The sequence below is a fragment of the Nyctereutes procyonoides genome, unplaced genomic scaffold, assembly GCF_905146905.1.
Source record: "Nyctereutes procyonoides isolate TBG_1078 unplaced genomic scaffold, NYPRO_anot_genome, whole genome shotgun sequence".
NCBI classification, from domain to species: Eukaryota; Metazoa; Chordata; class Mammalia; order Carnivora; family Canidae; genus Nyctereutes; species Nyctereutes procyonoides.
In genome coordinates, this window is record NW_026575144.1 from 15,493,999 (window position 1) to 15,638,177 (window position 144,179).

Here is a 144,179-nt window from a genome sequence, read left to right on the forward strand (position 1 = left end):
AATTCTTCGAAGTCCTCTATGGAAGCAACACTTGTCACATTATGTGTGCTTCTCTCACCCACCTACTGGGTGACTCCGAGGGTGCTAATCTTGAGGAATGGCCCAGAGATAAAGAAGACTCTCTATCATGTTCAGGCCGCAGTGCAATCTGTTCTGCCACCTTCGACTCCGTGAATCCAGTGGTGCTCAAAGTGTCAGTGGCAGAGTGGAGGCATGTATGGTACTTGTGACAAGCCTTATTAGGAGAATCACAGCGTCAATTTTCAGTGTTTTGGAGCAACCCCATACTTTATCAAATAACTATTTTCCTTTTGAGAAAAAGACTTGGCTTGCTGCTGGGCCATGGAAGAGACCAAACACCTTACCAAGAAAGTCAGTTTACCGTGCAGTGTGAGCTACCTGCTGTTACTCTGGAAGTCAGGTCACCAAAAGACCCAGTTCCAGGGGCACCTGGCTGGGTCAGCGGTTGAGTGTTTGCCTTTGGCTCAGGTGGTGATCCTGGGGTCCTGGGATCAAGTCCTGCTGGCATCGGGCTCCCTGCAGGGAGCCTGCTTCTCCCTCTGCCTATGTCTCTGCCTCTCTCTCTCTCTCTCTCTGTGTCTCTCGTGAATAAATAAGTAAAATCTTTAAAAAAGAAAAAAGACCCAGTTACACTGGAGACTCTCAATGTTCAAGAGGACAGGTTAACTTGCTCCATGGGTGTAAGTTAACTTGTCTCCCCAGCTAACCCACTGCTTATTCAGTGGATTCACAGACACAGTGACCAAGTAGGCAGAGACTGAAATTATCTATGTTTTTAACAATTTAGACTTCCCCTTCCAAGGCTGACCTGGCCTCTTACCTGCATCAGTACCTGTGAGTGTTCCAAATTCAGAGGGGGTCCTACATAGCCACCTGGAAGCAGATTATATAGACTTCTTTACTCATGGAGGAGATCAGGGATTTGTCCTCTCACTGGAATAGACTGTGCTTCTGAACTCAGATTTATTTTCTTTACCCACCACACCTACGCTACCATGCTCAGACTTTCTGAGTGCCTTGTTCATCATCATGGTATTGCACACAGTAATGCTGCTGATTAAGGACCTCCCGTTACACCAAAAGAAGAAATGTGGTGGGTTAATATCTGTCCCTTAGTAGCAGCCAGGCTTGTAGAATAATGGAATGATCAATTATAGACTTAGTGCCTGCTGGAAGACACACATGTAAAGACAAAATGACTGTCCTGTATACATAGGCTATCTTCTGATCTCAAGGCCAATATATGATGTTTCTTCTGCAGCTGGAAGCCAGGGGTACAGGATGCAAGAGGATGGCATCTCTAATATGACAAATGATCCATTTGCAAAGTTTTTGTTTCTGATCCTTTGTCCTCAGGGTTGTGCTAGTTTGAAGGTCATAGCAACCAAAGAGGAATTCTTCTACCAGGGGACTCAAGCACAGCTCCCTTGAGATGGAAATGGAGACACTGGCTATTTCAGATTCCTCATGCCAGTGGTTGAGATTGCAAAAAGGGGGAATTAGTGTTGACTTTGATGGTAGTGACATTCAAAGGGATATAAGGTGCTGTTATATTGGCAAAAGGAAGCCAATAGAATCTAGCCGTGATGGGCTCTTTTGTACTGGTAGCCCAATGGGAAATAATGTTTTGTTAAAAAAATTAACATACATCGACATGAAAGTTATCTCCTGATTAGCTGAGATGCTTAATAAAAGGGAGGTTTTAGAATATGCATTTAAGAGGGGAGTCATAAATTGGTATAATTTTATAACACTTAAAAACTTGTGGCTGCCAGCAAAAAAGTAAGGACTGTAACTCCTTATATTTTCTTTCTCGATGTGTCATATGTATATTTGTGTCTATTTCAACTAATTGCTTTTTACTTTTAATTTTCTTCTGTTTATATAGGATAAAGTAGTAATAGATCACTTAATCTAGGAGTTGTGGCAGAATTAAAGGAGGAATGACTATCACCCACTCACAGATCGTGGATTTCAAGCTGGACATAGAAAATGATCCTTCAGTGTGACCTTTTGTGGGGAGGAGTGAAGATATTTTGCAAGTGTACAAGGTATGTTGCATTAAATCAAGTGGAAGCATTTTTATTTTTTATAGTTTCTATTTTCAAAAATGTAAGGGTAGGAAGAAGCACATTTGATACTGGTAAACATGGCTAGTTCCTGCCCAAATCCATTCTCTACTTTGTCTATAATAACAGAATCTTGACTTTTACCCATATGGAATAAAAACTACATTTCCTAATCTCTCTTGCAGTTGTCTCATTAAGGTAACTAAGTTCTAACAATGAGATGAAAGTGGATGCATTCTGTAGTATTTCTGGGAAGAATTAACAAATAGGAAAGGACAAGTGCCCTCTAGTTCTCTTCTGTCCTTGCTAATGCCAGCCTGGGAGGTAAGTGCAATGGTTGGAGAGCCAGCAGCCATCTTGGATCCTAAGGTAATTTTGTGAATAGAGGTCTTAGAGATGAGGAGAAATATCAGAGCCTGAGCCTTTGATGACAAATGACATTCTTTCAGTATAATAAAATATCAACTTTGTTTTTGAATGGCCAGACAAGCACAAGGAAACATTAGTAAACAAGGCATAGTTTCTAGACTGAGGAAACTTACAAACAAGTCCAGGGGCTGGCCAATTATGTAAGATTGCTCTGTGAGCACACAGGTGGTGCATCTGAATTAATCTTGAGTAGATGGTGGGGGTGTAGTCCCGGAAGGCTTTCTGGAGGAAGTAACCTCCCTATAGATGAATAGAATTTGGCCAGTTGACGGAGGAAGGGGTGGAAAGAGTTTTCTAGGTGTAGGGGAATTAAGAGGTGTCTAACACTGTAACACCTCTTAAGAGAGACAAGTCAGGGAAGTCAGCTAAGGTAGGAAAGTGGACTTTATCCTCAGAACGATGAGGAGCAAGTAAAAGGAATTAAGCCTGGGAACGACATGCTCAGAATTCTCATAGAAAGATGACTCCAGTTGCTGTGTGCATTAGGAATTGGGGGAAACAGGATCAGAGGTGGGGGGATATTTTTCCCTTGGCGATGAGAAGAAAAAGAGGAAGGAGAAAAGGAGCTTGAAACCAAAGGCACCCTTGGCCTTGATGAAGCACTTGAAATGTATTGGGAAAGTGTAAACACTAATTTAGAGGAAGAACAGGGCTGGATCCAGGCTCCGCGGGGCCCGTTTTAGAAAAAACACACAATTAGGCCCGAAGCTGACTATAAAGTTGAGAAGAGGAGTCACAGGAAATTACTGGAGCCCTGGAAATCCAGGTCTCTTTCCTCTGTTTATCCAAACTGGTTGCCCAGATGTGCTTCCAGAGGTCAGTCTGGCACCTCCTCTCTGCCCTGAGCGCTCCACAATTCCTAGCACCCCAGGGTAACGCTAGAGAGATGCCCTGGGGCATAAACCAAGTCAAGTTCTCTGTCTGGGAGGAGTGACTCTCTGCGGACTTGGGGTCCAGCGAACACACCACCCCCACCCCCGACCCCTCGCGCCTGGATTGGAATGGGAGGCAGTACTCAGAGCACTGAGTACTTCACTCAGTGCTTCACTCTTGAGCCCTGTGGACTCAGTGGCTCTGACTGACCCCCTCCCCAGATCCTCGGGGTCCTAGCTGCGCTGCTGGGAGTTGAGGGGTGCAGCACCACGCACTGTGTGGATCTCCTGAGAAAGACCCCTCTGGTCACCACCAAGACCAGGCAGGAGCCGCAGCACGGTTCCCTTCCTCTCTCTGGGTATACATGACCTCAAAAACAAACTTACTCTTGGGCATTTCTGGATTTAGAAATAAACATCGCCCCAGCCCGAGATGTCCAAGGAAGAACGCGGGCCACTTCCCAGCTAGTTTTATTTGTGGTGGGAAATAAAAAGGGGCTTACAAACTTTGTTTTGAAATAAAAGAATGAACTTCTGCAAACCGAGTACGCGAACGTCAGCAGATAGCGGGAGACCACGGGAAGCACGGAACGAGGGCGGGTAGTTGCGGGGGCGCTGCAGGTGCTGTGCCGGGCGGGCGTGCGCGGTCCCGGAGGCCTGGAGGCCGCGCAGGGCAGGGCGTCGAGCCTGAGTCTGCGGTGGAACCACGAAGGGTGCGGGCGGCGTCTGGAGGGGACAGTCGCCGGCTGTGTGGTGCTGGGGCGCACGGCGGGGCGGTGGGGGGGGCGGGGGCCTGTGGGGCGGGTGGGCGTCGGGGGGGGCGTGGGTGATGGGGGGCGGAGGGGGCGGTGGATGACGCGGAGGGGGCGGGTGGGCGTGGGGGCGGTGGACGACGGGGGGCGGGGGGCCTCGGGGGGCCGTGGATGACGGGGGACGGGGCTGGGGAGGGCCTCGGGGGGGGCTTGGATGACGGGGGCGGGGAGGCGGCGTCGGGGGGCCGTGGATGACGAGGGGCGGGGCGGGGGGCCGTCGGGGGGCCGCGGATGACGGGGGGCGGGGCGGGGGCCGTCTGGGGGCCGCAGATGACGGGGGGGGGCGGGGGGGCCTCGGGGGGCCGTGGATGACGGGGGGCGGGGGGGCCTGGGGGGACCGTGGACGACGGGGGGCGGGGCGGGGGCCGTCTGGGGGCCGCGGATGACGGGGGGCGGGGGGGGCCGTCGGGGTGCCGCGGATGACGGGGGGCGGGGGGGGCCTCGGGGGGCCGTGGATGACGGGGGGCGGGGGGGCCTGGGGGGACCGTGGACGACGGGGGTCGGGGCAGGGGCCGTCGGGGTGCCGCGGATGACGCGGGGCGGGGGGGGGGGCCTCGGGGGGCCGTGGATGACGGGGGCGGGGCGGGGGCCTGGGGGGGCCGTGGACGACGGGGGGACAGGGCGGGGGGCCTCGGGGGGCCGTGAATGACGGGGGGCGGGGCGGGGGGCCGTCGGGGGGCCGCGGATGACGCGGGGCGGGGGGGGGGGCCTCGGGGGGCCGTGGATGACGGGGGCGGGGCGGGGTCCTGGGGGGGCCGTGGACGACGGGGGGCAGGGCGGGGGGCCTCGGGGGGCCGCGGATGACGGGGGGCGGGGCGGGGGGCCGCGGATGACGGCGGGCGGGGCGGGGGGCCGTCGGGGGGCCGCGGGGGCCGTCGGGGGGCCGCGGACGACGGGGGGCGGGGGGGCGTGCGGCGCAGGGCAGTGGGGCCGGGGGCCACAGGGCCGCGGGCGGGCGCGGGCGGGCGCAGCGGGCAGTGCAGGGGCGCGGGGCTGGCGGGCGCGGCCCTGCCAATCGCAGACAAAGGCCGCCCCAGTGAATCATGTGGTGCCGGGGGAGGAAGTGCGGCTTGTTTTCTTTCCTCCAGTCGCCGGGCTCCGGGCGGAGCGCGATGCTCGGAGACCCCCGCGGCGGCGGCGGCGGCGGCGAGCCCCGATGAGGCGGCCCCGGCCCCGCAGCTGCGCCCCCGGCCCGATGGAGGCCCCGCCGTGGGACCCCCTCCGCAATGACTCGCTGCCGCCCACGCTCACACCCGCGGTGCCCCCGTACGTGAAGCTCGGCCTCACCATCGTCTACACCGTGTTCTACTCGCTGCTTTTCGTGTTCATCTACGCGCAGCTCTGGCTGGTGCTGCGCTACCGCCACAAGCGGCTTAGCTACCAGAGCGTCTTCCTCTTCCTCTGCCTCCTCTGGGCCTCCCTGCGGACCGTCCTCTTCTCCTTCTACTTCAAAGACTTCGTGGCGGCCAACGCGCTCAGCCCCTTCGTCTTCTGGCTGCTCTACTGCTTCCCCGTCTGCCTGCAGTTCTTCACGCTCACGCTCATGAACTTGTACTTCACGCAGGTGAGTCGCGGAGAGCGGCGCGGGGGCGGCGGACACCTGGGGGGCGCTCACCTGGCCCAGTGGCCCGGGCCCGGCGCGCGGCGCCGGCTGCGGGGCGGCCCCCGGGGCCCCAGGGCCGAGGGCAGGGACGGGGAAAGGCACTGGTCGGGGTCTCCCGCGCCCTGCCCCACCTGCCGGCCCTTCTCGCAGGTGGCCCCCCCGCCCCCACTCTCTAAAGAGGGGGAAGAGAAGGAAAGTGAGGGCTGGAGTCACGCACGTCTTCCCGGGGGTACGGGCCCCTGTCCCGGCGCAGCAGCGGCTTTCCGCACACAGCGGAACTGGCACCCACGGGTGGAGCGCCCACGGGGGAGATTTGAACTCTAGGATTTCTGCTCCCTCTCCTCATCCCAAAGTCCCCGGTCCGAGCCTGGAGAAATCATCTGGAGAAGTCATCTGCGTGTTGGCCTCCAGATTTGGGTCAGACGCGGGTTTTTTTGTGTTTTGGGTTTTTAAAAAATGTCTAATTATTATTACTTTTTTCGAGCGGTGGCAGGGCGGGACTGTCCCGTTTTGGATGAGATATTTTTAAACCTCCTGCTTCGGAGCCCTGCTGAATGAACTAGAGCTTAAGATTTCATCTCCCAGGGTGGCTAAACATCAGACTGGGTAGCACCCAACTCCCCAGCTGCTGTGGCAGGAGGTCAGGCTTGCTGTCTGAGCGGCTCTGAGAGACCCCAAGAAAAAGCCATAAAGTTTACTGGGGCTCTTTTACAGGCACAGAGGAGCTGATTTATGAGGCATATTGTTAATAAGCTAATGGGAAAACACATGAATTGATTTGGCTGCTGTGACCTAAGGAAAGTACAGTAAATGTAAAGTGCTTTGCAAATCCCGTGTAAAGTAATGCAAAAAGGTTTGATTACACAATGCCATCCTCATCCCATCTGAGCCGCCTCGTTAGCCTTCCAAGCACTAAAATGTCCATTTTCACTAGGACTCTACCTGTGTCACCCGGTGAGGGTAATTTAAGAGCTCTCTCACAGAGGCTTTGTACAGGCAGGAATTCTGTTCCTTTTAACAGTGTCCCTATTTCTCTAAAGTAAATGTCTTTGCTTAAAAAAAAAAAGAGAGACAAGAAAAAGTAGAAAAGGATTGCCCTGTTGTGGTGGAAGCCCCTAACTGAAAATCTGCAGGAAATATGTCTGGCTACAGAATAGCATATGTATTATTTAGTAGCTTTTATACTCTTATCAAAACAGGTCTGTTTTGGTAGGCTTCTGAAAGTCTGGAGTATCCACGTATTTTCCAATCCACGGATACTGGGTATTATCTGTCCAAATACTACTTTTGAGCCCAAAAACTAGTTCAGGCAGTCATCAACTTCATCATAGACACTCCAGCTTTTTTAATTGGTTTGAAAAGGGTTGTTCCAGCAAGATGTAAAGGTCAGGTAGGTTGATGTTACTTCAAGAACTGTGACACTGGTGATCTTATCTTGTATTGAGATCTTTGTGTCCCTATTTTAGAGGAAAAAACAAGGGGGAAGTAAAGAGGAAACACAGGCCAGTGCCATGGCTCTCTGCTAATCACATGCAAATTCTGTACTCAGCTGGATTAGGGGCAGGGCTGCACATTTTCTGCACCATCTGCTGGTTGGCAAGTAAATGCTGAGCGAGGGAAAGAGTGACCAGGCAGACAGAGCCACTCAAGCCAAGAGGCCTCAAGCCCTGGCTTCTTTGTGTCTTCCGAGTCTCGAGTCTCATTTCTCTTTCTATCTCCAGAGTGGCTGGCCAGAGAAGGTGCTCCCTAACTAAGTGCTGGCATCCGAGACTGCAGAGCAAAGCCATACACTGGCCTCCTGACAAAATATTCTGATGTTTCTGGGGAGTTATAGAGGGGTCACCCTTTGACTCTCAGCTCTGAGGTCTCTCTCCCTCTCCCTCTTCCCTCCCACATGCCTTCTCTTAGACAAAGTTCCCAAGTACTTCAAGTACTGACATTGCCCCCCACACACACCCCAGGTGGGCGAGGGGGCAGGCGACGCGGGTGGGGGTAGGGGGGAGGGTTGGTGGCTTTAGGAGTTACAGCCACTGGGGCCCATCTCAGAACAAGTTCATCATATTTGGGAGGGAGGGAGCTAGCAGCAAATAATTAAGAAGCTCCTGGGTACTGGTTGCTAGGCACAGTTCTAACTGGTTTGCCTTATTCTTTGCAAGAGCCCTCTGAAGAAAGTGATGAGACTGTCCCCATTTTGGGGGGAGGGGATAAGGGAAATTAAATAGCTCACTCCCAGGAGCTGGGAGCCCCTCCACCCAGGTCTGACATCTGAGCGCTGGTGCATGCTTTGTGGGACAGTACTGGAAGGGGGAAACATACCCTAGCATACCCTGCCTCTGCGAGCTGAGCCCCAGGCAGGGGAGGTACAGAGCGCAGACCCCAGCCAGGGAAGCCGTAACTCAGGGGGACTTGCAGGAGGTGGGTGGCTTGGGTGGGACCTGAGCCCTTTGTGGCAGTTCGGGAGGCCAGCCGGGAAGAAGGAGCGGGCAGCATCAGGGGAGCAGTGTGGCAGAGACTTGGAGAGGAACTGGGCGGTGCTCCTGGAGCCGAAGGAAGTCTTCACTGTCACTGTCCCGTGCTCTGTGCCTGGCCCGGTGCCTGGAGCTTACTTACATGTCTCTATGGAGCCTTCCTGATAACATGGGAAGAAGGGTATTATCATCTCTCCTCTGAGGGGTGGGTTGGTGAGGTGCTTGCCCACAGGGCCCTGCAGCCTCTGGGGCACCTGCCACAGTGCAGTGCCTTGGGGCTTGGGGCTTGGGGCTCGGGGTAGAAGGCTGTGTCCTGGGCTCTTAGCTTCTCCCATTCCATCTGCAATCTGCCTCCTCTTGTGCTGGCCCGAGGAGGCACAGGGTTGTCCCAAGTGACTCGAGTGTTCACTTCCCACCTTGCCCTGCCTCTGGGCCACATCTACATCGTGGACTCTGTGGATAAATCCTGACTCTCTCTGCTTATCCTCCTTCCATCCAATCCCTTCTCCAGGTGTGGCCACACAGACAGTGTGCTAGTGCCCACCCAGTGTCTCCTCCCAGGTCCCCATCTGCTCCCTTTCATTCTCTGCCTGCCTAGGGACCTTACCACCTATAGAAATCCCAGGTGGGGCAGATATTGCCCTCTGAGGTCCTGGTGCCCTCTGACCTCCCAGGCGCTGGTTGGCCTCTGCTAGGACTCACCACAACTGGCTTTGTTCTCCTGTCTACACTTCTTGGGTCTGAGCCTTCCCAGCTCAGCAAGCACCTGTCCATGGAGTGGGGTGGCTAGGTCCCCTGCTTCCTAATTCCTCTGAGCAGTTCCCCTGGGGTTTTGTCCCCAGTGACCTGGGGTGAGGGTCGCATTTCCTGCCAGCAGGCTGATGACTCCTTTTCTCTGATCTCTACCCTTCTTTCACAGGCGGGAAGGCGGGGAGGTGGCTGGACTGGTTCTGCTGACTATTAGCAGGCCCCATGCAAGGTGTGTGAACGGCTGGCCCCAAGTGTCTGGGCCTGTGTTTGGAACACAGCATCGAGTACCTGCCATTTCTGGCTCTAGTCCCCCAGCACCAGTTCTGGGTACACAGGCAAACTCCCACTCAGCTCCTTGCTGCCCTAGGAAATAGTAGGGCCGAGGCTTGAACCAAGGACTTTCCTCCAGAACCTGCTCTTCTAGCACCATTTACTTCCAGATAGAGGTTTCAAGCAGAGCAGGACCCTGACACCTGAAGCAGGTGGAAGCCTCTCTCTGTACATGAGGTGTGGTGCCATCCACCCCAGGCTGTGGAGTGGATGCTCAGTAGCAGAGGCTGCCAGCTTCTGTTCTGGAGCAGCCCCCTGGGCACGGCAGGTCTCCCTGTAGAGCTTATAGTGTGGCCGTGGGTTTGGGGATACCTGGGCAGCTGTGTTTTCCAGCCATTTCCCTGGGAATTAGGAGTCTGGACCCTGGGGGTCCCCACGTTTGGTGGAGTGCACTCAACTTCTCACTGGTTTAGCTGTGTCTTGAGCCCAAAGACGAATTCCTGCCATTACAGAAGGGTATTTTGAGGAAGGAAAAGGAGACTCGAACTCTCCGGACGTGTGTGTGTGTGTGTGAGAGAGAGAGAGAGAGAGAGAGAGAGAGAGAGATATTAATGGATGCTGACGCAGGAGCCAGGACGCTAGCATGTCTTAGAGGGCAGCTGGGAAGCTGCAGGGTGGTTTTGGGGGTGGAGCTGAGGCTCATGGCAGGTGTTGGAGCTCACTGTGGGGCCCAAGGCTCATGGCCAGGGTGTCAGGGGTGGGCAGGGCCTCGTTGGTGTTGGAGCACATCATGGGAGTCTGGGGGCCATGGTGTGCCAGCAGAGGCCTCTAAATCAGGAGGCAGCACTGCAGATGGAAGGAGCAGGGACTCTGTGGGCAGAGCTGAGCTTGTATCCTGGCCTCCATGGCTGGTTACTGACCTTTCTCTCCAGGAAAGCAGCAACCACAGTGCTCATCCCCAGTTGGAGCAGGTGAAAGAGATACTTCTTTGTTGCAAAACCTTTGCACTTCAGCAAAGGTAGTCTTTCTCCATCTGGTGGGAGGGACTCTGGCTCTTGCCCGGATACCAGACCACAGTCTTGAAGGTCAGACCCCAGTGCCGGCTCTGCCTTTGGTTACCCCACAGTGTCATCACAATGACTTTTACAACCATGTGGCAGCAGCATTCCTGTGTGTGAAATGGCAGCAGTGCTCGGCCTGCCCTTGGGGGAAGAGTGTGGAAATGAGTGCTCCTCACAGCTCCAGCTCCCAAAGCCCAGAGCTGGGATGAAGTAAGAGGTTCAGGGGCTGAGCCCTTCATTTTGCAGAGGAGCCAAAAGAGGCCAGGAGAATTCTAGTGACTCATCCAAGGCCACCCACCCTGGCCTGAAGAGCCGGGACAAGGCCCAGCACCTTGTGAGCCTGTGCTTCCTGCACACACTACCCCGAATTCGAAATGCACTCCTGTTCTCATCCTTGCCGATAGGAGACTCCGAGGCAGCCAAACTTGAATCCAGAGACCCTCTCTCCACCCCTACCAGGAAAAGGGAGATACTGACTTTAGGAATAAGTGAATCTTGCTGTGGCTCTTGGCAGCCAATTTAATCAAGAAACGTTTACCAAATACCTATTGTGTGCCAGGAGTTGTAAGGAGAGACACTTCTAGGCCTATTGGTGATTATGACAAAGAAGCTTAGGAACGTACAAGGCAAGCCTTTGACTCTCCCCAAGTACCTTATTTCAAAGCTGGGACCAGACACTCACACCAGAGCAGGGAATATGCTCGGCCTCACCTCTTTGCATCACAACTGTGAGCTCCTGGTCCCTGGCACTGGCTCCTGTGGTCATTCAGTGGGCTCCCTGCCTCCAGAGCTGTGTGTATATGTGTGTGTGCTTGTGTGTGTGTTTGTGTGTGTGTGTGTGTGTGTGCACGTGCGCCTCTGCAAGGGCATATACACGGAACCTAGGAAAAGTTTCCTTATTTGCATTTAGTCTACCATCTGCCACCAGCCCCTCCCAGGATGTAGCTTCCCAGCCTCACTTCTAAAAATTTCCCCCAGAAAAGGCCTTCTGATCCTACAGCCTGGTTGCCCAGGATCTCTCCTTGAAGCACAAGGTTTTATTTCCCTTTGCTCCTGTTATAATTGCTTCAGTGCCAACCTAAGTTGACCCACGTTTCATTCATGCCCTCCACTCTCTTGATAATGATTAGACTCATGGCATACCCCAAGTTCCACACCACTGACCTTGACGCCTCAATTTCTCAACAGCAGAAGCTGAGCTGAGTGTTGCCAGCGTCCTCCTGTGTACTGAGCACAGACCTGCAGCTCCTGTCCCCACCAGGGGCCTTGGTCTGGGTCCCACACACCCTGCCACCTACAGGGTTTGGTGGCATCTTTTAGCTCCCTGGGCTTTCCCTGGGTCAGACAAGCAGGGAACAGTAGGGGCCTGTTTATTCCCCAGGGTGAGGGGTTGCCCACAGCTGTGTCCAGCAGCAGGTGTCCACCCAACAAGGGGGCTGTCATATGTTTCTCATCTTAACCCTGAGGCCTCCCGTGCCTAGAGGGACTCACCACGGACACGATGGGCCGGACAGTGAGGCCTGACCTGAGAAGGACATTGGCAGAAGGGAAGGCTACCCATCCATGTGACATCACTCAGAGAGTCATAGGTTTTCGAGAACAACAAATCATGTGATCTGGAGAGTGGCTTCGGTCAGTGAGTTCCTGTTCTCCTTGCAGCTCCAGTGAGAGGAGGGGAGCCTCTTCCTGGTCTGTGGGTCTCAGCCCTGACGTTCCGGCAGGTTGGTCCTCTCGGGACAGAGATAGCCTCGGCCAGCAGCCAGACAACACCTGGCCCACTGGCACTCAGGGAGGTCTGCAGAGGCTTGTGAATATTTTACTTTTTCTTTATCCCAGGGCTAAAGTTTAGAGTCTGTTAACCAGTGAGGACAGATAAGGATGAGTGGTTTTTCTCGGCAAGTAGCTTGATTTCTTCAAATGTGCTCATGGAGAGCCACAAGAAAGGAAGGAGCACCAGGCGCCCACGTCGGTATTTTAGCCCTTGTGAGCCCCATACAGTCTCTGCTGTGTGTTCTGTGTGTGTGTGTGTGTGTGTGTGTGTGTGTGTTTTAAATACTTCTCTTTTAATAGATAAAAGCTGCTCTGAGTTCACAGGCCATATGAAAACAGGCTGTGGGCCGGATTTGGTCCTTGGGACAAGATTAGAACAAACCCAGCATTTATCACCAAGCTCCCGGCCCATCTTTATCCTGTTGTTTTTTGCTGGGACAAGTTGGAAACAGGCTTGGATTTTCATCTCACCCTTAGAGATGCTCTGAGCAAATCTTATTGATCACCTAAGCAGGTGCCTGGGACCTGAGGCGGGGAAGGGCAGACATAGAGATGGGAGTGCTGTGAGCCACACGCCACCCATAGCACACAGAAGGGAACCTGTCCCTTGCCTGCCAGGGGCTGGGGAGACACAGAGGAGGCTTGATGTCTTGTGATGTCATCAGTGCTCTGCCACTGTAATAGCAGACACACTTGCTAGACGTGACCCACAGGGCAAAAATCCCCACCCAATGGCATCAGCATCCCAGGCTGTGCCTACCTCCTGCTGCCCTCCTGGGCTGCCAGACTGAAGAGCTGTCGGGGGCTGCGCTGTCCCTCAGGCATCATGCATGACTGGTGGCAGACAGAACAAAGGAGATGGGACACGTCTGCCTACACACAGCTTTCGCATGGTGACATTCATTCAACAAGTGTGTTTTTAAAATTAAGGTAAAATTTACATAACACAAAATTAACCATCGTATTATATACAGTTGAGTGGCTTTCAGGCCATTTATGCTATGCAACTAGCAGCTCCGTTTAATCCCCAAACATTTCCATCTCTCCCAACCACCCCCCCCCCCCGCTTGTACCAGCCCCGGGCAGCCATGAGGGTGCTTTCTGTCTCTGCATTTGCCTGTTCTGGATATTTCACATCAGGGGAATCACACAGTAAGTGGCCTTCTGTGCCTGGCTTCTCTCGCCGAGTGTGATGTTTTTGAGACTCATCCATGTTGTGACAGGTGTCATGACATTGTTTCTGAGGCTGGATGAAACGCTGTTGTAAGTGTCTGCCACAGGCGGTCACCCTTTCCCCCATTGATGGACATTAAGGTGATGTCCTGTCTTGTGTTTCTGAGTGCCTGTTTTTCTTTAAATGCTGTGTAGACAAGATTAAGGGCAAACATAGCTCCTGCCTTGATGGAAGTTGGCATTGAGTGGGAAAATAGACTACATGATGAATAGCTCTTGTGCCTTTGGCCAGCATGACTTGGTGACAGTCCTTATAGCAGTGACACAAAGTAGGATGTTTCCAATAGAAGGTTGGGGGCTTAAGTCACTCCTTCATATCTATGATTAGGGGGCATGTGTTAAAGGAATCAATGGCGGGGATCCCTGGGTGGCTCAGCGGTTTAGCACCTGCCTTTGGCTTAGGGCGCGATCCTGGAGTCCCGGGATCGAGTCCCGCATCGGACTCCCTGCATGGAGCCTGCTTCTCCCTCCTCCTGTGTCTCTGCCTCTCTCTCTCTCTCTCTCTCTCTCTCTGTCTATCATAAATAAATAAATAAATAAATAAATAAATAAATAAATAAATCTTTTTAAAAAATGAAGGAAACAGTGGCTTTTGCTGTTATTTAAAGGGTGGGCAGAGGCACTTGGGTAGCTCAGTGGTTGAGTGTCCGCCTTTGGCTCAGGGCATGATCCCAGGGTTGTGGGATGGAGTCCTACATCGGGCTCCCCGGAGGGAGCCTACTTTTCCCTCTGCCTGTGTCTCTGCCTCTCTCTCTGTCTCTCATGAATAAATAAAATCTTTAAAAAAATGATTGGGCAACTCCATTTGCTCTGGTTTGTTCATGGCAGCAGCCTCCTGAGCTTTATAGCATCAGAACAGAAAGGTGGTGCTTGGAGGAAGTCTGGTTAGGTCCCAGTCCTCCCCTTGGGGCCATTCCGAGCAGATACAGTCCCTCCTCTCAGGATAGGACAGCCCTTCACAGATGTGATGGCTGATGCATCCTCCCAGGTACTGCCCGCTTGGGGTGGGACATTCTCAGTTCCTTTCATTGTTTCTGATGGGATGTGGGTTTGTCTCTCACCATCCTGGTCCCTGTCCCTGGAGGCCCCACCCAGTGGCCTGCGGTGAGCTGGGGGCAGCTCCAGGAGCAGAAGGAGGCCTGGCTCCCGCTGTCAGCCCGCGCTGCTTCCTCTCTGGGAAGTACCGAGGGCAGGGCTGTCAGCGGCAGGATTTGAGGAGCATCGCCTATGCTGTCTTAGTCGGCTCGGGCTGCTGTAACAGATACCACTGACTCTGCGCTTCAAGAAATGTAGACCTCGTAGTTCTAGACTTGGGAGTCTGAGATCAGGGTGCACCATGCTTGGGCTCTGGCGAGAGCGTCCTCACGGCTGCTGATGGCAGCTTCTAGCGTGCTCACGAGGTGGAGGTGTCCTTCGTGCTCCTCAGGTGTTCTTTTATACGTGTGTGTTACACACATCTGGAAACAATTACAGGCAGGGCCTTGACGGACAGATCATGATGCGTGGTGGTGGCTGTGGTACGAGTGGTTCAGAAACACAGTGATGACCACGGCACCTTGTGCGGTCAAGATCTTTTCTGATCGCGAGGCTGAAGAGAGAATCCTGCCAGGGAGGCAGATCTGCGTGGTCAGTCTCCATCCGGCCCCGTGAGAGTGGAGTAGGTAGGCCAGGGGCGGGATGATGCTTCCATGACTCAGGTTGATGTGGGGGCTGCTGGGCCCACCTCCCCTCCTCCTCCCCTGAGAGGTGGGGCCCACGCCACTTGTGAAGCACAGCTGTAGTGGTGCCAGTGGGGCTTCTCAGGGCAGAGGCCACAGGCTGGCTTTGGGGAAGGCACTTCAGGTCCTAGAGTTTTAAAGGTAAAAGGCAGCTGAATGGATATTGGGACTAACCCTTTGGTCTCACTGATAGACATCAAGGCCCAGAAAGGTGAAGAGAGGTCACTGGGCTGAGCCTAGCAGGTTCATGGCTGTCTGGCCACACTCTGAATCCAGATGCCAGGTGCCCAACAATGGGGAAAAGCAGGGAACGGAAGGCCAGGGTTCAGGGTGTTGCTGGCTGACTGTGAGGCCTCTGGACAGAGGTATACTCTTTGGGGTGCCACCACCACCCATCACCCACCCCCCATCCACGCCTGGGCTGCCTGTTGGCCTGGCTTAATCCATGCAGGCCGAGACCCTTCTGGGCGGCCGGGCTGGTGTGGGCACTGTCAGATGGAGCCCGGTGCTGTTGACAAGGACAGGACGGAGAACTGATGAGGGGTGGAGGCGGAACAGAACTTGGCTGGACTGGAAACAGGAGAGGATGGGAGGAAGCAAGTGGAGACGGCTCTCTCATGTGAGGCCTTCTCTGTTGGCTGGGTGAACATTGAGAGTCAGGGGCAGTTTGGGCATGAGGCCCAGCTCCTGGCCCCATTGTGTGGGTGACACAGACGTGCATGTGCAGGCATGTGGGCGCCTGGAAGGGCATCTTGGGTGCCAGGTCAGCCAGACAGGACAGGACAGCGGAACTCCCAGGAGGGCTGGAGGAGGCTAACGGCACCTGCAGAGAGTTCTGGGCTTGATAGACGTGCGGCAGGGAGGCAATATCGCTGTCTGGGTCCCGAGATCACATGAGCAAGCCACTCACCCAAGTGTGGGGGGCCCTGTCTGTGGGCCTTGGGACAGCTTGAGGCCTGGACATGAGCAGGACTCACTTCTTGAGCCGTGAGTTTACCATGTTCAAAGACAGGAGTTGAAATGGTGAAGACCTGACCCTGGAACCCAGTCGCCTCCCTGCAGGCACCTCACACCTGGCCAGCCCAGGACCCAGACAGAGCACACCTCGGCTTCAGGCTGCTGCACCCTGGGATTATATGGCACCTGCAGCGTACGCCTCTGTCCGTCATGGGGTTCCACAGCTCTAAGTACACAGACAGCTCTGCATACATGAAGACACTGTGCTGGCCCTCACTTTCGTAAAGAGCTGACCTGGATGGCTGACACCCTAGGGCTGTTTTTTGCTCAACCTCGGGGATTGCAGAAAGGGAGCAATGTTGTGTTTGGTCTTGGGGCCTCTAATTGTCATGTCACCCTGCTCTGCTGGATGAGGGTGCTCAGCGCATGGAAACAGATGGAGCCAGCTGACCAGTGACTGTCACCTGGGGAGATCAGGGCCTCAGGTTTGCATCATGTTTCCTCAACATACCAGGAAGTGGGCAGCGCAGACGGACCATAAAAGTGAACAGCGAATGTGTCATTGTTCCTAACCTTTCTGAATATGAAAGTTCCTTTTATGGTCAAGAAGGCCTCTGTGGTCACAGTTTAGTAGTGGTGCATTTAGAGTCATGGTTTGAGAACATATACAAGGGCTGATAATGGCAACAGGGGGAGCAAATGCATCAACACTTACAGAGTGTCAGTGCAGTGACACATGTTTGTCTAAGTGCCAGGTGTGTGTTCATTCACCTGATCCTCACAGAACTGACCAGGTGGGTACTGTGGTTAATGAGGCCCTTGAGGCACAGAGAGGTTAGGTAACTTTTCCAGAATTACACAGCTGATGATTGGTGCAGCCAGGATTCAAGTCCAGGTGAGCGAGCTTGAGTCCACACTCTTAGCCATCTTTTTGTGCTTTTGTGCCAGGGATGGACACTCAGCTGTGACCTGTTGACAGTGGGACACTGGGCCTTAGTGAGAATGCATGTTTCCACCTTGAGATGTTGCAAACAAGTCATGATGGGTGAACAAACAAGTTGCACAAGGGTGTGGATGGTATTCATGCTGTTCAGATGAAGTGAAAAACCACACAAGACAGTACTACGTATGTATTATTGTAAGGCATATTGAGACGCTGTGTTTTATTTGGGAATGCATGCACACAGTTAAAGTACAAGGCGTCCTGGGTACGGTAAGGCTAGATTCAGAAAGCGATCACCTCTGCAGAGGAGGGAGGGATTAGAACTGGAGACACAGATGCCTGGGGCAGCTTCACTGATATCTTTGTTATGTGTTAAAAATAAAACAGGGGGATCCCTGGGTGGCACAGCGGTGCCTGCCTTTGGCCCAGGGCGTGATCCTGGAGACCCGGGATCGAATCCCACGTCGGGCTCCCGGTGCATGGAGCCTGCTTCTCCCTCTGCCTGTGTCTCTACCTCTCTCTCTCTCTGTGACTATCATAAATAAAAATAAAAAAATAAAAATAAAAAAAAATAAAACAGGACTGGAGCAAACATGGCAGTTACAGGTTGGACCGCGTGGTGGGTACGTGAGCCTTGGTGAGGTAATTTCTTTGGGTATATGTGACACATACTTTATAATGAAGCGTAAGCCTTCCAGAAATGTGTAATTTTTTCAAGTGAATTTGCTTATATGCATTTAAAGAGAGTGCGCGTGTGAGCAACACAGACCTACTGGTTTTCTTTGACTTCCACCTGCTTGTGTGCGCAGCCTCAGACCTGCTTAGCTCCCGGGAGGGCCTCCCGGGGCCTCAGCGCACCCGTCCGGGCACAGAGGGTCAGGTGCGCCCAGCCAGGGTGCGGGGCAGGGAGCCTGCGGGCGGGGCGGCCGGGGGGGTGCTCTCTGCGTGCTCGTTTCCAGGGAAGCGCAGCCCCAAGCCCCAGGTCGTGTTCGGGGTGGGGTTTACAAAGCAGGATGGCTACATACAGCGACCCCGGGTCAAGTGCAAGTCTGGAAGCGCAGTACTCCATTTAGTGGCCACCAACACGGCCTGCGGGAACAGGGAGCTTACTTTTGTGGCGCTGAATGCGCAGCGGACAGTGTCATGTCCACAGAGAACAGCATGGGACGTTTCTGCCAGAAGCAGCCAACATGACATTAGGAAAAATGAGGCAGCAAATGCCAGCTTGAGTCAGCAGGAGGAAAAACAGGCAGCAGGCAGGAGTTCAAAGGGTAGGACATGGTTGGTGATGCGGTCAGCAACTAGAATTTATGAGGGGAGGAAGGCCGAGGTCAGCAGCCGCTCTAGAGCCTTTCTGCTTCTGTCCCAGCAAGGGCGTCATCTGCTGGCCCTCCTGCGTCATCTGAGAGGTGACGCAAGGGGCCTGGGGTTACTGAGGGGACCCTGGGCAGGCCCGCGGGTGGGGGGGTGCCCACATTCTGCTGCAGCCTCAGGGGGGTCAACCTGGGGCAGCGTCCAGCTTTACCTCACACCTTCCTGGAACTGGGTCTTAAATCAGAATCCAAGGACCCAGGGTCCCCCACAGCGACATCCTCAAGCCCAACGACTTGGGAAATCGCCTGCCTTTCTTCCCGAGGCAGCCGCTCTGGGCGGCGGAAAGGACCCCGAGAGCAGGCCTCAGGGGCGGGAATGCTGGGGAGGCCCGACGGCAGCCGCTCGCCCACGCTGCCCCAGCTGCAGCCCTCAAGGCCACGGCGACTCTGGAAAACCCTGGTGTTCTCACCAACCGTGAAGACGCCGAAGGGGTGGCAGAGAGAGAAGGCCTCACTCCTTCATTCGCCCGTCTGTTTCCCCAAGAAGCAGCTGGGACTCTCCCTTCAGGACAGGGTTCCAGGCTGGCCTCATGGTCCCCTGGGCCACCTCCCCCTGCCCCCCTGTGACCCCCTCTTGGGCCCTCCTTCCTGCCTCAGTTTTTCCACCATCTGCCTCCCTCTGGGGGCACCATCCACGCCCCTGCTGTCCAGCTGCTCCTTCCCTCTGTCAGTCTGGGGCACAGACCTCTTCTCGTTACCTCTAGGTCTCCCCGTCTTAAAACCAAGCTCCCAACCACTACCCCCCCGCCCCCGGCCAGCCGCCCTCTTCCATTTCCCGCAGGTGCCCTCCGCCTGCAGTGCCCATCCCGGGCCTGTCCTCATCGAGGCCTCCTCTGGGAGTGCAGCCGCTTGCTGACTGTGGTACCTCCAACCAGCACCTCCTGCGCTTCTGGCTGTGCTGGGAGCCTGCTCAGGCCTGACCTGCCTCAGACTTGCCTCTGGCCTCGGCCTGGTGCTGAGGTCCCCCATTGGCAGCCTCCTCTCCTCACATCTCTCACTTCATGACTCCTTGTGCCTTTGCACGCCTCCCCATGCCCTATCGTGTTCCCTCACACCTCCCCACATCCCCCTCGCCCCCTCATGCCTCATCACACCTCCTTGCACCCCCTCACACCTCTCTACACCTCCCGTGCCCCTTCACGCCTCCTCATACTTCTCTGTGCTTCCCTAACACCCTATCATATCTCCTCACACCTGTCCACACCTCCTGATACTTGTCCACCACCTCAGATACCCATCACACCTCCTCATACTTCTCCACACCCTTTCCCACCTCCCAAAACCTCCTTACACCTCCTTACACCTCTACATACCTCCTCACACCCGTCTATACCCCCTCACGCCTGTCTATATTCCCTCACACCTAGCCACACCCCCTCACACCTGTCTACATCTCCTAAAACCCCCCTCACATCCTCTCACATCTCCCCACACCTCCTCATGCTTCCATGTACCTCTGCACAGCCCCTCACACCTGTCTACACCCCCTAATACCCATCGATACCCCCTCACACCTGTCCGCATCTCCCCACACCTACTCACACCTCCTCCGATCACCTCACACCTCTCCACACCTCTGCTCTCCTCATGCCGCTGGCATGTCTGTGTCTGGTTGTGTCTTAAGGTCAGAGACCAGCTTTTCCCATTTTTATAGTTCCCGAGTCCAGATTCAGCGCACCATATTGTTGACCTGTGTGAACATCATCAATCTGAACGTAGGAATGATATGAATTTTTGTCTGGCCTCAGATTTTCCTTAGCTATTCACACGGTCTCTGATTTTACAGGTCTGGCTTTGTACCGAGGAGGCAGGCCCATGCTGTCAGGAGCCCTGTAGAATAGGAAAGGGTAATTACTCTTTGTCTGCCTCCCCCTCAGGAGAGGTCTCCTCCTCCCAGCTGAGCTCCTGCTGAGGTCAGTGGGAGCCAGTGCAGACTGTAGGAGATGGACAGCCAGATAAGGGATCTCCGGCAGGCCAGAAAGCAGGGGCTACCCAGGACATTTAGCTCCAGTTCTGAGCACTAATCAACCTTTAATGACGTCTCTTGAAGCACAGATTTGGGAGGGGGTGGATTTATTTTGCTGGAAACATGATCCAGTTGTTTATACACTTTAATTAATGGAGACAAAAATTGTAAAAAATATATACATATGTATATACTTATACATGTCTGTGCACACGTGCATGTGTCTGCGTATTTGTGTGTGTGCGGGTATGGGTGTATACAATGACAGAATGTATATATTGCAGTTTAAAATGCCAAGAATTTAAATACAACTTTTTTTCTTTTTTTAAAGATTTTATTTATTTATTTGACACAGAGAGAGCACAAGCAGGGGGAGTGGCAGAGGGAGAAGCAGGGAGTCCGATGTGGGGATCGATCCCAGGACCCCGGGATCCTGACCTGAGCTGAAGGCAGACACTTAACCAGCTGAGCCACCCAGGTGCCCCTAAATGCAACTTCAAGGAACTTGAATCTGTAAGTTCCTTGGTCGCTTGTAAGTTCAGAATGCTTGCCTGTGAAGATCTGAAAACGTGTTTTAAAGGCGGGGGTGGGGGGTGTTGGTAGATTTGCTTACTGTAAACTCTCTGGGAACATCTGTGTGCCAGAGAAAGATTTTCTCAGCACAGCTTGAATAGATCCAATTGCATTTAAGACATAGATTTGTCACAAATTTTCAGCAGTGGATCAAGTTTTTGCAAACCATGGTCAAGGCTTGTATTTTGATATTTTGATGTGGTTATCACCTTGGCTTTTAGTTTCAAGAGGACCCAGTGATTTACTTACCATCAGATTTTGCCTTTCCCTGGTGATGCCTTTTCCCTCCAGGCAGGGCGGGGCGGTGTCTGAATTCTATGGGTGGGGCCCCGGGGCCCTCTTGATGTGGGACGCCTCACCCCTGGGTTCCTCAGGCTTGGTGTGCTGCCTGGCTGGTGTTCCTGTTTAAGTCCCTGTCCCTGTTTTAAAGTGATCCTCACTTCTTGTTTGTTGTGTTGTAATTACTGTGGTGAACAGTGTCCACTCGTGCTTAGTGTGTAGGGCAGCATTTCCCAAACTGTGTTCCCCAGAACACTCAGAAGACCATAAGCAGCCAGATAAGTTTGGGAAATTGCACATGCTGTATGTTTTGCTTGAAGATTTACAGCACGTATTAGTCTTTTGTAGACTAGGAAATTCCTGCAGGGAAAAACCATTTAGCCTTGCAGCTTCTAAATTTGCTTGATCACATGACACTTATTTCTGGTAACATTTATTAGTTTCAATTCTGTAGAACACCTTGAGAAGCCTTGCCTTGGAATAAATTTGTAGAAGTGGAACTATAGGGGCAAAGCATGTGATTGCTTATAAGGCTTGAATAACTAGACCAAATACTTGGCGGTCATGGCTGGGAACCCCGTCCTTCACCATGTCCCAGGAAGAGGGTTCTGGGTCCAGGCTGGCCTTGGAGGCTGTCCTCCCACACCTGACTCTGTTCAGCCCACTCCCAGTAGAGCGTGGGCAGATAGAGCTACAGAGGCCAAGGGCCTGTGGGAAGTCAGGATGTGTCTCTTGTTTGGTTTATAAAGAAGGTGAGTAGGTGGGCTGTGTTTCTCTCCTTGCTCAGCTCTTGGCTGGGTATTTCATTCTGCACATTCCAGCCCGAAGACCCAGTGCTGGCTGATGGTGGGAGCCAGCAGAGAGCCTGATTTGCCATGACCTTGATGCCGATCCACCCTTACTCCTCCTTCCTGCCATCTGAAGACCAGCAGGAGCTGTAAGTGCCAGAGGGGGCAGTGCTGGGCCAGGGAGCAGAGGAAGCCAAGGTGCCCACCATGAGGAGGTGCCCATGTGGAACTTGCATGTCTGCTCCTGAGCTTGGGCACGCTGTGGCTGGAGCCTTTTTGGTCTGCATCCCATCTTGTCCCCTCTGGGCCTCTCCTCTCCAACTATAGGCCCATTGAAGGCAGGACTGCTCATATTTTTCTTTCAGTTCTGGCAGCACTTTACACAGAGCTGAGCCCACAGGATACAACCATTTAGTTGTGTGCCATCTGGGGGATGCTATCATATGGAGTGCTCTCAGGCTGTGTCTACGAGCACTGGGATAAACCTGGTGTGTATGAGTGAGCCTAGTCACTTGACCTGAAACCTGCCACTGACCAAGCCCCACTAAGTGTGGCACAATATTAAAAATACTTGCGTACCGACAAGGTCAAGCACCTTAAAAAAATACTGTAGTTTCTTCTCTGCATTTTGATATCTGTGAATTTTTAATTAATTCAGAATTATTAAATATTATTAAAATAATTAATAATTATTAAAAGTAAGATATCGAAGTACTACTTAAGGAGCATTTTCCTGAGACCATCATTATATGTTGCATCAATCAGCCAAATTTTGTAGCAAAACTTTGGAGTCCTGTATTAATCTGTTCCTTATTTCTAAGAGAGGTTGTTTTGTAACATTTCTCCTTATGGGCTGCAGAGAAACACCAAAGCTGATGTGATTTGCTAAAATCCCAGGGGAGCCTTGTCAGATAATGCTGGACTCAGGACCCCTTTAGAATCAGGGCAGTGTCTTTGTGTCACCTACTTGTGTTATTAGCAGATATTTTATTTGTGATGTAAACCCCTACTTCCTACCTCCTTCCAAAAATGATTTAGGACAGATACAAAACTCATGTCAGAAACAAAATCGCGGGGATCCCTGGGTGGCTCAGTGGTTTAGCCCCTGCCATCGGCCCAGGGCCTGATCCTGGAGTCCCGGGATCGAGTCCCACGTGGGGCTCCCACATGGAGCCTGCTTCTCCCTCTGCCTGTGTCTCTGCTTCTCTCTCTCTGTCTCTCTCTCTCTGTCTCTCATGAATAAACAAATAAAATCTTAAAAAAAAAAAAGAAAGAGGGATCACTGGGTGGCACAGCGGTTTAGCGCCTGCCTTTGGCCCAGGGCGCGATCCTGGAGACCCGGGATCGAATCCCACGTCGGGCTCCCAGTGCGTGGAGCCTGCTTCTCCCTCTGCCTATGTCTCTGCCTCTCTCTCTCTCTATGTGTTACTATCATAAATAAATAAAAAAATTTTAAAAAAACTTTATAAAAAATAAAAAAAGAAAGAAAAAATCGCTTATAAGTTTAGAATGCTTGCCTGTGAATCTCTGAAAACGTGTTTTAAAGATGGGGGTGGGGGCGGTATTGGTAGATTTGCTTACTGTAAAGTCTGTGGGAACATCTGTGCTTCCCCCTCCCCCAGATACAGAGTCTGTTCCTAAGAGCCCTCCATTGGCAGCAGGGTACTGGAGATTGGAGAGAGGGCAGGGATGTGTGTGTCTGGGGGGCTGCCCGTGGACCTTGATCATGCCCTAATCTTTGTTCTTTGCACCATGCCCTGACTATGTCATCTCGCTATTGTAATCGTGTTTTAAATTAATGATTGCAGAACTATTCAAGAGTAGCAGTATTTCTCAAGAGGTGGTCCTTGGACTAGCTGTATCAGAATCACTTGGGCTGGGGAACTTATAAACATGGAGGGCCTCTCCCTGGACCCCTCCCAAGACCCACAGGGTTGGTCTCTCCCTGGGCCCCTCCCAACACCCACAGGCTTGGCCTCTCCGAAGGTGGTGGGGTTTGCATCTTTGCAAGCTCCCTGTGTGATTCTTTTTTTTTCCCTTTTAATTGAAGTACAGTGGACACACGATGTTATATTAGTTTCAGATGTACAACATAGTGATTGGACAAGTCTACATATTACTCAGTGCTCACCATGATGAGTGTGGACACCGTCTGTCACCATACAATGTTATTTCAATATTGACTATCTTCCCTATGCTGTACATTTCATCTCTATCACTAACTTATTTTAAAACAGGGAGCTCATACCTCTTAATCCCCTTCACCTATTTTGCCCATCCCTGCACCCACCTCTCCTCTGGCCATCATCAGTTCCCTGAATTTAAGAGTCTGCTTATTTGTTTTGTTTGTTTTGTTTTTTTCGGATTCCACATCTATGTGAAATCACATGGTATTTGTCTTTCTCTGGCTGATTTCACTCAGCATTATACCCTGTAGGTCCATCTATGTTGTCACAAATGGCAAGATCCCATTCTTTTTCATGGCTGAGTAATATTCCATGGCGTATATACCACATCTTCTTTATCTATCTATCAGTGGACACTTGGGCTGCCTCCGTAGTTTGGCTATTGTAGATAATGCTGCTATAAACATAGTGGGGCACATATCCCTTCAAATCAGTGTTTTTGTGTTATTTTGGTAAATAACCAAGAGTGCAATTACTGGATTGTTGAGTAGTTCTGTTTTTAATTTTTTGTGGTCCACCTGCGCTTGCCTCAGAAGCCCCCATACACACTCAGGGGACAGCGGCCATGTCATAGCTGGAGCTGGAGCATGAATTGCCATGTGCCTTCTCTGACCTCTTCTTCTCTCTCCTTCTCCTTTTCTTCCTCCTCTTCCTCTTCTGTCTCCTCTTTGCCTTCTGAGAGCCTTTGCCAGGCTGGACCCTGCACCCTGGGTGGACACATTAGCAATTGTGCAGGACACAAAAGATATGGAGAAATCCCAACACACAACATTTCTCCTATAGATAATGTTCGTTTGATACTTCTATGGCCCTGAGACATTGAAAGCATGCTCAAAATTTGAGGCCTGGGTAGGTGGACATTTACATTCAAATAACATGAGTTTGGTGCCTGTGAAAATTCTAATAAAGGGTGAGAGTGGATGGCTTATCTCTATGGGAAATATGAGTTCAAATAGGAATCTTATAAGAGAAATATTTGGCAGTAGTAGACCAGTAATACTTTTACTCCCCGCCCCCCCCCTTTTTTTAACCATTTTCTTCATTTAAAAAATATCTTTTGAAATTGTGTGGATGGCTTAAAAAAATCTTTAGCTTAACAAACATTGTAACAAAGCAACCATTTCAGTTTCAGAAATTGCCCTGGAAGCTGGGTAGAAAGGGAAAGAAGAGTTCCAAGTGATGTCATTGGTTTGTTGGGGTCTGTTTACCGTATCTCCAACCCACCATGTTGTTCTGTCATTTCAGGTGATTTTCAAAGCCAAGTCAAAATATTCTCCAGAATTACTCAAATACCGGTAAGTACCCTGACGGGGATTTCCATCTTCATTCAGCAAATATATTTCTGACTATTTAGGACTCAGTTAGGCACCCTGAGGGAGAAATATAGTCTGCGTCTGCAAGAAGCAAACACTCTGTAAAGATGTCCTAAACAACACAGAAACTCACAGCATCAGGCAGAGTAGCAGATGTTCGGGAGCACGGGCAGTCTCCGCCTTGGGCTGCTATGTTCTGTGAGAGTCACAGGAATTTTATGGAAGAAGTCAGTCAGTGCTGGGCTAAAAAGAGAGGCTCATAATATGGAAGAGAATGCCTTAAATCACATGCCAAGGTATATGAAAAGGTAGATATGCATGTTTTTCCTATGAAGAGGGTTCATAGATTTCCCCAAATTTTTGAAGAGGTCTGTGACCCCAGCACTCCCAATAGCAAAGAACCAGCAGCTTGAAGAATGCTCAGACTTGGTCAGAGGGCCAAGGGTCAGAAGGGAGACAAGGCAGTTAGCAGACATGAGGCAGATGCACAGTGTTCTGGTGTCCCTTGCCCAGGAGAGCTCCACTGCCATGGGCAGACATTTCTGGAAAAGCGATTTTGGCCATTTATCTTCTTGAATCAAAATGAAAGTTTAATTCTTTTGTTACTTAAAAAATATGTAAAAATGTATGCATATTGTATTTTATTTAAATATATAATTTTAAATTTATAAATACTTCTTATTTAAAATTTTGAAAGTGTATTTTTATTGAGATGTAATTGATATATAAGTCATATAATCTAATATAGATTATATTAGTTTCAGGTATCCCACAGAATGATTTGATACTCGTGTGTATTGTAAAATGATCACCTCAGAAACTCTAGTTAACATCCCTTACCATACACAGTTACAAAAATTGTTGTTTCTTGTGATAAGAACTTTTAAGATCATGAAAATGTACATTTTAATCTCCATTTTATATCCAAGGAAACAAATTCAGAAAGTAGTATGATAGTTCTCTGGCCAAGAGACGAGTCATAAGACTCATGGTGCCATGTTTGTTTTTTTGTTTTGTTTTGTTTTGTTTTTACCAGATCTTGATGTCTTTGCTCACTACTTTTTGGTACATATTTCTACCAGACTACTCAATTGGGACTTCAGGGTCCACCATGAAAAAATGTTGGTCCTAAAGAGAACTGCTTAAAGGTGCAGCTCCAAGTGCGTGATCCCCTCCCTTATCTGGCTTTTCCTCTGCACCCATAATCTCTGCCTCCATCCTCTTGACTAGAAATGTAGATCAAGGGATCCCTGGGTGGCACAGCGGTTTAGCGCCTGCCTTTGGCCCAGGGCACGATCCTGGAGACCCGGGATCAAATCCCACGTCGGGCTCCCGGTGCATGGAGCCTGCTTCTCCCTCTGCCTGTGTCTCTGCCTCTCTCTCTCTCTGTGTGTGACTATCATAAATAAATAAAAATTAAAAAAAAAAAAAAAGAAATGTAGATCAACCAGGGGGACTGAGGAGCCAAGAATGGGTGAAGACTGAAGAGGAGGAAGAATATTTTGATTGAATCATGGAGTAGTCTTATTTTGAGAGTGGTTGGTTGAGGCAGGGGTAATGAGATACCTTCTAGAAATGAAATATGAAAGCATTGGTTAGAAAGGAATGCTGTTCCAAAAGTTTCCAACCTCTGAGTCCTTGGGGGATGGAGTCTATTAGATGAGAGTGGGGTGGGGGTCAGTACTTGATCATTGAACTAAAGTGCAGACAACAGGATAGGCTGCTTTTTATGGGAGCGGATTTGGAGATACGAAGGCAGAAAACCAGGAGAAGTTCAGCTGGATGAGATATTCGGGCTGGAGAAGAAACAAGAGTTTCTTGAAGCCAGGAGAGTGAAGTTTCAATGGCAGAAGCCTGTTAACTCTGACGTAATAAAAAAGAAATCCTCAGAGTTATTCGTGTTTAGGCACATCTTCTGTATTCTCTGTTCAGTTCCCCACTTCTCCGAAGCCAGATGCCACTGCAGATATTTCAGGCCATGATTTATCCCTTGAGATGCTTTGATATGTTGGCTTTTGAATAGATTGGTTTTCCTAATTGAACCACAACTCATTTGAAATGAAACACCAGCCACGAGTTTAGAACTGGTTAAAACTTCTCACTACTAGAAGCTACTCCTGTAGCCACTCAGTGTTTTTGAAGATGATTTACATTCAGCACAACCAAGAACCACTTCATTTTTCACTGAAGTCCTCTCTCTCCCTGACACGTCAGCTAGCTCTCAGCTTTGCTGGAGTTGGTGCCCATGTGATTCAGTTTTCCTCTTTCTCGGCCTGTATTTTTCAATCTTTGGCTTGGGAAGTGTGAACGCCAGACATGGGGGTGCCTAAGAATACTTTGATTTTAAGCCTTTTTAACTGTTTCCCTCCATCTTTGAGTTTTTGGGTAAGTGAAAAACCTAAGGAACCGGGCTTTGCCTTTCCCATCCTGTAAGGAATCTAAGATCTCAGAAGAGACGTTTAAACAATGCTTTACAGGCTATCAGTACTATCCCTTCACTGTAGGAGGTAGCAGAGTTGTTTCGTGCTGAATTAGCTGGCAGCCCTCAAGCCAGGCACCTATGTCCCAGACCCACGTGGGCAGCTGCCTTTAGAGACTCATCTCTGAGCTTGCAGACCAGCTAGGCGCCCATCCCTCTGCTCACAAGCAAAGTCATCTTCCCAGATGCAGGGTCCTGCTGCTTTCCTTTATCTTTGGTCTTTTTTATCTCATGATAGACTATTTATCTTGACTCTGTGGCTTGAGTTGAGAAGTAATTCTGGGGCAGGGTGCAAAACAGTGTTGCCATGGAAACACACCCTTGTGATTATATCTGTTGTGCCCCCCACCCCGTGCTCTCTCCACACCTCCAGATCTCTCCCTTTCTTCCAGAACTGCAGGCCCAGGGGGAAATGTTGAACTTTGCAAGGTATTTTTTTCCACTATAAAAGTTATATAAGTTCATTAGAAAAAAAATTATAAAATAGAAGATTGGAAGTTTGTAAATACAGACATATGGAAAGAAAGAAACCAAATTTAGTCGACTCCCCTCTCCTTCCCCACAGAAAGCCCCTCCAATTTGAAGGAAACACGGTTTCCATTGTAGATTTTCATATACATTTCCCAGGATGGAGTTGTTTTGCCACATTTATGATTTTGCCTTCTGACTTTGACCTTAATGTTGGGCGAGTACTTTGACTATGTGGTCTGTTGTGGATACTTTGACCAAGTCTCACAACACAGTGTATTTCTTTAAGGTAATACCAGCCAGCTCAGCTCAGGTCATGATCCCAGTGTCCTACGATTGAGCCCCTAGTCGGGCTCCCACTGCCCATCCCCCTGCTCATGTACACACACACTCTCTCTCTTTCAAATAAATAAAATCTTAAGAAAAATAAAAGACAATACTAGGCTGAATTCTGTTTAGCATGTGGTCCTAGAGGCTCACAGAGCAGGATAGGATAGAAATTGTAGGACAGGAAAGTTTTAGGCAGAAAGATCAGCTTGTGAAAGGACGGGGAGGTGGGGACACCTGGATGGGCATCAGGCCAGCATACAGACTGGCTTAATTTGCATGTGGAGTGCCTATTGATTGACCTGGCTCCACTGAGTGATTGGAAGTACAGGGGATTGGAGGGCACAAGGGTGGGGTGAAGGGTGGGGGTCAATCTGGACACCATCACATTGGTTCTGGCAGAAGCATGGGGCTGTGTGGTTGGTGAAGATGGGAAAGTGGGCCCATAGTTAGGGGAGCAGGAATCAAGAATCTGTTGAGCTTGACAACTGATTAAATTGGGGGTGTGGTCAAAGAAGAACTTTACAGTTTAGGAATCTTCAAAAAAAGTTGTGAGGCCTTTCACAGAAATAGGAAAACTGAGAGGAATGATGGGGGAGGAACACTGGGAGTTAGGCATGGGCATGGTTTGAGGTAACAGGGCGTCAGGGGCAGGCTGTTTGGAACGTGAGTCTGGATGGAGGATGGGCCAGTGGCTCAAAATGAGCTTCATGAACTTAGTCTTAGAGAGACTAATGTAAGCTGTTAGAGTGAATGCATTTCCCAGGAACCAGGGGGTAAAGGAGAGAGCCAAGGATGTTACCACTTTGAGGAAAAGGAACCAGGGGCTATTCTGGGGCAGGCTTAGATGGAGGAACATGAGGCCAGTGTAGGGAGCTCTAGGAAGGTGGGGAAAGATGGTGGTCAAGAGTTGACATCTCTGAGTTTGGGAGTAGGTCATGGGGGCCTGGGGGAATGTGGGGTCAGCGGAGGAGTACCTGTGGAGGAAGGAATGACAGGATGAGGTGAAAACCTTCTAGAAGTTGCTGTTGACAAAAGGGAAGTCACCCTGGGGGTGAGGACAGAGGAGTAACAAGATAGGAAGGCACAGGACCCACTGGATTCTCACAGAGCAATTTGAGGCAGAATGGGAGTCATCTCTCTTTTATAGAAAGGACATGCAGCCCAGAGTGGCTGAGAGACTGGCCTGATGTCTTGGCTCCGTGTGTCTCTGGGTCACGCTGGGCAGATGGGGGAAGGAAAGATGGTGGGATGGAGGCTTGGTTGCTATTGTGTGAAAATCCAAGATGGCAGGGGAGCCAGGGAGCCACATCATACTAGCTGTCATGGGTGCCCCGTGGTGGGTGTTGACTTATAGGCTTCTTCACCCTTCACTTACACGTTCTCTTTCTCTCTCTGTGCCCTCTCCCATTCCTCTCCCTCTGCCCTGCTCCATGGGTCCTGTCAGTGGCACGATGTCCAGAGTCGGGACTGTCATCCAGGATTCTGTGTCCTGGTCTGTTACAGCTTTTGAAGACACTCTGTGGCTTCAGAATTGCTTTTCATTGTGAGTTTTCATCTTCTGGATTCACACACTCAACTTAGACCCAGTCTGTTTCTGAGCCAAGCGAGTCTGTTCCCTATTTGCATTTTTACTGAAGGAAGTGAACAGTATGGACGGTCCTGAAGAGAAGTGTGAAGCTGCTGACTTTGGTTTTAGCAAATTTGAGAAGTCCCGCTGTGGACCTCACACCAGGCACTGAGGAAATTGTGGCTCCAAGAACCTACACGTAGAAAATGCATCCGTCCAGCCTTGGGCAGGTGCCGTGACCGATCTGCACAAACCTCCCAGACGCAGGAACAGCGAGGCTCAGAGGGTGCCTTCCTCAGGACACCTCGTGTAGCCGGTCTGTAATTTGAATCCAGGACCAGCTGCCTCCCAAATCTGGCCTCTTAGGTGTTTGTTAACTTTGGCATATTCTGCTTAGAAGCACTTAAACAAAAAAGACCGCATTTTGCTTCTGGATTGATCCAGAACATGCAGCCGGCAGATAGGGCACAGTGCCTGACATTTCCCTCTGGTCCTTTCCAGGTTACCCCTCTACCTGGCCTCACTCTTCATCAGCCTCGTTTTCCTGTTGGTGAATTTAACCTGTGCAGTGCTGGTGAAGACAGGAAATTGGGAGAGGAAGGCCATTGTCTCCGTGCGTGTGGCCATTAATGACACACTCTTTGTGCTGTGTGCCGTCTCTCTCTCCATCTGCCTCTACAAAATCTCCAAGATGTCCTTAGCCAACATTTACTTGGAGTCAAAGGTAGGTGGAAATGGGGTCGAGATCCCTTCACTACTCTAAAAGTCGTTCCCTGGTGGCCAGCAGAGCTCAGCAAATACCTTCACACCCGACCTCCCACCAATGATTAGCCATTCTGTGGTTGTCCAAACGCAGAGCTGCGGAGCTCGTTGAACTCGGTATGCGAGAGCAGTTCCATTCGAGGTGACTCGGAGTGTACTGGAGTGTGCAGAATTACTGGCAGAGATGCAAATCTCTGGGTTATAGATACACTGTTTAACCAACATTTCAAAGGAGTCTGGGGATTGCTTGTGCTGATGAGATTAGTAGAATCACACACCCAGTGTCCCCTGTGTTCCAGGCACTTTTATGAGATTGGCGTTCTACACGCATAAGCTGACGGAGTCCTCACAGGTCTCTGGGAATAGGTATCAGCCCCACTTTACAGCCCGGGAGACCGAGGCAGGGCTCAGCAGCTTGCCCTGGTTGCCCTACGCGGCCTATTGACGGAGAGCCAAGGTGTGGGACTCAGTGGTCTGGCCCCAGGCTCACCCCGACGCTGACTGACGCGCCCATGGTAGCACACGCTCCAGTGTGGACACTGCCCCTGGGAGTCGGGGACCAGGTCCCTCTTGTGCTGATCGGCCAGAGACAGAGGCAGACGAGATGGAGGGGAAGCGTGGCTTGCTGCCGTGCTGCACGCCCTGGAATCTGCGTTCTCCCTCCTCTCCCCAGGGTTCTGGAGCGGGGCAGGGACGCTCCCTGGGGCTGTGGTGCCCAGGTGCCTCTGCTCAGCCTGATCCCAGTCTCCCTTCCCTGAGGAGCATGGTGACATGTGGAGGCTGGGAGCGGACCTGCCCCTGGCCCTTCACCTCTGGGGACCTCGGGGCTCTCACGGGTGCAGGGATTGGGTGGGTCCTGTGGCTCCGCGGCTTCCAGCCTACTGGGACTGGGTCCTGCGGCAGACCCCCTCGCTGCCTTCTTTGCCGTGCCGCCCACCCGGCTGTCATCAGTCGTCATCTGAAGACACTGAGGCTGCTCTGTCTCCCACAATATCATGTCTTCAGGACTGACCAGTTGGCTAAAATCTGGGCCTCTGACTTCAGGAACACAGAGCCCTCTGCAGGCCTCTGGGATCCGGCTGACCTCTGGCAGGGTCCCCAGAGACTTGGGTACAGCAGGGGCAGTTTTCTCAGCCATCAGTCTGGACAGATGTGAGACTTGATTTTGCCTCGACTTCGTTGTTTATATTGTCTCCCGCGTAAGGGCTAGCCAAGGCTTTTACAAACAGAATTGTGGTTTTTATAGGAAGGGTTACATTCCAGATTGTCAAATTACCATTTAGATCACCCCTGTGGCAAACAAGCTAATAAACTTCTACTAGCAAAATGAAATATCTTAATTAGTGACTTCCGAATGTAAATCTCAAAAATCAGTTTCCATTTTTTGGTTACATTACCAGCATATTTGTAGGTAGGGGCCCTTTAACTGACTGTAAATTGTTAGCTTCATCAATTGGGGAACAGATCACCAAGTTCTGTGTAATTCCAAGTCTGGAGTGATACTGGGATTCCAGGGTTTCCAGCCTAGAATTTTCTGGAATTTGAGGAAGTACCCCTCCCCACCTCCACCCATGCCCCCCAGCCCAGAGCCGCCATCCGTGGGACATCGCTCTCCCAGCCAGCATCCTGTTGAGATGAGTTGTCCCTGGGCCAAGGACTGGGCAGTGGGCTCATAAGTCAGGAGGTCATCTTGGAAATTGAACAGCATAAACCATCTGACTTCCTCATTCTTAGAAACCTAGGCTTTAGGCCAATGACCCATATTTTAAGGCATCTCCAAATCAACTCCCAGATTTTGAAGCATCTATTGAGGAAAATTTGAAATTTTAGAAGGGGCTGTGGGTTTCACGTCTGAGGGTGGAAGGTATTGGCAGAGGCCAGTGGACACTGCAGCGTGTGCCTCTGAGATCGAAGGGTTTACTAGGTCTGAACACAGGCTGGGTTCTGGGAGGAGGCTGGTGTCTTGGGCCTGGAATGGGTGCAACCCTCATGGCTCTGTCTTTTCCAGGGCTCCTCTGTGTGTCAAGTGACTGCCATTGGTGTGACCGTCATCCTGCTTTATACCTCCCGAGCCTGCTACAACCTGTTCATCCTGTCATTTTCTCAGAGCAAGAATGTCCATTCCTTCGATTATGACTGGTACAATGTATCAGATCAGGTCAGTGGGTGCCAGTGAGGTGTCACCTGAATGGCGACTCTTTGCTTCACAGGATCCCATGTGGCAGAGAGGTATAAGCTCCTTGCTTCTGCTGCTAAATTGCTGGATGACCTTGACTGTCACTTACCTGGTTCCAGCTCACGTCTTCTGAGAAAACTAGCCCATATGTGTGCACACATGGACACAGGCACACACACACACACACACATATTTCTAATTTCTGGGGCTTTTAAGTACTTCCATATAAATGTAAGATGGTTTTATTAAAGGGTGAAGTTTGCCAAGGTAAAATAGATCATAGGTTTCAGAAAATACATGAAATTATGACTTTTTTTTAATGGAGCATGTAAACTAACAGCATTTGAGGAAATCTAGACAGAAATGACTGGGAATTTGAAGGTGTTGGTAAAAGTTCATTTTACCTGAGGTCTCCCTATAATATTCTCTCCCATTTAAAATATTCTAGAAATTCATGAATTATAAATTATAAAGCAATGAACAAAGGTAGTGACATGTTCAGTTATATACAAATGCACTTCTAAAATCCCAACAGTGCTCAAACCCTGGACCAGGTTAAGACTCTAGAAGAAGACATTGAATGATGCCAATAAGGTGAAATTCAGAAGAGGAGATTATCAGAATTAGGAAGGATTAAGCCAACCACCACCACCCAGACCGATCCCACACGTACAGGATGGGAAAAATTGGGGCGATATATTGCTTGAAGGTGTGGCTTATTTTGAGAAAATCAAAGATATAAAAATTTATAGAGACTTATTCATAAGACACAAAAGGATTTAATTGTAGTAAAATATTCCTAACACTTACTGTCGTAACTACTTTCGGGTATACAATTCACTGGTGTTCAGTATGTTCCCCTCACTGGGCAACCATCATCACTGTTCCAGAACCTGTTCATCTTCCCAAACTGAAACTCCACACCCATTACACAGTAGAGATTAGGTTTTAACAAAATAAGGATTTCAGGTTTTTTTTTCAGTTGAGGGCTTATAATGATAACAAACTTAAAATAGAACAGTTTTAAAAATTCTATTGTCTTTAGGGGAGTACTTATTTATGAGGATCTAGATCTGTTATTACAACCAAAATAATCTAGGACCAAACCTAACAGATAGTCATGAGGGGCATGTTATTATGTAGAAGGAAGAGTGGTGTACTATTGAGATGAGCTAGAGATGGAACACGATGTGCGGGGCTGGAGAGACAGCTTCCTATGGCAGCCTGGTCAGCTTTGGCTACTGTACTTCAAACACGATGCAGTAGGATTCGGTTTAGGTGATGGGCCCTTCATGGCTTGGATTTGGTGTACTTGGTTGGAAATGCTGGCCTTTGTGGGAGAGTTGCCCAGATGCAACTGTGCACGCTCCTCACTCGCCCACCCTGTCCTGCAGCAGGGGGACAGACTATGCACCGGGCCCATTTGGCCACCTCACTGGTCCAGACACACATCCTGGACCTTTTCCAGACAAGCTAGCCTGTAATAAGCTCTAACGGGTAAAGAACAGGATATGGTTAATATGAAGGGAAGTTTAAAAATTGATGTGTTTATCCCAAAGGTGAGACAGAAGGTCACAGTTAAATGCTGCTCTCAAAAATTTGGAGGGGGTGACCTAGCATCTCCTTATTCGTTTGTCTGAAAGGAAGAAAATCAATTTAAAGTCAAGAGATTTAACTTGGATATAAGGAAGATTTTAGAGGGTAAAGTCATAAAACATCAGAGGTGGGCAGTTTCTGTCTTTGACTGTTTTAAAGATAATTATCTATGCTGTGTGGTTGGGCTAACTCTCAGCCGGAGGTGCTGACCACCAGTACCACCTGGTTTCAACATGCATGTTGTAGGGGAAACGAATTATACTGTATTAGAATTAGTCTCTGTTCATGTTAGGACGGAGCAAATCCAGCTTCTTTCCTCTACCCCCTGTGTGGTGACTCCATGTCCTTCCCTTGCTTCTCAACAGGCGGATCTGAAGAATGAGCTGGGCGATGCTGGCTATGTGGTGTTTGGCGTGGTCCTATTTGTGTGGGAGCTCTTACCTACCACCTTGGTCGTTTACTTCTTCCGAGTTAGGACCTCTGCAAAGGACCTTGTAAGTAAACTGTCTTAAATTTGTGGAAAATATCGCCTGCTTCTAATCATGAAACATGCAAGTGGGTTTTGTTCTTAGATTTCAGTAGCGTGCCCCTTCCATCCTGCTGTGATGTGTTCCCTGGTCTGTTTGAGATGGTCTTTTCCCTTAATTCTTTTTGAGGGAAATGTGTTTTTCAGCTCTTACAGAAGAAATGAAATTTGCATCTCAAGGCTTGGAGATAGTGATTAATTATTCTTCCTAATGCACCAGCAGTCTTACCAGTATCTGAGGTTTGGCTTGAGGTGAACTAAATATATGAGCTTTTATTTTAGCAAAGGGAAATAGAAAACGGTGCTTGAGTTGTTCACCCCCATGTGATGCTGGACGGTGAGTTGGGAACTTGGTGATGTGGAAATGAAAACATCGTTGAGGGATGCTACTCCTGCTCCCCTGGGTCAGTCCTGTTTCTGCTCAGCCAGATTTGTATAAATGTCTTTATAAGAACAGGACAGAAAATGTACAACTTGTGAGTATGAGGAAACTCCTGGGAGCTTTTGTTCCCTAAATTATTCCAGCTACACTAACAAGTGGTAGAATTTTGAGTCACTGATCTAGGAAACCCAAGCAAAAGGTAATGTAGTGAATGGTTTTTGGCCAGTGTGAGCCGAGTGTGGGTGGGTGGTAAAGAAAGCACAGATACAATAACTAACCTGTTGTATTTTATCCTGTTTCTTTTTCTTTTCTTAAAAAAAAAAAAGATTTATTTATTTGAGAGAGAGAATGCTAGCAGCAGGGAGAGGCAGAGGGTGAGAGAATCTCAGACAGATTCCTCACTGAGTGTGGAGCTGAACTCGGGGCTCGAACTCATGACCCTGAGATCATGACCTGAGCCGAAAGCAAGAGTTGGCCACTTAACCAACTGAGCCACCCAGGTGCCCCTACCTTGTTTGTTTGTTTGTTTGTTTTTTCTTAATCACTTCTGGATAGTCACTGATGAGCCAGAAACGGGGGGTGGGGGGGGAAACAAAAAACAAAAACCCGAGCCTGGCCTGGGGCAGGTGGAGCAGCACAGCCTGACTGGAGCCCTTGCAGAGAAGGTGGTGGGCAGCGTTTTCTAGACCTCGAGATCTGTTTCCTCCCCTTCCATTATTTTTAGCTGCAGGACCGTGGGACTGCATTTCATCTGACCTTTGCTTACTTTGGGAACAGCTGGTGGCGTCTGTAAAGTCAGATCCTAAACACTTCTGGTGTGCTGGCTAAGAAACGGGACAGGTAGGCAGTGGATTCTAGGCCATGAGTCCAGTTGCCTGGTTTTCCTTCCTTCCCTGGAGTTTTCTGGGTACCTTGCTTGACTGTGGTATAGTGAGCCCTGGGCTCTAGGGGGCTTTCCCCAGGCTCCACTGTACCTTTTCATCAGCTTGAGTTTCAGGGCCTTTGGACCCAAGGCAGTCTGAGGGAGAGAGATTTCCGAATTTAACCAGAGAAAGGCTAATGCAATAGTGTAGAAAGTACTATTTTACTAAATGAGTACAGAATAATGTCTAATGTGTACTCTTGGATCTCATTATCTGGGGAAACATGGCATCCCTGACACACTCTGTGCAGATGGATTACTCGGTTATTGTGCTTGAATACATCTGTGGTGTAGAGTATGATCTAGAGCCGTGGTTCTTAACCTTTTTGGTCTCAGGACGCTTTACATTGGTTAATTTTTTTTTTTACTGAGCTGTAATTGACTTATTAGTGTCAGGTGTATAACATAGTGATTTGATATCTGTGTATACTGCAAAATGATCCTAATAAGTCCAGCTGACATCCATCACTACACAGTTACCATATTTTTTTTTCTCATGATGAGAACTTTCCACTCTCCTAACTACTCTCAAATATGCAGTACACTGTTATTAACCATAGTCACCATGCCACCATGCTGTCCATGACATCCTCAGGACTTACTCATTTTATAACTGGAAACTTGGACCTTTTGACCCCTTCCACCCATTTTGCCCACCCCCCCATCCTCCACCTCAGGCAACCACGCATCTCCTCTGTATCCATGTGGGAGGCTTTCCTGTTTGCTTTTAGATTCCACACAAGTTGAGTCTAGCTATTCTGATAGGTGTGAGGTGGTAGCTCATTATAGTTTTGATTTGCATTTCCCTGATGATGAGTGATGATGAGCATCTTTTCAGGTACCTGTTGGCCATCTGTAGGTCTTTGGGAAAATGTCTTTCAAGTCCTTTGCCTATTTTTTTAGTTGGATTTTTTTTTGCTGTTGAATTATATATTCATATGTTTTGGATATTGACCCTTCATCAGTTGTATGATTTCTAACATCTCCTATTTAGTTGGTTGCCTTTTCGTTTTGTTTATGGTTTCCTTTGCTGTATGGAAGCTTTTTCATTTGATGTAGTTCCGCTTATTTTTGTTTTTGTTGCCTTTATTTTTGGTGTTCAATCCAAATTATCATCGCCAGGACTGACATCAGGGGGCTTCCCACCTGTGTTTGCTCTCAGGAGTTTTATGGTTTCAGTTCTTACATTCAAGTATTTAACCCATTTGTAGTTAATTTTTGTGTGTGGTCCAATTTCATTCTTTTCTATGTGGCTGTCCAGTTTTCTCAACACCATTTATTGAAAAGACTGTTCTTTCCCCCATTATGTATTTGTGGCTGCTTTGTCATAAAGTACGTGACCATGTAAGTGTGAGTTTCTTTCTGGGCTCTGTTCTGCTCTGTTGATCTGCGTGTCTTTTTTTTATGCCAATAACATACTATTTGGATTACTGTAGCTTTGTAATAGAGCTTGAAATCAGGGAGCATGATGCCTTCAGCTTTGTTCTTCTTTATCAAGATTGTTTTGGCTCTTTGGGGCTACACTGATAAATTATTGAGGACCCCCAAAAGCTCTTGTTTGGAGGGGGCTGTGTGTGTGACATTTTAAAAAAACATTAATTCACTATATCTAATAAACCCATTACATGTTACCATAAAAGTTTTTTTCTGAAAAAGAGTATTTTCCAAAACAAAATGGAAGAATAGCACTGTTTTAAAACTCTTTGATTTTTTTAATGTCTGGTTTAACAGAAGACAGCTGGATTCTATCTGCTTCTGCATTCAATCTGTTATGATACATTGTTTTGGTTGAGCATGTAAAGAAAATCCACCTTACAGAGATATGTAGTTGTAGTAAAGTGGAGTAATTTAATAGCTTTTAACATAATTGTGGATATTTTTCTTTGATATGCATCAAAAGTGAACAAATTGTGGTTTCTTAAAAGTTAGCTACACTGGAATCTAAAACCATACCAATAAACTTTACAGATTGTGTTATACACTAACATCCATTAATCTTGGACTTTGGATCTTTTACCCATGCATGGTTTTTTTATATCATGATTTGGTCACTTGGAAAGATATTGGTTTACTGAGTTATACAGATCTTCTAGATATTAAAACTGACTCATTAAATATCACCACTGATCATTTCAGGAAAATATTTTAAGTATTGGGATGCCATCAAGCTCATGGTGGGGAACACAAGTTTGCTTAAAAGCTCAAATTTGATTACTGATAAATACCATCCACTTGTTTTTTTTTTTCTTTTTTTTTTTTAATTATCAGCCCACTTCATTTACTTTCAAAACAATGTCTGCCAAACACTCATGTCTGAAAAAGCATGGTTTGTCTGAGTTGTGAAGTTGCATGAAAAAAGGTAGCTACTCAAGTAGCTGTACAGGGTCCTTTCTTGGAAAGAGCTATCTTGCAGCTCACGTGCCAGAAGCATACTTTCCATTTTGTCATATATTAAAAAGATAGGCTCAAGGATTGAGATTTAATAAAACTAATAACATACTGCTTCATAAAATTTTTAAAAAGATATATTTTTGAGAGAGAGAGCACAAGTAGGTGGCGAGCTAGAGTAGAGGGAGAAAGAGAATCTCAAGCAGACTCTGCACTGAGCATGATGCCCAACCCAGGGCTTGATCTCATGACCCTGAGATCAGGACCTGAGCCAAAACCAAGAATCAGATGCTTAACTGACTGCACCACCCAGGTGCCCCTGTCAAAGACCATCTTACATGAAACTGTTTTTAACTGATCGTGCAGTGGTGGTGAATACAGTGGCTGCTAGGAGGTTGTTGTCACTGCTTTGATACAGACCAGATCAGTGGTGTTTTTTCAGTAGCGTTTTTACCAAGGCTTTTGCACCATGAGTGCCACCATCGAGACCATGGAAAAGGCAAATAACATCTTAAAACACTAATTATGAGAATAATTGTGACCTTTCAGATTCCTGAAAAGATCTCAGGGGCCACACTGATGATAGGCACTCATCTACAGTAGCATAGTAGTGAATTAAAATGATTCTTTATGCCCTGAACAATATTTTCTCCTAATATACTATGAGGAAGTGACTTCAGTATGAAGGACGTATAATACTAAATAGAAAAACATTTTTTTCTACTCATGAAGGAGCTCTCGTTAGCAGGTAATGTGGGTGTCAGGTTTGGCTTGGTGAAGCACTAGTGTTCGTAAATTAGCCATAGGCAAGACTAGCAGATTTAATGCCATCTGTATGTTCAGAATTCGGTAAAATTAGCCAAGTGTTGTATAGTGCTTATGTGAGGTAGGCACTGCTTTAAACTGCTTTAACTGTTATATTTAAACACTTTAAATATATTCTGTTCTTTAATCTTTACACTCAGCCTCTGAGATAGAAACTATGATCACACTTAGATGAGGAGTTCTTTACCATTTGTGTCCGTAATTCAGTCTGTAGAAATAAGTCTCTACACTAGGCAGCACTAAAGCCCAGATGTAACTGCATTCTAACGTGACTCTCTGCCATCCACACAGGAGTCCCAAGGGTCCTGAGTGAGTGTCAGTACTGATTCCGAGGCCATGTTCTAGATCCAGATCAGAACCTCCAGGGTAGGTTCCGGGAAGCCACATTTAAAATAAGAAGCACCTCAGGTGATTTGAATGAATGTACTGCGAATGCTGTTGGGAGAGTCAGCTACCTCTCCTGCTTCTGAAAGTAGTAGTTGGGGTGTGCACTTTTCACAAGGTGGCACTGGTCCTTTTACAGAGCACTGGGGTTGTTCCTCTGCTGCCAAGACCCAGGCCAGCGGGGACTGCCCCACAAAGTGTGTGGGGGGATGTGTGGTGCCTGGAGGTTATGCATGCCAGCCCTGTTCCACATGTGACACACAGCCTTTAGGAGACTGGGGCTGGCCAGAGTCCCTCTGCAATGTGCAGGCAGGGCATGCAGTTTAACGTGGTGCGAGCATCCTCCACACAGGGTGGCTCACTGCTGCTACCAGGACTGAGGCCCTGCAAAACACACAGTAGGGACACTGGTTGGGTTTGCAAAGGCTTTCTGGGGAGGTGCCCTGCAGCACCAGGACTGAGAGAGGCCTGGCCACAGGGGGCAGGGGGCGATGTAAGCAAGTTATGTAATGACTTGCTGGCACCGTCCTGGTCATGCTGGGGGGCCGGATGGGGAAGTGGTGCCTGCCAGCTCCTTTGTTCCTGGAGGAGTCTTCCAGTGCAGTTTGTCCCTCTGGTATAGGCTCTGAGATTAGTAAATCACTCTCCCTTTCATATGGTCCAGGCACCTTTCACACTGTCCTTCCAGGCTGCATCTCTGCAGGCTGTTCGTTGGGCTCTCTCTTTAAGAGACACAGTTTCCTCTCCCTCCAGCCTCTCCTGGAACTGAGCCTGCTGATTTTTAAAGTTCCAGGCTTTAAGTTCCAGCTGGTTGTAAGACCTCAGGAAATTTGGCCCCTCTGGTTTTTAGAGCCACGTGTTTTGGTGATTCATTCCCTGCAGGCTCCCAGGTGTGAGGATCTGTGTATCTCCCCTCTCTGTATCCATAGGTCCTTCCCAGCTGCAGATGGCCACAGCAATTTAGCTCCCAACCACATCTCCCTCTTCCTACCCTCACTGATGTGTCCTCTTCTCTACATTTAGTTGTGGAGTTTGTTCCACCAGTCTTTGGGAAGTTTTCTGGCTTATATACACTGGTGTGTTATCCAGTTGTATCAGTCTGATGAGGTGAGCTTTGGGTCCTCCTCCTCTGCCATCTTCCTGGAAGTCAAGGTTGTACTTTAAAAAGCAATCTGCCAGACTGTTGGAATTTTCACAGTGGGTATGCCATCCTACACTGGCTAGTCCTAGTAGAGCAGGAGGGTTCTATCTGGCTCCTCCACATCTTCCCCAGCACTTGTTATTGATGTTTGACCCTAGAGATCCTGGATGAGTGTGAAATGGTACCTCAGTGTGCCTTTTGCCCCAATCACTAATGATGTCCAGCATCTTTTCATGTGCTTATTGGTGACTTGTATCTGTACCTTGGATAAATGTGTGTCTAGATATTTTGCCTATTTTTTAATTGAGTCATTTTTTAAAGAATTCTTTATATGTTTTAGATCTGAGTCCCCTGTCAGATAAGTGATTTTTGCAAATATTTTCTCTCATATTTTGGCTGCTTTTTCACTTTCTTGATGGTATCTTTCAAAGTTTTTAATTTTGATGAATTTTATGTTTTCTTTTGTTGCTCATGCTTTTGGCATCATATTTGAGAATGCTTTGTAAATTCTGGGTCACAATCTGTCCCTATATTGTTCTTCTACAAATTTCACAGATTTTACTCTTACATTTAGGTCTCTGATACATTTTGAGTAACTTTTTGTAGGTGTGTGAGGTTAGGATCCAACTTTATTCTTTTGTATAGACATTCTTGAACTGCTACGGATAATAAATTTTAAGGCATCCCACCTCATCTAGGTTTTGTTTCCTATATTTGGCTAGGTTAGTCTTAGAAAAGGAGGAATTTACATATACATGCCCACCATATAGCAAGCAACCTTGTTTCATACTCTTGTTTAACTTTAAAATAGACAACTAATGATATGTACAAGATGTCAAACAAATTCTGGATTTTATGCCAGCTTTGGTTTGCCATATAATAAAGTTCTGATCTTCTGCTTCCTTGAAACCAGTTATTTGAAATGTTTTGAAAGGTGAACTCAGCTTGGGGACAGAAACAGGAGGAAATGATTATAGAAGCAGGATATGGAAACGATACAGATCCTCTCAAAATTATTTCATCATTATGATCATTTCATTATTTTAATTTGTAAATATCCACATTATTATATAGTTTTATATCTAATTTGGGACTATCTAATTTGGTTCATTTGGGCATTGCCTAGTGTTTCAGTAAGGGATTAAAACAATGATCATTCACTGCTGCAAGCAGAACTCTGAAAGGAGATTTTGTCCACACTGAGAAAAGAAAAAGTTAACACTTCTTAAAAATAAAAGCAACTAAAATGAACATTGTAGCTGAACAGGTACATCCTCCATTCAGATGAATACAGCATCATCTTTATCTTTGTCTAGAGGAAAGCATAGTGTATCTCAAAGTATACTGAACAATTGTCTTTCTAGACCAACCCTGGAATTGTCCCCAGCCATGGATTCAGCCCCAGATCTTATTTCTTTGACAACCCACGAAGATATGATAGTGACGATGACCTTGCCTGGAACATTGCCCCTCAGGGACTTCAGGGAAGGTAAGACCCTAGTTCATTGTAGAGAGGCATGGTTAGTAGGCTGAGGATTACGCCAGTGAAATCAATTCGATCGAAGAGAAGATGCCTACATGACAACCCTGGAGTCAGAGGGAGTGTGAGGCCAATTGGAAACAGAGAAACCCCCGAGTATGAGACTCCGCAACCAGAGCAGAGACCAGAATTAAGCATCCTTACCTCTGTGGCAGACAGCAGGGGTGGTAGCCACTGGGGTTCCCTTCCCCTTTTTCAGCCTGTAATGCTTTAGCCACCCTCCATGGCGCATCCTCTCTTTCTGCCTGTGAGTCTGGGGCTTCAAGGGACAGCAGGGATGAGAGAAGCAAAAGGACTGTCCTAGTGCTTCCTGAGTCTCTGCCCTGGGCTTGTGGTCTCACTCAGGTGTGAGACCTTGTGAAAGGGAGGCTTCAAGTTGTGTTTCTTGGAAGCTTATTTTTTGCAATCTTTTGTACCCTGAAAGGAGACCATTAACATTTTAGTATAAACTATCCTCCACCCCCAGGATTGAGTGATAGAAGATAGGGTGGCTTTTCTACTTTTTTATTATGAACAGTAAATGTCCTTGGAAAACTTTAAAAGAGCTCCGAAGAGAGCCCTTGTTGTAGGGACAGGAGGACCGAGGAGAAGCTGGGACGATATATTGCTTTCTCAGTGGACTAGAGAGCAGAGAACCAGATAGAACAAAAGATGGTGCTTGGGGAGAAGAAAATGCAGCAGTCCATGGAACAAGCCAGCAGATGTGAAAAGCTAGAAATCTGGAAGCGATCCAGTGGGACTTAGGTCAAAAGTTGTTCTAGCCCTCATCCCTAAAACTGCTTTTATCTAGTTACCCCACTGAGCTGCCCTTTCAGCAAGCATGTCCCTCCATAGCCTGCAGAAGCAGCCATAGCCCCTCAGTGGCCAAAGGCAACATAGAGCTGGGAGTCCTCACTCCATGTGGAAGACCACCCCTTTTCTACTACAGAGAGGAAGAGAATAATCAGATGGACCCTGCTGAGTGCTTACTGTACCTTAAGACACTGTTCTAAGTACATTATAGGTACAAACTCACAGAAGCCCAACAAGGCAGTTACTGATTATTGCTGGTATTCTACAGATGATAAAGTTGGTGCACAGAAGTTATTTGTGCAGAGGTATCAGGTACAATGTGTTGGCAAAATATTTTGTTACACATAGTGATTGGTTTATGGTTCTAGTGCTTCTGGGCTCTATGGAGTTTACTTGGGTTTTGTTTTTGGAGGGAGCAAGCATGGGGCAGAGAGAGAGGGAGAGAGAAAATCTCAAGCAGGCTCCACACCCAGCACAGAGCCCAACGCAGGGCCTGATCTCACAACCCTGAGATCATGACCTAAGCCGAAATAAAAAATCAGATGCTTAATGGACTGAGCCGCCCCGGTGCCCCAAGTTCAGTAGAATTTTGTGGGTGAACTTGTAGCCACTGCATGGGATTCAGGAAGCTACTTTAAAGACTGATTTTGTCTATGGTTCCTACAGAATCCCAGTTCTTCTGTCCATCTGGAATAGACATGTCATCAACAGGAAGTATAATTGTTTTAAGTCACCAAAACATCTTTTCTTTCTTCTTTTTAAGCTTTGCCCCAGACTACTATGATTGGGGACAGCAAACGAACAGCTTCCTGGCACAAGTGGGAACTCTCCCACCAGACTCAGCTTTGGATCCTGACAAACCAAGCCACGGGTAGCATCGGGAAGCAGTTTTATGGAAGATTCCTCAAGTGAAGAGCTTCAAAGAGACTAACTTAATGACAGCTGAATTTTTAAGGCACTTTTCCTTAAGAAATAGGACTTGATGTTTATTTGTTACAGGTTTCTAATGGCTCCATAGGACTAAGCAATAATTCAGATTGATAAAACCTTATTTTAGTACTAAAAAAGTGAGCCTGGCTGCCTATTTCGGTGGGTATAATTTAAACTTTAAAAAAATTCTGTACTTTTATAAAGATATATTTTATATAACTTAACGCTAGAATATATACTAGCATTTTTTTGAGAATGTTATTGCAATATGTTTGTAGTTTGCACAGACTTTTATGCATAATTCACTTTAAAAGCATACAGTACACGGTCTGATGGTTGTTTAAGGCTTTTGGGCTAAAGTATTCTCCAGATCCTTACCTCTTCAGGTCGTACAGATACTGAGTTTCATGCCTGGTAGACTCTAAACATAGTTGACGTCTAGAAAGTCAGTTACAGCTCCAGTGTTAAAAGCTACAACTCTGTTAAAAGCAGAGTATCAACAGACTACATACAAGGTCATTGATTCCTTCCTTCGAGTTAGGTCCAGTTGTTCCCTCAAAGAATCTCCAGAATTTTGCCAAAACAGTGGTACTTCTTTCAGCAGGGCACTAACGTATACACTTCAGTGATAAGTGGATACGTTAAAAACATGGATAAAATTGACACCACTAAACCACCTCCACTATCTTCAGAAACTTTGCAGTTTTCAACCCAGTGAACTCCCATATCCGTTACCTCCGTATTTTTGCAAGACTGCACCTTTCCCAATCACTGACATTCAGTACATTCAAGGAACAAAGGAGAGGTTGTCAAAAGGGGATAAATAGTAAATGCCCTTGATCCAGAAGACTGTATGGCATCCAAATAGTTTTCCTGTAATTTCCCACCCTATTTAAAATAATGTCCTGTATTTTTAAATTGCTCTGAAAAGCAGGCTATTAGAAGCAGTGGCTAAAAAATGAGAGTAGCATCTCAGTGTCCTATAGCAGGATTCCTGGGGCTCAGCTGTGTAAGAGGGCATGTTGCAGACAATGGCTTGTAAATCGTCTTCTGCTGAAATGAAATACTAGTTCTCCAGCCACGGGTATGATTCTAAAACCTCCATGATGTATACAGGTAAAACTGCCTGCAGTAGGAAACTGTGGTGCAAGGCTCCATTGGGGAGGTTAAATGCTCTTATTTTCCTTAAAGCAGAGGGAAGGCTCTAGAGGATTTACTGTCACCTGAGAAACGGTATCCACTCTGCCTAGGAAATGTCATCTCTCGAGACAGGATGAGGAGGAGCAGATGAAGAAAAAGTAGGGTTAATAAGTTCTGCCTTCATGGTGAAAGCCATTTCAAATGTCTCTTATTTCCTATTTTGGTCTTCAGAAAGGATTTATCTCTGGGCGTTGATTTCACAGAGATCAAGTCTACTTCTCTTGATGGTAATTAAAATTGCCATCTCAAGGTGATTGAGGAGATTGAGATTGTGATTGGATTTCTCATTTGTATAGAGCGCCTTTATCCTGCATAATCCCACATAATAGTGTTCTTGCCTTTCAGCATTTGGAAGAATTGCGGTCACATATTATTGAAAATAGTTACTGTCAGGGAAAATTCTAGACTGAAGCAAAATTTGCACTGATTATTTGGGTTGCCTTAAAATATTATAAGTTGCTATTATTCTAAATAGCTTTAGGAACATCCTACTTGTCATACTTTGTTACTAATACTTAGGAGAATTTAAAGGGAGTCCCAGCATATGCTTAAAACTTTAAATCGTGCTTTCAGAAAGTACTTTAATTAGGATATCCAAGGGCAGGTATATTTTTAAAAATACAGTAATTTAAAAAAATCACTAAAATCATCCAAGTATTATACTCATGCTGTATCAACACATTATTATTCTGTTATTACTGGTAGGAAAATGGAAATACCCAGCATTAAGCGATAAAAGCCATAATCTATTTTTATAATAAAGCTGCTACTATTTGAACTATTTTTTTATTGGAAAGAATAAAAATGTTATAAGAGCCTATTTTTCCCTTCCCTTTTTTAAAAAAGTAATGCTAAAGCACAAATATTATAAACACATCCATAATATAAATAGGATTGTAGCAAACGATCTTTATCTCATAGTAAATGACCATGTATACCCTGTGAAACATTATAGATATGATAGGTACGCAAAGGGAAATTAAGATTTCTTTAGGTTCCTAATTATATTGTGCTGTGAATGAGGTCACTACCAAAGCTCCTCCTCAGGTGGAATAGTAAAGGCTCAGAGAAGGCAAAGAATGGGGATGGGATTACCCATTGTCAAATACAGAGATGCCCTTCTGTTTTAAGGCAACATGATGAAATTAAAACCCTGGTCATTTGAAAGTTAAAAATGTAGGGGGCAAAGGCAATGTCACTAAAAATTTTGTATGAAGTCTAATTCAACACTAAAGGCTGCACATGGCTGTTTCTGTGTACCTACTGGAAATCTGCAGGTTATTGTCTAAAAATGCCAACTGGTTTGTGTAGATATTTTTCACTGGCTCTTTTTTCTTTCTCCAATTAACTCACTTGGTTGAGCCAATATTACAACATCCAGAGTATGTCACACATGGAGCTGTGGACTGTAAGTAGTTTTTTGACTCTTACAATATGCACATCAGTCACATTGAGTTATGCCGATTTTTTTCTCGGATGTACCAGGCATGTTGTTAAAACTCTGCTGGTTACCATGTCTAGCTATGTAGATCAAGCACACTTGCTGGTGTATCCCCAAATATCCTCTTTTACCAAAATCCAACAGAACTGCTCTTTGTTGGCCTTGAACACTTAATTCCTATCAGGAGGAAAGTAATAGGCATTAGTAAATCCCAGAGCATGAAAAGTACTTAAGAGAAAAAGGTTTATATATTTACATAGATGTTACTAGACTATTTTAATTTTTCTAAAATTATCTTTTTATTTCTTTAACAAAGGTACACTTAGAATTAAATGGGCCTAAATATTTGAAGTTTTTAAAAAGATTTCCAACTAAAGAAACTTTGTTTTAAAAAAAAATCTTGTTTTCAGAGTGCTAGATAATAAAATCTAGACAGGTGTAGGTCTAATCAAAGACATCTTTCCCATTTTTGGCCCCAGGGGAGAATTTTATTTAAAAAAAAAAAAATTCTAACTGCGCATAACCATTTAAGACTTTTCATGGTCCAGAGGAGCTGCTGGAAAGGAGCAGGCTAAAAAGTAGAATTCTCATCAAAAACTATAAAGTGGTCAAAGTGAGGGAACACTTAAAAAGGAATGGAGGGAATGGAATTCACTGTCTACTGCATGCCGGTTACATGCTAGACAATGAACGACTGGGTGTTTGCTGGTCTGAGTGTCCAGTCTGTAAACCGTTCCATTAACCCTACTCAAGGCCCTTAGTAGGGATATGTGGAAAACCTCTTGCACCAATGGGCCCAAATACCTGGAAGCATGTGAAAGATGTCCCTGTGCCTCCAACCTAGCTATCGGTGCAAATTCCCTGTACCTGTCATGCAGCAATCTGGGCCTGGGAATCGAAGGTGGGTTCTGTCAGTGTGGAGTTCTTTCTGCCCAGGTCAGCAGGTAGGGGGTTAGAGTCCTCAGATCCAAATCCAGGGACTCAGCAGCTCCTAATGGTTTCTGCCTGGTTCCTCTAAAGATGGATTTCTTTCATCTATTCCCTGACCTGGAACTGAAACCGATTCTATTTTCCCAGAAACTGGTTATACCTTGCCAAGATTAATTCCACTGTAGCCTCCAAAAGGGACTTCCCTTTTGCGGTGTGGTTGCCCAACTGCTCAGAATAGTAGACTATCTCCAGAACCTATTTTCTGCCTCTGAACTTCAGTGTGAGCAGAACAGATCAGATGCCTCCTCCCTCTAGCTGGATTTATGACCTCATTCTCTCTAGCCTGTACGAGCCCTAAATCCCCCACTTTCTCTGAACCTGTTTTCCTCAGGTCCCTTTGCAGTCCCAAGTCCTGGAGCTCCTTGAAGGCATGGAGATATAAAAAGGCTTACCAGGGCCATTCAATTTGTGTGGCTGAGAATCCTTGGCTGTCCCCTTACTGAATTCACTAGCCCAGAGCCTAGGTTTGCAGACTTAAAAACCTATCTGAGGGAAGAACACCCATTTGGATGTATATTGTTAAGGAAATCTGTATGGAAAGTGAGATAATGTATCAGACTGCTGCCTGAAGGACACAGACTCTGACCCAGGGGTATTAGCTGGATGATTTTATTTTGTGATAACTTGATGGCACTGTCAAGCAAACACTAAAATTCATTCACATTGAGGGCATCCTCTACACCAGACAGGTTTCTATGTTAGCTATTCCTCTTCAATGAACGTATTCTTTCTCTGGGTGAATTCTCAGTATAAACCAGATATAGCCTAGTTAGGTTACAGAATTCATAAGTTACATGATGGCAGGAACAGCTGTGTTTTGTTCACTGCTATGTTCCCAGCACAAACAATTATAAATGGTCAAATCCTGTTCTTGTGGTAGATGGTCTTTCTTTTTCAAAGGTAACTTCTTTCACTTGCATTTTTATCCACGGTATATGGATTTGACCAGTATAAGGGCCTATCCCTGTTTTCTCACATATCTAACTTTTGGGTAAGGGAATTAATTCATAATGTAATTTTAAAAAGGAAATAAGGATTTTACATAAAGACAACCTCCAGGAATGATTTGAGACAGATTGGGTTCTCACTGACATGAAATTCTGTCTCCTTCTATGCAGGCACTACATGCCCGCTCTTTGCCCTCACCTGTTTGGGCACTGGCAGATAGAATACTGAAATAATGAACAGTAAAAAGTAGATCTTTATCAGCTTAAGTATAAAATGAAAAGAATAGGGACGCATGAAAGTGATTAAAAGTGCAACTCTTGAGAAAACACTGAATTGGGCAGAGTTCCAGCATAGTCCAAATGTTAGTGAATTTTTTTTTCTAAAGCTCATATGAAATAAGTAAGCACAGCTAAAGAAAACTTTTTTAAAAGGGTGGCGGTTGGGGAAAAGAGGGAGCCAACACACCAGATATTTAAACACAGACCCTGAGTAATTAATAGTTGTGGTCCTGGTGTCTGAGTAAACAGACCAATAAAACAGAAAGAGAACCCAGATATGGAGCTAATTCTGTGTGCGATGCGAGATATGATAAATGAAGCATCTCAGACTAGGGAGGACATGATACAACTGTTCAGTCAATGGTATTGGAATAACTGGATGATCACCTAGGAAGAAATGAGGCTGGATCTGTAACTTACATCCTACACTGGGACACACTCCAAAGGGATCAAAACTTAGATCTAAAAAACCTCCAAAAGAAACGATAGGTGAATTACTGCTGTGTAAGGAAGGTGTTTAAACTATGACTCAAGCCCAGAAACCACTGAGAAACAGAAATTAAAAAAAAAAAAAATCACAAGGCAAAAACCACCATAAGCCAAGTCAAAAGACAGACACCAACTTAAAAAGAAATTTAGAGCCCACCAAAAAGGAATAATATGTAACCAGGTACTCCTATAAACAAGGTCAATAATGCAGTAGAAAAGTGGGCAACAGGTATGAATGTGAGGAACACAAGTGGATCTTAAACATGTTAAAAGGAGTCAACCTCAGTTGAAGTAAGAAAAATAGAAACTAAAACACATTGATCTGTAATTTTGTACCTATCAGAATGGCAAACATCATACCCACATCCACGCAGGTAAGGTTGTGGGTGAGCATGCAGTGTCTTAAGTTGCAGGTGGATATGTGAACTGGGTAACTGCCTTGATGGAGGGAAATACTCTATTTTTCAAAATTATAAATGTACACGGTCTGTAACCCCAAAATTCCATTTAGGGGAATTTACTCTACAAGAACATATTTATGTATGTGGGAAATGACAGGATATACACAAGGTTTGGAAACCATCCAAATGCCCATTAGTAGGGGATTGGTTAAACAATTATATGAATATATAATGGGATACCAAGCAGTTCTTGAAAAAAAAAAAAAACTTTAACGAGTAAGCTATCTAGGGATGTGGGAAGAGTACCAACAAAAAGAAAGTGAATAAAAGTACATGGTATGTATAAGATGCCACTCTTTGGGGAAAAAAATGAGAGGAACAGTTAAGACTTTACATTTGTATTTGTTTGTATATGCCTAAAATATGTATGAATGGAAACAGAAGAAGCCCCAAACCAGAGGTTATGGGGGTGAGGGGTGGGACGTACAGTATGGGCAGTTGGGCTGAGGACCAGAAGAAGACATTCCACTGTGTAGTCTTCCATGTTTTTTTTTGGTTTTTTGAACCATGTGAATGTATTAGTATTTGAAAAATAAAGATTTTAAAAGCCTTATGACTCAGTACGTCAGAAGATGCTAAAAGTCCCCAGTTTTTATTTTATATTATTTTATTTTATTTATGAGAGACAGAGAGAGAGAGAGAGAGAGAGAGAGAGAGAGAGAGAGGCAGAGACCTAGGCAGAGGGAGAAGCAGGATCCATGCAGGGAGCCCAATGTGGGACTCAATCCCGGGACTCTGGGATCACACCGAGCTGAAGGTAGACGCTTAACCATTGAGCCACCCAGGCGTCCCAAAGTCCCCAGTTTTTAGCTGAATAGTAATAAGACTACTGAGGTAATTACACATTCTAAGCAAAGGACCTGGAGTCAGGCTTTCTGGTTTTTTTTTTTTTTAAGATTTTATTTATTCATGAGAGAGAGAGAGAGAGAGAGAGAGAGAGAGGCAGAGACACAGGCAGAGAGAGAAGCAGGCTCCATGCAGGGAGCCCAATGTGGGACTGGATCCCAGGACCCCAGGATCACACCCCGGGCTGAAGGCAGGCGCTAGTCCACTGAGCCACCCGGGCTGCCCAGACTTTCTGGTTTTAAGCTCTTGTCCCACAATCTAGAATCTGTGACTATGGACGACTTAGCCAGTTTTATCTTCAGTTTTCTCATTTATAAAAAGAGTTGGCAATTGTATCTACCCATGAGTGCTGCTGTGAAGAGTAAGGAACACATGGAGAGCCCTTAATACGGTGGTTGCTGATGCTTGCCATTGTAAGAAACAAGCTCACACTCCTTATGTATTTCTTCCATTCTCTGCAAATTATAAGTCAACTCCTCAGCTCATAAAGGGAAATAGTTCAAAGGTGGGGGGAGGGACACAAGAAAGAAAGATGGCAGAGACATTTAGTTTAATTCACATTCGCTACAGTCTGACGGGCACAACAAATTATTTGGAATTGGTGTTCAAAATCAAATTAGACTAGAATACATGTCCGCCTGTGTGTGCGTCTGTGTGTCCCACCCGATACCGTCCGTCATACCACGTAAGCAGTCTGCGTGCTTCGGTGAATGGCTGTGGTTTCTGCAGGCACCGCAGTCTGCGAACTGCTGAGATGTTTACTGTAAACTGTCCCCGAACTTCAGCTGAAGTCAATGCTGTCCCTTAGTCACAGTGGCTCCCAGGTAAAGCTGGAGAATATGGCAGGGTCCCCCAAATGACAGACACCGTGGGTGTTGAGTAAACTCACGATGTCACCACATCACCATGTCTGACTTAAAGTTCACAACTGGGAAAACTCACTATTCTGTCTAGTCCTCTTTATAATCTAAGAATTGACACAGGAGAAACATTCAAATTTTACCAATTTTAATATATAGTATTTCTAACTTACATAGATGCCACTTAAGGAAAAAATAAACTCATGCCATTGAAGGAAGGAATTCTTTTCCTTTTCTTCATTTTCATTACTTTGTCAGCTGGTACAATCATTTCTGTCAGTTATATTATCAAGTGCTGGACTTTTAAATTAGGTAATGAGATAAAGACAAAACGTGAGAGGAATTACCAGCCAGGCGTCTTCACAAGGCAGGCAGTCCTCTAGCGTCCCTGTGCGACAGAGGGTCTGGGACTTGGAAAAACAGGTTATATCACAAAGGTCATACAGCATCACCCAGCTCCCACAACAAAGATTCCTACACCTATACAATCACTGAAGAAATACACACAGACACAAAAATGTAGGCTGCCCCCCACAATCCAATCTGTGATGAAATCAAGTTAATCAAATACATTTCAGCTTAAGAATACTTCATTTGTTTATTTTTTCGGTGGTACAAAAATTCGTTAAAACCTTGAAAAGAACTTTTTATACCAACCTTTTAGCTTCCTAGAACTCACTGTAACGTACAATTTTTCCTAAGCTTGAAATAAATCACAGTCAAGGAAAAAAGCAATCAATGGAAACGACCAAGGATTTTCTTCAATAAACAGAATTTAAATAATAGCTTTTAACTGAGGGAACAACTTATAGTAATAATAGACAAAGCGCAAAACTCACATTTTCTTAAACTTTGAATGAACATGAAGTATAATTCTTATTAATTTACCAACAAGATTACTTAAGATACTCACTTTTTAAACCAGTTTACCTCAAAGCCCCCTCTCCTACCACACAATACTTCTATCCCTAAACATGAAAAGATAAAGTAGAGGAGGCTCCAATCAAGCCAGTGTGTTTTATTCGACTTCACAAAAAAAAAAAAAAAAAAAAAAAAGTCACCATCAACAATGAAAACCCTACAAAGTTACAAAGCTGAGAAATTGGGTAAAAGAATAGTGAGGCTTTCCTCCCTTCAACCATATTCCCTCCAAGGGATGACCAAATATTTTTAAAAGAGGGGTGAGCCAACTAAATACGATTTAAAATATGCCCTAAATCATCGATGAACACATTTTAAACTCTGGCAGGTAAGATATGGGTTTAAGAGCACTTACTTTGTAAAAAACTGAAGAGTCTAAGGAGAAACTCTAGGTTTTGTACCCGTGTTACTCCTACATGCCTCCTTCCACATTAATCACACTCCCCCTCTAACAGCTTTTAAAAGAATATTTTAAATATTGGAGGAGTTTAAATCTCAGCTTTAGAACATGAACTTAGGATGTGAAGGTCCTCTGTTGGTACAAGTCACACCAGGTACCATTTATAGACAATGAACCGAAATGAAAAGAAAGGTGGGGCCAGAGGGGAAGCTTCATGGGCCTCCAACTCCTCTACGTGTTTAAATAACTTACCAGAGAAATTTAGGTGGAGAGAGGATTGCATAGATTGTAGTCTAAAATAAAATCCTTTAAAAAACATTCAGTTTAAAAGAGTAAATTTTGTGTATATAATGTGTTAAAGTGGCATTACAAATCCATATAGTCCCATTCAAATTTTATCAAGGTGAAATCATGAAGTTTTTCTGTTTTCTCAAAGTAAACAAAAATTTCCTAAAATTGGAGCCAGGACAAAGAAATGCAAAATCAAAAGAAAGAGATACACAGTAGAGGTTCTAAGTAAAGGATCCTCTGGAGCCAGCCCACAACACACACGGGCTATCTGGCTGGGCAGCCAGTGGAGGCGACAGTATTCACCTTTCCAGAAGCAGGGCCTTTAGACCAAAACAAAACAGCAACAACAACAGCAACTAAAAATCTTAAATAAAAACCAATGAAATCGAAGTGAAGGCCTGGGGATCCTTCAGTCACTTCTGTAACTAGACACTGAAAGGGCCATTCTCACACTGATACAGAATCAGGCAAGGCTAAGAACATGTTTGAAAAATCACTGATAACTTTTTGTTACTGATCCTAGCCTGAAGCAACATTTGTTCTCTAGCTCTCCCTTTCCATAACAGACCACTAACAGTGTTTATTAGGATGGTCATTTAAGTCTGACAACTGGAAATAAAGACTAACAGATTAAGAAAAACCAATTCTAAACAAACAATAGCAGAATATTCAACAGATGGAAACATGAAATTAAACACAGAATTAGTATAACTTACATGTTTTAAAAGTATATATACTTCATTTATAAATATTTCTAATTGACAATCTATTGAGAATCATAAATATTCAAGTGAACATTTGAATTTTCTCTTTAAGAGTTCAGAATTCTTTCTTCAAGTCTTTGAAGATTAGTCTCCTTCTGCCGAATGTCCAAGACTAACAGGCTTCACACAGTCAGATTATGTCTCTAATTAGACATATAAAAGCCTTTATTACCTACTGTGTTGTAATAAGACTTTAAAATTTTGTAACTCTCTTATACTTGTAGACAGCCTATGGAAGAAAAAAGAACATATTAGTACAGTTAATATGTGCACATATTTCAAATTACTGACACTGCTCTATGAGCCATAATTTGAAAGCAAAACCCACAATAAAAGAATATAAGCAGCACTGAACAATTAAATTTTTATTTTTTAAATGAGTACGCTGTACTTATTGAGGCTTGACACACATGCTCATTTATGTCTCTACCCACTAGCATCACATGACAGAGTGATGCGCGGCCAGGTGTCCTGAGATAAAACTGTATTCAAGAGGCTCTCAGATAAAACTACTAATTCTTTCAGAAAAACTAATGCACAAACTTGCCAAGGTGCAACACATAATGTTATGTGTTAATGCAGCCAGAGTCATTTACTATTTAAATGGACCGATAATCAGGTAGAAGATACGATGAAAATATTCCACTAACAATTAAGAAAAACTATAACAAAAAAAAAAAGAAAAACTGTAACATTCTCTAAGGAAAAAGTAAATGTACAGAATCCATATAAATTTAAAGAATGAAGGTCAACTAAGATGAAAAGGAGAGTGGCTAAGTAAATTGTGGTATGTCCTTGTAACAGAATATTGGCACATATTTAAAAGACAGACTTTTTTTTTTTTTTACTCAATTTGCCAACATATAGCATAACCCCCAGTGCTCATCCCACCAAGTGCCCCAAGAAACAGACTCTTAACTACAGAAAGCGCTCTGCTGGTTCCCAGAGGGGAAGTGGGGGACGTAAGAAACAGGTCCCAATGAAGGAGCGTACTTGTCCTGAAGAGCCCCAGGTGTTATACGTTAAGTGTTGAATCACCATGTTATACAGCTGAATCTAAAATTACACTCTACGTTACTTATGCTGGAATTTAAAAAATAAAAAATAAAATAATGCTTATGTATCTGGAAGCTAGTAAGAAAATAAACCTTAAAGCTTATCGCAAGAAAAAAATTCTATAACTGTGTGGTGATGATGTGGGGACAGTTCTGCAATATATATACATAGAAATATCAAATCATATTGTGATTTGATTTCATGTTGTGCACCTGAAACTAATATAATTTTGTTTCTCCAAAAACAAAATAATCCTTATGAAAAAAATTTAATAATTTTGGGAAATGACTGTAATACAGTACCAGGTAAAACAGAACAGGAAAAATACACAACTCTGTTCAATTCTGTTAACACATACATACATAAACACACGCATACACGGAAATATTTTACTTATAAGTAGAGGAAAAATACATATTAAAAATATATCAAATGTTGAAATAGTCCTGGGTAGTGGGGACAGTAGTGATTTTTAAATTAATTTTTAAATAAAACTTTCATGTTTTTTCCAAATTCTTTATAATGACCATGAATTCTTTTTATAATTGGGGAAACAGGGAAAGATGATTATTTTAAGAGCTTTAATAAGCACATGGATAAACTGATGTTTGTTTTTCCCTGGGGGGAAGGGAAATTTTTTTTTAAATTTTTTATTTATTTATTTTATTTTTTTTTTTTAAATTTTATTTTATTTATTTATGATAGGCACACAGTGAGAGAGAGAGAGAGAGAGGCAGAGACACAGGCAGAGGGAGAAGCAGGCTCCATGCACCGGGAGCCCGACGTGGGATTCGATCCCGGGTCTCCAGGATCGCGCCCTGGGCCAAAGGCAGGCGCTAAACCGCTGCGCCACCCAGGGATCCCAATTTTTTATTTATTTATGATAGTCACACACACAGAGAGAGAGAGAGGCAGAGACACAGGCAGAAGGAGAAGCAGGCTCCATGCACCGGGAGCCCGACGTGGGATTCGATCCCGGGTCTCCAGGATCGCGCCCTGGGCCAAAGGCAGGCGCTAAACCGCTGCGCCACCCAGGGATCCCCGGGAAGGGAAATTAAATTAGGCTGTATCCTTACATGTGTAAGCATCCCACCCCAGGTGTCACTACCCTTAGGAGGAGAACAGTTTCCCACACCTAGTTTTGTCAAAAACAAAAAGACAATTTTTTAAGTCCTGAAACATAAGAGCGCTAAATATCCAATGGTTTGTTAAACCACCAGCACCAGCTTCCAGGGATTTCAGGGAGCATGTTGTAGTCTAACAAGCACAGTCATGTGTAATCTCATGTCATCTTCATGTGAATTCTGAGAGAAGGGCTTTTACTGCCCTCATTTCACAGAGAAAGGAAGCCAGCTGGGAGAGCAGACTGAGCTGCCGGAGCTCCTGTGGGTGGTACACAGCAGGCCCGAGATTCCAGAGCCCTGGGACCGCTGGCCCTGAATCCAGTTCTCTTTAAAGAACAGTAAAAGGAAATACCAGGCTCTAGACAGAAAACTGAAGCTGGCAGGGTTCCATTTACAGAAATTCTCTTTGAGACTCAGAGAAATTTTGAGGAGTTAACATGTGTTTTCTTCCCTCAATTTAATTTTATTTGGATTTAAAATGTGTAAATTGTTTAAAATATTTTTCATTTAAATAAATTTAATTCAGCTTCTCCTGTATCTTATTTGTAGGCCTCATAAGTGGGTGAACTAAATTCCTCATTTAAATAAATTCCACTTGAAATCCCAACCTCCATAGTCATCTGTAAATACATGAGAACAACAGGTGAAATCTCCTAAGATGGGGAAGGAACAACTTATTTTTAATTTAACTGACCCTTTTTAACTTAAAAATGTTAAGAAAAATTAGAAGTAATCTCTACATCTCTTGGCTCCCTTTTTTTTTTTTCCTGAAGATGTCAAACCTTAAGACTAACTTTGTGATACTCATGGTAGAGGGCATCTCTCTGGCACAAAGGATTTATTTTGTTGTTTTTTAATCTTATTTTAATTCAATTAATTAACATAAAATGTATTACTGGTTTCAGAGGCAGAGATCAGTGATTCATCAGTTTTTTTTTTTAATTTTTATTTATGATATTCACACAGAGAGAGAAAGAGAGGCAGAGACACAGGCAGAGGGAGAAGCAGGCTCCATGCACCGGGAGCCCGACGTGGGATTCGAACCCGGGTCTCCAGGATCGTGCCCTAGGCCAAAGGCAGGCGCTAAACCGCTGCGCCACCCAGGGATCCCTCATCAGTCTTATATACGCAGTCCTCATTATATCTCGTGCCCTCCTTAATGTCCATTACCCATTTATCCTGTCCCCCCCACCCGCTTCTCCTCCATAGACCCTCTTTGTCTCCTAAACTCTATATCACTTGGCTCCCTTCTTTTTAAAACAGTTCTTCCTTGACTTGACTTTGGATTTTCCAGGGCAGCACAGTTTTATTTTCCCTTATTTTCTAGAATTCTTTCCCTTCTGTTCTGTATTCCTCAGTTAGTTGGTACCACATGCATCTCTGTAGGAAAATTCAAATTATGTTTGAAACAACTGTGGCATAAGCCAAAAGCAAACTATAGGTCTATGCAGGGAAGAATGGGGTAAGAATGAATGCAAGGAAAATGCCTCTTCACCGTAAGAAATAAAAAGCAAGGGTGCCTGGGTGGCTCAGTGAGGTAAGCTTTCAACTTTTATTTTTGGCTCAGGTCATGATCTCAGGGTCATGGGATCGAGTCCTATGTTGGGCTCCATGCTCAGTGGAAAGTCTGCTTCAGATGCTCTCTCACCCTCCCCATCTGTCCCTCCCCTTGCTCCTACACACGCACATTCTGTCTCCCTCAAGTAAACAAAATCTTTAAAAAAAAAGAAAAGCAGTGAAAGGTTTATACTCTTTTTCTTTCATCACCATCTCAACCAAGCTTTCCCTTCCTTCCTTACTCCTGTGATTGTACTTGGCCAAGCAAAGCCAGCTGAAGACAATATTAGAATACTTTCCCCACAAAAACTGAGAAGGCAAAAAGAAACACTGGCAATCTGACACTATTAATTTTTCCTGTGACCTGCTGAGACACAAGCTTGTGAGGATATAGATAAATGACAGTATATAATATTTTCTCTTTGTCAACCAAAGAAAGCAAAACAAACCACTTTAGCAGAGAAGATGATCTTTGAAGTTTGCTGAAACCAGCAAAACCCAACAAGTCTTCACTGTGAAAACTGTTCTTACCTTCCAAAAGCATTTAAAAGCGCAACTATTTCCTGTCGAGTGAGTTGGAAGCCTTTAGATGGGCTGTTCTCTGGAAGCTTCTGGATTTCTTTTTCAGAGAATAGTATCTTCAGGGCAGTTCCTAAACCCTGAGTCTAAAGAAAATAGTGATATGCATAACAATTAAAATTCCTGTAATAACAATCACTATAATGGTTAAAAGGAATACACAGTTGCTGTGATGAGAGTTAAGAAATTCATACAAACTGAACTTTTTGCCAAAATGTTAAACTGCAAAATATTGTTTATACTTCCTCATACATTATGCATATGACAAATTTATCTTAACTGCTAACGAATCCGAATAGTTTATTTAACACCTTTTGGACATAAATTACTAAAATGCCTTTTCTTAACCCAGTAGGAAAATATCACGAGGATTACAATGTTCAATACATGGCCTCAAAAGCATTCTTTACAGCCCCTAGCAATTCAAAATTTAGAAATTATTAATGAAAAAAAATTATTGATAACTACACTTAAAAATTTATCATTAGAACTAGAGAAAAACACCTGAAATGTAGTTTCCTTAAAAAAATTGTCTTCTGATTTTCTGACTTACTCTCATCTTTGAAAAAAAATATGATAAAATATCAAACAATCCTTTTTATACTGAATATATATAGAGAGAAATGGGCCTGCTTGGCAAACTTTTCTTTTTGTGACTAGGTGGCCTTCTTTTAATCACTGAAACAAATTCAGTGGCTGAAGTTTGATAATTAAGCCTTTTTATATCATATTTTATTTTTATATGGGTCTACAAAATACTAACATACTATTTATAACTACCAACCTCAGAAATGAATCTGACTGTACCAACAGAAACAGATACCATAAAACCAAAGTCATTAACATAGAATGGGAACATTCTTATATTCATCTTTTTCATCAATAAAGCAGAGAAACCACACTTCAGATCCTCTATTTCCATGAACAATGGGGGGCACTGTAATAAAAACTTGCAACTTCCCAGTAGGAAAATTTAAAGTTAGTAACAGTTTTAAAACAGAAGACAAAACACAAACCTGCAATTTCCCCCATAATCTGCATTTGTCACATCCAACACAGTCCATTATACGGGAGATATTCTTGAAATGTAAGCGGAATTCCTCCTAACATGCAGAAAATATTTTTGCTCTCATTAAAGGTTTAAAAATTAAACTGCATTTGTATGAATTATAAGAAATAAAGGTTCTGAAGCTTATTAATGAATGAGTTGTGTTTTTCAACAATGAAGAAGAAAAACAGTTGATTTGTATGGCATAACATGGCACCTAAAACAACCATGGAAATTTATAAAATCCCTTCCACACAGTAATTCAACCAACTTTTTATTAGGTGCTACTCTATGCAAAGCACCAACACAAGGACTATGGGAGGAACAAAAGTAAGTGATACATGGTTTTTACTTTTAAGGAATTTAACTGCTGCCTCCATTTGATATCTGCGTACAGCCAGTGGTAAATATAACTATATTATGTTTGGTTTATTTTTCATGTATTGCTTGTGTTGAGTCCAAATCAAAAAGGTGGTCTCAGACCAATGATCAATTTCCATCTTTTTCCTTAGTACCCACACACTGTAACAGGTGCTCCATCAGCACCAATGATGACACGGCTGTCTGAGGGGTATTGTCTCACAGTCCCGCACATTTGCCAGGCAGGTTTTTGGGGGATGTTGGCTGACTGCAACTTTGTACTGCTCCCTGCACAGGAGGGTTCTTCTGCCAGTGAGCATCTATCTGGCCATGGTTCCTAGGACTCTAAGGCCAGTCTCTGAGGCTAACAGTCATTAAGAGAGTTTCCTCATCTTTTTCATGTGGCAAACAGAAAAAATAAATTTCATTTTATTGTACCGAGGTAAACATTTTATTGCATGAAGCTAGAGGAAAGCAGCCTGAAAACTCTGGCCACCAGAAGCCCTGCCTGGCTACTTTCCAAAGGTTCCAAATAAACAGTATCCTGGCTTAAGGACAATCTAAAGAATACAAAAGTCCTTTGCTCTCCATTCTCATGTAATTCATTTTCTTGGGAGGAGATGGAAAGATGGACCTAAGCACCCCTTATACATCTTTGAAAAACAGCAAACATAATTTCCAGCAATTCACTGACAACTAGTTTTCTCACTTTCACCTTCCTCCTCCACTAAAAGAACAGAGTTGTCCAAAAGTATATTTGTATAAGTACTTAAAAAATAGGAGGCATTTATTTGTATTTTGTAAATACAATTACAATTTTGTAAAACAAATTAACATTATAGTAAATACCACAATAACAGTATACCCCTAAAATAATAAAACACAAAACAAAACTTCCAAAACTAAACTACAAATAAAACTAAAATACAAAACTTCCAAAACTAAAATACAGTTGTGACTAAGTTATTAGTTCATTTCAGAAGCACCAAGAGACTCTTACTAATGGAGAATCACTCAGCGCTCATTTATTAGTTCTTGTAATACATCCACATTCAGGGCCAAATGTGTTTCAGAATTCCAAATTTCAGAAATATAGTATGTACATTATTTATTATGAGACACTCCACCAGAGTGTGTGGCAACACCTAGTAATCAAATACATTAATAGTTCTGTAGCAATGTGTAAGGATACTCAAACAAAGCAGTTTTTTTTTTGTTTTTGTTTTTTCTTTAAAAAAGCACTATAAATACTCTTACGTCAGTTCAGGTCAGGTTTTGCTAACAAATTAATCTGCACCAAACTTAAGAACAGTGTTTCAGTTTTTGGAGCTTCTTGGTTTTCAGAATTGCATATCAAGGACTGTGGAGCTGTATTAGAAGACTATTTGACAATTGGTTTCAAATACTTTTATGAACATTTTAAGGGTACAATGTATTCCTTAATATGCTGTAAGCAAATGAAAAGAGAGCTCCCAACATGAAGTCTGATAATGTTCCTAAAATACATTCTCCTCTGATTATCACAGGGTAATGGATAATTTTTGCCTTTTGTCAGTGTGTAAAGACAAAAACATAATAGTTCTAGAAACTGGAACATTTCATAAAATATTCCATAAAATAAACCTTAGAAAAATATAATACTTATTGCCTTCAAAGTGGCAAATGGTTGATGATTTTCAAAACCAAAACAACCCAGTAACTTTAAAGTAAAAAACTTTCTCTCAAAATAAGGATTTTAAAAGACATTTACAAAGGCACCATACACTTTAGTCAGTTAACAACTGAGGCTTCACTCAAAGTTGGCCATATTAGAAAGGAGGAAGGAAGTGAAAAGTATGGAGAAGGGGCTTTCCGTGCCATTTATAGTAGAATCCAGTTAAACGAACTTCAACACAATGCAGGAGTGAAAAAAAAGGTGAGATGGACAGGATTTAAACACAGTCAGTAAATTGCTTCCCATCCTACTCCCCAGTTAAGGACATTTTACCTTTAATGACTTGGCCCCCTTTTTGTCACCTGCAAACATGGATTTCTCGTCAAAATGCATGGGAAAGGACCTGAAGAAATGAAAACACTACAAGTTACAGATGAAAACTTTAAGCACTGTGTAGAAGAGCTCTGGCTGAATTTTCTATCCCCACAAATATTTACAATTCATTATTTACTTGTGTGTGAAGTTTAATAACACATGAAGGAGGCACAGTTCACTTGTAAACTACTCAATAAAAGAGTAATGCAACATAAAAAATGGCTTTGTAATTTGTAAGACTGTGATGTTTTAAACAAATTACATGATAAAAATAATCTGAAATTTTAACTTAAAAAAATGTGAAAAATATACAACACTGCTAAAAAGAGGTTTTGAACTTTAATGCATACTTTAAATACTTCTTAATCCATGGTTCATGCTCATTTTAACAATCAGTAAGCTCAAATTTTAGAGACCCAACATTTTTTTTAAAAGGTTATGTTCTTTCATGAGAACACATTTATAGCACTATCTGAATTTAAATAGCAACTGAAAGAATACAAAATTGGGAAAAAAACAAAAACCCATTAAAACAGCATTAAACTTTGGGGCGCCTGGGTGGCACACTGGGTTAAGCGTGCAACTCTTGGTTTTGGCTCAGGTCATGATCTCGGGGCCATGGGATTGAGACCTACATTGGACTCTACAATCTGCCTGGAGTCTGCTTAAGACTCTCTCTCTTTCCCTCTCCACCTGTCCCTTCCTCCACACTTGCTCTCTCTTTCAAATAAATAAATCTTTAAAATAAAATAAAATAGCATTAAGCTTTGATACTACATAAAATTCAAAGTTATGATTGAAAATAGAGCCTATTCTCAAGTGTGACTAAGCTGTTCTACTGACCATGTTCCTTCTCAGTTCTAACACTTCTTCCTAACTTTTAGAGTCAGTTTCTCCTATATTTTAAGCACTACCTCATTCATACTCAGAATGCAGAATTTCAGATCGATACTCAATTCTTACTTTGTATCTTGGAAGATATTCAGTAGAAGGGTTTTTGTGTCAGCATCTTCTTCTACATTTCCAGTGTAAAGATCGACAATTGAGCGTTCAAAATATGGGGCCACCTTTGATAAAGCTCGAAGTTCAATTAAGTATAAAAAGTACAGATTCTTAAGCCTTCTTGGACCTTCTCCTTTAGTTTCCACAGGATCAAAGCGGCGTTTAAATTCTTTCATATTAGGTCCCCAACTAGGTTTACCCCAGGTTTCTAAAGAGAAAGAGAAATATATAATACAGCTTCAATAAATAGGATTTTTTTCTTTATGGAGAATATATATCCCCCCAATGATTTTTGAACTAAAAAAGGCAAGATTTCTATGTAAAAATGTGATTACCTTCCAAAAGATAATTTGCACATAGATGTAAATTGATACTAGCATGAAGTCCCGATATAAGCTTATAGAAGACTCTCTTTTCCAGACACAAACCTATTCAGAAAAATATTGAAAAGAAATCACATCCATTTAGCTAATGGAAATACTGAATCGAGAATATTCAACATACAGGCTTATTTTTAAAGTTAAAGTTCAAGGACATTAAAAATAATCAAGGAATAATTTAAAATGATTAAATCAAGATTCTCTCACCAGAAGACAAAAAATAAGATTCTGACTTTAGAATGGAGTTATGAATATGGTAACTTAATGCAGAATGAGACAGAAAACATTGGGCTCTGTAGGTCTAAGCACTATAGATGTATTTGGCAAGTTCCCACACTACGCAGAAGGCAACAGCACAGATTTTTCATGGGTTAGGCTAAACTAAAGCAAATGTGATTTAAAGTCACTGCTTTGTCTTAACAATAGCTGTTTCTCCTTCCCTAGAGATGGTCTTTTTTTGAACCTACTTGATGGTGGAAGAAGAAGAGACCGCATTCTATTTCTCTTCTTCCTCCAGACTCTTTAGTCTTATTAATCTTCTGCCCTAGAATTCTCCAGTTCTACTTAACTGTATGGTCTACTTATAAGGAGTCAAAACCTGGAAAACAGTCACCCAGGAATTTCAACCAATAAAAAAAGTAGGCTGACTGTTCACTATGTGAGTAGAATTATATTATATGGAATATAGAAATATGATAGAAAATTATTTTATGTAGTTTTCTTAAGCCACAGGCTTTTGCTCATACAGAAGATAATTCCACTAAGCAATTCTACCCCACCCCAATTTTAAAAGCTTTTCTCTTATTTTAAGATTAGTATGCATTGTGAATGTACTTAATAGCACTAAGTTTAAAATGGGTAAGATGGTAAATTTTATGCAGTATATATTTACCATATTATGTGATATACTTTACTATGACAAAAAATTTCTAGAAAATATTCTTTACAAAAAATTTCAAAAATAAATAAAAATGCAAAAACCTAAGTTTTAAAAATCCACTAAATGCAGAGTAATTAGCTTTTTCCTTCCCTTATCATCCAACAGTATTTTTTTGTCTTTGGTCATTTTTGCTTTTTGGTTGTTTTAAAACTCTACCCCTGCAGAAAATGGGCTTCAACAGTACAAAGGAACTAAGAAATAACCTCATTTATAAGCTCAGGGATTAAAATGTAAGGGTACATATGTGGCTTACTTTGCGTTTTTCCCAAGATCTTTTAAATCTTCAATTTACTCTATGTTCTAGGTAATAGAACCTAGGTAATAGGTAAAAATAATTCTTTTGAGATTTAATTCTCTAATTCAGAATTCTTACTAAATATTCCCATAGTTACAGATAGAGACAAAAACGTAGAAATTAAGTTCTTTTTTGCAGCTTCTTCTAAAACTATATGGCCAATTTTGACCATTCATGGTAGCAAGGGATACAAACATCATGAACAAGTTTGATAAAATATTAAGTACTAACTTCTCCTCTAGTAAAACTTTTAATCAAATCTGTTATCAAGTAGCAAAATGATCAGATCTGAAGTTCACTTCCTTTCCCTTCTAATCTACCTCTCTAAGCAGTGTTTATACCCAGTAAAATGTCTAAAGATTAGAGAACAGAAAAAAGGCAAAACAAAGCCTGTGAAAATTCATATGCCTAAAATAAGAGCATAAACTAGAAGGCCATTCTAATTTGCAAGCCCTTGCAGCCCCTTACTTGAAATGGGGATGGATGAGAAGTGAGGAGCAAGGAGTAGAAATGTACTTCCATAAAGTGAAAATTAGATAACTTTCAGCAAAATGGTAATAAAAGATGCGCGAATCTTGTGTACTGACACACAACAAGACACACTACAGAGTCAGCAGGAAAATGCTGGACAACTTTTCCCAGCCTGCAGTCTGCTGCAAAGCAGGACACAGTCTCCGACTCCTCAGGCCCCAGCAAAAGCCTTCACAGTCATATTGTTAAGTAACAGCTCCAAAAGCGGACTTACAAAGGCAGAATTTACCAACTTCTATTTCTAACAATACAGAGCAAATTCAACTATCCAATTTAGAGACTGGTTCTATTTCTTTTAGATTTAATTTCATTCAAATTCACATTCATCAAGTGAATTATAGGACACTGATATGTATTATTTTCCCTCACAAAAGGGCTAGATTTACTGTATCAGTATTACATGACATTTGGTCACTGTTTAGTGATTTTCAAAGGCATTTTTACAGGCATCATCTACGCTCAGTGTAGGTAAGATGGATGGCTGTGGCCAGTCTCATAGCCCCAGATGAGGAAACTGAATCTCAGAAAAGTTGAGTCAGTTGCCTATAAAAATAGGGTTCTCTGAAACCATGGATCAATATTCAGGGGCTCCCATCAGTAGGATACTAGAAAAGTGGTTAATACAGAATACCCCAGAATTCAATATTGCCCATAAATTTCATTCGCATCTTCCATTATCAATATTCAGAGTCTTTCATCACCTTAGGTTCTTTTAACCTAAATACTACTTTTCACAACTTGTATCTTTACAATACAGCTAATGAAACAAAGTTAAGAATCTTCTTCCATACAGACCATTTATCAGTATCATTCCTAGTAGTACTGGTACATCAATAATTTTCACCTTAATACTGACCAATATATGTACACACTTCATTATTAACAGAGAAATCATATTCACGAGGTAACATCACCAACTAGCAAACATAAAACAGAATTAAGTGCTTTAAATCTGCAGAGTTCCTATTAGGTTATGATCTCCTGTATCATTCAACTTGTTTATCTTTTGTTAATACATTTTAACTTATGCTTTTATAAATAAATGGTAATTTGGAAAATTTTTTAAAAGCATCATATCTAGTTTTAAACCAACCTGTTAAAATTCTAGAATGTTTCAGCTTTCCATTAATAAAGCATTTATATTTTCAACACTAGAAAATATAAGAATGCAAAGTATCTACTGGGATCTATATTGTTTTATCCTTTAAGTAGAGAAGTTTACTATATTAACATGTGTAAACATTATTTAAAATCTTCTGAAATTAAATCTACCTTCCCTCATTTTCATATATATAAAAAGTACTTCCTTCCGAAAAGAAGGTCTCTACTTACAAAGTAGGTTTGCATAATGGTTACTAGAAAAGCAATCTGGATAAGTGGTTTATACAGAATGAAAATAACACTTAGGAGCCAGTTATGAAAACCTGAGGACACTATGTGTCCCTGTGTATTTCCCTAATGCTGATTATTCTTGGCTGACCAACAGCCTCAAAATGTTCAAATCATTATATCCTAAAATACAATAACCTAAAATATGTTAGTTTCTTTCAAATACTGTCAAAATCAGTTGTCTAGGTAATGAATCCTGAACTTAAAAAAATATATTAAATAAATCCATACATTTTTTAGAAGAAACCAATAAATTTAAAATGCAGACATGTAGGTTTACCTTCCAGCCATGTGTAGAATGATTCTCCTTAAAAAACAAACAAACAAACAAACAAAAACACACACACACATACACAAATTTGGGTTAAAATATTTTAAACAGTCATTTACAAATTATAAGTGCCTAAAATATTTCCTGTGACAGATTAAGGAGTATCTTTAGAAATGACCACTGCTTCATGTGAAGTAGAAAAACAGGTATATGGTTCTAAAAAATAAAGCCCCAAGTAATTTAAGTAACTTTGGGAGGATATTCTTATAAATGATTTTAAGCAAAATTTTTATGAAAACATTTCAGTCAAAATACTATGGAAGTCTTATTCATTAGAAGGCTTAAACATCCATAGTATGGGGGTGAAAAAGCTTAAAAATCTTAAATTTGAAAAAACAAATCTTAAATTTGCTTCTGATGATAACAATCACAGAACTCCTTAAAAATTCTAGAAAAAAGCAGTGAATTATAATACAAAAATCAAATTAGTAATTATTCTTTTTTTTCCCTGAGCAGTAAAGCTAGGTATATTTCTTTGATTATCTAAGACTACTAAATTTCAAGGGGTAATTTTTCAAGACAATCTTTCAAGAAAAGTCAATGACTAGAATACAGAGGGACCTGACTTACCTGTGTACTAATGCTAAAAGATCTATTTCTAGACCAATACTGTTCTGAGTGGAATAAAAACGGCAGTCAATAAAGATCTAAAAGTTAATGCACTTTGTGAATTATCTATCTTTAATTGAGAAAAGCAAAGCAAAGGAAAAACTCCACACACAGATGAGCTGGGCAAGGAGTCTAGGGGATAAATTAGATGGTGGGGAATTGCTTTGTCTCTGATAGTCTTGCCACTGTGCAAACTACACAAACATCTTCCCACAGAATAATTCATCCAACATATTCTTCCAAGGGTCATTCATCATAATCTCATTTGTTTACTCAAGAAACTCCAAATGCTATCAGAAAAAGTAGAGCTCCCAAGTCCTCAATAATCTGGCTTCCCGTCCTTCTGACTTAAACTACTCCTATATAAAGTCTTCCCTACTGCTAATAGGGTCTCCCCAGACATGCTTGGTTCTTCCATTTTCAACTCCTTGGTCCACGCTATTTTATCCTAATAGCACACAGGATCTAATTCTACCAGCCTACATCCGTCGCATTATCCAAAACTCCTCTCCAATGCCGTTTCCTGCAGTAAGCCACCAGATCCTTCTGGGGAGATGGAATCTGTCCCACCTCTGAAGAGCTCTAGCACCTACTGCTTGGACTACGTATGTGCAGCACTTCTTATCATTATGTATAATGCTTCTCATTCCTGCTATATATTGTCAGCTCCTGGAGCAAAGGAGTCATGTTTCACAGATCTTTCTATCCTGCACAATGCCCGTCACTGTGTCCTTGAACACAGATAAGTAAACATGCATTTGAAATAATGATTTTGACTGTTCTGGGGCAATTTATGACTGATATTCATCAGATAACCTTGAGTAACCAACTGTTGATAAATCACTATTCACCAGATTAAGTATCATACTAACTGAGGTTATACATTACAAACTCAGTAAGAAAATAAAGCCACAAGACTTATCTAGTAAAACTATCTTAACTTCTCTGCATTACTTCAGAATATATTTTAGTAGATTATAATAAAACCAGAAAACGGGGAAGTTGGAATGTAATCCTGGTTTCTAACCTAAACATTTAAGTAAAATGGAATTAATAGTTTTTTAAACATAGGGTAAATTACATTATAAAACTCTTATTTTTTGTCACCATTCATTGGTAGCTATTTCTGAAAAAAATAGGAAAAACATTTTCTTTTGAATTAAACAGAGGAAAGATCAAAAAAAAATTTTTTTTTAAAGATCAAATTTTGATCATTAAAAACATTTCCTCTATACTGGAGGCAAACCCAAACACGAGAGTTTTAACTCACCATCATCTTTGCCTGAAAGAGAAAATAGTAAACAGGATTTTAGAAACTGTCCCCCATGGTTCAGATTCCAATTCCATTTACTTTGAGATTAAAACTTACTGTGTGTTAAACTATTAATTATACTACAAACCTTGGTCAGTGTGTAGTCATCCTGCAAGTGAGACTTCTTAATAAGAATAGAGGCCAAAAAAGTACAAGATTTTCATGTTTTATTTAACAAATAATATCAGAAAGCATCTAAAAATACTCATAAAGATCACTAGTTTCAATAATTAACAAATGGACACAGGCACTCCTTTCATTGTTACATACACAACTCTCTCTTCTCTTTCAAATTACTGCTCCTCAGCCTATATACACCTTAAGAAAATTATTTCCCGAACTGTGATTAGTGAAACCCTCACTGGGGGTGCCACAGAGCTGCCCAGACATGGGGAAGAAGCCAGAGTTCCAGCTCTACAGAGCCACAGCAGCTCTGCCTTTATCAGCTTTGTAATGCGGAATTCTGATACAGGGTTTTGTTTTCGGAAAGAAAGTTTCTGTTGTTCAAAAGCTATTGGAAAGCTAGCTGGAGAAGCCTAGCTGTCTGGCTCAGCAAGAGTACGCAAGTGATCTAGCTGAGACTGTTAGGGAGCTGTGAACCACCAGGAGCTGTTCCAGTGGAGATAGCACACAAATAGCATCAGCCCAAGCTTAATTACTGCATGGATTTCTCACCCCACAGAAAGGACCCCGGCTCTCCCCTCACCTGGTCCTCCATCTCCCTTTGTTCTTAGTACGGTTTTCTTCTTCCCTCTCCTTCTGCCCCTGTCTTTTGCTATGTGGCACTCTCTTTCCTCTCATCATTCCAGTGTTCTCATGTCTCTAATTTGTCACAACATGGACGTGAGGCATTTCTTAGGATGAGATGGTTTTGTTCAGTGAACTATATTTTCTGCTTGAAAAGGTTTTTATTCAGCTATAAAAAGAAGGAAATCCGGGATCCCTGGGTGGCGCAGCAGTTTGGCGCCTGCCTTTGGCCCAGGGCGTGATCCTGGAGACCCGGGATCGAATCCTACGTCAGGCTCCCGGTGCAAGGAGCCTGCTTCTCCCTCTGCCTATGTCTCTGCCTCTCTCTCTCTCTCTCTGTGTGACATAAATAAATGAATGAATGAATGAATGAATGAATGGAAATCCTGGCACTGGTGACAACATGGATGGACTCTGAGGACCTCATGCTCAATGAAGTCAGAGGACAGATACTGTATGAGCTCTCTTGTATGTGGAATCTAAAAACGAAACAAACCCCCCAAGCTCATAGATCAGAGAACAGATGGGTGTTTGCTAGAGGCAGGGAATGGGAAGCAGGTGAAATTCATAAAGGGCGTCAAAAAGGTACCAACTTATTAAGCCCTGGAGATATCATGTATAGCATATCAACTACAGTTAATAACACTGTATTGCATATGTGGAAGTTGGTAAGAGACTAGATCTTAAAAGTTCTCATCACAAGAATAAAAATTCTGTATGTACGGTCACAGATGTTAACTAAGACTTACTGGGTCATCTTTTTGCAATATACACAAATATCTACACATTTTATTGAACACCTGAAATTAATATAGTGTCCTATGTCAATTACACCTCAATTTAAAAAAATATTTTAACTCCAATAAAACAAAAGTGATCATAGAAAAAGATCTGAAAGAATACTTTCCAATCACTGTACAATGTAACAGAGGAGTGTGGAGGCATGGGGGTACTGGGGTGTGGTGGGGGAGGAGCCTTCTCTTTTTGTTGTATATAACTTTTGTTTTGCTTCCATTTTGTGTATGTTCTTTCCATTTTTAAAATAGTAAGTTATAAGATAAACGCAGCAAAAGGGGCAAAGGATAGGAAACCATGAAAAACCTTTTTCGTGATCCAATTCTCTTTTCCAGGCAGTGTCAGAATGAATTTGGGGAAGAACATTTGTCACATTGTGAGATAGCGAGCATCTAACAGCAGTCCATTTGCCAACCTTTCTGAATCTCTCTGGCTCTCAGAAATGCCTTAAAAATATAATCTAGACCAGGAAATTCAAGTTCTTAAATCAATCCTGGTCTAAAGAAAACATCGGAATGGCAAGTCAATTATAGGGCTGCTCCCAGGGTTTGGCTCCTTGCAGATAACAGACTGAGGTCATGCCCAGTTTTATGTTGATTAACCTCCAAAAACGCTGTCACATATGTAATTTTGAATTTTTTCTAATAAAAATTTCTAGTAAAGTTTTTTTCTAGTACCCACTTTTTAAGAAGTGAAAAAGTATACATGCACTACAATGCAACAATTACACATTACATGAGGCCAGAGTTAAAATAGTCCTATCAAAACAATAAACTTGTTTAATGACACTGCAGTTTTTAAGTTTAAACAAATTAGATAAAAATGTAACATTTGACTTTGCACCAGCTGTATTTCACAAGCTCCACAGCCCAATGTAGCAAGTGGTAACCTTCGTGGACAGTGCAGGTTTACAGTAGTGCTACAGGCAACTGCCTAAACTTCCTAAACTCCTCTACATCCGTAGGACTCAAATGTAGTACATGGATCAGCCAGCATGCCAGGTATTACCTGGGAGCTTGTTAGAATCTTGGACCTTACCCAATGGCCTACAGAATCAGCACCTGTATTTTCAACAAGGCTTGTAGGTAAACTGTATGCATGCTCAAGCCTGAGAAGTATGTTATGAGCCACAGGTTCTCAAGCTTGTCTGCATACTGGAATCATCTGGATATTCAAAAACAAACAAACAAACAAACAAACAAACAAAAAACACCAATGCTTGGGTCTAATCCCACAGATTCTGACTTAATGAGTATAGGATAGGCCCTGGGCATCAAAATTTTTAAGAGTTCTCCAGGAAACCCTCTGATATATATGGATTACTCATAGGTTCAGATTTATTTCCCATAAAACTCTTACTGTATTTAGGGCCTGGCATATATCAGTAACTATATAAAACATGTAGAAATCTTGAGACTGAACTATAAACTATCCTACACTTTTGATCATTCAAATCAAGCAAAATATAAAATAGTTGAAAATTTACTCCAGTTTAGTTACAAAGACATTTTGTAAATAATCTCTAGAAGCCTGAAAATTTATGAAAAACCCACCTCGGCTAGGTGCCAGAGGATTTAAAGGACGATAAACAGAGCGAGGCCTGAAAAAGCAAGTGTGAAACTCAAACAAAATGGTTTGACTTTTTTATGTAATCCTTTCCCAGCAGAACCATATTGCCCTCCCTCCCACCTCCCTTTGGCCATTCCTCCTGCTTCCCCTGCCCCTTCCAGTTACTTGAAACAGTTTTCTTCATAGATGCTGTTCCATACTCTCCATGCAGAGGACCCTTTATAGCCAGTGTAACGCTCTGGGTTCAGCAACAGGTCTACATACTGAGCAGCTGGAGATCGCTCATCTGAACAAGAAACAGTTCGTAAAAACCAGTCACATGTCACCAGTTATCTCAAATGTGGTATTATACACAAACAGAACTACCAAAAGGTTAGAGAAAGGTTATGCTTTTCAAGTAATCTCCAACTTAAATGGTAGAGTGGTTAGCACACTTGTGCCTGTACTTGACCCAGGATAACTTATGCTTATGTGAGAGGAAAAAACAACTCCTTCCTTTCCTTCGGATACTCAGTGCTCTCTCAAGTAATAGAACACTCCTCCCCTTCTTAAAGATATTTGTCATTCTTATGTTTTAACCACCCAGGATGGAAAAGACCTAACAGAATCATAACCTGTTCTAATACTTGATTTGATTTCTTCCTTGTGCATCCACCTACCTAAACACATGCTTGGAAACATTTTTTTTAAGCATATACTGTACTAAAAACATAGATTTTCCTACTGTTTTCTATTTCCAACTTATGAAATAAATGGCTCAATAACTTTGTGATTCAAATATGATCACAGACTTACATAATGCTCTAGTTAAAAAAAATAGACATTTTATTTATTTTTTTATCACTATTAACATACAGAAGTGCTTTTTTCCCTCTGAAGCCAATACACAGTAGGCACAACTTTAGGAACTTAAGACATTTAAAATTAAATATTTCTTTTTCTTTAAGATTTTATTTATTTGAGAGAGAGAGAGAGAGAGAGAGAGAGAGAGAGAGAGAGAGAAAATGAGTGGGGAGGAGCACAGGGGGAGGGAGAAGGAGAAAGAATCTGAAGCAGACTCCACACTGAGCACGGAGCCCCACACAGGGCCCCATCCCACAACTTTAAGATCACAACTTGAGTGGAAACCAAGAGTTGGACCCTTTACCAACTGAGTCACCCAGGAGTCCCTAAATAACCATTTTCTGTGTTGAAAGCCAAATGAGTGTTTACTAGATCTCCACTACTTGGACATTTTAATAGAGATCTCTGAGGAATACAAAAGATAAAAACGGTCTTAATTAAGGCTTACTTTGGTAGAAAGGGAAAATACATGTTTTCATACCTATAGAAAAATTATAATGACCATGCTTCACAAACGTATGATCATAATACATGGAAACTGAACCACTATTTATGTTGGCACAGATGTACTCTTTTGTGTGCTTCCTACCTTCTCGTGTCATGAGATTAAATCAATAGTATGCAGGCACCTGACTTAAAACAGTGGCCAAATACGTCATTAAAATCTGGTCCCTCTTTTTTTCATTACTAATAATGTATTTTCCTGTCAGCCAACAACATTCATTGAGCAATCAGTGATCACAGGCTGAGATTATGCATAACCATAAGAGGAACATGGCATCCTGATCCATACTTTCCAAAAACTACTTGGCATTTCTGTAAAGAAGTACAAAGAATACAAAGCTAATTACAAGTTATCATTACTAAATCAGTTATACCTAACTTACAGACATAGAAACATGAATGGAAGAACAGCGGCTCTATTTCTAGCCCTAACATTATATAGATATTCTACAATACAAGTTAAGGCACGAAAACAGGTAATTTACAGACAGATGAACAGAAGCTGTCCGAGGACATGGATTGATCCAAGACTTAAAAGCAATAGTTAGAAAAATCTTCATTAAAAAAAGATTCAAATTATAAAGTTAGTAAGAGTGTAGCTCTTAAAGTTCAAATAAAAGTTTTACAATTCACTAGTTACTCTTATATATTTTCAAAATATATTAGACTCATTTGCAAAATTGATTTGATTATATATAAGCTTTATAAATATTAGACCTACCATAAACATATTAACTGGGGTATCAATGTCCAATGTGTAAAGAATATGTGTGTGCATGTAAGTTTACAGATGTGTAGGGTCATCTATGAATGTACACATCAGACTAATATCAACTTCTTCACCCAACAATAGCAACTAACCAACCAATAAAGAAAACAAGATCCAGATATTAAAATATTTTTAAATCATTATACCTTAAGGAAGTGACAAATCACAAGAGTTAAATCAGTCCTATCAAAGCTTAATTTAAAACTTATATTCTCCAGCAGCCCAGGTGGCTCAGCGGTTTAGCGCCGCCTTCAGCCCAGGGCCTGAGCTTGGAGACCCTGGATCAAGTCCCACGTCGGGCTCCCTGCATGGAGCCTGCTTCTCCCTCTGCCTGTGTCTCTGCTTCTCTGTCTCTCATGAATAAATAAATAAAATCTTTATTAAAAATAAATAAAACTTATATTCTCAATGTCTTTAATGTGTATTCCCTTAACCAAAATTGTGTTGTTGTTGTTTTTGCGTGGTTTTGAAAAATGCTAATACTTTTCCAAATCATGAAAAGGTGGGTCTTGTTAGCCTATAGAAGGGGTTAGCAAACTATGACCCACAGGCCAAATCTGGTGTGTGTACTCTTGGAAAGAAAGTTTTATGGGACCATAAGCCATGTTCATTTGCTGCTTTCACACAATTATGGCATAGTTGAGTAGTTGCAACAGAAACCAGATAGCCCACAAAGCCTAAAATATTTCCTATCTGTCCATTTGCAGAAGAAAATGTTTGTCAATCCCTGACCTACACTGACAAGAACTTCATGACATCTAGATGAGGAATGGAAGTGAGGGTGGCGGAGGGGGGCGGGTAGCACAGGGGGAGGCATATACAGGTTGAGTTCCCCCTACAAACACACCAGTGCTGGTACCCCTATCCTTCCCCTGGGGCCACCTGTGACATAATTTTCATTAATTAGTCCATAAATTACAACTTCTTTCTATTTGCACAGCTATATCATTCATTTGGATAATGCTCTTTGGACCTTTGATCTGTCCTTCTCCCCAAAAGTTTTCTCTTTTTCCTCCCTTTATAAAGCTCTTCCAAAGCTGTTCTATTTGACCATGCTAACAATTCCCTAAGATTCAAAGAATTTCCACTGAATCAAAATAGCTAATGCTGGGAATTCATCAATTTCAACTAATGATTTCTCTTCCTTTTCAAGTATATCTTATTTCCTTTCCAACTGAATTCTTTAAAAGATTTTATTTATTCATGAAAGAGAGAGAGAGAGAGAGAGAGGCAAAGACACAGGCAGAGGGAGAAGCAGGCTCCATGCAGGGAGCCCGACATGGGACTCGATCCCGGGTTTCCAGGATCAGGCCCTGCGCTGAAGGCAGCACTAAACCACTGAGCCACCTGGGCTGCCCCCAACTGAATTTTCTTTTCACTGTCTTAATTTAAGTGTTTTAAGCCATCTATGTTCTAGGATGCAAGACACTGCTTCCCGCTTGCCAACCCAAATATCTCTTCAAACATAGCATAAGCCAATTTAGCATGCAGGCTTTTTGTTTATGGACACAGATAAAAAATACTGCTGTAGACTCAGGATTGAGCCTGCAACTCTCCATAACCAACTCTATCCCAGATTACTAGCAATGCATTGTTAAAATATAATTTACTCAAGTGAGGAGAATCTATAGTTTGTAAAGCTCCCAAGTAATTCTGATACACAGCCAGATTTGGAAACTACTATTTTAAACAATATTTTAAATTTCGTAATGAACATGTTTTAAGGGAAAAATATAAAAGTAAACCTCTGTCATACTATTTAGATTATTTATGAACCAACAACTTCATTCAGCAAATATTTATTGAGCATGTACTATGTCCAGGAACTGTTCTAGGTACTACGGATAAAGTAATGAACCAGAAAGACAAACCCCCATACCCTGAGGTAGCTGACAATCTAGTTGGAGCAGACAACAAACAGACAAACAAATAACCTGCCCCATACTCTGATAGTTCTCAGGGCTCTGAGAGCAGGCAGCAGTACCAACCATCAGAATGACAGTGGTTACTATTTTATACAGGGAGGTGACAGCAGGCTTCTCTGAGGAGGTGACCTTCCAGCAGAAACCTGAAGCAAAAGAAGCCATGCATAAAGACAATAGGAGCGATGACAAAACAGGAGTAGGGAAAGCAGCTTACCTTAAACTGGTAAATTATTTAAAAATCTACTATTTGATCTGCAAGGATCATCTTCCTTTCAAAGAAAGAACAACAAAATAGAGAACAGGGGTGTATAGATATATTCCAATAAGCTGGGGTGAATATTCTTTAGATTGTTTTAATCCAATGGTTTTAGGTAATGAAAATAAACAATGACTCTAAAGCTACTCTGACTTGTTTTTAAAATTGTATGTATAAATAATTGGGACACATATGAATGTTACTACCCAGAGGAGTAGCAGTAATCCAACTGAGAAGAATAGCTTGTATGTTTGAGGACTATACAAAATATAAAAATTACTAATTATTTTAATTATGTACTCCTAAAAATTTTAGGGGATGATTTTATGTAAATTATTACAGGACATCTCTTCCATTTTTAGAATATAAGAAGCTAATGTTAACATTGTTAATTAACATTATTTATATTGATGAGAGGTATCTGAGTATGTCAATTTGATCATACCAAGTGATCCCTGCAACTGAGGAGCATTTTTTGTTAAATATCTATAAAACAAATATATATTCACATTGTTTAATCTAAGAGAAATATTCACAGAAATTAACTTTTTAATCTAAAAATCTGTTAACTAAGTGCTACTAAAAGTTTTTAATTCTAATCAAAGAATAGGTAAAATGAGAAGTTGGCAAGAAGTGACAATTTGTGTGGAACACTAAATATAATTAGAATGACAATCAAAGAGCAAATGAAAGAGTAAGCAGTGATGTCAATTCTTAACCTAAGTACAACAGCTTGCTTTAATGAAACCTGTGCCAATTCTAAATATCATAACAGGAGTATTTTATTAATTTTCCATTATTATATCCCGATAGCCAAAGAAACTATTTTTCAGATCTCTTGAAAATATCTTTGCTGGGGACACCTGGGTGGCTCAGATGGTTGAGCATCTGACTCTTGATTTAGGCTCAGGTCATGATCTCAGGGTCATGGTATCAAGTCCTGAGTCAGGTACCATGCTCAGTGCAGAGTCTGCCTAGGATTCTCTTTCCTTCTTCCTTTACCTCTCCCTTTGCTCACACTCTCTAAATATATAAATAAGTAAATAAAATCATTTAAAAAAAGTTCTTGCTGAAACCATATAAACCATGGTGATAACATTCCACTTCCTGGCATCTTCTCAATTTGCTGTGCTATTATAGGAGCTCACTGTAACTTATTCCATTGTAGATTGGATTAATAGCACAATTCCACAGATGAATCTTCTAAAACTCTTTAGAAAACTGTATGACTACTCTAGGTGCTTTCAGAACTCGGAGGAACTCCTGCTATCTCCATCTATGCATGCCAGAACCCCAATTCTTTTCCACCACCCACGATATAAAGGTAAAAAGTAAAGAGAGGCCAGATGAATGATTTAAGCCTATTTAGCACAATTCTTGGGAATATTCTCCTTAGATAAAAAATTTTGAGTCACTTTGATTACCTTCTGAAGTAAGAGTCATGGTAGTTAATGTTAAACAGTGCCCTCTCTTTGTACCATTCCAGGGGACTCTTGGAAAGGGGACTGGTTGTAGGAAAGTCAGATTAGAGTCCTCCCCAAAATTGCAAAGTGTCTTTATGTTAGTTTGTTGAGGCCTCCAGAAAATTTCAGCGTGAACATGTTTTTATGTTCACAGACCTAAAGTAAGTGGCTTAAAATAGAGGTCCACAGGAGATGGTGTGTCATGATGTAAAAGAATATAGGTATGGAATCCAGCAGATCTGGAATTGAATCTTGTTTCAGCCTCTTGCTACTGTGTGATCCTAGGCAAATTAGTCAGTTTCCTCAGATATGAAATTATACATACTTACTAAAATAACTGTAAAGATTAGAAATAATGTATTTAAGGCACTCAGGGACTGGAACATAAGCTCTCAATAGGTACCATTATGAATAATAGGATGCCCACCGCAACATTTAGTGTTTTCAAGTTATAACTGATTATATTTTCATTGATTTCAATTTCTTATGAAAGGATTAAGGTTAAAATAATTTAATTACGATAGTTTATTTTATTACCATCAAGTTCACAAAAGTGATCCTGTGAATCATCGTATCTTGCCCAGTCAATGAAAGCTTCTTTGCTTTGATTACTAGGGAAAGAAGGAATAAAAAAGAAAAATAATTAAATCTGAAGTTGAAAATGTTAACACTCTATCTTGTTTAATTAAAAACAGATAATCTGAGGTCATGTCTTTAGATAGCCCACAAATTCAATTAATTATGACATGAAGGAATAAGAAGTTATATGAAAAACATAGGTATTAACTTCCATGAAGGATTTCTATTTAACTATACTAAACCTATTATTAGCCCTAGTTCAATAATTACTTTAACTAGAAAATTAACTTACAAATATATATGAGATGTAGTTGAACATAAAAGTCAAGCTTGCCTTTTGGATTAACTTGGAAATTATAGTAAACATTTTTTTCTAAAGTAGAAGTTAAATTTACATTCATAATTCTTTTAATTTAAACTGCTTCTGTATTTACAGGACAAAAATACCAAAAACTACATTTCTAGAATCTTCTTTTCAATGTGGTATTCACTGGTAACACCAGTGTCACTCTTATCATGGCATATCATTCATTTTCCATACTACCTCATATTTAACAAAATCTATAATCAAGATCTCTACTTAAAGAACTGATAACGGAACAATACAGTCATTCAAATAAACTTTGTCCTACATCCATTTTAACCTATATTCAAACCTTCTCTATCTTAAATACATAATGGCAACATCTATAAGAGAACTATTCTTCTTTATTTACTACACAATAGGAAAAAAACAAGGTAAAAAATTTGTGTACCAAGTATAAACCAGGTAGTTCCTAAATTGTTGCTGTCATAGCCAATAATTTACTTTGTATTTGAGAGACTGCTACATAACATAACCACTAGGACAAGTGTATAAGACTGGCTGCACTACATCAACTTTATCAATAAACATTTCCAATTTAATTCACATTGGGATTATTTTCCTATGGTAATATTTAATTAACCTAATAAAAGTTAATGGAAATACTTGTATCATAGTTGACTCAGCTGGAATATAGGATGCCATAAAACAAGAATGCCTAAGTTCTAGTTATAGCTAAGATAAAACCTATTGTTATGTCTAGTTAGGTAAGTCTTCTGTTGAAAATAGTCAACAACAAAGCAATTGTGACACATTCCTATTTTCTTGTTAATAATATGACTAACTTAGAGGGACTTTCTTCTTGAGCATCCTTATGTGATGATGCTTTGCTGTTTCATCCTAAACCCTGCTTGAAAGCCATGGCAGCAGGAGAGATAGGGAATGCTAATCTAACGCTAACAGAGTTGGCCCAGTTTGGCTTACAAATGAGTTAGAAGGAACCCAGTCCAGCTTTTCTGAAAGTCAGTTTGAAGATGGATGCCAAGCTACTTACATAAGAATTTCCTGGACTTAACCCAGGACTTCCTGTCAAGATGGCACTGTGAGTTAAAGTACTAGACTTCAAAGTGGAAATGCAGGGGCAGGAAAGAATGGGGTAGAGTGATTGCCAAAGGGCATGAGAAAACTTTTCAGTGTGGTAGACAGGATAACTATCTTGATTATGCTGATTTTCATGAGTGTGTACTTGTCAAAACATCAAAGGGTATAATATAAATAGGTGTAGTATACCACATATCAAGTAAGCTTCAATAAAGCTGTTTAAGAATTATAGTGTCAATTGTTGGAGAAGTTGTAGAATGAGGAACTCTTGTACACTACTAGTGGCAATGTATTTTAGGAGTCATTTTGGAAAACCACTTGGCAGCATTACTTAATTCCACTTCTAGGTATACTCTACACAGAAATGCATACCAAAGAGACTACCAAATGTCCAACACAGTATTTTTGAAATGCCTACAAAGTGGAAAACTTCAACTGTCAATGATAGGATGGGAACATTCTGGTGCAGTCTTAACTATGGAATACTATATCAATGAAAAAAGAATTAAATGCTACTACTAAGCTCAAGAACATGAATGACTCTCATGACATGATGTTTTAATAAAATAAGCCTGGCACAAAAAAATTCATTCTATATTATTTCATTTATATAAACAGGCAAAATTAACCTCTGCTACTGGTATTTAAAATCATGGTTAACTTTGGACAGTGGTAATGGCCAGGAAAATACACAGCAATCTTTGCAGTAGCAAGTATATTGTTCTGAATGGTTGCTGCAAAGTTGGGTTCACTTTATAAAATTAAACTGATCTTTATGCTTAAGATTTGTATACTTTATCATATATTTGTGTTATACCTGAATTTGAAAGTCTAAAAAAATAACTTTTCTTTAACAAAATATCTATAAGCAAAATTGAAAGACAAGCCCTAACAACACATAGAGTCAAGAATTATACTGGATTATATTAAGAATGACTACAAATTAATAATAATTTAAAAGCACACATTGCTCCATCTCCACCCGCCCCCCACAACCTCCATGGAGAAACAACAGCAAATACAAACAGGCACTTTACCCTAAACTCTTATAATGACTTAAGGCCCAATCCCTGGACGATTTCTCTAATTATATTCTCTCCTGGGTAATCTCATTCAGGTTTATGGTTTTTAAATACCATATATTCACACATGACTCCCACATTTTCTCTCCCCTGAAATTGAGACTTGTGTATCCAACTACCTGCTTGACATCCCCAATTGGATGTCTTATAGGCAGCTCAAATGTAATGAGTCCAAGGTTGAACTATAATTTTCCATCAAACTTGTTCCTCCTGTAAATAACTTCAGTTCAGTAAAAGGCAATTCCATTTTTCTAGTTCCAGATATTGTAGTCATTCATAACTCCTATCTTTTTTCATATCTCACATCAAATCCTGCCAGCTCTCTCTTCAAAATCTATCCAGAATCTAACCACTTCTCAGCATTTCTACTGCTATCACTCTAGCCTTAACTAGACCACCATTATGCCTTATCTGGATTACTACAATGATCACAGAAGATTTCCACAACATAACACCTGGTTCCCTCAATGCATTCTCTCAAAATCCTCTAATGACTTTTCATTCCATGTAGTTTAAAAGCAGTATTCATAATGTCTTTAAGATCTCCATTCCACTCTACACCTGCCCCCAACCCTAGCATCTTCTGACTCTGTCTTCTACTACTTTTCCCCTGACCACTGTTCTCCAGCCACACTAGCCTTCTTGTGATTCCTCAAATAATCCAGGCATACTCCTGCCACGACCTTTTTACTAACAATTAAACATGCCTAGAATACTCTTCCCCCAAGCAGCCATATTATGACCTATGCCTTCATAGGTATTTTGTTCAAATGTCCCAGTATCACTGAGACCTTCTTGCACCATCCACTTTAGAACAGTGCAACTTCCTTGTCCCTAGCCCCACCACTCCTAGCCTTCTGTCACTCTTCTCTGCTCTATTTTTCTCCTGAGCACTCATCATCACTTTACTTACTTCTCATATATTTTACTTATTTACTACATATCTCAAAGAGAATTAAGCTTCACAAGAAAAAGAATTTGTCGTGTACACTACATGTCTTATACTCCAGAACAGTGCTTGACATATTGTAGGTATTTATTGAATGAATGAGAAACACAAATATTCAATAAACAGATAAAAAAAATGCTCAAACTCACTAGTAATCAACAAAAGAAAAATTTTAAAATGAGATACTAAGGCTACTACTGATGATGCATCCTACAATTTAAGAACAAATCCACTAAGAGAAGGAAACAAAGCAATAATGGAATTTAGGATAAAGAATAACTTCTTTTTAAGAATGACTTGAAACTTTACCGTTTATCAAAATCACATGAAAAACAGAAGATTTCTGATATAATATACTAAATATGAGAATGTTTTTTATACTACTAAAATAAAACTTGCCTTAATGTGCTGTTAATTGCTCCCAGTTTATTAGCTTGCTCACAATCTTCTAATTCTTTGGTATTGTTTGCCACTTTCGAATACTGAAAGGAAGTTCATTGTAAGTTTAGTAATAATATTACTTTTCTCTTTATTTCAAATTCAACTGGCAATCTGTCAGTGATGAGACAGATACATTCTATTATCAAAATCTCTCACTTATGTAAGAAATAAAAATCCAAATGAGTCGCAAATTTTCACCAACTAAATAAGACATTAAAAACAATTAGCACTGGTACGTTGGTGATGGTGTAAACCAAGAAAAGCCTCTTGGGAAAGTAATAAGACAGTATTTACCTAGAGCTGTAAAAATGCAGAAACCCTTGAACCAGCAGTCTTACAACTGAAACTACATCCAGAGCAACATTTTTTTTTTCAGAGCAACATTTAAAAACAAAACCAAAAATAAGATACAATCACTTTAGAAAGGTATTTGGCACTATCTCATCATGTTAAGAGAGGCACAGGCCAGCAACCTTACTTCTAAATACCAATCTAGGAAAACTCTTCCATGTGTACATAACGAGACAAAGGACAAAAAGGCTAGTACATCACTGCTTGTAATAACAAAAAACTCAACACAATTGAAATGTCCATCAACAGAGGAAGAGCTAACCAATGATATACAATTGAATGCTACACAACTATTAAAATTAACAAAGCTACATGTATCAACAGAGACAAAATTTCAGAAGTATATAGAGTAAAAATAACTGAAAAAAATGTTTTTTAACCTGAAGACATAAAAAATTATAATCTTAATGTTTTAGAACTTCGTATTAAAGGATCTATTCAGGGGTGCCTGTGTGGCTCAGTGGCTGAGCATCTGCCTTCAACTCAGGCCCTGATCCCAAGGGCCTGGATCAAGTCCTGAATTGGGCTTCCCGCAGGGAGGCTCCTTCTTCCTCTATGTCTCTGCCTCTCTCTCTCTGTGTCTCTTATGAAAAAATAAATAAAAATTTTTAAAAAAAGGATATATCCATTATTTGTGGATACATGTGCAACAGAAGTAAGAAGTATCACAGAAGGATGCACATCAATTTCAGAGAAGTAGCTGTCTTTGGAGAGGGAAGAAAAGGGAATGGGATTGGGAATGAGTCCACAAGGGATTCCAAATGTCTCTAATACTTTATTTTATATTTGAAACAAATACAAATAAAAGAGAGTGAACAGATACAAAAGACCACACGGGGAGAAAACACAGAAAGAAAATGGGAGAGAGGAAGCAAAGGGAGAGGATATGATGATCTTTATCATGTGTACATGACAGAGAAAAAACTAGAAGTAAACTCTATCTAAAAACACACATGGAGGGATCCCTGGGTGGCGCAGTGGTTTGGCGCCTGCCTTTGGCTCAGGGCGCGATCCTGGAGGCCCGGGATCGAATCCCACGTCGGGCTCCCAGTGCATGGAGCCTGCTTCTCCCTCTGCCTGTGTCTCTGCCTCTCTCTCTCTCTCTCTGTGTGACTATCATAAATAAATATAAATAAATAAATAAATAAAAAATAAAAACACACATGGCTAAGTAAAATTATGGCCTGCTTATAAGAGCAAAAGCATTAAAAAAAAAAAAAAGAGGAAAAGAGTAATGTCTAAAAAAGGAATATTTTAATGCCCTTTAAAAGTATTACACTCAAAATACCCTGATAACTGTTTATACAATATAATCCTGAATATGACAGGTGGACTAGTTGAAACACAAGACAAAAAATACATGCATGATAAAACACCTGTTGCATAGGCCATCTGACACTAGTTACACCAGGATATTCTTCTAGAGAAAACAGAATTGAAAAGAAGTTACATCATTTAGCTGTAAAAAACATACAAGGTCTCTGCTTGCTGCAAGAATCAGAAGGTTGGGACTCTGGGGCAAAATGTGCCCATTCCAACCTAACCACAGTACAGTTCTCTTCTTAAAACCCTGTCAAGCAGTAAATGGGAAGTTTCACAATGTAAAGCAAAAACATTCAAGGAAGAAAAGTGACTCACCTTATTAGAACTCCCAGCTTTAATTCCAACTGGAATTTTGCTCTTAAAAGAATAACAAGAAAAATTTAGAAAGTGATCTTCATTTTTTTGAGATTTCTTCACAAATTAGTAATGCCATTGCCCAAATACAAACACTATTTTATTCTATGATGAAAAAAGTGAATATTTTTTAATGAATATTTAAATTCTATTTTCATTCTACCTCAAGATACAGGGTAAAGAATTATAGCAATTTACAGACTTGCAAACCATAGTTTAGCAAACTGAATGACACACACAAAGCAAGAGTGTCAAAATCAGATAATTTAAACCTTCAATGCAGTTGAATAGTTTACATAATTTTTAGATTAAAAAAAACCTGACAAAAATCACTTTTTCCATAAACTCTCTCACCCCAGAAACAAAAGCTTTAAAAATTTTCAAAGTTCTTTGAAATAGTTTATGCTCAATCTTAATTTCTGCCCTAAATTGACATTTAAAGTAAAAGCAGTTTGGGATTAAAATGGAAAGAATTAGTTCTTTGGTCCATAGGATTCACCTAGAGTTTACTTTCTAGATAGATAATCAGGGTTTACTAATAAAAAATTCACATGTAGATCTAACTTGCTTTTCTACAAAGCCAATAATTAATTTTAGGCTTTAATAAACAAATCTAGAAATCATGACAGCTGGTTTATCAAATATAATTTTAAACAAAAATCATATCTGAAAGTAGAAAATCACAGGTTGAACCTCTGACCAGCCAGGGGACTGATTTCCAACATCTGAATCTGTTGTACAGCAAATTACCTATTAAAATATTTTCATGTTTCCATGATAAATTTTAACATAAGTAAATTTAACCAAATTTTCAGAATAAATATCTTCCTGTCAGGTAGAAGAATATAAGTAATAATAATAAGAGATATTTCCCTAATCATTAAAAAGATTAACAGATTAAAATGCTACTTGCTGCCAGTATTTTATCATTTCAGTGTTTGCTAGTATTTCTAACAGAAGGCAGAAGAGAGAAGACTATAAAACTCAAGTCAAATCTGGCAGCCAAGCACCCTGAATTTAAAACATGAAATCAATACTAAAGTGACTGCTGGCTGCACTGTGTCCTCTGACTAGCAGAGTATAATGAGCTAAAATCAAAATCCTTAGCAGCTTTTTTTTTTTTAAAGTTTGATGCTAAATGCAATAACCTGACTTAAGCAAATCTTAATAACAAGTCGTTTAGAAATACTGGGGTAGCGCAGCCTGGGTGGCTCAGCGGTTTAGCACCGCCTTCAGCCCAGAGCATGATCCTGGAGTCCCAGGATCTAGTCCCACATCGGGCTCCCTGCATGGAGCCCACTTCTCCCTCTGCTTGTCTGTCTGTCTCTCTCTCTCTCTCTCTCTCTCTCTCTCTCTCTCTCTATCTCATGAATAAATAAATAAGATCTTTAAAAATAAATAGTATTTTAAAAAAACAGAAATACTGGGGTAGGCTTCACAGATGATTGTCATGAATAACATGTAACAATCACAAAAGAGAATTATTAGAAGTAATGATAAATGTAAAACTAATGACTAAAAATCAACCATGAAATAAATCTAGCTGGGATTGAGGGTGGGAAGACGGCAGGGTAGGAGGGCCCTAGGCTCACCTCATCCCATGGATACAACTAGATAACATTCATATCCACAAATAATCCAGAAAACCACCCAAAGACTGGTAGAACAAACTCCACAACTAAGGGTAGAGAAGAGGCCACATCGAATTGGGTAGGAAGGTTGGAGATGCAGTTGGGAATGAAACAGGCTGTGGCTATCCACAGTCAGGAGCCAGAGGCACAGAGAAGGGTGAGACAGACTATCACACTTGCATGGGGAAGACCAAGCCCCATAACTTGTGGCTTTGAAAGCCAGAGGGTCCAAATTTCATGAGTTCCTACAACCAGTGGGACTTGAAGCCTGGAATTTTAAAAAGCAGCAGCTCCACTCTGGAAGAGCCTATAAGGTACTAGGAAGTACAGCTCCTGCCCTTAAAAAAGACAGCATGACAAAAAGCCCAGGTAGTTACAGCACTGAAGCAGCAATTTGGAAAACGCTGAGGGCATATGGGAGAGAGACTTATTATTCTCAGAGCATGTCCAGAGAGGCAGGGATCATAGGAAGACCCCTCTAGGAACAACAGAGGATGCTGGCGCCCTTTCTCTCACCCCTGACCCCACATAAACATAAAGGCAGCTACAGGAACCAGCACTATGCAACACTCCCCACCTAAATTGTTTACACTGAGCCCCACCCACCCACACTTGGGCAGATCCCCTTTTCAACACATTTGCCTCCATTCTGGCTGCAGATCCCCTCCTCCAGAAGACCAGTGTAAACATCACCAACTCATCTTCTCTTGACCCACATGTTTTGCAGGGCCTCGGTCAGGGCAGCTGTGGGCCCTGAGAAGCTCAAGGGCACACCCTGTTAAAACTGGTACCTCACCCTCTCAGCCTCCCATCCACCAGTGCAGGCAACCAATCTCATTTCACAGACCAGCACACACTTTGTTAAAATGTGCTGCACCCCAGCAGGGGACCAAACACTGCCCACAACAGGCTAAGTAAGCCTCTGCAGACAACTAGACTACAGAAGGTGGCCAGGACACGATAGCAGAGCATATGCAACACATAGAGGAGACACTCCCTCAGGTGCCAGGTTATGGAGAACAGGGAACAACTGCACTGCAGGGCACTAGAGGACCTCTTCTTCATAAGGTCATTACCCTCAATAGGAGGACGCAGTACTGACTTTCCTAACACAGAGAAACATACAGAGAATTAGACAAAAGGAGGAGACAGAGTAATATGTCCCAATGAAAGAACAGGACAAAAATCACATCAAGAGACCAAAGTGAGATGTATATAAGTAATATGATTGAGAGAGAATTTTTTTAAAGATTTTTTATTTATTCATTTATGACAGACATAGACAGAGAGAGAGAGGCAGAGAGAGAAGCAGCAGGCTCCATGCCGGGAGCCCGATGTGGGACTCAATCCCGGGACTCCAGGATCGCGCCCTGGGCCAAAGGCAGGCGCCAAACCACTGAGCCACCCAGGGATCCCCGATTGAGAGAGAATTGAATGTAATGATCATAACCATATTCACTGAACTTAAGAGTGGAGGACATCGGTGAGACTCTCAACACAGAGATAAAAAAAGAATGCATCAGAGATGAAGAGCACAATAAATGAAATTAAAAATACACTAAATGGAATAAATAGCAGGTGAGATGAAACAGGCAAATGAATTAACCTGGAAGACAGACTAATGGAAAGTATTCAAACTGAGTATATGAGAGGGAAAAAAAAATTATACAAAACAAGACTAGACTTAGGGAACTCAGTGACTCCATCAAGTATAATCACATTTAAATTACAGGGATCCTGGAAGAAGAAGAAAGAGAAAAGAGAGCAGAAATTTTATTTGAAGAAATAATAGCTAAAAACTTCCTGAGTCTGGGGAAGGAAATTGATATTGAGATCCAGGAGGCAAAGAGATCCCCCGACAAAATCAACCCAAGATGATTCACACCAAGTCACACAGTAATTAAAATGGCAAAAAGTAGTGATAAAGAAAAAAATTTTTAAAGCAGCAAGAGAAAAGAAAACCACTACATACAAGGGGAAATCCCATAAAGCTGATTTTTCAGCAGAAATTTTGTAGGCCAGAAGAAAGTGGCAAGATATATTCAAAGTGCTGAAAAGAAAAATTTGCAGCCAAGAATACAATATCCAGCAAGGCTATCATTCAGAATAGAAGGAAAGACAAAGAGTTTCTCAAACAAAAACTAAAGGAATTTATGACCACTACATCAGTGGTCATACTACACACTACAACAAATGTTGAAGGGGACTCTTTGAGTGGAAAGAAGAGACCATGAAAAGTGGGAAACACAAAAGCAATAAAAATAAGTATATCTGTAGATAGCAGTCAAGAGATTCACAAAGGATATAAAATATGACACCATATACCTAAAATCTCGGGCAGAAAGGAATGAAGAATGGGTTCAAACTTAAGTGACCATCAATTTAATAGACTGTTACATGCAGGAGATGTTATGTACAAACCTAACAGTAACCACAAATCAAAAACCAGCAACAGATATGCAAACAATAAAAAGAAAGGAATCCAAGTGTATCACTAAAGAAAACCAAAACACCAGGAAAGACAGCAAGAGAAAAAAGGATCAAGAAAAAAACTGCAAAACAATCACAAAGCAAGTAACAACTTGGGAATAAATTTATAACTATCAATAACTACTGTGAACGTAAATGGACCAGATGCTCTAATCCAAAGATATAGGATGGATGTCTCTGAATTAGAGTGAATAAAAAAACAAGACCCATCTATAATGCTGCCTAAAAGAGACTTATTTGAGACCTAAAAACAACTGCAGACTGAAAGTGAGGGGATGAAGAAACATTTGTCATGAAATAGACATCAAAAGAAAGCCAGAGTAATATTTGTATCAAACAAAATAGACTTTAAAACAAGGACTGTAGGGGATCCTTGGGTGGTGCAGCGGTTTGGCGCCTGCCTTTGGCCCAGGGCGCGATCCTGGAGACCCGGGATCGAACCCCACGTCGAGCTCCCGGGCGTGGAGCCTGCTTCTCCCTCTGCCTATGTCTCTGCCTCTCTCTCTCTCTCTCTCTCTCTCTCTCTCTCATAAATAAATAAATAAATAAATAAATAAATAAATAAATAAATAAATAAATAAAGAGACTGTAATGATACAAAGAACACCACCCAATAATGAAAGGGAGACTCCACCAAGAAAATGTTATAACAATTACAAATATTTATGCACCCAACATGAGAGCACCCAAATACACAGAAGAGTTAATAACAAACATTAAAGGGGATCCCTGGGTGGCACAGTGGTTTGGCGCCTGCCTTTGGCCCAGGGCGCAATCCTGGAGACCCGGAATCGAATCCCATGTCAGGCTCCCGGTGCATGGAGCCTGCTTCTCCCTCTGCCTGTGTCTCTGCGCCTCTCTCTCTCTCTCTCTCTCTCTCTCTCTCTGTGTGTGTGACTATCATAAATAAATAAATAAATTAATTAATTAATTAATTAATTAATTTAAAAAAACTGATCGATAGGAATATAATAACAATAGGGGACTGTTAACACCCCTCTGACATCAATGGACAGATCATCCAAACAAAAAATCAACAAGGAAACAATGGCTTTGAATGACACACTGGACCAAATAGATTTAAAAGAGATTTTCAGAACATTCCATCCTAAAATAGCAGATATACAGTCTTTTCAAGTGCACACAGAACATTCTCCAGAACAGATCACATATCATCCCATAAAACAAGCCTCAACAAATTCAAGATCGAAGTCATACAATGCATCTTTTCTGACCACACACTATGAAACTAAAAGTCAACTACAAGAAAAAGTCTGGAAAGAGCACAAATTCATAGAGGTTAAATAACATTCCACTAAACAATGACTGGGTCAACCAAGAAATAAACAAGAAATAAAAAAATCACATGGAGACAAAGGAAAATGAAAACATAACAGTCCAAAATCTTGAGGAGGCAGTAAAAGCAGGTCTAAGAGGGAAGTTCAGAGCAATACAGGTCGATGCCAAGAAGCAGGAAAAATCTCAAACAACCTAACCTTACACATAGGAGCTAGAAAAAAATAACAAAACTCAAGACAGCAGAAGGAAGAAAATAATAAAGATTAGAGCACAAATAAATGATATAAAATTAAAAAAAAATAGAACAGATCTATGAAATCAGGAGCTAGTTCTTAGAAAAGATCAACAAAATTGGGATCCCTGGGTGGCGCAGCGGTTTGGCGCCTGCCTTTGGCCCAGGGCGCGATCCTGGAGACCCAGGATCGAATCCCACATCAGGCTCCCGGTGCATGGAGCCTGCTTCCCCCTCTGCCTGTGTCTCTGCCTCTCTCTCTCTATCATAAATAAATAAAAAATTTTAAAAAAATTAAAAAAAAAAGATCAACAAAATTGATAAACCTCCAGCCAGACTCATTAAAAAAAGAGAGAGGGATCCCTGGGGGGCGCAGCGGTTTGGCCCAGGGCGGGATCCTGGAGACCCGGGATCGAATCCCACGTCGGGCTCCCGGTGCATGGAGCCTGCTTCTCTCTCTGCCTCTCTCTCTCTCTCTCTGTGTGACTATCATAAAAAAAAAAAAAAAAAAAAAATTAAAAAAAAGAGAGAGAGAGAGAGAGAGAGAGAAGGAGGACATAAACAAAATGGCAAATTAAAGAGAAAAACAATGGACACCACAGAAATACAAGCAACTGTAGAGAATATTATAAAAAATTATATGCCAAAAAATTGGACAACTTAGAAGAAATGGACAAATTCCTAGAAACATATAATCTACCAAAACAGCAATAGGAAGAAAAAGAAAATTTGAACAGACTGATAACCAGAATGCAATAGAATCAGTAATCAAAAAATTCCCAACAAACAAAACTCCAGGACCAGATAGCATTATAGGCAAATTCTACCAAACATTCTAAGAGTTAATACCTATTCTTCTCAATCAATTTCAAAAACATAGAAAAGGAAGGAAAATTTCCAAATTCATTCTCTGAAGCCAGCATTTAAATTATCCTGATACCAAAACCAGAAAAAGATACCACTAAAAAACAGAACTATAAAAAAATAATTTAAAAAAAATGTTTTTAATCAAAGAAAAACCAGAACTAAACGCCAATACTTCTCACAAACAGATGCAAAAATCCTCAACAAAATACTTGCAAACCAAGTCCAACAATCCATTAAAAAAAATCATTCACCATGATCAAGTGGGATTTATTTCTGAGTTACGAAGTGGTTCAATATTTGCAAATCAATCAGTGCAACACATCATACAATAAGAGAAAGGAAAAGAACCATATCATCATTTCAACAGATGCAGAAAAAGCATTCGATGAAGTACAGCATCCATTCATGATAAATAACTCTCAACAAAGTAGGTTTGGAGGGAACATACCTCAACATAATAAAGGCCTTATATACAAAACCCATAGCTAACATTATACTCAGTGGGGAAAAACAGCTTTTCCCCTAAGGTCAGGAACAGGACGAACATATCTATTGTCTCATCATTTTTATTCAACGTAGTACTGGACACCCAGCCACAGCAATCAGACAATAAAAAGGAATAAGATGCAACCAAATTGGTAAGGAAGAGCTTTCACTATTTGCAGATGACTGGATAGTCTATGTAGAAAAACATAAAGACTCCACCAAAAAACTACTAGGCCTGAAAAATGAATTCAGTAAAGTTTCAGTACATAAAATCAATATACAAAAATCTGTTGCACTTCTATACACTAATAAGAAAGCAGCATAAAGAGAAATTAAGAAAATAATTCCATTTATAACTGCATCAAAAATAATAAAATAACTAAGAATAAATTTAGCAAATAAGTGACAAACCTGTATTATGAAAACTATAAAACACTGATGAAAGAAGCTGAAGACAACACAAAGAAATGGAAATATATTCCATGCTTATAGATTACATAAATATTAAAATGTCCAAACTACCCAAAGCAAGCTACACATTTAATGCAATCCCTGTCAAAATACTAACAGCACTTCTCAAAGAACTAGAAAAAACAAATCCAAAAATTTGTATGGAACCACAAAAGACCCCAAATAGCCAAAGCAATCTTGGAAAAGAAAATCAAAACCAGGGATCCCTGGGTGGCACAGAGGTTTAGCGCCTGCCTTTGGGCCCAGGGTGCGATCCTGGAGACCCGGAATCGAATCCCATGTCAGGCTCCCGGTGCATGGGGCCTGCTTCTCCCTCTGCCTATGTCTCTGCCTCTGTGTGTGTGTGTGTGTGTGTGTGTGTGTGTGTGTGACTATCATAAATAAATAAAAAGAAAAAAAAAAGAAAAAAAAAGAAAATCAAAACCAGATGGATCACTATTCCAGATTTCAAGTTCTATTACTACTAATCTGCAGTAATCAAAACAGTATGGTACTGGCATAAAAATAAACACACAGATCAACAGAACAGAATACAAAGCATAGAAATAAATCCACAATGCTACTGTAAATTAATCTTTGACAAAGGAAGCAAGAATATTTAATGGGAAAAAGTCTCTTCAACAAAAGGGTGTTGGAAAACTGCACAGCTACATGCAGAAGAATGAAACTGGACTTCTTACGCTGTACGCAAAACCTCAAAATGTTTTAGGAGCCTAAATGTGATACCTAACACCATAAAATTCCTAGAACAGAACAGAGGCAGTAATTTCTCTGACACTGACCATAGCAGTAGCTTTCTAGATAGGTCTCCTGAGGCAAGTAAAACAAAAGCAAAAATAAACTACTGAGACTGCACTAAAATAAATAGCTTCTGAAAGCAAAGGAAACAACCAATAAAACTAAAAGGCAACCTAGGGAATGGGAGAAGGTATTGCAAATGACATATCCAATAAAGGGGTACTATCAAAATTATATAAAGAACTTACACAAACAACTCAACACCAAAAAATCCCAAATAATCCAACTAAAAAAAAATGGGTAGAAGATATGAACAAACATTTCTCCAAAGAAGACATCCAGATGGAAAACAGACACATGAAAAGATGTTCAAAAATCAGTCATCATCAGGGAAATGCAAGTTAAAAACACAATGAGCTAACACCACACATCTGTTAGAATGACTGAACTGAAAAACTCAAGGAACAAGCATTGGTGAGGATGTGGAGAAAAATGAACCCTCATGCACTTAATGGGAATGCAAACTGGTACAGTCACTGTGGAATACAGTATGTAGGTTCCTTGAAAAATTAAAAATAGAACTACCCTATAATCCAGCAATTGCACTACTCAGTATTTACCCAAAGAATACAAAAATACTAATTTGAAGGGATACATGCACCCCTATGTTTATAGTAGCATTATTTATAAACCATACAGTAGCATTATTGCCAAACCATGGAAGTAGCCCAAGTATCCATCAATAGATGAACGGATAAAGAAGATGTGGTATATAAATGGAATATTATACAGCCATAAAAAGAATGAAATCCTGCCATTTGCAAAAACATGGATGGATCTAGAGAGTATAAGCCAGAGAAAGATAATTAGCACATAATTTCACTCATATGTGGAATTTAAAATCAAAACAAAAGAACAAAAGAGAGAGACAGAGACAAACCAAACAACAAACTCTTAAGTATAGAGAACAAACAGATGGTTACCAAAAGGGAGGTAGGAGGGGGGATGGCTGAAATAGACAAAGGGTATTAAGAATATACTTATCTTGATGAGCACTGAGTAATATATGGAACTACTGAATCGCTTATTTGTATACATGAAATGAATATAACACTATATTTTAACACTTTAAGCTATATAGCACATTACTATGTCATCTGGCAATATATAGCTAAATTCTGTAGATTAGACATTAGTATTATAATTAACGTTAATTTTCTGATTTTGTTAATTAGGTTATGGTTAGGAAGAGAATAATCTTGTTTTTAAGGAACCACATCCAAGTATTTGGGGTAAAATATGATGCTGGTAACTTACACCTAAATAGTTCATAAAATATTAACATATACAGAGAATAATAAAGCAAATGTGATCAACATTTAGGGAATTTGAATAAAAAGTAAATGAGGACTGTCGGTATTATACTCCCAATTTTCTTTATAGGTCTGAAATTATTTCAAACTAAAAAGTTAAAAACAAAACATTTTATTCTTAAAGGAAAATGAAAAGAATTTTTTAAATTGTCCCTTTAGAAAGGACATTGGTTAAGATGGCTTTTTTCCCATTTTTAAGGATAACAAACTAGATTAATTGATTAGATAAGAAAAGCAAAAAGTGAAGTGAAAACATAGCTTATAATGAATTACTGTTTATGAAGAATTAATTATGATAGATGTCAAAAACAGTCTAAAATGTTAAGTAGAGCTTTTTTTTTTTTTAATGTGAGACCAAGTGAAGACCTCATGCCAAGCCTGCAATTCCTCTACTTTACCCACTCTAAATATAAAATTTAAGGTCAAATAGCACCATTTTCCTTATGAAACAAGATTTTTATTCAATAAACCATCAAGTAAGAATTAGCCAATTATAGATCCAGTTCTAGAACAGGCATCCAGTTTTCTATCTACTTTAGAATCATACTATACTTCCACATTCAATCAATACCACTGGATACAAGAGTGTCTTCAAACCCATTTAGGTGACAAATATAAAATAAATCTTCCATAATCTGGTTAAAAAAGAGAGTTGACAGCATATGAATTTTAGGACAAGACTAAATCCATCGACATTGACCTGAAATATAAATTCATGCTTATCTAAGAGCTCAAGAGGAAACAATGTTTTCCCCATTATTTTTTTTTTTTTTGAACTTATTTTACCTCTGGACAGGGCTCCACATGGCAGTCTTTTATTGAACAATGGCCATCTTCTGCCCAGAAAGGACATGGTCGCTTCAGATTGACCTTGAGAGAAAGATTGGATAAACACTAGTAAATGTGTAGCACAGTTCTGCCAACACTCTTGAAGTGTCACTGTTCTGGGCACCAATGACGTGGTGGTAAAAAGAAAACACTTCCTATCCTGTGGCATCTATAGAGTTCAGAATTTTAAACAACTGCAGTTTTTCAGACACCCAGAGGTAAGATTAATTTAAAAAAATAACTTATTAGTCCTCTGACACTTCGCAAAAGAAGTAAAGTCCAAGTACACTGCTCATCTGCAGACCCTGGAAAGAATTTTATGCTAATGTCTGTCAACACCTTACTGTTACCTTACTCATTAGGGTTCTCTCATGCATGCACCACTTAAATGTGTACTGAGCACCCACTATCTGTCTGGCATTGTGTAGGGTCTAGGGCAAAAAGAGACACAAGAAAGCACTATCCCCTCTGGAACTGACAGTCTACTGGAGGGAAGAGAAATTATGTTTGTATGTTTGTTTAATTACAAATTGTGGTAAGTGCTACAAGGAAAAATCCAGTTTTGTGATGGAGAATAATGGGGCTGGTAGATGGTGGCCTATGAGAAAGTATTATTTTAGGATGGATGAATGTTGGAAAAACATGCATTTGGATAAAGAGATAGAGCTTCAACAGTTGTGAGAACTGGGGAAAAAAACAGTTTGACTTTTAGTGAGGGAATGCGGGAACACATAGGACAGGGGCAGACCATTTTAACCATCAGGACACATTAACCATAGTTAAAAACTCTAGATTTTCTTATTTTGAACTTAATGGAAGACAATAATTCAGTAAGACTTCCAGATGGATTGCCCAAGCCAAAACTCCTTTTCTATCTCCTGTAAACAATTCATTATCCACTTCTTCCCACCACCTCCATTGCTACCACTCCCTTCTTGCCTAGACCACCGCTACTTCTCTACTTCTACTACCATCTGTTGTCCAAACAGCAGCCCCAATGATCTCCTTGGGATATAATTCCGACAGGATCAACCCCTGCTCAAAACCTTCCTGTGGCTTCTGGTCACCTTCAGAATGAACCCCAACTCTGCAGCAGGCCCCACCAGGCCCTCCTTCATCTGGTCTTCCCATCCACCTCCCTGACCTCGTTTCTGAAGACACTCCTCCAGCCTTCTTGCTGGGAATATACTATGCTCCTTTGTCTCAGGGCCTTTACAGTGGCTCTTCTTTTTGCCCAGACTGTTGCATCAGATCTTATAATCCACTCCCTTCACCTCATCCAGGACTCTCTGAGATCCTACCACAGCAGAGACCTTCCCTGACCAGATTCTCCAAAGTAGTGCTCAATATGTGCCCCCACATCTTGTTTTATGTTCTTTATAAAACATTTACCACTTACCACTACCTGGATATTATTGACTTGCTTATTTATTGTCTGCATCCCCCACTGTAAGGATCGAGATTTTGCCTTATTCATTATTTTACTTCCAGTGCCTAGGATACATACATAATAGACATCTCAATAGGGACATCTGTGTGGCTCAGTTGGTTAATCATCTGAATCTTGATTTCAGCTCAGGTCATGATCTCAGGGTTGTGAGATCGAGCCCCAAGTTGGGCTCCACGCTGGGTGTGGAGGCTGCTTGGGATTCTCTCTCTCCCTCTACTTTTGCCCCTCCCCCTCTGGCACACGCATTCATACTCTCTAAAAAAAATTAAAAAAAAAAATAGACATCCCTGGATGCTTGGATGGCTCAGTGGTTGAGCATCTGCCTTCGGTCAAGATGCCAGGGTCCTGGGATCGAGTCCCACATCAGGCTCCCTGGGGGAGACTGCTTCTCCCTCTGCCACTCTCTGTCACTCCGTGTATGTTTCTCTCATGAATAAATAAACAAAATCTTTTTTTAAAAACAGACATCTCAATAAATAGGCATAAAATGAAATAAATAACGTCTACATTATAGGGGAAGAGGCAAAAATATGTAGAGACTGGCATCAGGAGGAGAGAGTGGTCAACTCTGACTATGGGTTGTCAGGGAAGTCTTCCTTTTGGTAACATGTAAAATGGGTAGGACTAGAAGTTTCCTAGAGAAGATTTCCAGGCAGAGGGATCAGGATGTTTGTTTGGGAACTGCAGGTTCCTTGAGCTCCTGGCTTTTATGTCCAACACCTCTTTGATATCTCCATAGGACCTTCTTATTGCCATCTCAGTAAATAGCAACTCCATGATTCTAGATTCTCAGGCCAAAATCCTGGCCTCATCCTTGACTCCCTGAAATTGAGTCAGTTCAAAATCCAAGTCCCAGCAATGGCCAAGAATGCCTTACATGGTCTGCTCTCTGCCCCTTGTTCACTGGTGTCCACCGGGGTCTCAGGGCCCTTGTTCCTGCTGTTTCCTCTGCCTTAAGTGTGTTTGTGTTTACTCCACATACCATGTTGCAACACGGCTTGCTTTCTTACTCCTTTTAGATCTTCCCCAAATGCCACCTTCTCAGTTTGTTGCTTTAAGTTGCTACATTTTAGGCTAATTTGTTATGCAGCAGTAGAAAACTAATACACAGTGGGAGGAGTGGACTGCAATGGATACTGTAACCTGCTGCTCACATCACCAGCTGGAAGAATAAAGAGTTTATTACCCCAGCTCCTGTAAATGTCAGCTTCTGAAATTCTGGAATAAGGCAGGCAAACTCAGGTGAAGATACCCACTTTGCCCAAGGTCACACCACCCCTTCCAATGGTGGCCTTCATCAAATGACTGACATAGGGTTGCAAAGGCCCAGACTTCTCCCAAAAGTGAGCACAGCCCTGGAGGGCCATCCCATCTGCAGGACTCCCAAAGGGTCGCCTGAAGTTTCCACAGAGGCTGACTCATAGTTTTACCTCTGCCTCTGCTCTTTTCACTTCCTGAGCTGTTGGTTCCACAAGCAGTCCCGAATTAACCTCTTGCCCACAAGCCACAGTCTCGTAATCTGCTTCCCAGAGAACTTAAGCTGTGACAACTTGTCCAGCTCTGGGAAAAAACTATTGATACTTTTATTAGGATCACATTAAATTTATACATTAATGTGGAGAGAATGAACATCTTATCTTTATGCTACAAAAACATTAGTCCATTTCTTGAAGCTGACATTTGTGTCTCACAGTAGTGTTTTGAAGTTTTCCTCCCCTAGGTTGTGCACATTTATTGATTCATTTATTCCTATAGATTTCATCTTTTTTTCATTGCTAAGATAAATGGGGATTTCTTTTCTGTCCTATCTTCTTATTATTTATATTTATGAAGATACGGATTTTTGTATGTTAAGTTTATAAACTTCTGCCTTAATGCATTTATCATTTTTGTTCATTTTATTATTTGAGTTTTCTAGTATTCTTCTGTCATTTTTAAAAGTGGAGATAGTTTTACTTATTCTTCAAAAATGTTTATGCCTCTAGTTGCCTTTTCTTGTTTGGTATACAAGAAGATAATGTGTACCCGTGTCTTGGTCCCTCACCTAAGGAGAATTCCTCCACTATTTCCCAACAAGCAAGATGTTGGCAACGCTAATGTTAGGATTAAAACGATCATGTTAAGGAAATATTTATCATTCCTATTAAATTTTTTAAACATCAGGAATGTATGTTGAATTGTGTTGAAAACTTCAAAGCCTTGTCCTTGCATTCTTAGAAAAAGATTAACTTGTTAGGACATACTTCTTTGCTCAAAACTCTGCATTATCTTTGATTTCATGTCTACTCTCACAGCTTACATTCACTCCATCAGACAAGTTTGTTGGTGTTATATCTTACATACGATGCTCATTTGCTCACTTTTCACCTCTTCCAATTCTACTGCCCTATTCCAAACCCCTATCACCTTCCATCTGATCTCATGCAAAAACCTCCTACATGGTTTCTCTATTTCCTGTCTCATACCGACAGTCTATTTTGTACAAATCCCTCCAAAAGCTTACCATACTTACACTAAAATTCAACACCCTTATGTGCTGCATAAGGCCCTCTAATTTTGTTTTAATTTGGCTCCTATCTACCTTTCCAACTCTCCATGTCTCACTCACTTTGATCCAGTTATGCCAGTCTTCTTATTCCTCAAACACTCTTAACCTTTATATCTGCATTCAATACCTTTATACCTGCAGTTCTTACTCCCCTTCCCTGGAATGTTCTCTCCCCATGTCTTTTCATGGCTTTCACATTTACTCAAATGGCACAGTATTATAATACCTTCTCCTGATCATCTTCTTTAAAAATAAAGCTACCTACCTTCCCCTACCCCATTACTCTATCTCCTAGTTTATTTTTCTCCATAGCACTTCCCTTATAACCATACGAAATTATATTTTGTTGTTTATTGTTTGCCTTCCTAATCAGAATAAAAGTGTCACAAAGTAAGAGCCTTTGTGTTATTCACTACTGTATCCACAGCACTTAGAATAGAGCCTACTACAAAGTAATCATTCAATAAACATTTGGTGAATAAAGGAATGGAATGGATAGTAAAAGAAATTGTAAATACCAACTACAGCAGCTGACTAATTGGCAGGGATAGACTGTTGCTTCTACCTGTGTATCCTTGCTTGCTCAATCATAAGTATATATGCACATGTTTAAAACTCACCTGTTGTCTTAGCTTTCTTTTTCTGCCACTATTGTGCCAATGCTGGTTAAACATCTTTTTTACTTAATTCATAGGTTGGCAAAACTAGAAAAGGAGTAGAAATCATCTGAATATCCTTGACTTAGAGACAAATGCATTAACTAGATCACTGCATTATCCTCCCTTGGGAAAGTATGAGGATATTCCCACTATATACGGAGTAATTTCGTTAAATGGGTTAGAATGTTTTCTTAAAACACTTGTTATTTTTGCCTATCCAATTTTCATTTTTCCCTTCTTCTACAACGCCCACTAATATTCCTTTGAGAAACAATCACTACCTTTGTATTTATGCAAATAGGATTGTTAACCAAAGTGTCTTTCCGTCTTTTGGTCAATTAGACCAATTACACACCTATGTAAGTGTTACTCCATACATTTGGGAGAAATTTCTCCTAGAAATTTGACACCTGTATAAAGTGTTGCAAAAATATGGGAAATAGCTAACTGAGCCAAAATTTTGGTGGTACCATAAAACGAATGGCTATTAGTTCCTGCTCCAATTTTTTTTTATCCTCAGAAGTATTTAAAGATTAAGATAGCTACATAGAATCAGGATTAAAAAAGAAAATCATTGTCAATTTAAAAATGAACTAAAAATGAAAATCAAAAACATTATAAACCCAACTGAATACTGAGAACAAGAGCCCAGCAAAGCATAACAGCAGCTTTTAAAATATTGTTCTTAAATTTAAATATTGTTCTTTTTGAAAACTGCCTTATTGCTGCTACCTTTAAACCATCATTGGTTATTTTGTAAAGGTCTAGAGTAGACTGCTAGATTTAAGAACCAATTCTGCAGCATTACTATGATAGACTTAAGAACCAATTCTGCAGTATTACTATGAATGGTGCTCTGCTCGTACCCTCAGCCTCGTTTGGCAGCCCTTCCAGTGAGCTACCCAGGAAGTGTCTGCTGCTGTGGTACTTAGCACTGCTAACAGTACTAACACAGGACACTGCCATCAGCACAACACAGAGCTTGGGTAGGTGTGTAGATGGCAGAGCCTAAGTTACAAGAAAGGCTGACAAATAAGTCTGTGGCATTTTTAATTTCTGTGGAGTCTCTGCCTCAAAAACAAAACTGAAAGATGACGAATTTCCCAAACATAGCAAGAAGGTTCAGATTCTTAGTGTTCAAAAAGATGATCAGGTTTCACCACAACACCTGATATATTCCAATGATAAAAAACACAGAGGATGCTGAGAAGAGTCAAAATGGGCTCTCAATAGGGTCATAAAAGTCACATCTGTAGACAGCTATGTAAAAAACTTTGCTACTAATGGAATCAAAAATTATAACTATACCTTGTAGTAACGGAAGTAGTCTCGCTCTTGCAACTTTTTTATTTTGGGGAAGATTTTGAAGGTGTTAAAGTTATCAATGCTATCAATATCACACAAGCAATCATCCAGGACTCCGGTGACCTAGGGGGAAAATATATATGTAAATATATACGTAATATAAATAAATATATATGTAATAAATAAGTATGCATATAAAATATTACATATATAATTTAAAATATGTGAATTATGAGTATTTCAACCTTAACAAGTCTGTACTATTATATAAAAAGATAATTTATTCATTCAAGGTAATGATTGCTGATTAAGTTACATAACATTAAAGGGGTGTCTGGGTGGCTCAGTTGGTTAAGCATTTGCCTTCAGCTATGGTTGTGATCCCAAGGTCCTGGGACAGATCTCCAAGTCGGGCTCCCTGCTCAGCAAGTAGTCTGCATCTCCCTCTCCCTCTCTCTCATTTGTTCTCTCTTTCAAATAAATAAAATATTAATATATATATATATATATATATATATATATATATATATATATATAACATTAAAGCAATCATTTACTTTGGACTATGGCCAATTAAGTAAAAAACAATAGATCAGATATACTTATTCTGAAGAGCTAAGTATTATTATTTAGTGGCTAGAGAAATGTATTGAATGTTCTTTCCTTTCCCCAAACATACATAAAATCCAAGAAATAGTTGGAATGCTAAAGCAATTTCTTCCAAAACTAAAAGTCATAGACTGTAATAATACTGCTGTAGTAACTCTATCTTTCTTTCCTACTGCCAGTTATGGAACACTTACGTGACAGGCACAGTGCTAAGAACATTACATGTTACCACATTTATTCTTTAAATATTCTATGAAATAGGTGTTATTATCCTCATTTTACACGTAAGAAAATTAAGGCTTAGCATGGTTAAAATAATTTTTCTAAAGTAGAAATGAGACTTAATCCCAAGTCAATTGCGCTTAAAAAATACATGCTTTATCCACTACTCGAAGTATACATTAACTGAACAGAAATTGGTATTTACAAAATGTGTTCAGAATCCAAAACTTCCACAAAACAGTCTTCAGCTAAATTTAAAAATGGGACTCACTGACATCCACATCTTGGATGAATCTTCAGGGAACCAGACTGAGAGAAAAAAAGCCAACCCCAAAAGGTTATGTACTATGTGATTTCACTTATACAACATCTTTGAAATGGAAAACAGACAGATTATTGGTTGCCAGGGTTTCAGGACTAGCACTAGCGTAGGGATAGGAGTTGGGAGTAAAGGAGTAGGACAAAAAGGAGGTAAATGTGGTTATAAAAAGTGCAAGAGGAGGAGCACCCAGGTGGCTCAGTCAGTTGAGCTTCTGACTCTTGGATTACCTCAGGTCATGATCTCAGGGTTGTGAGTTTGAGTGCCCCCCACACACACTCAGCAGGGAGCTGTTGAGACTCTCTCTTTCTCTCTCTCTCTCTTCCCTTTCCCTCTCTAAAAATATAAATAAATAAAGTTAAATTCTTAGGAAAGGGCAAGAAGAAGGAGTCTTGTGGTAATGAAATTGTTCAGTATCTTGATGATGATGGATACATGATCCTAAACGTGATAAAAGTGAACAGAATATATACATACACAAGTGAGACAAGGGGGAATCTGCGTAAGATCAGCAGACTGCATCAATGTCAATGTTCTAGTGATAATATTGCCTCGTATGCTTGCAAAAATGTAACCACTGGAGAAAACTAGATTCAGTGTAGGTGACATTTCTTTGTATTATTTCTTACAAAGGCATGAAACCTATAATTATCTCCATTAAAATTTAAATTTAAAAACAAAAGTGGGACCCAGGCTGTTAAAGATCATTCATGAGATCCACTGGAGGAATCTATGCAAAGATGATTAGAAAATGGAAACCAGAACTTCCCAGTCCTTTCTTTCTCCTGCTTTTCCCCTAGGAATACAAATGTGTCTCCAAACTCCCCACAATATATAAAGAGTCAGAGGTATATTATCTTTAAAGAACAAAGGATCATTAACAATTTTGGCTTCCAGATGCTTTACTATTCTACTTACTAAGATCCTGTCACTAACTCTACTGAATTTCATTCCATTTCTTTAGCTCACTATTTATAAAACTTCAAAGTCTAAGTAATTGCGGGGGAGGGGGGCAGAAAAATAGCAACCAGCAACTTCCTAGGTTTTAAAAATATTTGATCCAGTGATTGCTCCTTCTTACAAATTTTTCTTAAATTGTTCCTTTTTAGTAAACCTCCATATTTTGGGTTTTTAAAAATATTTAAAATAATAATAATAAAAAAATAAAAATATTTTAATTGTAGTAGGGGTTGGGGTAGGGTATACAAAATTATCATGTACTTATTTCTAACTCTTAAAGAGAACTACTATGACAAAAACCTTCATATCACCAAAATTTTAAAAAACAGAAATAGAGGGGTGCCTGAGTGACTCAGTCAGCTGAACGTCTGACTCTTGGTTTCAGCTCCTGTCATGATCTCAGGGTCCTGAGATTGAGCCTCAAACTGCCCAGTTGGGCTCCACGGTCAGCAGAGATCCTGTTTCTGTCCCTCTCCCCGCACCCCCAACCTCTCTCTCTGAAATAAATAAAATTTTAAAAATATATTGAAATATTATCTTTTAAGTCCCGTTCTAATTATGGCCATCTCCCTCCCCCTGGAGCTAAAATACCTTATTTTTGTTAATATCTTTATTTTTCTTTGCAATTTCACCACATAGGATATATCCCTGAACAATATAGAGGATTTTTTGGTTTTGTACTTTGTTTTTTTTATTTTTTTTTATTTATGATAGTCACAGAGAGAGAGAGAGAGAGAGAGAGAGAGAGAGAGGCAGAGACATAGGCAGAGGGAGAAGCAGGCTCCATGCACCAGGAGCCCGACGTGGGACTTGATCCCGGGTACCCAGGACCGCGCCCTGGGCCAAAGGCAGGCGCTAAACCGCTGTGCCACCCAGGGATCCCTGGTTTTGTACTTTAATATTAATGGCTTCTAATGTGTAAATTATATTGTGAGGTGTTTTTGCTAATATTTTATTTTGACAGCTACCCACCATAATGAATTTTATCCTCATTCATTTTCCCTGCTGTAAATGTTACACTCCATGAAAATATCACAACGTATTTGTTATATTGTTGACCTGTAAGGTAGGCAGAATAATGTCCCCCAAAGATATCCATGTCCTAATTCCTGAAGCCTGTGAATATGTTATTGTACACAGCAAAAGGGACTCTAGATGTGATTAAGGATTCTGAGATGGTGAGATTATACTGGATTATTTAAGTGGACTCAATACTAAGATCCTTGTAAGAGGAAGACAAGAGTGTCAGAGTCAGACTGAAAGATGCTACATTCCTGGCTTTTAAGATAGTGGAAGAGGACATATGCCAGGAACACAGCAACCTCTCAAAGCTTGGAAAAGGCAAGGAATGATTCTCCCCTAGAGCCTCCACAAGAAATGCAGCCTTGTTGACCTTGATTTTATCCCTGTTAAAACCCATTTTCAGGCTTCCGTCCTATAGCATTATGTGATCATAAATTTGTACTGTTTTGAGCCCTAAATTTGTGGTAATTTGTTAGAACAGTAATAGGAAATTAATGCAATCCATACTTAGGTTGTTTCCAGATTAAGCTAAAGAATAATGCTACACAAACATATTTTTATTATCTCTCTCTAAATGTGTAAGAGTTTTTTCTCTAGCTTACATGCTTACAAATGGAATTACTATAGCTCATTTCCAAAATAGGTATACCAAGGCAGCCCGGGTGGCTCAGCAGTTCAGCATGGCCTTCAGCCCAGGGCATGATCCTGGAGACCCAGGATCGAGTCCCATGTCGGGCTCCCTGCACGGAGCCTGTTTCTCCCTCTGCTTGTGTCTCTGCCCCTCTGTGTGTGTGTGTGTGTGTGTGTGTGTGTGTCTCATGAATAAATTTTTTAAAAAAATAGGTATGCCAAATCCCAATCCTACCAACAGCAGACAGAAGCTACTACTGAATCATATCCTTACCAACACCTGATATTTTTAAAATTTTTGCCAATCCAGTCTGCATGAAAGGGTATCTGATTTTTGTACTAATGAAGTATAATGTTTTATGTTCTATAAGACATTCATATTTCTTTTTTCATGAAATACCTGATTAGGTCTTTTTTTTTCACTTTCTACTGGGTTGTCTTTTTCATATTGACATGCAGGAATCAATACTTTTTCCTATCCTATTTCATTCTTCTGGAGCTCCACTCAGACATACTATATTACACTATGTCTCTTAAGTTTTCTTTAAAATTTACTATCCCGTTATTTCAGCTTCATTCTGAATAATTTGCTTTTATTTTCCATTCATTTATTTATTCCATTCACATATTTATATTCATATATTTACTTATACCCATGTATATTTATATATATTCCATTCATATATTTATTCATTCATTCAACATATTTGAAGATCTACCTAACATAAGCCTTGCACTGTTTTAAGTGCTGGAAGTGCAGAAGTAGAAGTAGAAGAGAAGAGAAAGAGAGAGAAAGAAGACAAAAATCTCTACCCTCCATGAATTTACATTTTCAAAGAAAAGAAAAAAAAACACCAGTCAAGTACAAAATCTGTCAGATATTAATAAAGTAATAAGAATGGAGACAAGCATTGCAGGACTGAGCTGCTACTATTTAAAAAGCAGGGGATCCCTGGGTGGCGCAGCGGTTTGGCGCCTGCCTTTGGCCCAGGGCGCGATCCTGGAGACCCGGGATCGAATCCCACGTCGGGCTCCCGGTGCATGGAGCCTGCTTCTCCCTCTGCCTGTGTCTCTGCGCCTCTCTCTCTCTCTCTCTGTGTGTGACTATCATAAATGAATAAAAAAAAAAAAAAAGTTATTTTAAAAAGCAGAGTTACAAAAGGTCTCAGTGGAAATTTTGGCAATGCTTGAAGGAGGAAAAGGAACAAACCATGCAATTTAAGAGAAAGGGGGAAAGCATTCCAGGCATTGGGAACACAAAATATAAATGCCCCAAGGCAGTCAGCTGTCCAAAGTTTCTGAGGACCAATAAGAAGGATGATATAGAAGGTGAAAAGGAGAAGCAGGAGACCACTCTAAGACTTTGGCTTTACTGGAACTTGGGGTTTTCTTACACCAATCAATTCTCAAACTCTCCAACACCAACTGGGTGCCCAATTCAGTTTTGATACTACCTGGAGTTAGAGCAGACCCCCATTGATTAAGGGCTCAGTCACACAGGACTGTCCCCACCTTATTATATATTAGTCCCAAGTTCCTAGTCACCTATACTTCTGACTGACCAGCTATAAACTGGGGGTTCCCATGACTCTTCTCAAGTTCAATAATTTGCAATGGCTTATAGAACCAGGGAAACACGGGATCCCTGGGTGGCGCAGCGGTTTGGCGCCTGCCTTTGGCCCGGGGCGCGATCCTGGAGACCCGGGATCGAATCCCACATCGGGCTCCCGGTGCATGGAGCCTGCTTCTCCCTCTGCCTGTGTCTCTGCCTCTCTCTCTCTCACTGTGTGCCTATCATAAATAAATAAAACAAACAAAAAAATTTAAAAAAAAAAAAAAGAACCAGGGAAACACTTTACTGGTTTATTGTAAAGGATACAACTCAGAAGTGCCAAACAGAATAGACAGGCACATAGGGAGAAATTCCAAGGAGCAAGTGCACCTTCCATGGCTCTGGGCCACCCTCCCAACAAGCGTCTGTATTCACCCACCTGGAAACTCATCAATCTTGTTTTAAGTGCTTTTACAGAGCTCAATGTGTAGCATCCCTCTCCCCATTTCAGTGGTCATGGGTGGGGCTCAAAGTTCCAATCCTCCAATCACTTGGATTGTCTGACAACCAGTCCCACCCTGAGTGATCTAGGGAGTTCCCAACTAATTCACTTCACTAGCATCAACAGGTGTGACTGAAAGGGGCTTGTTATGATTAACAAAAGGCATTCCTATTACTCTGGCAATGCCAAAGGTTTTAGGAGCTCTAGGCTAGGAAGAGGAGACAAAGACCAAATACATTTTTGTATTATACCTTACTGATTTAGACCACTAGTGAGTTTTAAGCAGAGGATAAAAGAATATGGAGTACAAGATGAGGATGGAGGGTTTCTCTTTCACATTGTACGGTCAGGGAAGGCTACAACTTAGATAAGTGGACATGTTAGATAAGGTGACACAGCAGAAACAAGTGAACCAATGAATACACGAAAAGAGTATGCTAGGTAGGGAAAACTGCTTGTCCAAAGGCCCTTAGGCAAGAACATATTTGCCATGTTTGAGGAACAAGGAAGCCAGTTTGGCTGCAGCATATGTTTAAGGGGGAGAAGACTGGGAAAAGCAGATGTGAGGAAAAAGATTGGGAACTTGGTTCCTGACACATCCAATTTGAGATACTTACAATCATGTTAGTGGAGATGAGGAAAAGGTAGTTGCATATCCAGATCTAAAGCTGAGAATCCTGGTCTGGAGATTTTGAGAGTCAGTTATGTAGGTGGTGTCTAAAGCCAAGAGACCAAAGGAAATAACTCAGAGGAGAAAGAGTACGGATCTGAATCCTGAGGTTCAAATAACTAGTGGTCAGGAGCAGAGGAGGAAACAACCAAAGGATAGACTAACCTGAGAAACAGGATGAAACTCAGAAAAATAGAGCATCCTGGCAGCCCAAAGAAAAAAGTATTACAAGGAGAGTATGTGACGAACTGTGGGAAAAAATGCTGTCTAAAGGTAAAGCTAAGGTTAAAAACAAACTATTGGTTTTAACGACAAGGAAGACATTAGTGACCTTGACATGTGCAGCTTCTGAGGAGTGGTAGGGGCAAGAGTCTGACTGGAGTAGGCTGGAGAACTGACCAGAATAGGAAGAATAAAGAGAATTCCTTTGAGCAGTTTTTCTATAGAGGAGATCAGAAAAATGGAGCAGAGCCTGAAGAGATGGGCAGGTCAAGAGAGAACTCTAAAATAGAATTAATGGTATGTTTTAGGATGACAGTAACAGTCCATCAAACTGTTCCACCAGAAAAATTAATGATCCAGGGGCACTTGGGTAGCTTGGCGGTTGAGCGTCTGCCTTTGGCTTAGGGCGTGATCCCAGAGTCCAGGGATCGAGTCCCACAGTGGGCTCCCTGCATGGAGCCTGCTTCTCCCTCTGCCTATGTCTCTGCCTCTCTCTATATGTCTCTCATGAATAAATAAATAAAACCTTAAAAAAAAAAAGAAAAAGAAAATGATCCAGGACCAAAAGGGAAGATTTGCTGGAGCCATGTCCTTGAAACAAGGAATGGGACCTAATATACAAGAGAGAGGGATTGGCCTCTGATAAGAGTTCACAGTTCATCTATGATAACCCACTGGAAGTCCAGATGTGTGGGTATAGAGACTAATAGATAAACACAAAGGATTATGTTGATTACTCTAATTTTGTTAGTGAAGTATGAAGCTAAGAAAAAGACTTAAAATGGTTGCCTGATTCAGTAGTCATTTCTCTATTTAATCCATCCATTGAGTTTTTAATTTCATCTCTAGAAATCTCATCACATTATGTTTTTATCTTTTTTATAGTTCTTTAAAATCTCGTGTTCCAAAAAAATAAATAAAATTAAATTAAATCTCGTGTTCCTTTTTCTTACTTTCAGGTCAGGGTCTCTCTGTCCTTCCCCCTTTTGTATTTAAATTCACTATGTTTAATGTGTTTAAATTAAGTCTGTTATTTTCAGAATCTAAGATCATCACAGATCTTTTTCCATAGTCTATATTTCCAGTACCCCATTCATGATGCCTTGTGTTTTGTGATTTTTAACTATTAGCTGCTTATTATCCTTGGCCCTATACCTTCAAGAATTCTTTAGACCTGGGTTGAAAATAAATTCCTCCAGAGGGGATGGATATTTGCTTTTACCAGTAAACTAGGGACATGCACCTGGGTCTGCCATACATTAAATTTCTCACTTGAAGTTTTTCCCAGCATAGGTGGCATGAATATGGCTGGCAAACTTTTATAAGAGCTGGCTTGTGGTTATAGATTCTCAAGGGAGTTGTTTCCCCTTTCCCTAGCAACTTTCTTACTTTTCCCTTATTCCTGATAGGATTCATCTCTCATATTGAGGATGTAGCTCTTTGGAGTTCAAGCTTTACAGTGGATCTCCTTCTAGTTTCCTATCTTTGGGCACACAGAGCCTTTATTTCTTGTCCATTCCACACCAAGGAGCTATCACAGCAGAAAGTCAAGGTCTTCAGGCCTGGGGAAAATCCTCAGGGTACTGGCCCTATTTGAGTCTCAAGACCTGGCTTTTCCATTAGGAATGGGGGGGGGGGGGGGCTCTGTATTCTCTGATTTCATGCCACTCAGATGCATTTAGAAAGACTTAAAAATACATCTGACTAAAATTACTTCTTTACAGGAAGATTAACTTGTCACATCAAGTATGTACTATGTCTTTTGTTAGTAGTGCTTTCCAGACTACAAAGAGTATTTGCATTTAATTTATAAGAAAATGGGTATGGGGGATCCCTCGGTGGCTAAGCAGTTTGGCACCTGCCTTTGGCCCAGGGTGTGATCCTGGAGACCCCGACTGAGTCCCACATCAGGCTCCTGGCATGGAGCCTGCTTCTACCTCTGCCTGTGTCTCTGCCTCTCTGTGTGTGTCTTTCATGAATAAAAAAAAAAAAAAAAAAAAAAATGGGGTATGAGGGGCATCTGGGTGGCTCAATTGGTTAAGGTCTGACTTTGGCTCAAGTCATGATCTCTGAATCCTGGGATCAAGCCCCCCACGGGCAGTCCCTCTGCCCCTCCCCCTACTCGTGCTCTCTCAAATGAATAAAATCTTTTTTAAAAAAGAAAATGGGGTATGAGATATACAAATGCCTATGATTTTATAGGCTTAAAAATAACCTTTGCTTTCATTATAAGGAGACATATTCAATATACACCTCTCCGTAAATGATTTCTTATAAATGGAAATATTTTTTTAAAAAATGTACTTCTCGCTTTACGCTTTACTGGACATTTATTTTCCTCTTAATTCAGTATATGTAAAAGAAGTGAAATAACTAAGTTCCCCTTTATTTTCCTGGGACTCCCTCTGCTTTATTTTGATACCCTAAAGAAGCTAGCATATTGAGATGTAGTGTACAGAAGAAAAAGCGGCCTACCAGGGCTCCAATTTAATCTTGTTCATTTAGCAAGTGTGATATTAGTCATGTAAGCTTTTTGAACTTCAGTTACCTCAATTGCCCCACTTCTGAGAGACAGATCCAATAAATGAGATAATGTATATTTAAACATGGTAGAGATTAAAAGACTATCTATAATATGCTCCAACACTATATTAGAAAATACCACTGGAAACAAAAACCAAATGTATCTACTTTTGAGGATTCTTTGGCACAATGCTACTTTGAATATGCACAAATTTTTAATTTTTGAACTATATGTATTCATTTGGACATTAAAAACTACATATATTCATTTGGACATAAAAGCACACATGCAATTATAAAGCGTTTAACGCATGTAATTAGATGAAAAAACTAAAATGAAGCTTCTAGATTGATGACAAAATAAACAATATATGCTATAAAAAGAAAAAGTGAGAAAAATATCCTTTTAGAAAAACATGTAAATATAAATTCCACCCCAAAACAATCACCCAACCATTCTATTTTAGCTAGAAAATAATTCTGCTAAAGACGATTTGGAAATTTTACTTTTTAAAAGATTTCCACTACTTCAGTGTTTTCTAAGCAGGGTTCAAGAGGTAGTTCAGAGGATAACAGCCTCACGGCTACTTGCAAACAAGGCTTGTTTAAAACTGCTGATCCCTGGGTCACATCCAGATCCAGCAAATCAGAACCTGTGGCAGTGGGGCCAGAGAATCTGCATTTGTAACATGTTCACCAATACTAAAACCGAAAGTCTGCCCCTTTTATTTTTATCAAATCGTCCATTCAAAAAATATCCACACAAGTAGGCTTTCTGCGATTTAATGCACAACACCGTGAGGCCATGGAAAAAGTATGTGAATCAAGTCAGAAAAACATGTTTACACGGTTACACTCCGCTTCACCTTTTCCCAGCAATGAGCATTAATCGCTTCAAACGACATCCCCCCTCCTTATCGGACCCCTGAGACTCTTCTTTCTCTTCCTTTCAGCAGTTTTGTCACTTTGCAGCACAGGCTATTCAAATTCTACTGTAGAAAAGACGCAAACACCGCTCTCAAGGCAAAAGGTTCTGGTTTCCAAAACCCCCGATTTCCGGCGTCCTGAGAACACTTCTGCAATAGAGGTTTGTTTCACAGAAGCGATCCCTGAACTCTAACTTCCCCTCCAGCCATCACCTCTCTACCGACAGGCCGTGTAAGGCCAGACACAGCGCCCCCTCGCCCCCCAGTCTCTTACTTGAGCTCACCTGGAGATACCACCTGGCAGACGCGGCCCTACACAGCACTGCCAGGCCCGGAGAGATGCCGGCGCAAGGGCGGACACCGAGGGGCCCTCCCGTCCAACCGTTCCAGGAAGGGAAGTCTCGGCCCCTTCCCTAACACTCCACTTCTGCGTGGGCCTCCCCCTCCCCTCCCCCTCCGCGTCCCCCTCCCCGCCCCGCCCCTCCCGCCCGCAGCCGAGGACTTGACTGCACCGGTGCGCGCGCTCCCCTCCCAAAGCAGCTGGCGGCGTTTTCACTCCGTCTCGTCTCCCGCCACACTCCCGGCCGCTTAAAAAGCAGCAGGAAAAGCGAGAACACCTCAGGGGACCGTCACCATCTTCCGCTTTTTACCGCCATCGCCCCACGAGCGTCGCCAGGCCCAGGCCCGCACCCAGCCGGCGGCTCGCAGACGCGTCCTGGACGGGGCGGCTCGGGCTCCAGCCCCCGCCTCTCCGCTCCCCGGACGCCCCTCGGCCTGGCCCCGGCCCTCCCCGCGCCCCGGCCGCGGCCCGTTCGCCGCCGCCGCCGCCGCCGCCGCCGCCGCGGGCGTTGGTCCCGGCGTCCCCGCGCCGCCAGCCCTCGGGCTCACCTGGGCCTCGACGACGCTCGGGAGGAAGCTCAGGGTGAGCAGCAGCTGCGCCGCGGCCGCCGCCCCCCGCCCGGCGCCGGCCGGCCGGGCCCCCGGGCGCATGCTGACCTCTCCCCGCAGCGCGGCCGGCCGGGCCCCTCGGGGCGGGGGAACGGCGGGCGGCCCAGGCGACGACCCGAGGGGACGGCTCCCGGCGGCCGACAGGCTCCAGGTCGGAGGTCCGCACGCCCGGCCCGACGCAGAAGCCGGCAGCTGCGAGTGCGGCAGGAGAGCCGAGCGCCCCCACCGCATCCCCTAGGCGGCCGCGGCCCCGCCCCCGGCTCCCCTCGCCCCGGCCACGCCCCCTCCGAGCGCGGGGCCTTGTGGGAGTTGTGGTCCCGCGCTGCCGCGAGCCGGCCCCCTGGCGGAAGGCGGGGCCGGCGGCGCGGGGCTCGCGGGAACTACAGCCGCGGAGGCCGCCCCGCCTCCCCGGGGCCTCGGGCTCCTCCGCGGCCAATGAGGCAGGACCACGCGGGCTTCCAAAACAAGCGGCGGTGCGGGCGCGGGTGCGGGCGCGGGCGCGGGCGCGGGCGGGGCGCCCTCCCCCGGCAGTTGCTCCGGGAAGCCCGGCGGCGGGTTGCTCCCGTGCAGCTGCTCCCGTGCAGCTGCTCCCCGACACCACGCAGCCGGGAGGCCCGGGGATGCGACCGGAGCCCTGGGCAAGTGAGGAACGCGCGCTGCGGGCCTTCCAGTTCCGGGCCCAAGCGCTGTCTTTGTCTCAGTCGGTGTTCTGTAGCCCCCGATCCGCTGCAGACGCCTTGGACAAGCCCCCTGAGACTTGGAGAGGTGGCCCCGGCTCCACGCCCCAGACGTGGATGTCATCCTCTTCCTCGTCCCACTCCCTCTCCTCTGTTGAGGCCAACATAATACTGCACGTTGAAGAACGGGAACAAGCCCAAAAGTCTGCAATAATGTTTGGGAATGGAGATAAACGCACACAAGAGCTTGGAGTGATACAGACGGGGTTCAGCTCCCACCTCTAAAACATCCTACTGCTACGGGTACCACGTGGCTTCAGGCTGACTTCAGTTACTTCACCCCTGTGAACCTCGATTTGCTCATCTGCAAGTGAATAATACCCTCCTCAAACGCTGTTTGAGGTTTATATTCGATGACACACAAAAACGGCTTCGTATGGTGCCTAGCACAAAGGATGTGTTCAATCAATGGTAGCTGCGATTCGTTTTATTAATAGCCTTGATTTCTAGAAAACTAGCAATACATCAATTTACCTTTATGTAGTGTGTATTAGTTTCTTGTTACTTCTATAACAAATGACCTAAATTTAGTGGCTTAAAATGAAACAAACTTGTTGTCTTAGAGTTCTGAAGATCAGAAGTCCGAATTAGATCAGCAGGGCTGCACTTCTTCTAAAGGCGTTAGGGGACACAACTTCTAGAAGCCACCTGCATTCCTTAGCTCATAAATGTGCACCACATTGTCACATCTTCACTCTCTCCACTTCCATTGTCACGTGCCTTCTCTTGCTGACCCTTATAAAGGTCTGCCTCTCTCTTATAAAGACCTCGTGATTACCTGGGGCTCACCCAAATAATCCAGTATAATCTCCCGACCTCAAAATTCTTTTTTTTTTCCCCTAGAGACAGAGCTTGTTTATTGGGTAAGTGGTTATGTGCCAGCCCCCGAAATTCTTAATTACATCTGTAAAGTCGTTTTTGCCGTATAGGGTAAACACACACAGGTTCTGGAGATTAGGGTGTGTACGTTTTTGGGGAACATTAATCAGCCAACGCAAACTGTTAGACCTTTCTGCACATTTTCATCATTTGAGGGGCCTATGCAAAATGAAAATGCAAGATCCTGGTGCAAAAAATACTAAGAGTTTCAAGACAGTGACAGCAGAGCATTAAACCAAGTGCAGGGCCCTTCTAAGTACAGAACCTTGTGTGACCCCACAGATAGCATGCCCAGAAGCCACCTTCATCAGTACTCTTCGTCTTTGGCAGCTCAAAAGCAAAAAGAATTTTTGCTTGACTCTTCCAACTACTTTTCCATGTTTCTTCTTCCTTTATTTGCCAAATCTCTATTTTCTATCCTCCCATTTCCTTCTGTTCCTCATGTAAATGTGCTCTGTCTCCGTCCCTCTACTAAAGCTTTCTCTTATCAAATCCAGTGGAGATTGGGGGTTGATTCCTCATCTCTGCACTGCATTTGATTTTATTGATAACACATATTTTGTGGGATTATGTTATTAAACAATCCTGGAAATTTTTGTGCCATGGTTTTTTAAAAAGCATAGATTATAAATATTCTTATTATAAAATATCAAGTCCTTTAAAGGACCTTTAATTTCAAGTCCTCTAGCACTTGGATATCCAGTGTGGCATCCACAGTCTGTAGTTAGAACCCTTCTAGATTTGTCACTGCAGAACAATTTGAGAGGCCAGTAGATGGAAGGAGGAAATTGGTCACAGAACTCCAGTGGGGGGGGGGGGGGTCTGATAGCTATTGTCTTCCTGGTTACCTAACCCAGAAAAGTAACAGCAACAATACTCGCATTCATTTCCTGCTCAGGTGCCTGACACAAACCTTCTGGGCGCAATGAGTTTTTTTCTTGGTGAGTGAAATTAGAAATTGTAGGTGTTTGGCATGAGATATGGTGCACCCAAATGCATTCTCCTAATGACATCTGTCAGGATCTTACTGTTAATTATTACAAGTGCTATAAGGGGGGTTGGGTGTTCCTTTGTCAACAGACTGCTCCTTTTGTTCTCTCACCCTGGTCTCTTTGTATACCTTTTCTTTCCCTAAAATCCACCGCACTGAAACCAGCGCTGTGCAAGGTGCCAGTGATGTCACCCCTGCTTCCTGCAGAGTTCCACAATGATGCTGGATTTGAACCTTTCCATCTCTAATGCTGTGGCTGGAAGTTGTAATAGAGGAAAGAAAGTACAGGCTTTAATCCTCATTGGTTGAAAGCCACAAAAACCAGCCCTGCTAAACTTTTTTAGAAAAGAATAACAAATGACAAAGATGTAGAATAGCTCACAGTACCAAGGAATATTCCACCGCTTAGGGCTCCAGAAAGGCAAGTTCATCAGGACAGCATTCAGGGATGCTAAGCGAGTCTTTTTCAGGGCACTGCCATCGGACCAACCCATCAATGCCAATTGCATTTCATCCTTTGTCCTTCCTATAAAAATTCACATTCCTTCTAGAATTTAGCTCAAGGGAGGGAGCAAGCCCCTTGATTGCCAACCCAACAAGTCTAGAGGGAATGAGCAAGAGGTAGTTATACAAATGAACAATGAGGGATCCCTGGGTGGTGCAGCGGTTTGGTGCCTGCCTTTGGCCCAGGGTGCGATCCTGGAGACCCCGGATCGAATCCCACATCGGGCTCCTGGTGCATGGAGCCTGCTTCTCCATCTGCCTGTGTCTCTGCCTCTCTCTCTCTCTCTCTCTCTCTCTCTCTCTCTCTCTGTCTCTCTGTGACTATCGTAAATAAATTTTAAAAAAATTAAAAAAAAACAAATGAACAATGAGCACTACTACCTTCAATTTTTAATAGAAAGGGAAGAGGGGACCTGGGTGGCTCAGTAAATTGAGCTCTGGTTCTTGATTTTGACTCAGTTATCTCAGGGTCCTGAGATAGAGCCATACAGTGGCTCCCCACTGGGCTTGGAGCTGGCTTGAGATTTTCCCTCTCCTCTCCCTCTGCCCCACTGCTTGTGCATGAGTGCCACTCTCTAAATAAATAAACAAGCAAACAAATCAATAAAATCATTTAAAAAATTAGAAAGGGACACTGGTCAGACATGACCCTTCACTTGTGGCACTCCACTTGCACTTACATTTTTTTTTTTAACTTCAGTTTATATTCCCACATTAAGTCACCACAAGTATCTTGTGTGTGGAACACCAAAAAGTACACATTAGGGGGACGCCTGGGTGGCTCATTGGTTGAGCATCTGCCTTCAGTTCAGGGCATGATCCCAGAGTCCCAGGATGGAGTCCCATATTGGGCTCCCTGCATGGAGCCTGCTTCTCCCTCTGTCTCTGTCTCTGCCTCTCTGTGTGGGTGTCTCTCATAATAAATAAATAAAATCTTAAAAAAAAAAAAAAGTAGGGATCCCTGGGTGGCGCAGCGGTTTGGCGCCTGCCTTTGGCCCGAGGCGCAATCCTGGAGACCCGGGATCGAATCCCATGTCGGGCTCCCGGTGCATGGAGCCTGCTTCTCTCTCTGCCTGTGTCTCTGCCTCTCTCTCTCTCTCTCTCTGTGACTATCATAAATAAATAAAAAAATTTAAAAAAAGGTACACATTAGGACAGTGGCAGACCAGAAACAGCAACAATTTGCCTATTGTAGTTTACATGATTTATGATTTACCAACCACACCTGGATTAGATTGACCTAATTGTCTGGAACTAACATATTTTACAATTGACCACATTTTTCGAATGCAAGAATTTATGGGCCTCTGAAATCTCTTAATCTGAGGAAGGTCAGGGCCAGCTCTGCAGCCAGTAAGTACAACGGCCTCATTGCAAACAATGATAATTTATCATTGATTTGGTTGGGAAAGATTATGGGAAAGGGTTAACCAGGAGGAACCATCTTAGTATTGATGGTAATTCCACTAGGGCTAGCCATGACGCTATTTCCTATGTGGGACAAGGACAACCTATGTGCTTCAGGTTTTCAATGAACAATGTCAAAATGTGCTTTTTTTTTTTTAATTTTTGTTAAAATCTTTTTAAAATTTATTTATTTATGATAGTCACAGAGAGAGAGAGAGAGAGAGAGGCAGAGACACAGGCAGAGGGAGAAGCAGGCTCCATGCACTGGGAGCCCGATGGTCTCCAGGATCGCGCCCTGGGCCAAAGGCAGGCACCAAACCGCTGCGCCACCCAGGGATCCCTCAAAATGTGCTTAAGGTTAATCTTATTCGTATCTGAAATATAAACACACTGACAACATGCACAAAGATGTATATTTGTTGCAGATTCTCTCAATTTTGCTCTCAAATACAAATGATTCCTCATCCCTCTTTATCCCTGTTTCCCCTCCTCTCCTTTCCATTCCATCTCTCTCTCTTTTCCCAGAGGATGGCCTATCTCGTCCCATAGTCTAGAATGAGTCTTCTAAAGTCCTATCGCTGTTCCTATCCATGACATTCATTTAGCACTAACAATCTGCTATTCAGTATTGAGAGTTAGCTTTTCCCATTTATATGCGTATTATAGACATCTGGAGTGTAAAGTTTCAGAAGACTCTGTCTTCTTACACTATATTCTGTTTAGTGGCTCAGTTCCCATGAATAGTAGTTGATAAATATTTGTTGATTGGTCAATATTTCCAACAAGTTCAATTTATCTTAGAAGACATGTCTCTCAGAACCAATCCTGGATGGGGTACCCTTGAGTGTTTCCTGTGGACGGGCTGGGAAGTTGCTTCATTGGACAGGAACATTTCTGGAGAAGGCATTAAGATAAATGGCAGCATTTCATTAAGGCAAGGTATTACAGAACCTCAAACAGAGGTGTATTTGGGCACCATCAAAAAGACAGTGGAGAGGGCAACCCAGGTGGCTCAGCGGTTTAGCGCCGCCTTCAGCCCAGGGTGTGATCCTGGAGACCCAGGATGGAGTCCCACGTCAGGATCCCTGCATGGAGCCTGCTTCTTCCTCTGCCTGTGCCTCTGCCTCTCTCTCTCTCTCTCTCTCTCTCTCTCTCTCTCTCTCTCTCTCGTGAATTGATAAATAAAATCTTAAAAAAAAAAAAAAGGCAGTGGAGAGTAACTTGTCAGAGTTGTCAGAGGATTGGTTGAGACCAATTACTGGAAATCCATTACTTTAAGCACTTTGTTTTTTTCTTAAACACTATTTGAAATGTCTATACTCATGGTTGTTGAAGCAATATCTTGAGCAGATTACTGTGATGTTTAAGAGATTTTTGTGAGTTAACAAAACCACACTAAGTCTTTAGGTTTCCAAGATACCATTCAAATGTATTGTGTTTCCTTGATGATTTTTTGGCTTGGTGAACTTGTGACTTCTAGTGAAGGAAATCGTTGATGAATGGTTCTAAATAAAAGTCAAGGTAATGGGGTGGAAATTTAATAACATCAGTAATTTTCACTTCTGATAGCAAGCTGGATTGTGATTAATGAAACTGCTGAGTAGTGGCAATCTGTTGTGTTTAAACAAGTGTATTTGCAGATAGCACTGGTGTGTTAACAACCTGCCACAGCAATTTTGTTAAAAGTGGATTTCCACCTGTAACTTAGTTATAAAGGGAATTTTTTATGTGGTGATAGGGTTTCTGAATTTTACTGAGAATATTTCTTCCCCTGTTCTTTTGACAGGAAGAGGGATTAAAAGTAATTAAAATGAAAGAACTTGGCTGGCCTGTGGCATGCTATTAATTACCTACTAAAAGCATTCACTGTTTTTCTTTAATATTTACTCAGCTGTGACATACTCAAGAATTTCACTTAAGAGCATTTAAACTGATAAACTTGAGTAAGTTAGAATTATTTCCTTTTCTAAAAGAGTTTACATGGAGATATATGCAGTTTGGATAAAACCTTTTATGTAACAAACATGGCATTATGCTAGAAGTTAATATACAATGTGATCAGAGGTATAATCTATTAAAGGTAAGTAATTGGGAAAAATAGATAATCATTTTGCCAATTTCACATCCCTACCTAATTTCTATAATGCAAGTGACTTCATATAATCACAAAGTTCTATGGCACCTGCCTGCACATTAGGACTATCTATCTGCCTTGAGTCCAGCTCCTACTCCAGTCCACTCTGCATAGGGTCCAGGGCACATCACATGAGGGCAAACGCTGTGAATGTTCTTATAATGTGAGAACAGGGACTCCTGGGTGGCTCAGCGGTTAAGCACCTGCCTTCAGCTCAGGGCGTGATCCTGGAGTCCTGGGATCGAGTCCCACATCAGGCCCCCTGTATGGAGCCTGCTTCTCCCTCTGCCTATGTCTGCCTCTCTCTGTGTGTGTCTCCCATGAATAAATAAAATCTTTTTTAAAAATTAAAAAAAAAAATTAATGTGAAAACAAACATTACAGGAAGTAGAGAGGGACAAGGACTTGGAAATGGTGAGGGCAAGTAGAGAAAGGCAGAGAAGGTTGTACGTGGTCATAAGTGGCTACTGGAAGTGTTTCTGTGTTGGTGCTGACTGAGTTTTTTCTTGATGTCAGTCTGTTCCCATGCAATCACTGGAACCTCAAGAAGTTTCATTTTTCCAATCCCATTTGCTTTTTCCGAGTTCAATCAAACATGTATATTGAGTCCAGCCAGTTGCTTCATCTTTGCTTTGTCCTGCTGCCTCTCTTCCAAGGGTCACATTCACACTTCCTCCCTCATTGCTGCCTCACTGGCTCCTCTTCCCCATTCCCTCCCCCGCTAGAATCTGGTTTTTATTGTGTAGGATCCCTTCCTCCTTTGCATCATCCTCTTTCACTTGCCAACATCTTGATTCAGATTTGGATCCCATTTGGCCTTAATGGAATCACATACTTGCTGGTTTCCATTTTGTATTAGTTTCTTTCTTCTGTTTAGGGACTTCTGATGATCTCTTATAGATGCACAGACTTCAAGGATCTTCTCCTTCTACTTGAGCAAGATGTCCATCTCGCATTTAGAATGTTACATAAAACCCTGTGCTCTTTTCTGGAGGAAAAAAAAACAAGCATAGCATATATTCTATAAGGCACTGTAAGTGCCTGCATGAGCATGAAGTCTGCTTGGGATTCTCTCTCCCTCTCCCTCTGCCTCCCCCCACCATTAAATAAATCTTTTTAAAAAATAAAACTACAATTTCTTAGAAAATACTACCAATTTTTACCAGGCTGGGTAATAAAACAATATCAGGGATCCCTGGGTGGCGCAGCGGTTTGGCGCCTGCCTTTGGCTCAGGGCGCGATCCTGGAGACCCGGGATCGAATCCCACGTCGGGCTCCCGGTGCATGGAGCCTGCTTCTCCCTCTGCCTGTGTCTCTGCCTCTCTCTCTCTGTGTGTGTGACTATCATAAATAAATAAATTTAAAAAAATTTAAAAAAAAAAAAAAAAAAAAAAAACAATATCAGAGAACACTAAGAAAATATTCAGTTATTTTAAAGATAACTTTACTATTACTTGAGGGAATCTTTCTCCCAATTATCAGGTTGTTTTTAAAATCTCATGCTCCTAGTCTGTGGTGCTTTTTTCAGACATTCCTGGATTTAGCATATAACTAAATGAGAGTGATTCTTCACTGTACAAAATTATTTAGCTAAGATGTTCTCTTATCAAATGCCTTCATTGCACTATTTTAACTGCCATGTATAAAAATTTGCTAATTTATCAAGAATGGCTCTAAGATTTTATTTTTATTTTTTTTATTTATTTATGATAGTCACACAGAGAGAGAGAGAGAGGCAGAGACACAGGCAGAGGGAGAAGCAGGCTCCATGCACCGGGAGCCTGACGTGGGATTCGATCCCGGGTCTCCAGGATCGCACCCTGGGCCAAAGGCAGGCGCTAAACCGTTGCACCACCCAGGGATCCCGGCTCTAAGATTTTTAATGACAAGAGAACTCTTTGGAAATTACAAGTCCTGCTTATTCAAAAACCTGTGTTTACATCTGAAAGCTTTGTGAAATTATTTTTTAATAGAGCAGTTTTAGGCTCATAGCAAAATTGAGTGGGGAAAAAAAAGTTCCCATATACGCCTTCCACCAACCCGCATGGTCTCCTGTATTATCAACATCTCTTATCAGAATGGTACATTTGTTACAATCTAAACCAACACTGACACATTATTAACATCCAAAGCTGTTAGTTTATAATAGGGTTTATATTTTTTGTGTTATACGGTCTGTAAGTTTTGACAGATGTGTAATAACACGTATCCACCCTTGTACTATAATATGCTATAGTATCACTGCCTTAAAAATCCCTGTGTGGGCAGCCCTGGTGGCCCAGCGGTTTAGCGCCGCCTGCAGCCCAGGGCATGATCCTGGAGACCCTGGATGGAGTCCCACGTCCGGCTCCCTGCATGGGGCCTGCTTCTCCCTCTGCCTGTGTCTCTGCCTCGCTCTGTCTCTATGAATAAATAAATAAAATCTTTAAAAAAAAAAAAATCCTGTGCTCAGGGGCGACTGGGAGGCTCAGTCAGTTGAGCATCTGACTTCGGCTCAGGTCATGATCTCAGGGTCCTGGGATGGAGCCCACTTTGAGGAAAAAGAGGGGAGTCGGTTTTTCCCTCAGCCCGTCCACCAGCTTGTGTGTGCACTCTCTCTCTCTCAAATAAATAAATCATATCTTTAAAAAAACAATCCCATGCTCCACCTATTCATTCCTCTCTCCCCAGTCCAATCATTTTTTAATAAACTCTCCTGCCCCAAGGTGCATGTCACAAATGGAAAAACCCATATCAGTTGGAATTAATTCTAACCATGTAGAATAAAACAAAATGAAACCTCAAACCTCATTAACCTGAAGTGGTTTCTCTTCACTTTGCATGATGTGATTTCAAGAGAAAAAATAAAGATGCGTGGTGGGGTTCAGTTATCTTAACTCAACATTAATGATTATCAACTCAATTTTCTGGCCAAAATTATGGAGCCGGGGGGTAGAATTTCAAATGTAGCAATTTGGCTATCTTGCACTAAGCCAGAGACAAGCAAAGTGTCTGTAGCACTGTCAAGGTTATGGAAGAAAATGAAGATAGAGCACCTTCTTTTGGGATAGCACCCTGTAGCTTAGACTCCCCACATCCTTCTGCACTCTCATCTGTCAGGTGACTAGTGCTTCATACCAGATGCTGAGGATTCTCTGTACCTCAACCTGCTACACAAGCTTTGTGCTATCTACATGTCCCATTTTATATCTATGTAAAAAAAAAAACCTAATTCTGATTTATATTTTTTGAGTAACAACTGGAAAATCTCTTGACTGTCCTGAAAAGTAATTTTTAAGTAGAAAGCTACTAATGTGTTCTTGTTGATTAATTTCTATGATGGAGAAGAGCAAAGTAGTTACTTCCCCTGGCACTGGAGCTATATAGACCACCACTTGGCAGGGGAGTTATAAGGGAGTCAAAGCATCAAATGAATGATTAGACCTGGTGATTTCTTAGTTTTTCAATCCTGACTTTCAGTGATTCCACCTAAAAAATAGAGCACTGTACCAAGCCTTTTTTTCAACCAATGAACAAACAAAAAGCCTTTTGCTAACATCATTTAAACATTTTAGAATTATCCCTTCTAATTTTCAGTATGAGCATCAGTATTAGCAATTCAGCAAATGGCCATTATCCTGTGTTCCCACATTTAATATCTTGAACTATAAAGTAACTATAAATTGCAAATTGAGTGAATGGAGCAATCAGCAGCCGTATATTATCAATTTTTGAAATAGACTAGACTACATATACTAATGCCGAAGAAACAGGAAGCACACTTTGAAAAAAAATAGCAAGAAAAAACTTTCTGACTCAAAGATCTAAACAACTAGCTGATGTTTAGATAAAAAGAACTAATTATTGTGGGGATATCTTAATAGAGTTGATTGCTAAGGAAACACTTTATAGCATCTAGAAAACAGTGTCAGAAAGAACTATTTGGGAGAAAAGCTGCCACACTGTCTTGGAATATTAATACATCATTTGTCTCAATGTTCATGGCAATAGCATTAGCAACATAAGGACTTTTCAGATTATAAAGATAGCCTTTTCATCCCAGAATGAGTACATACCCTATGGCTATCTTTGTATTAAGAAAAAGAAGTATGTTAGCCAGAATTTTTATTTCATTCACAGAAATCATACAGAAACCAAAGCATAGGCATGTCCCCCACCCCCTCACCTACCCACCAACCTGCATCTGCCTTTCCTCTTTTGCCCCCCCTCCCAACTCCAGCTATGTTCCTTTTGCCAACCAAAGGGCATTGTTCCAAAAATTCACTCATTGTGTTCTGCAGACAGATTCCATCAATATGGAAAAACATATTGTAAGTACTCCCATCTTTTAAAAACACTTTCTTGACCTTATTTCTGCCGTGCCTTTCTTTTTCCAGAACACTCCTTAAAATAGTTATCTTATTTGCTGTGTCCAATTCTACTCCTCCTGTTCTCTCATTAACCCACTTTAATTAAGTGTTTGCCCCCACTGCCCCACCAAAACTGCTCTTATGGAAGCTCCCCAGAGACTTCTATATTGCTAAATCCAAGGTAAATTCTCAGTTCTCATTTACCTGATCTAAAGCAGAATTTGGCACTGCTGAGCACCTTCTTGAAACACTTTCTTCACCTGACTTTCCCTGGTTTTGCTCCTCCCCTTAGTTTCTTTCCTTTCAGTCTTTTTTGCTGGTTCACCCTCATTTCCGTGGCCTTCTGAGGGTATCTAGGCAGCTCAATCAGTTAATACTCCAGACCCCAACTCTTGATTTCAGCTCAGTTTATGATCTCAGGGTTGTGAAATGAAGCCCTATGTCAGACTCCAAGCTCAGTGGGGAGCCTGCTTGAGATTCTCTCTCCCCTCCCTCTGCCTCTCCTTCCCTCCCTGCCCCCACACATGTGCGCACGCGTGCTCTCTCTCTCTCTTTCTCAAATGAATAAACAGATCTTTAAATATGGCCTTCTTTTATTATTTACTCTCACTCCCTTGGCGATTTCTTCCCATCACTTTGAATGCTGTCATATGTTAGTGGCTCCCAAATTCCTAGCTCTAGTTTAGACCTCTGCATCCAATTGCAGACACATGTCCACCTGCCCCCTTGACACATTCGCTATGCTGTCTAGTAAGCATCCTGCTCCAATGTGCTCCTCTTAACATCTCCCCCATGTCAGGAAATGGCAACCCCCTACTTCCGGTGAGTCAGCCCCAAATTCTTGATGTTTTATCATCTTTCTTTCTTTCTTTCTTTCTTTCTTTCTTTCTTTCTTTCTTTCTTTCTTCTTTCTTTCTAACCCCAATCTGGTCCAATAGCAAATCCTACGGCTCTTTCTTGGAAATACATCCAGAATCTGATCACCTTCTCACCATTCCCACCACTGCCACTGCCCTAGTTCCAGCCACCGTCATTTTCTCATACAGATTACTGCAAAAACCACCTAACTGGTCCTCCTGCTGCTTCTTTCCTTACCTGGCTTTAATTTTTTTCTCAACATCATAGCACTTTTGTTAAAACATGCACCAGATCATGTCATTCCTCTGTTTATAACACTTCGCTCCCCATAAAAGCCTATGTTTACAGTGACCTCATGTGATCTGACCCTCATTATTCTCTAACCTCATCTCTATTTATTTTATCCTTAGCGAGTTCATCTTCAACCAGATTTGCTTCCTTGCTGTTCTTCAAACATACTGAGTGAGCTTCCACCATCCTTTGCAACTTCTGTTCTCTGCTGGCACATTCTCCTTCCAATACCAAATATCTACATGGCCTGCTCCTCAACCTTCTTCAGATACTTTAAAATTTAACTCCTCAGTGAGCCTTCTATGCCTAGAATTGTAATTCCCCCTGCCCAGATACTTCCTCTCTTTTCTCTGCTTTATTTTCCCCTTAGCGCTATTTTAAAATAGGATGTTTTATTTATCTTGCTTATTTACTTCCTTTTCCAGTAAAAAAGTAACATTTGTCCTCTGCTATATCCTCCACATACAGAACAGCACCTGACACATAGTAGTCACTCAATAACTATTTGTTGAACAGATGAGTTAACAGTGTAGACCTTATTCCAAGTATTTTGTAACCCATAACAAATAAATATCCTACCATCCTAATTTATAAAAATAAGCTTGTGAGCAGTTAGGATAATACAATTGCCCTGGCCGAGGATGAGAGTAGGGTTCCTGTTTAGAGTAGCTAAAACGATGTATTGGAACAAATAGTGAGAGCAACCCATGAATGATTTGTCTAGTACTCCAAGTTATGGGGGAGTGCCAAGGGAAAGTACTGTGCAAGGTAGTTTTACTATTGCTGGTTCTGACTCAGTAATTTAATTAACCCAATGTTGTATAATTTGTTCTTTAATACACGACTAATGATTCCCTACTGCACTTCTCCTGTTTCTCTCCCTAGAGGGGACTCACATGGTGGACACACAAATGGAGTCAGGCAGAAAAGGAAGAGTCGCAAAAGTCCAATTGACCCATGAAACATAGTGCCTTTTGCAAAAATCATTCAGCCTGCTAATGGTTTTTAGATAGTGCAAAACTGATCCAGACACAGATGTCTCCAGTTCTAACCTTCCTTTTCAACCTTTAGCAAACAGGAAAACATCTCCTGTAGGCATACTTACCTATTCCACATTTGTGTCTTAGTGTGAAATCAATGGAAATCTACCCAAACAGGTTTAAGCAAGGAGGGATGTATCACAAGGATGCAGGAGGGGCTCACGGACCACCAGAGCAAGGAAGCAGCTACGCACTGTAAGGATAAACTGGAATTAGGGACCTCAGATTCTTCGGGAACCTCAATGTTTCTCACCTCTCTGCCATTTTCTGTCAACTCTTGTTTTTCACTACATCCCATATACACAAACCATGGCAGAAACCCTTTCTCTAAGATTTACTTCTCATCCTCTTTAGAATGAGGATAGAATCTCTTGGTCCCAATTCAAAATTTCCAGAAACTGCTGGAGCCAGGTACCCCCACCTCCGAATCACCATATTTGTGTGGACGTAGTGTGGGACCCAGGAAATTCAACAAAAATCCCCTACCCCTGGACAAGCAGAGCAGGACTAACTCCATTTTGTGCTACACCCGCCACCTCCCCTATGACCCCCACATGACCTGCTTATTGCTTAAGGCGCTGCCCCACCCTAGTCGAGCCGCTGGGCACACCCTCATCGGAAATCGGCTCCTAACAATGTAACCCTGCCTTGTGCCCGCCAAAACTGCGCGCCGATTCTGACCAAATAGGCCAGCTCAAGTGGATACTAGAGGCTAAGGTGTAATTCAATCGGCCACCTGCGTGTGGACCGACATGACTGCAACTTTCTGCGTATCCCATGGGCCACTGGCCCCTATAAAGCTGCTGCGCCTCTTAGTCTCGGGGTCCAAGTCCCTGCTCCGCTGTGTCGGGTGCACTTGGACCCAAGCCCGAGCTTGTAAATAAACCCTCGTGTGTTTGCATCGGTGTCGGCTCCTCGGTGGTTTCTCGGATTCGCGATCTTGGGCACAACACATAGATACTTTTATTTGAACTGGATGGACGACAGTTGCCAGAGCCAGCAAGGAGTCAGCAAGGAGTCAGCAAGGAGCCAGCAAGGAGTCAGCTGTTTGAGGCAACCCAGCAGATAGCCACTATATTTAGGCTTCATGGGCATTCACAAAAAAAATGTTACATTTGTAACACTACCTTTTCTCCTACCTCTCAGCTCAGGGTCAGTCTGAGGTTACATGAGGAAGAGAGTGGGATTCAAAACGAAGAGAAAACTTTAAGCTCAGTAAGTATATGCAAGGATCATGCCTGACTTGTTCGTCCCTGAATCCGCACTTACAGTATCACCGGTGTAAGGGCTCTGTTAATGTTATCCTGTTACTATTACAGTAAGGACTCAACAAAACTCATTGAATACTGTGGATGTGAAAGGGGAAGAAAAGAGTTACAAGTGTGTCTTCAATAAAAGCGTTGGATGAGGGGCAGCCCAGGTGGCTCAGCGGTTTAGCACTGCCTTCAGCACAGGGCGTGATCCTGGAAACTAGGGATTGAGTCCCACGTTGAGCAGCCTGCATGGAGCCTGCTTCTCCCTCTGCCTGTGTCTCTGCCTCTCTCTCTCTCTCTGCCATGAATAAATAAATAAAATCTTAAAATAAAAAAAGCCTTGGATGGCACAGATATTTTCATTTCTGTGACCTCATTATAGGAACAAAAAATGTTGTGGTGGTAGCAACTGACAATAGCCAGGAGGATTATTTGGGCTCATTGCAAGAGAAGAAGAGAAATTAAACAAATAAATAGCTAGATAAAGAGGATCCGTATGACATAAGCCAACAACCCTGAATGGACTTGGCAACCACGAGTCCCTTACATCCATGAAATCAGCCCATCCAGAAATGGCCAGGATGTCAACGTCTCTCATTATTTCAACCTGTGTTTGTAGTCTGGGATAGGATTTGCAACCATGGCAATCTCGTATGTGTCCTTATCACAATAAACAGACATCTGAAAGGAGGTCAACTATCACTGGTGGTTACTCTTGGCTTAATATTCCTCTTGTGTTTGACACATTAACAGAAACAGTAACAAGAACAACACACCCTTGTTTTACTTGGTGGAGAACAGGAGCTCCTACCAGGAATTAGCTCTCTGTATCTACTGCTCTTGTGTCACCACTTTTTTCTTTCCCCCAAGGGAAACAGAAAGTAGCCTATCTTAACCCAAAGATGGAGAACACTCATGTAATCCAAAAAAGACAAAATAAAAACAGGTCTTACACAGTATAAAGCCTGTACTTTATACTGTGAAGAAATTATTCCAAACAGTAGACTGGGAACCAAGGAAAATAAAACTATTAAAAGGGCTCAAGAGCTGAAAGCTGGTTGTTGAGTAGAAAACAAAAGAAATTTGTGCTTTGCCCTGAAGCAATTGTAGATAACATCACTATGGTTAGTAGGCTGATGGCAGGATGAAGTAGTCCAACCTCAGGCTACCCATTTAAACAAGACCCTCAAATCCAAGTAAAGTGATTTCATGTTCCTAGTTATCATCTGCTTCTGGTAAATAAAAACTCAAAAGCTCTCTCGAAGGAAAACAACTCTGACCTGGGCAGTCTGGATTCCCGTCTGTTCACTTCAGTCAAATGTAAACTCACAATTTTGAAAAAAATCACCAAACATACATGAATCATCTGGTATCAGTAAAAGTCAGCAGAAACAACAATAACAGATTTATGCCTTGAGATTCCAAGTATGGGAATTATCCAATTCTGGGTAAAAAAATAACTGTAAGACATGGCTCAAGTATAATCAAAATAAATGAAGACCAAATTTAAAAAATAAATGAACAGTAAAGGACAATTGAAATTGATATTCAAAACAATAACAAAAGAAACATTAAAAATGCAAAATATAAGTGTTGCAGGATTTCTTTTCCTTTAGTGTCAGTGGTTCTTGGTCATGTTGCTTCAAAGTATGAGGAGGTTGTGCTGGCTTTGGCAGCACACATACTAAAAATTCAAAGTATGAGGAGGGTAGACCAGACAGAGTGTTGGGCAGCAAAGCAAAGTTTATTGAGTGATATTGGAGCAATTTATTGAGCAATAAATCTTCCAAAGAGAAAGGGACCCGAGAGGGTTACTAATTTGGCGTTTAAATCTAGGGGTTTTGGGATGCCTGTGAGGCTCAGTGATTGAGCCTCGGCTCAGGGCGCGATCCCGTGTCCTGGTATAGAGTCTCCATTGGGCTCCCTGCAGGGAGTCTGCTGCTCCCTCTGCCTTCATCTCTGCCTCTCCGTCTGTGTCTTTCATGAATAGATAAATAAAATCTCTTTTAAAAAAAACTAGGGGTTTTCATGGGCTCTTTGGTGTTGTCTGTTTTAGTCTCATTAACCCTGCATATTGTGCCTGTCACCCAATTAGGTTTTCGGCCATGTGCTCGTCTATCTATCAGATAGTTGTTCTTGTGGGAAAGGGTGGAGGGCTCCATCCAGGGTGGTGGTTCATAGCTTTGCAGAACAAGAGGGTGGTGGCTGCCACTGCCCTGAGGCATGCCCCCCATTCCCAGGCCACCAGATCAAGCTCTTTGTTTAAATCCCACTGGCTGATGAGCTGGCCCCCAGCCTGGGTTAGGACACCCTAGGCCATTCCTTTCCTTTCTATCACATAAAAGTTATAAATCCTGCCAGTAGGAAGACTTAAAGCTGGGGCACTCAGTAAAGCCTAGAATAACAGGATAAGGTCTTTTTCCTTTTTTAAAAAAGATTGATTGATTGGTTGATTGAATTAATTAATTAATTAATTTAACAGAGGGAGAGAGCACAGGCAGGAGGAGTGGCAGGCAGAGGCAGAGGCAGAGGGAAAAGCAGACCCCCGGCTAAGCAGGGAGCCCATGTGAGGCTCCATCCCAGGACCCTGGGATCATGACCTGAATCGAAGGCAGATGCTTAACCAACTGACCCACCCAGGCACCCCTGTCTTTTTCCTTTTAAGTGTAGTTGTCCATTAGCACCTGGATCCCTCGTCCCTGCCTGCCTTTCTTCCAACTATCCTCCACCATAAGCAGGGATATTTCATACTCAAACTAGATTAAAAAGTAAATTAGACACAGATGAAAGAATTAGTTAACTGGAAGATCATTCCGAAAAGATTTCAGCAGAGAAACTAGAAGATGGAGAATATGGGAAACAGGTAAAGACGTGAAATCTACCATGAGGAATTCCACAAACACGAAATCAAAAATGTCAAGAGAAGAGAAAAGGGAAAATGAGAGAAAGGGAATATTCAAGTAGATAGTCACCAGGAATTTTCTCTAAATGATCAAGTCTACCTATCCACAAATTTAAGAGCTCCAGTGCATCTCAAGCAAGATGAATAAAAAGAAACCCACATGCAGATGCTTTGCAGTGAAATTACAGAATAGGAAATGAGGGGAAAAAAATCTTAAGAGCCATCATGGAGACAAGGCAGATCACTTCTGGTGTAACAGACAATTAAATATGCTGTAGACTTCTCGAAGCTGCAATGTGAGAACAGAGTAGAACAAATAACTTCAAGGTCTGCAAGAAAAATAAGTGACAACCTAGAATTATGTACCATCAAACCTATCTTCCAAAAATGAGGGCAAAGTAATGATATTTTTATATTAAGTAAAGCCAGAAAGATTATCTCTAACAGACACTAAACAACAATAACAACAAAAAATCCTCAGGGACAGGGGCGCCTGAGTGGCTCAGTGAGTTAGGCGTCTGACTCTTGATTTCAGCTCAGGTCATGATGCCAGCGTCCCAGGGTCCCAGGAACAAGCCCCAATCAAATCGGGCTCCTTGCACAGCAGGGTACCTAGTTGTCTCTCTTCCTCTGCCCCTCCCCTGGCCTATGTGCTCTCTCTCTCGCTCTGCTCACACTTTCAAATAAATAAATACAATCCTTTAAAACGACGTATAAACAGGGGGTATCCCCGGTGGCTCAGCGGTTTAGCGCCGCCTTCAGCCCAGGACTTGATCCCGGAGACTTGCGATCAAATCCCACGTCAGGCTCCCTGCGTGGAGCCTGCTTCACTCTCTGCCTGTGTCTGTGCCTCTCTCTCTCTCTCTCTCTCTCATGAATAAATAAATAAAAATATTTTTTTAAAACGTATAAACAAAGGTCCCCAAAATGAAAATCTGAGAGGCAAAAATAGGTAATCAGTAAATACAAAAATAGATAATCAGTAAGTCAGTTAATATAAACACACACTACCTGATTCTTCTTTTTTAAATTGCATTGATATCTGTTTAATGAAGAATTTCTTTTTTAAAAAATTTTACTTATTTATTTGAGAGAGAGAGAGAGAGCATAAGTTGGGGGAAGCAAAGGGAGAGGGAGCAGCAGACCCCACACTGAGCAGGGAGTCCTACATGAGACTTGATCTAAGTACCCCAAAATAATGATGTGAGCTGAAGATAACAAACTGAGCCACCCAGGCACCCCTAATGAGGAGTTTAAAAAGACAATAATAGCAAAGAAATTGGGAAGGAGTGACATGTAATGTTCTATTTATTTTTTTCTTTTTTTAAAGATGTTATTGATTTATTTGAGAGAGAGTGTGAGCATGAGTGGGGCGTGTGGGGCGGTGTTGCAGAGGCAGAGGGAAAAGCAGACTCCCCACTGAGCAAGGAGCCTGATGCAGGGCGATTCCAGAACCCTGGGATCATGACCTGAACCGAAGGTGGATGCTTAATGGACTGAGCTACCCAGGCAACCCAGGAATGTTCTATTTCTTGATCATATGATTACAACAGTAAAGTTACTTTGTGAAAATAAAGGTATACAGTTATGCCTTTTGAAGGCTTGCACTTAATGGGAGATCTTTAAGATATCTTTAAGATAGCAAACAAGGTAAGTGATACCCAACATCACTGCTACTGTTTAGCATAGTATTTTGAGGTCCTGATCTACACTATGTTGGAAGTAAAGAGATAAGAGGTGTATTCCTAAATAGATGATGGTCTGAAAAAGAAGTAGAAAAAAGGAAAGATATCCCATGATTGGGATGGAATACATGTATATTACAAAAACATCAATTATCTCCAAATTAATCTCTGAATCTAGTGCCATCTCAAATAAAATTCCGGTTGGATTTTTCTTGAGCAATCAACTAAGCTTATTCTAAACTTTATAGATAGACACCCATAAATTATTAAGTCAATTTTTTAAAAAGAAAAGAAAGAACTTGCCTTTCTAGGAATTATGACATATTCCAAAGCCATTTAAATGAATTTTAAAATGGTGATAGTAGCCCAAGGAGAGATAAATAGCCCAATGGGACAGAAGAGAGAGCTTTGAGATAGAATATATGCAAATAGAACCAAATATACCATAAAAGCAGTACTATAAATCAATGAAGAAGACAGATTGCTTACTACATGTTGTTGCTTACTACAATTGATTATGGAGAAAATTTTAATTATTTCTACACAACACCATACAAAAGAACTCTGGCTGGATTAAATATCTAAATTTGAAAGGCAAAGCTATAAAGTTAATAGAAAAGAATACAGGACAGCATCTTTGGAACTAAGAGGTGGCAAAAGAATTATTAAACAATTCCAAAAGCACAAATTGCTAAATTTTATTACAAGAAAATTAAGGATTGCCGTTCAATGAAGGATACTGTCAACAACTTTATGGTACGTAACAAAACTGGCAGATTATCTTTAACGTCCCTATAGTATGTGAAAATCTGACAAGATTGATTACATGTAAGCATTACAATGGTCAGTTTGTTTTTATTTTTTGTGACCCCTTGTACTAAGTATGTTGCCCTTCAGCACCATGATTACACAGTCATACGACTAGGCCATGGTGGATTCAGTTCACTAGCAACAGCGTGGGAACCCTGGGATCCTGTTCACTGGAAATTCTATACAGAAATTTCATCATGCCAAGGAACAGCAGGTACTGCTCCAGCACAGCCACCCAGTGGAAGAAAAACCAAATACAAAACTGAACACTTGATCGAAGAATGATGCATATGATATAAGTGGAACAACTCACTTCTTTCTCTCTTTTTTTGTTTAAAGATTTTATTTATTTATTTGAGAGAGGAAGAGAACGTTCAGACTTTTACTCCTGCTAATAAGCAACCAATGCTGCTTGCTCAACAAAAACATAAAGCAAACCATAAGGCAGATACATAAATTAGAGACAAATTTGGAATTCTGAAGAGTTATCCCCAGACTGTTGAACTAAAAATACTGTTGCCTATAAATTTTGAATTATGATTATTGCTAAATTAGGAGATCTTATTTTGTTGTTTGTCATCATATCAGAAGAATATTAGCCCCCTATTTTTAATTTAATATAAACAAAGACCAATATAAGAATATACCTCGGCTCAAGAAAACCCTCACTCATTTGTCTCCATTCAGTATGAAAATCAAAGAAGAATCCTTCCTTGGAACCTAGGAGCTACTTCCATAAAGTTGCCAGAGAATGGAAGTGGGAGCCATATTGGCAAATCCTAAGATATTGGGATGTATTTTGATGTAGTATTTTTCAAACTCTAATGAGCCTATGGATCACTCGTGAATCTCATTAAAATGCCAATTTAGACTCAGGAGGTCTGCAGTGAACCTAAGATTCTGCATTTCTAACAAGCTCCCCCAGGTACAGCTGATGCTGCCAGTCTACACTGGCACTCTGGGTAGCAAGGTCCTAGTCTATCTTACAGTTCTTGGTTTTACCAGTTGTGCTTTTGAATAATCTGAAGAGCTACAAAGAGCTTCAGCATGTAACATTCAGTCTTTCTGAGGAGCAAATCTAAAATCGAGCACACTTAAAACTACAGTGAGAGGATGAGTTATATATAATGAGTGAGCATAGAATCCACATCTCAAGGAGCCCCCACCTCCTTTTTTGCTCACTATGATAGACATTTTGCAGGAAAGGTTTTAGACTTTGAAGATTCAGAACCTAAGCTTTGCTAGTGTCAAGATAGCTGTATTTATTTCTTGCATTTACATCTTATCTAAGTTTCTTAAAGGAAAGAATGTCCAACTGAAAGTAGAAAGAAACTTCAGGCATAGAAGACAGATAGTGAAGATATCATTAGCGCTCTGTGTTATGGTATCCTTTCATGGTAAACATGCCTTTTCCTGCTAAAATGGCTGTTCTCCATCATGGAGCTACACAGGTAATCCATTACAAGACAACAAATCTTCAAAAGCCCATGTTCTAATGTAAATAATATTATGCTCTTCTGCATTTGCCATTTTTTAAAAGATTGTTTTCTAAGAGAACACTTAAATCAATCTTTCCTCTTTTTTTAAAAAATTTTAGACTAGTTTTTCATGAGTCATTTATTTCCCCTCTTCCCCAAAGATTTTTATCTCTTCTTCCACTTGTAAATATAATATAATCTCACCTCAAAGTACTTCCTATGCCTAAATGCAAAGCTGGTGCACATCTCCCTTCTATTCCCTCTGACTCACAAAGGAAAGAATTTCTTACAAAGACTTCATTCTTTAGTCGCAGGTTCAGGTATAGAGCAATGGTTTTTTATTTTCTTTCTTTTAGAACAATCCTAAATCTTTTAAGTGAATAAAATGAGTGTTTCAATTAGTGTATTATTATTGACACACATTTTTAAAAAATTTTATTTATTTATGCATTCATGAGAGACAGAGAGAGAGAGAGAGAGGCAGAGACACAGGCAGAGGGAGAAGCAGGCTCCACACATGGAGCCTGACATGGGACTCGATCCTGGGAATCCAGGATCACGCCCAGGGCTGCAGGCGGCGCTAAACCGCTGAGCCACCCGGGCTGCCCTGACACCCATTTTTTTTAAATAAAATTGAACTTGATTAAAAACTACATACAGTATTTGCACATGCAGAGATAAGATCTGGATAGAAAATTCAGACAAAAAAATCAGACAAATGAAAGCAGTTCCATCTACTTGCAAGAATGTATGTGCTTTTTAATTTTTTTCTGTAGATTTATATTAATATAGTTACCTAATACATGATATAAATTTGTAAAAATATTAAAGTTAGTGATGATACTAAAGATGTCATACTGGCTAGGAAGAAAGGATGGGGGCAGGTAGGTAAATATGATCAAATCTTTTTCTGAAGATTGTGATTTTTTATTTTTTTAAAGATTTGTTTGTTTCTTTGTTTATTTGAGAGAGAGAGAGCACGAGCGAGGGAGGAACAGAGGGAGAGGCACAAGCAGACTCCATGCTGAGTGTGGGGCTCTGAGCATGGTCAATCCCATGACCCTGAGAGCAGGACCTGACCCAACATCAAGAGCCTGATGCTCAACCAACTGAGCCACCCAACCACCCCTAAAGACTATGATCTTTTAAACCAACGTAAACTTTTAACTATTTACATGTTCTTTCCTGTTCTTGAAGATTCACTACCAATTCTAGGAAACAGCCCAAAGTTCAGACTTTCAGAACACAGGAAGACAACTGAGTAAAGGGGCTGTAAAAAATGCTAATTCTGAATGTTTGATTTCCAGTGGGAAATTTTTATTTTCAGGCAAAGGTGGGCACTTTGGAGGAAAATAGAAAGTAGATTGCACACACACACACACACACACACAAAGAATAATGACGTCACTCACTGGTAACCCACCTGGCATGAAACCAAAGTTCCAGTCCTTTTTCTACCACCAAGTAGCTTTTAGTGACCTCTATCAAGTTGTCTCACCTTTCTGTATGTCTTTATCTGGCTTTATTTTTTTAAAATTTTTATTTATTTATGATAGTCACACACACAGAGAGAGAGAGAGAGGCAGAGACATAGGCAGAGGGAGAAGCAGGCTCCATGTACCAGGAACCCGACGTGGGATTCAATCCCGGGTCTCCAGGATCGCACCCTGGGCCAAAGGCAGGCGCCAAACCACTGCGCCACCCAGGGATCCCCTGTATGTCTTTATCTGGAAAGTGAGGGCAAATACAGTTGCCTTCCTCAAGCCTGATAAGGCCACTGCAAGCATAAAATGAAATAACAGATAGGATATATTGATTCCTTGCTATTTCTGGGCACTTTTCATTTCAATGGTTTATCCAAGCTTTGTTAGCAGATCTAGTTGCATAATAAAGACAAGGGCTAAAATAGAACCATATTTTGAATTCTTAGAATTACAAAAGCAAGCTTCATGACAAACTTTCCACCAAATGACACCAAGCTTTAACCTCCATGCAGGCAGGAACAGAGTCTGGAGTGATGCAAACTGAATGCTCAGCCCCAAGCCAAGAGGTTAATATAAAAGCAGTCAATAGATATTTGTCAAATGGACATGAAGATTGGTCTTCCCAGTTATCTATGTGGAGAAACTAATGAGAAAGTTGCCCATTTTTAGGGTCTGAATGCAGTGCTCAAAATTCTACCTGATATGGAAGGTAGCCCAAACAGGGAGAAATTTAGAAAATATATACTAATGGCTGTATGCTTTTTTTTTTTTAATTTTTTTTTTTTTATTTAGTTATGCTAGTCACAGAGAGAGAGAGAGGCAGAGACACAGGCAGAGGGAGAAGCAGGCTCCATGCACCGGAAGCCCGACGTGGGACTCGATCCCGGGCCTCCAGGATCGCGCCCTGGGCCAAAGGCAGGCGCCAAACCGCTGCGCCACCGAGGGATCCCTAATGGCTGTATGCTTAAGCAATATTTTATGTTTGACCCCTTGATTCTCTCTCCCTCTGCTCCTACCCCCATGCACTCTCTCTCTCTCTCAGATAAACAAATCTTTAAAAAAAATAGTTTAAAAGCTGCAGTCCTTTTTTATATGTTATTACTTACATACCCGGTAAGTAACAATACAGTTTCTCTAAAAGAATTAATTATTCACCCTTGGTATTGCCAGACAAGATAGTCTCTAATGGAAATACTGGAGAAAAGAGGGTAAAAATTCAGAGTTAATCTATTAGAATCATTCTTCTTATTTTCATACCCATTTTGCAGATGTGGAGATGGTGGGGGGAAGCGTCCCAGGGGGAGGACCAGGAGATACAGCTAAGCTAATTGGTTGGGAGACTGAACCAAAGGTAGCCCTGTCCCTGGGTCCTCCTCTGCCCTCTTCTGGTGGGGGTCCCTTAAGCTGGAGGTGTAAGGTAGCACATGCTGCCTCTCCCTCTTTCCCACTAACAATTGGCCAGCATTTGTCTGTGGTATGACCAGAGACTCTCACTCCCTGTCACTAAAATGGATGAACAAGTAGAGGCAACAGACATTCTATAGAGTCTCAACCAGGAAGATAAGCTCATGATCTAAAATTACCAAATACTCAGGCCAGGTGACACTAGGGAAGTGAAAAAATAAAGGGACTTATTCACTTGGGAGAACACAGGTATCAGAGCAAAGTGGGCAGAACTTCAAACACTGAAGACATTACATACAGGAAAGTTATTACAGTATTACAAGATTTTTAGATATCTTGGAAATGAAATACCTAGTTGCTTAAAAATCAAATTTGGGCCATCCCTAGGTGAATGAGTAAATGAAACATGACATATTCATACAATGGAATATCTTTCAGTCTTGAAAAGGAAGAGAATTCTGACACATGCTATGACATACACAAACCTTGAGGACACGCTAATTAAGCCAAGCACAAAAGGACAAATATTATGACTCTGCCTACATGAGGTACTGAAAATAGGAAATACATAAAGACAGAAAATAAAATAGAGGTTACAAGAGCTGGGGGAGACCAGGGAATGGGGACTTAGTGTTTAATGGATACAAAGTTTCAGTTTGGGATGATGAAAATGTTCTGGAAATGAATAGGGATGACAGCTGCAACAACATTATGAATACATGAATGCCACTGAACTGCACACCGAAAAATGGTTAAAATGGCAGGGTGCCTGGGTAGCTCAATTGGTTAAGCATCTTGACTCCTGATCTCAACTTAACTTGATTTCAGGGTTGTGAGATCGAGCCCCATGTTGGGGATGGGGTGAGTTCAAGCTATGTATTGGACTCAGAGCCTACTTTAAAAAAAAGTCAAAATGGCAATTTTATGTTATGTATATTTTATTTTGCTACACACATGCAAAATCACTTTGGGTTATAGAGGAGAATGAGTTCCGCAGCTGATAAAGAATTTCACCCACAGATAAGAGGCATGGCAGATATATTTAAAAGTTCTAGTACTGGGGCACCTGGGTGGCTCAGTCAGTGAAGGATCTGACTCTTGCTTTCAGCTCAGGTCATGATCTCAGGGTTGCGAGATCGAGCCCCACGTTGGGGATGGGGACTCTGTGCTCAGTGGGGAGTCTCCTTGAGATTTTTAGCCTCTCCCCCTGCCTTCTGTCTCTCTTCCTTTCTCCAAAAATAAATAACATCTTCAAAAAAAATAAAAGTTCTAGTGCTGATTTGCATACAGTTTATTGACTTTATTGTCATCATTCCTCATCAACTTCCCCACCAGAGACATCACTGTAAGGGCCTAACCCAGCCCCCACCCTAGCTGTGCTGGCACCTGGGCCTGTAACTGGCCCACATCTGTCCCTTCCCTTGCCTCCCGGTGCCTCAGAGCTGTGCCCCCCCACCAAGGCCAGTGCCACCAGCAGCCCCTCGGCAGCCAGGCATGGATATCTCCACAGCCTGGCCTGTTCTCTCCTAGAGCACAGGTCTCAGAAGATGAGAGACCACAGAATCAATGTTGCCATCACTCAAAAGTGCCCAAAAAATCTTCCAGCTTTCCGTAGCCCCAGGTGAAAGCTGAAAAGTCCAGTGTCCTCACTTCTTCCTCTGCAGGCCCCAGCTTACACTCCTTTCCCCTCAGCCAGCCCCCTCCAGTCATTGCTTTGTAGCTGGAGTCCTGTCTCAGTGTCTTCAGATCCCCCAGGAGAGTAGAAGGGAAGCAGTCAGATAGTAGGCAGGGGGAGCCCATGGCTTGGGGCATGAAAAGGGAGCCAAAGGGCCTACCTGCCCACTGGAGAAGAGGCAGGCTGAATGCTACTACTCTTGGCTGGGTTGTCCTCCACTCAGTCTCTAAAAGGAGTGGCAGCATGCAAGATAGCCCACATGTGCTCTGGTTTACATATGGGGTGACTGCCCTGCCAAGATCCTATTTGGCTCCTATTACTCATGGGCTGGTGTCCCTGAGTGAACCTGTTCCAAGAGAAGCCTTGTCCCAGGCCTAGTGATGCCAGCAGGTACTGGCTGCCCATGGCTTTACTGCTAAGCGGATGCAGGGGTGGCAAATACCTTTCTCTATCAATAAAATGGTCTGTTCTAATCATTTATCGATTAAATAACTGATATGTGACCATGCAGTTGAGAGAGCCCTATATTGGCAGCCAGTCATGTCAGCAACAGAGATATTAGAGTGCTCACTGCCTGCCAGGCTTGATGGTGCTTTTTACGGATCTGTCATCAGAGCAACCATGTGAGGTAAGTGCTGCTCTTTCTCCTGTTTTTGAAATGAGGAATTTGAAGCTCAGAAATAGTTCATAATTCCCCAGAGTAATAGAGGAAACAAGAGGTAATGTAAGATTTGGCTCCATGCAAACTGATTCCAGGGTCATGGTCCTAACTCCTGGCATCATGCTTCTGGCTGGAGTCTGGTTTTAATTCTGCTGTGTGACCTTGTGCAAGTTAATCATCTGTCCCAACCTTGATTTCCTTATCTGTAAGTGATCTTTAATCTGTTTTTGAGCTGAGCTGTATGACCATGATTTGAGTACTTGCTGTATAGAAGGCCTTTGCCTATACACATTGGAATAATAAAAATGTTGTTGAGTGAACTTTTTGGTGTACATTAAGTCAAGATGCCTCTTGATTTCTAGACTCTACTGCCTGGTTTGCCAGTCAACCCCAAATTGTTCTAGTACATCCCCAAACAAGTAACAAGTGATAAGCTTTTAGTTTTCTCTACTTTTGGACAAACCTTTTTATTTGGAGTCTACTGTTTCTGGAGATGCTCTTTTCTCCCCTGCCCTCTGGGTTAAAGGACCTATACTAGCTCTGCCTTTTGAATCTTTCCTTATTGTCTTGAACCTGTTTTCCTCTTTGAAGAGCTCAAATAATTATTGATAAAGCTGTTTACTGCAATTGATTCCTATAATATACTGAATCCCAGTGCAACCAGGATTTACAGCAAAACCTGGTCATGTACAAATTATACACATTAAGCAGTCAAACAAATCCAACATCATTATGAGAAAATTTGGAAGGTGGGGCAAATAGATCAAAATCCTATATTTGGATTTACACTGGAGTTCAAAATTTGGCACCTACTTTTTTTTTTTTTTTTTAAGTTCTATGACTTTGGGTAAGTCAATTAGCTTCTCCAAGGTCCACTTTTCTTCAAATTTCCAAAATAACATTTTCCTATATTAGCAAACAATTGAATGATTGCTGGGTATTAACTTATTTAGTCCCCACAAATAGGTATTTTATTATTCCCATTTTACAGATCGGGTAAGCTCAGACAGATACTAAGGCAGTGGTGCAGTCAGAATTTTAATCAGGTGGTATGTTCCAGAGCTGAGGCTCTTAATTGGCTTAGTAGAGGGTATGTAACACCAGCTCCCAAATCCCTGGTTTGCCTTTTTCCTTTTTATTAAAGTGTAATTAACATATAATGTTATGTAAGTTTCAGATGTACAACATATTGATTCAATACTTGTGGGTTTTTAATTTTTTTTAAAATTTATGATAGTCACAGAGAGAGAGAGAGAGAGAGAGAGGCAGAGACATAGGCAGAGGGAGAAGCAGGCTCCATGCACCGGGAGCCCGATGTGGGATGCGATCCCGGGTCTCCAGGATCGCGCCCTGGGCCAAAGGCAGGCGCCAAACCGCTGCGCCACCCAGGGATCCCCTACTTGTGGGTTTTTAAAAGATGTTATTTATTTAAGAGAGAGATGGGGGGAGATAGCGAGGGAGAGGGAGAGAGAAAAAATACACACAAGCGGGGGTGGGGGGGGCAGAGGGAGAAAGACAAGCAGACGCGGTGCTGAGCGCGGAGCCTGAAGTGAGGATCAATCCCTTGACCCTGAGATCATGACCCAAGCTGAAATCAAGAGTCTAACACTTAACAGACTTAGCCACCCAGGTGCCCCCATTGATTCAACAATTCTATATTACAAAGTGCTCACCATGGTAGGTGCAGTCCCCATCTGTCACCATGAAACGTTATTACAACATTATTGACTATATTCACTCTACTGTGCTTTTCATCTCTGTGACTTATTTATTTTATAACCAGAAGTTTGTACCTCTTCATCCCCTTTATTGATTTTGCCCACCCCCTCCCACCTGGCAACCACCATATTTAAAAGTCTGTTTGGCCTGACTTTTATTTTCCAAGCTCTCAGTGATTTGTTATTGAAGAACCCAAGTACTAGTTAGTATATGAGAGGAAAGTGGAGGAAGGGCAATGCCTATAACTTTCATGCTCTTAAATCGCTGGTGGAAGTAGCCGCAGCATTTCCCACGATTTTATTCAACTCAAAAGATTTCCTTGTGACTTCTGGGAAAGGACAGGGCCTCTGCTTATTCCAGAAATGGTGAGAGAGTGAACATTAACTTTGGACTCCCTCTTCTGGAAAAGAGCTAGCCTAGTCCATGGACGCACTGTGCAAAGCTTTATCATGGGTAGTCCACAAAAAGCAGAGGGGAGAACTCCTGATGCTATTAGCCCTACGTTGATCTAAGAGGCCAACCTTTGTCCTCAATCCTTCAGGTCTTCCTTTGGGAAATGTTCTATTGTGAAGATTTCAAACTGGTGGTGTATGGGCCTCATATGGCTCACAGAACTAACTTGTTTAGCTTCCAAATCGCTAACCTACAGATTGTTTAAAAATGTAATTAGTTGTCAACGTTTAGCAACAATAAGAGTTCACATTTATATCCAAGTTACTGGCCTATTGAAAAATCTGAAGGTCTGACGATAGTCCCACCAGCTGTCCCATCAGCTGGAGCTCAGCAGATGCAGCTGCCATGAGAATGGGTGCACGTACCACTTTCCTAGAGCCCCCTCATGCTATCCCCAGCAGCTCATTTCACTAATGTCTACACCTCCTGGACTCTTAATAGCCACTGAAGTGTCCATGCTTATCCCAGCCTTTTAGGGCTTTCCCCTGACATAAGCCCCTTTCACCAGATGCCGTCCACTTTATTTACTCAATTAGGGACTATTTCTAGGTTTAAAAAACCTCAGCCTTGCCAAAATGCAAACGTCTCCTTGGAAGACATTAAGGTAATGGTGTTAATAATAAAGATTCCAGGTATCCAGAAAATCCATTTTATCAAATGGCCTTTTGGCAGAGCTTGCTTAGTGACAAATCATCTTCAGAGCATAAAATACACACATTTTAAGACTATAGTTTTTTATTTTTTAAACATTTTATTTATTTATTTATAGAGGCACAGAGAGAGAGAGAGAGAGGCAGAGACACAGGCAGAGGGAGAAGCAGGCTCCATGCAGAGAGCCTGATGTGGGACTCGATCCCAGGTGATACTAGTATCTTGGTTCACATCCACTTACATCTGAATGGATTTTCATTATATATGGAACTATAGTTCTGGGATCACACCCTGGGCTGATGGCGGCAATAAACCCGCTGAGCCACCAGGGCTGCCCAAGACTATAGTTTTTTAAAGTTTTTATTTCACAAATGAACCTTTTGAAAGATGAATAAATCAAAATGCCAGAATCATATAGATATATATGCTCCAAATGTCATGCTTGCAGAAAACCATAATGATGATCGATGTATAGCTAACATATATTGTTTCTTTTTTCAAAAAAAGATTTTATTTATTTATTTGAGAGAGAGCAAGTCATGGGTGGGAGGAGGGGAAAAGGGAGAGGTGGGGGCAGACTCCCTGCTGAGCAGGGAGCCCTATATGGGGCTCAGTCCCAGGACCCAGAGATCATAAGAGACCATAACCTGAGCTGAAGGCAGACGCTTAATCAACTGAGCCACCCAGGTGCCCTGAACTCACCGTTTCTTGAGAACTCCGGAAATGGCATGTAAGTGAATAAGACAGAGTCCTTCACAGAGAGAACTTTCTTCATGAGAAAATTTTCAAGCTTGTAAATTAGTATATGTAGTCTTAGATTTTATATATATATATTTATATTTATATATAAATATATTTATATATTTATATATTATATTAAATATTATATATTAAATATATATTAAATATTATATATTTATATATCATATATAATTATATAAATATTTATATTTATATATATATGATATTCCCTTAGAAAGTATCAAATTTTGTATACATATGGCATATATATAATATATATGGGAATTATATATACAATAATTATATATGGGACATCCTACTTTGGATTATTTTTAGATCTACTTCACCACTTATTATTCTTGATTAATAGTAAAATTATACTACATTAAGACCTCTGGAAAATCTAGAACTATAGTCCCATATATAATGAAAATCCATTCAGATGTAAGTGGATGTGAACCAAGATACTAGTATCACCAAGCCACAAGTGAGACTTCTCCCATTAGCAATCAGTAATTACAGATTTATGTTATATTTAGCATCCCTTAGAGTATGTACTATACAGTATAAGAAGCATTATAATTTATCATTTCTCCACCGAGAATGAGAAAGCAGTGCTGACAGACAGGTATGCTATCCAGAAAGAATATGAAGTGCTAAATAAAATCACAAATGAGAGAGGAGAAGAATAAACAACACCACAGAAATATAAACAATTATAAGAGAATATTACAAAAGACCATATGTCAACAAATTCAACAATGCAAAAGAAATGGATTAATTCTTAGAAAATATAAACTACCAAAACTGAAACAGAAAGAAATAGAAAACTTGAACAGACCAATAACCTGCAAAGAAATTGAATCAGTAATCAAAAAACTCCCAACAAATGAAAGTCCAGGACCAGATGGCTTCACAGGTGAATTCTACCAAACACTTAAAGAAGAGTTAATGCTTATTCTTCTCAAACTATTCCAAAATACAGAAAAGGAAAGAAAACTTCTAAATTCATTCTAGAGGCCAGCATTACTCTGATACCAAAACCAGATAAATACATCACTAAGAGACAGAATGACAGGCCAATATCTCTGATGAACTCAGATGCAAAAACTCTTAGTAAGTATTAGCAAACCAAATTCTACAATACATTAGAAAAAATAATTCACCACAATCAAGTGGAATTTATTCCTGGGTTGCAAGGGTGGTTCATATTCCCAAATCAAACAATGTGATACACCACATCAATAAGGGAAAGAAAAAGAACCATATGATCATCTCAATAGAGGAAGAAAAAGCATTTGACAAAGTACAACATCCATTCATGATAAATAACCCTCAACAAAGTAGGTTTATAAGGGACATACCTCAACATAATGAAGGCCATATATGAAAACCCCACAGCTAATCTCATCCTAAATGGGGGAAAACTGAGAGCTTTTCTTCTATAGTGAGGAACAAGACAGAGATGTCCACTTCCATCGCTTTTTTTCAAGTGAAAAAACTGTACTGTATGTCCTAACCATCAGACAATCAGACAACAAAAAAGAATAAATGGCATCCAAATTGGTAAGAAAGGAGTATAACTTTCACTATTTACAGATGACTTGATACTTTATATGCAAAACTTAAAAAGACTCCATCAAAAAACTGCTAGACCTGATAAATGAATTCAGTAAAGTCATAGGATAAAAAAATCGACATACAGAAATCTGTTGCATTTATATACACTATTAAGGAAGTGGCAGAAAAGGAAATTAAGGAATGGGTCCCATTTACAACTTTGTCAAAAACCAAAAGGTATCTGGTAGTAAACCTAACCAAAGTAGTGAAAGACCTGTACTTTGAAAACTGTAAAACATTGATGAAAGAAATTGAAGATGACACAAAGAAATGGACATTCCATTCTCATGGATTAGAAGAACAAATATTGTTAAAATGTCTATACTACTCAAAGTAATCCACACATTTATTGTAATCCCTATCAAAATATCAATAGCATTTTTCACAGAGCTAGAGCAAACAATCCTAAAATTAATTTGGAACCACAAAAGACCCCAAATAGCTAAAGCAATCTTGAAAAAGAAAAACAAAGCTTGGGGCACCTGGGTGGCTCAGTCAGTTAAGTGTCTGACTCTTAAATAT

General features: G+C 41.9%; 2 protein-coding genes across 2 annotated transcripts; one reads left to right on the top strand and one right to left on the bottom strand.

Moving 5' to 3' along the window:
- The first annotated feature begins 5,232 nt into the window (after positions 1 to 5,232).
- On the top strand, positions 5,233 to 51,022 carry GPR137B (G protein-coupled receptor 137B). The gene is made up of 7 exons (XM_055308851.1): positions 5,233 to 5,767; positions 25,387 to 25,436; positions 30,800 to 31,022; positions 33,069 to 33,218; positions 35,198 to 35,326; positions 42,765 to 42,889; positions 44,496 to 51,022. Exons 1-7 carry the CDS (start codon positions 5,360 to 5,362, stop codon positions 44,605 to 44,607), a joined length of 1,197 nt encoding a protein of 398 aa, XP_055164826.1. The 5' UTR covers positions 5,233 to 5,359; the 3' UTR covers positions 44,608 to 51,022.
- Positions 51,023 to 52,306: 1,284 nt separating this feature from the next.
- ERO1B (endoplasmic reticulum oxidoreductase 1 beta) lies at positions 52,307 to 112,172 on the bottom strand. Its single transcript, XM_055308841.1, has 16 exons — positions 111,872 to 112,172; positions 100,829 to 100,948; positions 94,822 to 94,905; positions 84,410 to 84,451; positions 82,379 to 82,461; positions 78,502 to 78,575; positions 72,370 to 72,490; positions 72,189 to 72,235; positions 69,052 to 69,063; positions 67,122 to 67,148; positions 63,642 to 63,734; positions 63,268 to 63,514; positions 62,263 to 62,332; positions 59,884 to 59,970; positions 58,820 to 58,953; positions 52,307 to 54,780 (listed from the first exon to the last, which is right to left on the bottom strand). The coding sequence occupies exons 1-16, from the start codon at positions 112,160 to 112,162 to the stop codon at positions 54,720 to 54,722; spliced, it is 1,593 nt and encodes a 530-aa protein (XP_055164816.1). The 5' UTR covers positions 112,163 to 112,172; the 3' UTR covers positions 52,307 to 54,719.
- Between the last annotated feature and the right edge of the window lie 32,007 nt (positions 112,173 to 144,179).

Coding starts and splice junctions, on each gene's coding strand:
- GPR137B (XM_055308851.1), top strand. CDS start 5,360: ATGAGGCGGCCCCGGCCCCGCAGCTGCGCCCCCGGCCCGATGGAGGCC. Junction 5,768..25,386: donor TGAACTTGTACTTCACGCAG/GTGAGTCGCGGA, acceptor CTGTCATTTCAG/GTGATTTTCAAAGCCAAGTC. Junction 42,890..44,495: donor CCTCAGGGACTTCAGGGAAG/GTAAGACCCTAG, acceptor CTTCTTTTTAAG/CTTTGCCCCAGACTACTATG.
- ERO1B (XM_055308841.1), bottom strand. CDS start 112,162: ATGCGGTGGGGGCGCTCGGCTCTCCTGCCGCACTCGCAGCTGCCGGCT. Junction 100,949..111,871: donor CGAGCGTCGTCGAGGCCCAG/GTGAGCCCGAGG, acceptor TTTTCCCCCTAG/GTCACCGGAGTCCTGGATGA. Junction 72,491..78,501: donor TCACTTTTGTGAACTTGATG/GTAATAAAATAA, acceptor TTTCTTGTTCAG/ATGAGCGATCTCCAGCTGCT.